The sequence below is a fragment of the Desmodus rotundus genome, chromosome 12, assembly GCF_022682495.2.
Source record: "Desmodus rotundus isolate HL8 chromosome 12, HLdesRot8A.1, whole genome shotgun sequence".
Taxonomy (NCBI): domain Eukaryota; kingdom Metazoa; phylum Chordata; class Mammalia; order Chiroptera; family Phyllostomidae; genus Desmodus; species Desmodus rotundus.
This window is the reverse complement of record NC_071398.1, coordinates 33,011,183-33,119,241: the sequence shown is the minus strand read 5'-3', so window position 1 is coordinate 33,119,241 and position 108,059 is coordinate 33,011,183. Positions and strand designations below refer to the sequence as shown.

At 38.8% G+C, this 108,059-nt stretch overlaps 1 protein-coding gene, 1 long non-coding RNA gene, 1 other non-coding gene and 2 pseudogenes across 11 annotated transcripts; 3 read left to right on the top strand and 2 right to left on the bottom strand.

Moving 5' to 3' along the window:
* The first annotated feature begins 20,297 nt into the window (after window positions 1–20,297).
* Window positions 20,298–107,719, top strand: ZNF382 (zinc finger protein 382). 9 transcript variants are annotated; one of them, XM_053915161.2, is made up of 7 exons: window positions 20,298–20,867; window positions 21,641–21,707; window positions 29,624–29,830; window positions 82,321–82,397; window positions 85,149–85,275; window positions 86,346–86,441; window positions 104,369–107,719. In XM_053915161.2, exons 3-7 carry the CDS (start codon window positions 29,827–29,829, stop codon window positions 105,787–105,789), a joined length of 1,725 nt encoding a protein of 574 aa, XP_053771136.1. In that variant the 5' UTR covers window positions 20,298–20,867; window positions 21,641–21,707; window positions 29,624–29,826; the 3' UTR covers window positions 105,790–107,719. The 9 variants fall into 9 exon arrangements, with proteins under 9 accessions (XP_053771136.1, XP_053771135.1, XP_024433340.2 ...); XM_053915160.2 differs by having other exon boundaries at window positions 20,298–21,707; XM_024577572.3 differs by lacking the exons at window positions 20,298–20,867; window positions 21,641–21,707; window positions 29,624–29,830 and adding an exon at window positions 74,890–75,000.
* On the bottom strand, window positions 47,714–49,972 carry LOC128779663 (high mobility group protein B1 pseudogene; annotated as a pseudogene).
* Window positions 53,669–75,011, bottom strand: LOC123478415 (uncharacterized). The gene is made up of 3 exons (XR_006653617.2): window positions 74,877–75,011; window positions 56,452–56,510; window positions 53,669–55,848 (listed from the first exon to the last, which is right to left on the bottom strand). It is a non-coding gene; the product is annotated as an uncharacterized lncRNA (long non-coding RNA).
* On the top strand, window positions 70,219–70,322 carry LOC112320275 (U6 spliceosomal RNA). The gene has a single exon (XR_002976408.1). It is a non-coding gene; the product is annotated as a U6 spliceosomal RNA (small nuclear RNA).
* On the top strand, window positions 78,446–82,312 carry LOC112320141 (E3 ubiquitin-protein ligase RNF26-like; annotated as a pseudogene).
* Window positions 107,720–108,059: the final 340 nt, after the last annotated feature.

The window sequence follows — 108,059 nt, the reverse complement described above, 5'->3', positions numbered from 1 at the left end:
CAGGAACTACTATAAAGGACACATGAACAAATCCAAGGGGGAGGGTGGAGAGGGGGGAGGGAAGTGGGTTCACCTGGGGTGGGGTGAAGGGATGGGGGAAAAGGCATACAACTGTAATTAAATAACAATAAATAAATTAAAAAAAAAAAAAAAAAAAAAAAAAGAAATAAAGTTGGTGATTACTCCTGCACAAAAAAAAAAAAAAAAAAAAAAAAAAAAAAAAAAAAAAAAAAAATAGCAGCAAAATAAAAAATGCCCACCAATTTTCATCTTATCAGGGAAATAAAAATTAAAACAATAGTAAAATACCATTACACACTTACAAGGATGACTAAAATTATGAAGTGGCCATACCAAGTGTTGGTGAGGCTAAGAAATTACCCTAAATTGCATACATTACTGGTGGGAATGTAAAATGGCACAATTTTGCACAACAATTTGGCAGTTTCTTGTAAAGATAAACATATATTTTCCACACAACCCAATGATTCCACAACTAGGTATTTACCTGAAAGAAATGAAAATATAGTCTATGCAGAGATTTTTTTCCTGTAAATGTTCACAGAAGTGTCATTCATTATAGTCAAAAGTGGGAAAAAATGTCTATCAAAAAATGAGTGGATAGGATTCAGAAGATGGTGGTGAAATAGGTGGGAGCCAAGCCCACTCACTTTTGCACCCAATTCAGATACTTAGTGGATCTTCCAAAAAACAAAGTTAACAGTCAATGGAATCTTAGCTGATATGAAGTTTAGAAGCCAAAGAGTACAGAGGATGATTCAAAACGGGCAGTAAGAAGATTTTACAGGTGGATAGGAAAAGTCCCTGGGCGTGGCATGGGCAGCAGTGGCTGCTGTGATACCCTCAGCTGCAGTGCCTGCATCAGTGGAGAGCCTGGTCAGAGATAGCAGCCTGGGGGCTCCCTCCCCTCCCAGGGGGGGGAATCCCTGGATCTGGGCCGTGAGGGACTTGGATACAAAGAGTCACTGGGGTGAATCAAGCTACACACACACACACACAGCTAGTGGCACACCCTAGCTGCAGTGGTGGACACCCACTGGGAGAATGCCAGAGAGTGAGAGGTACAGTCTGCACCTGGTTCTGGAGAAGCTGGGCTGTGGCTGGCCATGACTGCAATAAACTCTTGATTTTTGGAGCAGTGGAGTGTGTGGAAAGCTGGACAGTGGCTCGGTGCTGCAGTGGGAGAATCTAGTTGAGGAGTGCTGGGCATGGACTCTGCGCATGCTGCTGCCCTGCCAACACGGGAGCTTTGTGGGCGCAATTTGCTCCCACTCAGTACAGCTGGGAAAATTGATCAGAGGGGTAAAAAGGAAGGTGGTTTCTCGGCTCCAGGTGACCCCTGCCCGGGTTTAACGGTGCAGAGTGGAGAGTGCAGGCCTCAGTGTGCTGTCAGGGCGGTGAACTGGGAACTGTGCACCTGAGATTATTTGAGGCCAGGCTGCGTTTCTTGGTGGAACCTCCCAGAAGGGAAGGTTGAGCCCAGCCCCCACCTCCTGCAGGAGCAGTGGAAGATCTCCAAAACTGGTTGGGCAGACTAACCAACTCTGCAGGGGGTATTTCTACTAGAGTGAGACAGCAAGAAGAAGCCTAAAAGGGGCCATATTGAACTCCTCACAGGGAGACAACGTACACTGGGTCCTAGGGCCCTATCTCACCGAGGCCATCAAAGCAGAGAGTTCAAAAAGTGTGCAGCAAGGGGGGGTTCAGGGTGCTGCCCAGCCTCGGCTCACACACAGAGCTGTCAACACCAAGAAGGAGAAAGCTGACACTTGCATAGATTGTCCCCTGCCCCCATGAAATGGACAGCTATTTAATCAGAAACTATATGTTACTGGAAATAAACTGGGGCAGAATAAGACAGGAGGTGTAGAGGCAGGAGGAATGCACCCACAATTTTCCCAGAAGACTGAGCAGTGTCTCCCAGGGGAGACACAGAGGCCTCACCCTCTCAATAGCAACAGAAGCTCCCTTCAGAGGCAGGTGAAGGAGATATAGACGGTGTTGCCAGAAGTTGGACGAACAACCCCGAGACCTTGAGCTGATAAAAAACAGAAATGGATCCAGAAAGAAGTCAGCAGGCAAACACCAATAGCTGAGATGAATTTCACCTTGCTCTTCCTTAGAACTTATTTTTTTTCCTTTCTTTCGTCTTTTTTTCCTTTCACATAGCCTTTTAATGTTTCTTTTTTTGCTTCAATTGTAATACAACTAACTCACCATTCTTGGTCTTTTACTTTTTATTCTTTTTATTCAGATTATATACTTTTCTCATATTATTGTTATTTCAAATCCCACATAGCACCCTTCCCTGGCCTTACTCCATTTTGCCTTCTTCCTGATTTTTCTTATTGTTGTTCTAAACTTTACTTTCATGCTACACCATGCTATTATTCCTTACTCCTACTACTTCTCTTCCATCCATCCTTGCAAAAGCATTCTTCCTTCCTTAAGTCAGCTCACATTCTTTTTCCCCCTCTTATAGTAGTATTATTTCCTTTCCATCTTTATAAATTGTGGGTAGTTGGGTGAGGATATCACAGTTATTGCTGTTCTTGTCCAATGGAATTCCTATTTGTTCACTACTTGTGTGTACTTTAAATCCAATAGGCTACTCTCCCCATCTAATACCATTTTGCCTTCCCCTTGCCCTTGATCAGTTGAGTTAGGAATTTTATTTTAGTGTTTTCCCATTTCTTAGCCTGGGTTCTATTCCTTACTCTTATTACTCTTCTTCCCCATCCTCTCAAAATCATTTTTACTTATGGCAGATATCTCACATTCTCTTTTCTCTCTTGTATTTTAAAAAAAGATTTAATTAATTTATTTTTAGACAGAGGGGAAGGGAGGGAGAAAGAGAGGGAGAGAAACATCAATATGTAATTGCCTCTTGCACTCCCCAGGCATGTGCCCTGACTGGGGACCTGGCTTGCAACCCAAGCATGTGCCCTGACTGGGAACCGAACTGGTGACCCTTTGGTTTGCAGGCTGGCACTCAATCCACTGAGCCACACCAGCCAGGCTGAACAGCATGCTATTAAACAATGAGAGGGATAATAAAGAGATCAAAGAAGAAATCAAAAATTTTCCGGAAACAAATGAAAATGAACACACAAAAGCCTGCAATCTATGGGACACAGTGGAGGCAATCCTCAGAGGGAAGTTTGTAGTGATAGAAGCCAACCTAAAAAAGATAGAAACATTTCAAACAACCTAACCCTACAACCTAACCCTAAGAACTAGAGGAACAACAATAAAGCCCAGAGTGAGTAGAAGGAAGGAAATAATCAAGATCAGAGCAGATTTAAATGACAGAGAGTAAAAGAATAAATCAAAGGATCAATAAATAAAGGAGCTGATTTTTTTTATTGTTGTTTAAGTATTGTCTCCACTTTTACCCCACCATTCCACTCCATCCTACCCATTCCCACTTCCCACCCTTGAACCTACCCTCTTTGGCTTTGTCCATGTGTCCTTTACACATGTTCCTTGATGGCCCTTCCCCTACTTCCTCCCATTATCCCCTCCCACACTTTCCTCTGGTTACTGTCAATTTGTTCTTTATTTCAATGCCTCTGGTTATATTTTGCTTGCTTGTTTATTTTCTTGATTAGGTTCCACTTATAGGTGAGATCATAGTATTTGTTTTTGATCAAAACAGACACAAAAGAATTCTCAATAAGTCTAAGAAGACTGAAATCATATAAAGCATCTTCTCTGACTATAATGGTATTTATAAGAAACACACACACACACACAGACTAGATAACATGCTACTAAACACTGAATCAGTTAAAAAAGAGATCAAGGAAGAAACCAAAGGGTACCTTGATACACATGAAAGTGAAAACGTAACAATCCCAAATCTCTGGGACACTGAAAGCAATCCTAAGAGATTCATAGCAATACAGGCCTACCTCATGAAACCAGAAGCATCTCAAATAAATAATGTAACCTTACACCTAAAGAACTAAAAAAGGAACAACAAACAAGGCTCAAATGAAAAAAAATCAGTGTAAATAAATGAAATACTCTAAAAAAAAATACAAAAGATCAATGAAATCAAGAGCTGGTTCTTTGAAAAGATGAACAAGACAAACCTTTAACAAGACTTATCAGACAAAAAAGAGAGGACCCCAACACATATATAATCAGAAATGAAAGAGGAGAGGTAAGAACTGAAACCACAGAAATACAAAGGATTATAAGAAAATGCAATAAATAACTATATGCCAACAAACTGGATAATCTGGAAGAAATGGATAAGTTCCTAGAAACATACAATCTTTTAAAACTGAATCAAGAAACAGAAAATCTGAACAGACCTATTATGACCAACAAAATCAAATCAGTAATCAAAAAAAAAAATTCCAACAATCAAAAGCTGGAGATCAGATGGCTTCACAGGTGAATTTTACCAAACATTCAAAGAGGAATTAAGGCCTATTCTTCCCAAGGTATTCCAAATAAAATTGCAGGAGGAGAAAAGGCAAGCATTACCCTGATTCTAAAACTAAACAAAGGCATTAACAAAAAAGAAGAAAATCAGAGGCGATATTTTATTGCATCTGTGTTCATCAGTTCATATCATATCCCTGATGAACACAGATACAATAAAATATCAGCAATACATTAAAAAGATCATACAGCATGATCAAGTGGCATTTATTTTGGGGATGCAAGGATGGTTCAATATCTGCAAATCAATTAACATGATAAACCAAATAAACAAAATGAAGGGTAAAAATCATGATCATATCAATAAAAGTATTTTACAAAATCCAGCACCCACTTCTGATAAAAGTATCAGCAAAGTGGGAATAGAAGGAACATACCTCAACATGATAAATGCCATATATGACAAACCCACAGCTAACAATACACTCAACAGGGAAATGCTACAAATGTTTTCCTTAAGATCAGGAACAGGACAGGTATGTTCACTTTCACCACTCTTCTTTATCATAGTATTGAAAGTCCTAGCAATAGCAATCAGGCAAGAAAAAAAAAAAAGTCATCCAAATTGGAAAGAAAGATATAAAACTGTCATTAACTGTAAATGAAAAAATACTACATAAAGAGAATCCTAACGATTCCACTATGAAACTACTAGAATTGATAAATAAATTCAGTAAAGTAGCAGGATACAGAATTAATATTCAGAAATCAGTTGCATTTTTATACACCAATAATAAACTACCAATAATAAATTATCAGAAAGAGAAATTAAGAACACAATCCCATTTACAATTGATCAAAAAAAAATGCCTAGGAATCAATTTAACCAAGGAGGTAAAATATCTGTACTTGAAAAGTTATAAGACATTGAAGAAAGAAACTGAAGAAGATACACATAAATGGAAACATCTACTGTGCCCATGGATAGGAAGAGGTAACATGAGTAGAATGTCCATACTACCCAAAGTAATCTATAGATTCAATGCAATCACTGTAAAATACCAATGCATTTTCCACAAAACTACAACAAATAATCTTAAAATTCATATGGAACCACAAAAGACCCCTCAGCAATCTTGAGAAGGAATAATAAAGATGGAGGGATCATGCTACCTGATACAAACTATACTACAAGGCTATAGTAATCAAAATGGCATGGTACTGGCTTAAAACCAGACACACAGATCAACGGAAAAGAATAGAGCTCAGAAATAAACTCATGCCTATATGGTCAATTAAATCACGACAAAGGAGTCTAGAGTATACAATGGGGTAAAGACAGTCTCTTCAACCCTGGCTGGTGTGGCTTAGTGGACTCAGCACCAGCCTTTGAACCAAAAGGTCACTTGGTTCCTTGGTTGGATTCCCCGTCAGGGCATGCACCTGGGTTGCTGGCCAGGGCCCAGGCTAGGGGCATACAAAAGGCAACTGATCACTGTTTCTCTCCCACATCGATGTTTCTCTCCCTTTCTTTCTCCCTCCCTTGCCCCTCTCTCTAAAAGTAAGTAAATAAAATATTTTAAAAAACCAACGGTCTCTTCAATAAATAGTTTGATAAAACTGGACACATCCATGCAAAAAAATGAAACTAGACCACCTTCTTACACCATAAACAAGAGCAAATTCAAAATGGCTTAAACGCTTTAATGTAAGACCCAAAAAACATAAAACTCCTAAAAGAAGACATAAGCAGTAAACTCTGACATCTCTCTTACCAATTTTTTTCTGATATATCTGTTTGAACTATGGAAACCAAAGAAAAAAAATAAACAAATAGGACTACACCAAACTAAACACTTCTTGCACAACAAAGGAAACCAACTATAAAATGAAAATACAACCTACTGCATGGAAGAAGATACATTTGTTAAGGGATTAATATCCAAAATTTATAAAGAACTCAAGACAACTTAACACCAAAAAACCAAACAATCCAATTTAAAAATAGGCAGAGGACCTGAACAGACATTTCGTCAAAGAGGACATACAAATGGCCAATAGATATATGAGAAAATGCTCAATGCCACTAATTATGAGAAAAATATAAACTAAAATGACAAAGAGAGGCCTGGCTGGTGTGGCTTGGTGGTTGAGTGGTGGCCTGCGAACCAAAGGGTCATTGGTTCAATTCCCAGTCTAGGGCACATGCCTGGGTTGTGAGCCAGGTCCCCAGCAGGGGGCGCATGAGGAACAACCATACACTGATGTTTCTCTCCCTTCCTTTACCTCCCTAAAAAATAAATAAATAAAATCTTTAAAAAAATAAAATAAAATGACAAGGATATATCATCTCACACGTGTCAGAATGGCTATTATCAGAAAATCAACAAACAAGTTGGCAAGGACTTGTTCTTCTCAAACAAGTTAGAAAAAGGGAACCCTTGTGCACTGAATGCAAATTGTCACAGCCACTGTGGAAAACAATATGGAAGTTCCTCAAAAATTTAAAAATAGAACTACCTTATGACCCAGCAATTCTACTTCTGGGCATATATCTGAAGGAACCCAGAACACTAGTTCAAAAAGATATATGCACTCCTATGATCATTGCAGCATTACTTGCTATAGCCAAGATATGGAAGCAATCCAAGTGTCCATGAATAGACAAGTGGATAAAGAAGTGGTATATAGGTACAATGAAATATTACTTGGCCATAAAAAATAATGGAATCTTAACATTTGGGACAACATGGATAGAGGTAGAGGGTGTTATACTAAATAAGTCGGACAGAGGAAAATGAATACTGTATGATTTCACTTATGCGTGAAATCTAAAGAACAAAGTAAACACTACAGAAAAGGACTCACAGGTGCAGAGAACACACTGGTGGTCGACAGATTGGAAGGGGGATGCAAGGTGCTGGGTGAAAAAGGTGAAGGGATTAAGAAGCACAAATTGAACCCTGGCTGGGTGGCTCAGGTGGTTAGAGTGCCATCCCGTACACCAAAAGGTTGTGTGTTCAATCCCTGGTCCGGGCATGTACAGGAGGTAGCAGATAGATGTTTCTCTCTCACATTGATCTTTCTCTCTATCTCTCTCTCCCTTCCTCTCTCTCTAAAATCAATAATAATAAATTTTTATCCTCACTTTGGATGAGGATAAAAAAAGAAGTACAAATTGATAGTGACAAATAATCACGGGGATATAACATACAGCATAGGGAATACAGTCAATAACATTGTAATAATTATGTAGGGTATCAAGTGGGTACTTGAATTATTGGAGGGAATCAGTTCATAAATTATATAACTATCTAAGCATTATGCTATACACCTGGAAGTAATATAAAATAATACTGAATGTCAACCATAATGATAAACTTAATTTAAAAAAAGTTCTGGAAATAGTGGTGCTGGTTATATACATCAATGTGAATGTACTTAATGGCACTGAATTATACATTTAAAAATGGTTAAAATGGTAAATTTTTATGTTATATATATATTTTACTACAATTTAAAAAAAGTTAAACAGAAAAGTGTAACACAAAGATTTGTGAGTACTGGGATGAGCACTTAAAGGGCTGGAAAAGGACCAAAGCTGTTACATAGGAAGACAAGTGACTGCTATGAAGAAGCACCCAAGTAAAGATGACATCAGTGGTGATGAAGGGACCTGTGGTATACGAAATGAGATTCAACAGTGAGAGGCATCTTAACTAAGATAGCTGTATTAGCAGGTGGGCTAGGGCCATAAGCAGATTAGAAAAAATATTTTTAAAAAACCCAAAAGAATAGGATGGGCAGGAGTTGATGAGGTAAATATTGGGCGTATGCCTAAAGTATCTGTGGAAGTTGCAGGGGGTGGTGATATTTATTTGCAGGTTGGACATGGTTTTGACACTCAGAAAGGCAGTTTACAATTAAAATTATTTGAGCATCATTAGAATAATTGTGGTGGATTATGAATAGAACAGGAGACTGTAAAGAGAAGAGAACCAATAGAGAATCTGGACAACACCAGTATTTATGAGGTCCATGTATAAGGATGAATGTTCTGAAAGAAAACACCAAGAGAAATATCTTTAAAACCAAGAGCAGAATATTTCAAGAGTTATGATTTTAGTTCAGTAGGTGTCTAGGCATATACATTTACTTCTGCATATAAAATTAGATGAAATTTAAAATAGAAATAAATCTCTAACACCATTATAGCATACTGGGGGAGTGTTTTTGCCAGGCTGCAGAATTTTAGAATTGTTAGCAGCCATGAGAAAAATTGAAGGACCAGACAGGAGAAATACAGGAATCTTAGTTCTGTATACAATCTGTCAAGCACAGTGTATTCTGAAAGCCTCAAGATAGGACTTCTTGTCACTTGATAATCACAATCTGTCAATTCCATCTCCATCTTGATTGTTTTTATCTATACAAGTCCATGCAGTAATATATTCTTATTTAACTTGAGGAAATGCATTTTTGTGCCAGTATTTCTTCTGAGAGAAAACTGAGAAAGATGTTGAATGGTATAATCATTTAATGTATAAACACTGGTTAAAATTAGAAGGAGCACTTTTGGTAGGTAAAGGCTTATTTGGCCAAAATGGGAAGAAGTGGGGACCACTTCTCTGAAGGGAAAGATAGGCAAAAGGATTTAATACAAAAAAGGCAAAGGCTCAAATATCCTTAAAAAAAAAAAAAGACTATTTCAGAAAGGAGAGAGAAACCAGCACCTCACCTGAGCCATGGTTTTGAGATTTGCAAGAGATGCCCAGTCTTCCTTTGGGTTCCTCTTTTGAAAAGTGGTGGTTCCTAAGGGAAAGCCAATATGAAAAGATGCCACATAACACCACAGACACGGCTTACAGCTCTAATTGCCTCCATTTCCCTTGTTTTGGCCCTTGTCCACTCAGCAATCCCACATAAATAATATAGGAGGGAGAACGAGCTAGATAAATTTTATTTTATTCCCAAAGCCAGAGATACAGGCCCTTAGAGCAACAGTTTAAATTTTCAGAAAGCTTTTCTCCCCTCTAGAATCATGTTTTCTTGCCTAAGCAGCCTACTGATGTTACCTACTTCCAAGCTTCTCTCCATTCAGGCTCTACAATTTATTTTGTCACCAGCAATATATCAGAATACCTGTTACCCTTGATGAATACTGCTGATACAAACTTCTTGATACTTGCCTATCTATTAGGTATAAATTGTGTTTCGAGTTTTTATTTTTCTTACTATGGGAGAAGATACAATTCTTTTCATAAGTTTAAAAACCATTTTTAGTTTCTTGTCTCTTACAATTATTTTGCTTTTCTTCTAGGTTATTTTTATTTTCTAGTTGATATTACCTCTTTTTTAAAGGAAGGAAATTAATCCTATATTTATGTAAAATAATTTTTATATTTTGTCATTTGACTTTGGGTTTTTCCCATGGAAAAGTAACTTAAAAAATAGATTATGGGGCATCTGGTTTAGTACTGATAGTTGTTCAATGACCAGTATTTCTTCCACTCACCAAAACTGCCATCTTTATCATATACTTTATTGCTTTTATGTATTTAACTAGATCTGGGCTTTATATTTAGTTCCACTCATGTGTTCATAATTGCGAAGATCACTCTGCAGTTATTAGTTTTAACACATTTTAGTATCAGTTAGGGCTACTTCCTCCTTCATTACTTTTCTCTTTCAGAATTTCTGGCTTATTCATTTTCTCCTAAGAACTTTAGAAAGTTCAAAAACTATACTGAAACTGTGTGAAGTGTTTGGGTGTTTAGATACTTTATCATGTTGTATCTCTCTGTCCTTTTATTTGTCTTAATATTTGAGTCCCTTAGAAATATTTTTTAAAAATTTGAATATACCATGCAGTCCTTTGTATCACATATTTTTGATGGCCATTGGCCACTTTCCTGTTTTCTGGTGTACACACACACACACACACACATACATATAAATAGATCCATAGGTATAGACATCTATATAGCTACCTATATACACATCTACATAGACATCTGTGCTTTGCTAATATTTTTTCTTTTCCCCAACGAACCTCTGAGTTTTCTCATTGTTCATTTTTAACAGTATGGTAACTTAGAAATCTTTCTGCCTCAGTCTCAGCAGATGTCCCAAAGATGGTGAGTTAACAAGCTTCTAAGTGTCCCTCATTCTAAAATAAAGTCTGTAAAGCAACTGGCTATAAAGTTTTGCTACCATTAATTTAACTATTTCAAGAGGCTGGAGAGGCTGAGAGAAAGGAGTCTCTTTAAGGGAGGATATTATTTTTAGAACATAGATTTCCAAGGGGGAGGAAAGTGGGTGATTCTCCCTTCCTTATAACATACAGGGGCTGTTCACATCCTGAGGCCACGGGGAACTAAAGTGATGAGAGAATTTGTGGGAAAAATTTACCTGTTTCCATGATTTGGGAGGGTAAAGTTGACTATGGTGGCTAATTCTCACCTGAGCTCTAAATAAGGAACCCATGGATGGAGCCTGCCTGGATTGGCTTGTATCCTCCTGTCCCAGAGGACTGAATGGAGAGGCAAGACCCACCAGACTAGATGGACCACTGCATATCCAGAGGAAGAACTGGGGAGGCAGCTGGAGAACTGGCTGTACCCATTAGAAGAAAAGTATATCTGGAAGTTCCCAGCAGTGGGTTCTCTCAGAGGGTAAGAGATGACTTACACTAAATTATAATGTTACCAGCCATGTTAGCCTCTTCCTGTCCCCGATTTCTGACTTCTCTTCCCTTTTCCAGATCCCAATCCATTTTAGCTGGAGACTACTCCCTAGAGGGAGTAAACAGGAGCAAAACAGAGGTTGAGAATTAAAGAAGAAATTGCAGGCTTCCAGCAGAAGGGAGAGTTTTCTGCTTTTAAAACAAGTTTGAAGTATTGATTTATACAATGAATATTTCATTTAGCTAAATGAATATTATAAGATTGGGTTGATCTTGTGTTTAAATGTCCAACAGATTTTTTATTATTTTCAGAATCACTGAAGAAATTATTAAATCTGCCCAGTAATTTATTCAGCAGTAGTAGCAGAAAAAAAAATCACTCTAATAGAAATTTTGAGTGTCACTTATGGGTTCTGCTCATTTCAACATATTAGTCATTAGTCAATATGAGGTTTCCCTATACACTATCCTACAATCTGAAATTTAAAAATTTTTACGTCATCCTCTCCATTTTTAAAACCTCTATTTCTTTTACTTGTCTAATTGCAAGTCATATAAAATAACCAGTATTCAGATAATCTAAACAATACATATTTAACTAATCATGCATCCAATTCTCAAGCACTCCATCTCAATTACACAATGAGCCACATTCAAATTAGTCGCTGTGAACTATGCACACAAAATACTTCAAAAATCAGACATATGTACACTTATAGCATGCACTACACAATCACCATCCCACAGACACATGTCACGCATAATCTCACGGAGCCCATAACAATACCTCTTCACAAAGTAGCAAAATTTCATGGACAAACCCCTCACATTGGCCTTTCTAAAGTTGTGTAGTTTCAAAATCAAATTGAGAAATCATTGGGAGAGGGGGATCCAAGATGGCGGAGGATTGGAAGCTACACTAACCTCCTACCAGGACCAATATGGAATTACAAATAAATTGTGGAGAAATCACCCAGAACAAACACCTGAAGAATAGAGAGAGAGAGAAGCCTTATAAGCACAGACAGACAGAAGAAACAGATTGAGCACAGTGTGACTGGTAGGGAGTGTGGTGGAGACATATGAGGGCTGGCTGGGTGCCTATAGGTGCCAGCTAAAGTGCCAGAGGGGTATTTAAGCAGTTGGTTGGATACCCCTGAGAAGTGTGGGGTATAAACCCTAAGCTGGGATCCCCAGCCTAGCACAACAGCCTGAAAAGTACACAGATAACATCCAGTTGCAAAAAGTGGCAGGGTTTCTCTCTGCCAGAGACAGATGCAAAGAGCTGTTTAAAGGGCTAACGTATGAATTTTCATTTGCAGCCACTTACCCTGGGGTCTGGCAAAGGGGGCTGGTGAGCAGAGTGGACTAGAGATGCCTGAGACTGGGGACAGAGGCTTTGGGGAGAGAACTGAGAGTAGCTGCCAGAATCCCAGTGCTGAGTCATCCCCCATACAGCAGCAGCCATCATGCTCAGGCAGACCACTCCCCTCCAAGTGGCAGCCGCCTGAGGGGAAAACATAGCTCTGACCCCAGGAGGGATTCTGCCCCACCTATGGTGTTTAAGCCTGACTGCTAAGTGAAGAGTGCCTAGATTAACAACTGAAGGAGTCAGCCACAGACACCAGATCCCTGGAAGTCTTATACAGACTGCCTAAGGCTGGACAAGGTCACCATCTGACATCACCAGAGGAAGATCCAGAAAGAAAAACAGTGGCAAATGCTAGATGGTACCCAGACAAAACCCACTGTGGTCTTCTCCATGATTTGCAATATTTTCTTACCTGCATAGGTTTTTAATATTCATTTCTTAGCCTTCAAGTTTGTGCATATGAAGTCACTAGATTTTATACCATAGTTTATTACAATTCACATACTTTGCCCCTCCCTTCCTTCTCTTATCTCGTTTTACTTTCTTCTGTCTTCCTACTATTTTCATTTTAAATTTTGTTTTCTCTCTTGCTACAACTTGTTTCCTTTCCACACTCTTACTATTTGTAGAGTAGTCCAGCCTCTCAAAACCAATTTTCTTGTCAATGGTCATCTCACATTCTTTTTCCTACTCTTCAAAAACCTGCATTCTCTCTCCATCTTCAGCAATCTTTGCTAATTGGTTGTGGATAAGGCAGTTGTTGCATTTTAAAAAAATTTTTATTGCTATTCAATTACAATTGTCTGCATTTTCTCCCCATCCCTCCACCCCACCCCAGCCAAACCCACCTCCCTCCCCCATCTCCACCCTCCCCCTTGATTTTGTCCATGTGTCCTTTATAGTAGTTCCTGTAGTTGTTGCATTTTTTTCAATTTTATCTCAAGAGCTTCACTAATTTTGTATTTCAAATCTCAAATTTTACTGTTCCCTCTGCTACTTTTCTTCATCTCAAATTTTAATTTTTCCCTGTCTTACCTGTTTTTTGTTACTCATAGTATTCACTCTACCTCTATCATCTTAGAATCATTTCCCTTTCCTCTAGACATCTTAAGCTTTTCTTTCTTTTTTTCCCTATTATTCCCCTCACACCTATATTAATTTTGCTCATTTGTTGTTGATAGTGCTGTGGTGGATCTTTCTCTCCAATTTGATTCCTTTTTTAATTATTTATTTATTTTCTTTTCCCTTTTTCTTTCTCTCTCACTTTATTTTATTTTTAAACCTAATACTATATGCTTCCCTTCTCTTACTCCATCTGCCTTCTTCCCTCCTTTTTTAAAATCTGTGATGTAAACATTACTTTTTCTCTTCACATTGGTGTGATTCCCTACTCTTATTAGTGCTCCTCCCTCTACCCTCTCAAAACAATTTTTCTTTCAGGAGGTCATCTCATATTCACTCTCCTTTCTTATAATAGTCTTATCTCTTTATATCCTTATTAATATTGGTTCATTTGCTATTGGTGGTGGGATTGTGGGTGGCAGTTATTTTTGCAGGTGTGGGTTTCTTTCCTGGGCTTTGTAATTTTGTTCTGGCAGCACCTGCACAACAGCACACAAGACGTGGCAGGTGGAGTGACCCTCAGTCAACCAGATAGAGGGAAGGACTCATCAAAGAATGACCCAACAATCAAAACCCAATTACATCCAGAGAGTCAACATAAATGGCATAAAGGGCATCTCAAGAGCATCAAGTTCAGGAAATCAAGGGGACTACACCACTGAATCACACAGGTCTCCTACCACAGAAGGTCACACCACCAAGACAGGGAGTCAAAACAAATCATTTTAATGAGCAGAAGCAAACAAGGAGAGTGTCCCCAAAAATGGGAACACACAAAAAAACAAAACAAACCTTCAGTGAAAGGAAGGAGGAATCCCCAGAAAGACTGCTAAATGAAATATAGGCAAGTAAACTGTTGAGATGGAGTTCAAACAATGGTTATAAGGAAGTTCAATGAGCTCAGTGAGAACTACCAAAACCTACAGGGAAGCTACAAGGAACGTACTGCAAGCTACATCAGCATGAAAAAGGGCATAATACTATCAACAAGAGTCAGGAGGAAAAGAAGAATACAAATTCTGAATTGAAGAACATAGTAGAAGGAATCAAAAGCAGGCTAGACGAAGCGGAGGATTGAATCAGCAAGCTGGAGGACAAGGTAGAAATAAATTTCCAGAAAGAGCAAGAAAAGGAAAAAAGACTCAAAAAGAATGGAGAGGGGTTAAGGGAACTGCAGGAAAACATGAAATGTAGTAATATCCATATAACAGGGATACCAGCAGGAGAAGAAGAGCAAGGCATAGAAAACCTGTTAGAAAAAGTAATGATGGAAAACTTCTGTAATGATGAGAGAAATTTCACACAAGTCCAGGAAACATAGAGGGTTCCAAACAAGATGAACCCAAACAGGCCCACTTCAAGACACATCATAATTAAAATGGCAAAATTCCAAGGCAAAGAGAGAATCTTAAAGGCAGCAAGAGAGAAATAGGAAGTAACATACAATGGAGCCCCGATAAGACTAGCAGCTGACTCTCAACAGAAACACTATATGGGAATGGCAAGAAATATTCCAAGTAATGAAAAGCAAAGGCCTGCAACTGAGACTACTCTACACAGCAAGGATCTAATTTAAAATGGAGGGTGAAATAAGGAGTTTCCCAGACAAAAGAAGGCTAAAAGAATACACTTCCACCTAACCAGCATTGTAAGACATGCTATAGAGACTGCTTTAAGATGAAGAAATAGGGAGAGAGAGCAACACAGGTACAAAGAGGGAAAATGATATTGAATAAGTGCCTATCAATAATAACCTTAAATGTAAATGGATTAAATGCTCCAATCAAAAGACACGGTGTAGCTGAATGCATGAGAAAACCATATGACCTGCACATATGATGCCTATAAGAGACCCACCTCAGAACAAAAGACCTACACAGACTGAAAGTGAAAGTTGGAAAAATACATTCCAAGCAAATGGATGGGAAAAAAAGCTGGCACAGCAATACTTATATCAGACAACATAGATTCCAAACAAAGGAGAGAAGGACACTCCATAATACTCAAGGGAAGAATCCATCAGGAAGATATAACCATTGTAAACATATATGCACCCAACACCCAAATAAATAAGGAAAATTTTGAAGGACTTCAAGAAAGATAAAGTGAGCAACACAATTATAGTAGGCAATTTTAACACTCCAGTGTCAACAATGGATAGATCTTCCAAACAAAATATCAACAAGGATATTGTGGTATTGGATGAGGCACTTAGATCAAATGGACTTAACTGATATAAATAGGACCTTTCATCTCAAAGAAGAAAAAAACACATTCTTTTCAAAGGCACATGGGGCATTTTCAAACAGAGACCATATGATAGGACACAAAACAAGCTTCAACAAATTCAAGAAAATTGAAATCATATCAAGCATTTTCTCAGACCACAAGGGCTTGAAACTAGAAACCAACCTCAAGGAAAAAACTCAAACATTCAAATTAATAGAGACCAAATAACATGCTATTAAACAATGAATGGATTAATAATGAGATCAAGGAAGAAATCAAAAAGTTTCTGGAAACCAATGAAAATGAACACACAACAGTCCAAAACATATGGAACACTGCGAAGGCAGTCCTGAGAGGGATGTTCAGAGCAGTACAGGCCTACTTAAAAAAGACAGAAATATTTCAAACAAAAAACCTAACCCTACATCTAAAAGAACTGGAGGAAAAACAAACAAAGCCCAGAGTGAGTAGAAGGAAGGAAATAATCAGGATCAGAGCAGAATTAAATGACATAAGAGACTAAAAGTACACTGAAAAGAATCAATAAATCCAGGAGCTGGTTCTTTGAAAAAATACACAAATATGACAAGCTGTAACCACACTCATTAAAAAAAAAAAGAGGATCCAGATAAATTAAATCAGAAATGAAAGAAAAGAAATTACAATTGAGTCCACAGAAATACAAAGGATTGTGAGAAATTACTACAAACAACTACATGCCAAGAAATTTGAAAACCTGGGTGAAATGGATGAATTTCTAGAAACATAATTTCCAAAATTGAATCAAGAAGAAGCAGAACACCTGAACAGACTAGTAACAGCTAGTGAAATTGAGGCAGTAATCAAAAAACTCCTGGCACACAAAAGCCCTGGACCCGGTGGTTTCATAGGAGAATTTTACAGAACATTTAAGTAAGAGCTAATCCCTATCCTTCTCAAACTATTCCAAAAAATCCAAGAAGAAGGAAGACGCCCAAAGTCTTTCTATGCAGCCAAGATCATCCTAAACCCAAAACCAGATAAAATCACAAGAAAGAAAGAAAAGTACAGGCCAATATCATTGATGAACATAGACTCTAAAATTCGCAACAAAATATTGGTAACTATATCCAGCAATATATTAAAAAGATCACATGATATGATCAGGTGGGATTCAATCCTAGGATGCAAGGTTGGTACAATATTTGCAAATCAATAAATATAATACACCACATAAGCAAAAGGAAAGACAAAAATCACATGATCATATCAATAGATGCAGAAAAAGCATTTGATAAGGTACAGCACCCATTTATGATAAAAACAGTCAGCAAAGTGGGACTATAGGGAGCATACTGCAACATAATGAAGGCCACATATGGAAAACCTACAGCCAACATCATATTCAATGGGCAAAAACTAAAAGCTTACTCAATAAAATTGGGAACAAGACAAGGATATCCACTTTCACTTCTTTTCAACATAGTATTGGAAGTTCTAGCCACAGCGATCCCACGAGAAAAAGAAATAAAGACATCCCAACTGGAAAGGGGAATGTAAAAGTGTCATTGTTTATAGATGACATGGCAGTGTATACAGAAAATCCTATAGACTCCACCAAAAAAACTACTCGACCTAATAAGTGAATTGGGCAAAACAGTGGGATACAAAGTCAATGTTATGAAATTGAAGGCATTTTTGTACACCAACAATGAGATATCATAAACAGAAATTAGGGGGGGAAATCTCATTTGCTATGGCAACAAGAAAAATAAAGTACCTAGGAATAAACGAAACCAAAGAGGTAAAAGACCTGTACTCAGAACACTATAGAACACTGAAGAAAGAAATTAAAGAACAAAGAAATAAATGGAAGCATATACTATGGTCATGGAATGGGAGAATTGTATCATCAAAATTTCCATACTATGCAAAACAATTTGCAGTTTCTATACAATCCCTATTAAAATACCAAAAACATATTTTACCAATACAGAACAAATATTTCAAAAATTTAAACGTAACCATAAATGACCTCAAACAGCCTCCACAATTTTGAGAAAGAACAAAGTAGGAGGGATCACAATACCTGATATTAAACTATATTATAAGCCCGCTGTAATCAAAATAGTCTGGTACTGGTATAAGAACAGACACACAGGTCAATGGAACTGAACAGAGATTCCAGAATTAAACCCATGTCTCTATGGTCAATTAATATTCGACAAAGGGGGCAGGAGCATAAATGGAGTAAAAATAGCCTCTTCAACAAACGGTGTTGGGAGATCTGGACAACTACATGCAAAAAAATGAAACTCTACCACCAACCTACACCATACACAAAAATAAACTCAAGATGGACAAAAGACTTAAATATAAATCATGACACCAAAGAAGTCCTAGAGGAATATAGGCAGGAATATTTCAGATATTCCACACAGCAATATTTTCACCCATGCCCCCTATAGGAAGGGATGTAAAGGAATGAGTAAACAAATAGGACTTCATCAAAATAAAAAGCTTCTGACCGGCTAAAGAAAACAGCAGCAAAATGAAAAAGGAACTGACTATATGGGAAAATATATTTTCCAATGATACCTCAGACAAGGATTTTATCTCCAAAATATTTAAAGAATTCACATGACTCCACTCCAGCAAGACAAACAATCCAATTAAAAAATGGGCAAAGGACCTGAACAGACACTTTTCCAAGGACATACCGGAGGGCACAGAGACATATGAAAGTATGCTCAGCATCACTAGTCATCAGAGAGATGCTAATTAAAATCACAATGAGATACCATTTCACACTGGTCAGAATGGCCATCATAAACAAATCAACAAACAAGTGCTGAAGAAGTTGTGGTGAAAAGAGAACCTAGTACACTGTTGGTAGGAATGCAGACTGCTGCAGCCACTGTGGAATTTCCTCAAAAAACTAATAATGGAACTGCCTTTTGACCCAGCAATTCCACTGCTGGGATTATACCCTAAGGATCCTGAAACACTAATTCAAAGGAAACTATGCACCCCAATGTTCACAGCAGCATTATTTACAATAGCCAAGTGCTAGAAACAGCTTAAATGCTCATCAGTAAATGAATGGATCAAAAAAAACATGGTACATTTAGACAATGGAATACTATGCAGCAGAAAGGAAAAAGGAGCTCCTACTCTTTCCAACAGCATGGATGGAATTGGGGCATATTAAGCTTAATGAAATAAGCACAGCAGTGAACTACAAATACCATATGATCTCACCTGGAAGTGGAACCTAATTAACAAAACAAACAAGCAAGCAAAATAGAACCAGAGGCAAGAAAATAAAGAACAAACTGACAGTGACCAGAGGGGAGGGGGAGAGGTATAACGAGGAAAGATGGGGAAGGGTCAAGTCAAGGAACATGTATAAAGGACCCATGGACAAAGACAACAGGAGGGACGACTGAATGTGGGAGCTCGGGATTGGGTTGGGCAGGGGAGAGTAATGGAGGAATAATGGGGACAATTGTAATTGAACAACAATAAAAAAAATCGACAAGCACGTATTTTAAAAATTAGACACACGTGGAGACCCTAACAGTTTCACAACCAATTAGTGCCAGAATGTCACGCGGAGTAACACGTGCCCAAAGACAGGCACAGGCACACAAGGCTACACAAACCGATTGCCCGTGTGGTCCCGGCTGCGCTCTGATAGCTGGATTTCCTCACGGGTTGGGGGTGGGGTGAGGGAGAAAACAGACACAATTCCTGCCCAGGCCGAGCTCAGGGACGCCAGGGATTTCCAGTGCCCTCTTCAGCCCTCTCCAGCCTGGATCGCTGCGGATCCTTGCTCCGGGTTCCCACCTTGGCGCTGCCGGCCTTGGCTCCCCCAGGCCTTGGCTCCTTGTTCCTTCCTCTGCCTAGGTTCTCGCTTCCCTCCTCGCTTTCTCTAGGGCCCCGACTCTCGCCTTCCTTCCAGGCCTTCTCAGCCTAGGTTCCCTCTTGCGGTCTAGCTTTCCAGAGCCCAGGTTCCCGCCCTCCGCCTTAGCATTACCCTGCAGCCTGCCACCGCCTCCTCCTAGCCCGCAGCACCCGCCAGTCTCACCTCCGGCCCTAGCCAGCGGTCTGCGCCTGCGTACTCCCCGCCGGCTCTGAAGCCCAAGAGTCTCAGCGACTCTCAGTTTAGTGCCGCTTGCTCAGTACGCCTCCTGCACATCCTGCCTTTTCGGCTTTGAACTTACATTTCCCACCTCCCTGGGATGCTTTGGAATCTCTCTCTTTTCCTCCTCCTCCGTTGTTGTTGTTGAGAGAGATCTCTCTCTTTTCCTCCTCCTCCGTTGTTGTTGTTGAGAGAGATCTCTCTCTTTTCCCTCCTCCCTCCGTTGTTGTTGTTGAGAGAGATCTCTCTCTTTTCCTCCTCCTCCGTTGTTGTTGTTGAGAGAGTTTAAGTGAGTGTGAGCATTTGTGTGTGTGTGTGTGTGTGTGTGTGTGTGTGCTGATGAGGCCGGGCAGGGTTCGTGATTGTTTTGTTTGTCTCTGCTCCCGATGCAGAACTTCTTGAATGACCGTTGTTGGCTGTCACGTGGGGAACGTGGCACGGTGGGTTGGAGACCGCCTGTTATAACACAATGCTGTCCTTGCTTAGTGCCATGCAAGAGGCTTTTAACTCTGATCGGTTAGTTTTGGTTGTTGTCACCAGGGGTGGTGCTTCATTCTGCAGTTCTTGGTTTAACCGTTGGGACTGAGAGGTTCTGCTGAAGAGCTCCTTGACAGTATGCCTGTCCCTGAAAAGGAGAATGCCTGTGTTAACCAGAGTTGCCCTGCACTGAAGCCTTTCCTGGGCTGCCTTCTTCATGGTACCCCCACCTTCAGTGCCCAGCCTCCTGCTTAACGCAGAGAGGGGTGTAAATGGAGTTCGTATCCCCTGCCCAAGGGCCAAATTTATGTTCTCTCCTTTGTTAGTATCTGTATTCCAGGGTTTCCTGCTGCTTCCTGTTCTCCTGCTTCCCCCAGAATAATGCGGTGATTAATGCTTCTTGTTTTAAGCCACAAACTTCTGAGGTGGATACACAGCAATAGGTAACTGAAATAGGTATTTAACTCTCTGGTCCTTTTTCTGTCACCTTATGTTGATATAGTTATATTGGTTAACCTTTTTTGTAAAGTGATTTCTCTGCTGATACTATATCTTTAAAATATTCCATATCCTTCATTATTTTCTACAACTTTGCATTTGTCTTAGTATTCTATACATGGACATTTTGTAATTTATTTAACTAATAACTTTCCTAGGCAAATCTTTTTCTTGCTGTTCAGCTCCAATATCTTCGCTGAACTTTATACATTCTCTTCCAGGACCTTATGGGGACAGGAGTTCCCGTCTATTTAGGGGTCTTTAGATGCTGCAGTGTGGCATTGAATTCTGCTGAGTGGAGTGTAGATGACTCACCCCACTCAGAAAAATTTGTTCAAGGGTGTGTGATATGGGACCTATACACATTTAACTAATCAGTTGAGTCTCCCTGATTACAATTGCCCTTTTCCCTTCTCCAATTCAAAATCTGCATTCTAGAGCCATCTTATTTTCTTCACTGTGACACATTGGGGATTGTGACTCTTTAGGGTGCTTAGGTAACTTTCTGAAGGATTGATTTAAGATTCCTAGAGGTGGAAATGGGCATCTCTGCTGTGTTATTTCTAAAGTGTCATTATCCCGATCCTTCAGATTACTTTCTCAACTTCTTTTTCTGTGATGATCAAGGGAAAGATCTGAATTTCTGCATAGTCGTATCAGGTCTAAGTCCCATTTCTCCTATGTGCAGAGTTTAATTATTATTTGATTAATTTCCAAGGCAGATGTCATTTCCTTGTTGGAGCAGTGGTTCGTATAGAGGTTGGCAATAAGAGATCTGAGCCTAGGTAAGTAAGGGGCAAAGTACAAGGGATCCATTGTGTATAAAATCTTAGGATTCAAGATTTGGGACTTTTAAAGTAGTATTTGAGTCACTCACTCATCTGAAGGGCTTCACATCTAGGAAGAAAGTTCAGGCCTCTTCAGCCAGAATTCAAACCACTATAACACTGTACTCCATATGTCATACACAAATCTTCTATTATTTTGTCTGCTCTCAGAGAGGGAGGGATTAGCTCTATTATTTTTTCTGACTGTAAAATTAGTAAATTCTTAATTCAGAAATTGAGAGAATACAGAAAAGCTTAAAGTAAAGCTCACCTAGAAACAGCTTTGCACATTTTATTCCAATCTTTTCACATGTTTTCTGTGAATTAACATATGGCTATAGGCATATAGGGTTTTCTTAGTCAAAACAGAATCATACTGCAATACTGTTTTGTAATCTTCTCTTCGTCTAACAAAATACATCAAACAGCTTTTCATGTCACTATATTATAAACTGAGTCATAATTTTTGACTGCCTTGTTTGCCTGAATGTACTCAGCAATATGGTTGAGAATGAGGCTTTCATAGTTTAACCTGCTTATACATCTTTTTCAATTGCCCTGCTTAAATTTTCACCAACGTGTAACATACATACAATGAGAGTGTCTATTCTACTAATGTAGGGTATTATCAGTCTTTTGAATATACCAATCTAGTGGAAATTGTGATTTTTTTAATGAATTACCTATGCTCAGGTTTCACTAAATGTAATAAAATATGAGCTTCTGAGGCAAAAAGCAAAATTTAAAAAGAAGTGGTTTTGTAGTTAAAGAAATGTGGATTCAAAACCTAGATTTGCCATTTATTTTGAGTATATGTGATTTCTTTTCCTTCATTTTTAATAAAGCTTTTGTACAACATACAGCACAGATCTTAAAATTATAGTTCAGTGATTTGTTTTATAAACCCTTGTCACCACCTTTTGATGAAAATACTTTTCAACATCCAAGAAAAGTCTCCCTCATGTATCTTTCCTTTCATTATACCTCAGCGTTAACCGTTATTTTGACCCCTATCACAATAGATTAGTTTTATCTGGTTTTGAACTTGTACAAATGGAATCTCACTGTATGTACTTTGGTGTCTGGCCTCTTTTACTCAACACTGTATCTGTAATAGTCATTCATATTGTTGTACTTAGCAGTTGATTGTAATATAACATTGTTATATAGTATTTCTTTGTCTGAATATACCATACTTTATCCATTCTCCTGTTGATGGAATATTTGGGTTGTTTCCAGTTTTGAGCCATTGTGAGGAAAGCTGCTATGAACATTCTTGTACTAGTCTTTTGAAGTACATATGAAATCAGAATTGCTGGGTTAGAAAGTAAACATATACTTAACTTTAATAGAGATTGCAAAAACTATTTGAAAGTGATTGTTTCACTGTACTCGCAGCCACAGTGTATGAGAATCCAGTTGGTCCACATCATCGGCATTATTATTGTCAGTCTTTGGAATTTTAACCATTTTAGAGGTTGTGCAGTGGCACACTTAGATTTAATTGCATTCCCCTCATGACCAATGATGCTGCAAACATTAGTTTTTATGGACTGCAATAATTCCTTTAGCCAAAGAGCTGGAATGAACAAAATTGAAGTAACTGATGTTTCACAATAAAAAGTAAGTATATAGCTTGCCATATAATGCAGCAACTGCAGTTTTGGCTGTTTATCCCAGAGAAATTAAAACTTATGTTTACACAAATGTCTGTAGATGAATGTTTATAGCAGCTTTATTTATAATAACCAAAGACTGGAACTAACCCATATGTCCTTCAACAGGTAAATGGTTAAACAAAATAGGGTATATCTACACCATGGAAAAACACTCAGCAATGAAAAGGAATGAACCATTGAAACACAACAACTTACTGCATTTTGCCATGTTTAATGCACACTTTTCTGCCCAAATTTTTGAGGGAAAAATAAGGATGCACGTTATACATGGGTATAATGATTATATACCATGGGTATAATAATCCCGTTTATAATGCGCACAAAACGTGCGCTTACATTATATACTGGAGCACATTATACATGGCAAAATATGGTAGGTGGAACTCAAGGGAATTATGCTGAGTGAGAAAGAGCAAATCTCATAAAGTTACAAACTGCATGATTCCATTTATATAACATTCTTAAAATGACAAAAATATAGATATGGAGAACAGATTGGAGGCTGCCAGGGAGTGGGGGAGAGGGGGTGGAGAGTAGGTGGTGTGACTATGAAAGGGTAGCAAAAAGGATTCTTGTAAATCATGTTCTGAATCATGATGTGGGTGGTCACATGACTCTGCACCTGTGATAAAACTGCATAGAACTAAATATATACAGACATACACAAATGGGTGTATGTAAAACTGGAAATATGTGAATAAGTTCTGTGTATTGTATCAATATCAATGTCTTGGGTCATGACATTGTACTGTTGTTTTACAAAAAGTTAGCATTGAGGGAAACTGGATGAAGGTGATATGGGAATCTCTATATATTTCTTGTAATAGCATATACATTTAAAATAATCTCAAAATAAGAAATTAAAATATAAGCATATAGATGGGAACAGTGGTTTGACATTTGTAAAAAAAATAAAATTATATCCAGAACTTACATCATACCACAATAATAAACTCCAAATAGGTCAGGGATATAAACATAAAAAATGAAACCATATAGGTACTAGAGGAAATCATGGGTGAATTCCTGTTTAACCTTAGTATAAAAAGAACTTTCTAACTATAACTCAGAAAAAAAAGATGCCATAAAAGAAAATATTGAAAAATCTGAAATATTCAAAGATTTGACTACATTAAAAAATAAAGTCAAAAGATAACTTACCAATTGGGAGAAAATATTTGCAAGCTATATCACAGATGAAGGGCTAATATTCCTATATTTGCTAGGGCTACCATAACAAAAATACCACAGGGTGGGTGGTTTAAACAACAGAAATTAATTTTCTCACAGTTCTCAGAAGCTGGAAGTCCAAGATTAAGGTAATGGCATGTTTGGTTTCTCCTGAGGTCTCTTCTCCTGGGCTTGCAGATAGCTGCCTTCTGGTCCTCGTTTGGCCTTTTCTCATTATGCAGGAATCCCTGGTTTATCTCTCACTATATGTCCTAATCTATTATAAGGACACTACTTAGACAGGAAAAGGCTAACACCTTTTCCTCATCCTAACACCTCATTTTAACTTAATTATCTCTTTAAAGGCCCTGTCTTCAAATATAGTCATTCTAAGGAACTGAGGATTAGAGCTTCAGCACTTGAATTTGGGAAGTTGGAGGTTGGGGGGGACAGCCAAATTCAATCCATAGAATTCCTAATGTTAAAAAGAACTCCATTTCACTAGTTTTGCAAATATTGAATCATTATGTTGTTCATCTGAAACTGATATACTGTAATATGGCAATTATACCTCAATTAAAATAAAAAAGCCTTTTAAAATTGAGGGAAAGACCAAAATAAACCTTGACAGGAAAAAAAGGATAAAAGAAATGAACTGACAATTCACAAAAAAATATGTACAAATGACCCTTAAATGTATGAAAAGGGAAATTCAAATTAAAATGATTCTGAGACTGTTTTCACCTATCAGAATGGTAAAAATTAAAAAGTATAACATTCTGTTGGTAAGACAGGGTGTAAGGGGCAGAGTGCTCCATATCACTCAAAAAAAGATATGTTCACATCATAAGCCCTTAAACTTGTGAATGTTACTTTATTTGGGAAAATGGTCTTTGTAGATACAATTAAGTTAAGGATGCTGAGGTGAGGAGTTCATCCTGGATTGTCTTGGTGAACCCTAAATCCAACGATAGGTATTCTTGTAAGAGTGAAGCAGAGAGAGATTGGATAGGTGGCAATGTGACCATGGAGGCAAATATTGGAGTCATAGGCCCTGTCTGGGTTGCTTAGTTGATTTTAGGGTATTGTCTCCAATACGCCAAGGTTTGTGGGTTCGATCCCCGGTCAGGGCACATACAAGAAGTAATCAGTGAATGCATGAGTGGGTGGGACAACAAGTAAATCTCAATCTCTCTCCTTCTCTCTCTCCTCCTTCTTTCCCTCCCTCTCTCCCTCCCTTCTTCTCTCTCTCTAAAAATCAAGGTTAAAGAAAGGTTACCTTCTATGCTAAAACATGATTTAAAGAAGGTAATTGGAGTCATGGGGCCACAGGTCAAGAAATACCTACAGTCATGAGGAGCTGGAAGAGATTCTCCTCTAGAGTCTCTCAAAGGAGTCTGTCTGGTCCTGCAGACACCTTAATTTTGGACTTCTGGCCCCAGAATTGTGAGAGAGAATAAATATCTATTGTTTTAAACTATGCAGTTTCAGGGGAAGACCTGAAATGTGCTCTGGGAAGACAAAGAAAGCCCCAGCTTATGAAGGCAAAAACAAAGTTTTTCCTATTGGCTGTCTAACTGGCTGTGATGACTAGGTCAAAAGCATTGGTCAGGTGCAGGAGATGAGAGTCTGAGGTAAGCCTCTGCATGACAGGGAGGCAAGTCCCAGGATGGGCTTCAATGGCAAGCACAGAAGTCCAAACCTCATCTGGGTGTGGATGTGCCTGAACCTGACTTTCTAATGGTGCCCTGACTCTACTTTAGGGTCCCCTTGACATTGTTGACTCCATTTTCAGATAAATCTATTCACAATGGAAATGAGTCTTTGGGAACTCAGGCTCGAGGGACTTCTTTTCTCTCCTCTGGCCTCTCAGGAAAGAGCTTCTTAAACATCTTAAACTTGACTTTTTACACCAGCTGCACTGCAATGGCTTGCCTATTCTTGGAGCTTGTTTAGTCATTGCTCTCTCCGCTGTTGAGAGCTGTCTCCTTCCTGCAATGAGAAAATCACATATGGCTTAGAGGTATAAAGTCCTATATATTTTTTAAAATATGTTTATTTATTTATTTTTAGAGAGAGGGGAAGGGAGGGAGAAAGAGGGAAAGAAACAGCAATGTGTGGTTGCCTCCTGCGCACCCCCCGCACTGAGGACCTGGCCACAACCCAGGCATGTGCCCTGATCTGGAATCAAACCACTGATCCTTTGGTTCGCAGGTCAGTGCTCAACCCACTGAGCCACACCAGCCAGGACAAGCCCTATATATATTAACAGCATTACTTTTCACCTGGCTAACTTCTACAAAACCCTGCTCTTCCCAAATATCTAAACTATGTCACAAGCTATGCTTGCTTATAGGAACTAAGGCAAACTGCTGCTGAAAGTTAACCACAGCACCTATAGACAGCTCAGCCACAGAACCAGCCTGCTCCATATCACTTGAAGATGGTATTCAGAGCCTGCCCCCCACCTCCAGGGACTGTTAGGAATTTGTCTTCATTAACATAGTAAAAATCACTCCCTGGGGAAGAAATGTACATTGCTAGGCACAATTAGTGTCCTGTACAAGGGAGCCATCAGGACTGCACATACTCCAGCTCTCCTGATCCTGCCTACCCAACCAGTTTCTTTAACCCTGTCCTCCAACCCTAACCATAGAGAGAAGGTACCTTTCCAGCATGAGGTCACCCTTCTCCATTTCTTGATCAAAGAAAAAAGTTTCTGCTCTGCTTTATTGAACTTACTCTCCCTCTACTAGCACTAATGGCACTTGGCAGAAGGACCTTGGTTTGGGTCCTTGACCCTAAAGGGTCGGCAACAAAATGGGACTTGGGTCTGCTGTGGTGATATCAATCAGGGAAGAGGAATAAAATGGCCAGAGGAAGACAAAGTCATCTTAGGTGTTGAGCAAACGAAGCCTCAGTCATGTCAACCAATGGTCGGTGCCAACTCAATGTCAACAAGAATCCTCAATTTGGGGTGCAGTGAAGAAGGAAACCTTATTCAGTGCAAAACAGCTCAATCATGATACAGTATGGCTATGAAAACAGCATAGCTATAGAATGGCTCTGGAGCCAGGCAGCCCTGGGGCTAGGCCTCTTTCTGGGTAGACAGCTTAACTCTTTTCCTCCATGGTCTGCTCTTCTCTGCTCCTTGCCAGTTTGCTTTGTGCTGTGCTTGTCTGCTATGTTCATGGTCTGCTTTATTCTGCTCCACTTTACCCTGGTGAGACATCTTCACTTTCAGCTCATCCAGGAAGATGCTGTGTTCCTTCCTCTGTGGGAAGAGAAAGTGCACTCTCTGAGCCAGAGCAGACCTGACTTATGTGGACAGAAGTCCTCACCCCTGGTCCCTGATTGGTCCATCCTCACACAAATGAGGACTCTGAATTCTCACTGTTTAGTCCAAAAGCACTGTCCATTTTGGTCAGAATAGAGCCACCCTGACTGGTAGGAGCCGTGCAGCTTCAATAGTAGGGGAAACCCTTAGTCCTACTGGTTGAAATAGACTCTGGGAACTCATTTATATAAGTGCTGGCTTAGATGGCAGAAACAGTGCAATCAGGAAGTCCAGCGGCAGGTGCAGTCAGTTTAGTGCAGAGGCTTCTCTGTGGTGTGCAGTTTGTGTGAGAGGCCCCTGTGCAGAAAAGGCTGCTAGGCTCTATTTTTAAAAATTTGAGCCCAGTTAGCCACTAGGAGCCCTTTTTGGTAGGTGTCTTTTTTCTACCCCTTAGGCTTCACAGCAATAACAAAATTTAGTTGTTTGTTTCCAGTTATACAAATGTCAAATTAGTTCTTCAAAGGCTCTCCAGAGATTCATAATGAAGGGAAATACTTCCAGTAGGCAGATTATAAAAAATGAGGTAAAATATTATTAACTGAAAAAACCAGAATCCAACAACACATACCTATAGTTACATGCCTCTGAGCAGAGCTCAGGCACTTATTCTCCACCTGGGAGAACATGGGAGTAACAGTCCTGCAAATGACAAAAACATTCCAAATCTACAAAGCCTAGTCTCATATGACCCTGGGGGAAATGGGGAGGGTGGGCCAGACATGGGAGCTAGACATCATATAGAAAACATTTCTCTGGTGTGGTTCAGTATTTTGCACTCTAGTGAGATCCTCCCAGAGTTACAATGGGGTTATGTCCCAATAAACCCAATGTAAGTTGTAAATGCAACTTGAATACACCCAACCTACTGAACATCATGGCTTCACCTAACCTATCTTAAACACGCTCAGAACACTTACATTAGCCTACAGTTGGGCAAAATCATCTAAGAGCCTATTTTTTAAATAAAGTGTTTAATATCCTACGTGATTTATTGAATACTGTACTGAAGGCGAAAAACAGACTGGGTGTATGGGTATCTTTTGCACAATAGCAAAGTCAAAAAATTGTAAGTTGAACCATTATAAGTCTGTACAGTAGTTAAATAAATTCCAGGACTTCCTCACAATGTGATATAAAGTAGTCATTAAAAAAGGGATTGCAGGGACTTCTGGTTAAGATGGCAGCATAGGTAAGTAGGGCTCACCTCCTTGCAAAACCACATCAAAATTACAACTAAAATATAAATTACAACTAAAATTACAACTATCACTCAGAATCGTCAGAAATTGAGTTGAATGGAAGTCTGACAACTACGGAATTAAAGAAACCACATCCATCCAGACTGGTAGGAGGGGCAGAGATGTGTAATGGGTTGGTCCCACATCTGCATGTGGTAGATAAAAATTGGGTTGCAGAATAACCAAAAAATATAGGAAAATTCAAAATATACTGACAGTGGCTAAAGCAGGTTGCTACACATATGTACAACTATCCCATTAATCAAAATTTATATAGGTTATTACAGATAGAATGGTGGGCATCAACAATAAAGAGAAAAATATCTGAATTTTTACATTTACATGTTAACATTGTTGATTTCTAGGCTGTGATACTGATTTTTTGTTTAAGTATGCTTCCATAAACTTACATGCCTTTAAATAATGTTTGCTTCCTATTTTCTTTATAAGAAAATGTATCAATTTTAGAATATAGGAATAAAGACTCCGGGGTTCCTGCCAAGATGGAGGTGTAGGTACTTCGCTTCCTCACACAACCAAAAGGAGGATAACAACCAATCTAAATTCCATAAACAACCAGAAGCTCCAGAAAATCAAACTACATGGAACTCTGACAACCAAGGAATTAAAGAAAAAATAAACCAGAACAACCAATGGGTAAGAATGCACAGTGGGGTAAAAACGCACAGTGAGGCTGTGGCGGGTGGAGCCAGCTGAGAAAAACCATGGCAACGTGGTGGACCACGTGGGCGGGGCTGGCTGAAGGTAAAGCTGAGATTCACAGCTGACTGTGGACTATGGTGGGGGTTGCTGCGTGGGAGGAACTCCCAGTCTCACACAAGAATCAAGAGTCCATTGGAAAGTGGGCTAGAGAGGAGCAGGTGCGCTGCATTGTTCCCTCTCTGGCCCCTCCCCCACAGGCAGCGCCACAGTGCAACAAAGAGGGTTGCCCTGCCAGGGGTGAATACCTAAGGCCCTGACCCCTTACAACTTATCAGACAAGAGCCAAGACAAAGAAATATGGCCCAAATGAAACAACAGAGCAAAACTTCAGAAAGAGAACAAAGCGATAAGGAAATAGCCAACCTATCTGATGGACAATTTAAAGCCCTGGTAATCAAAATGCTCACAGAAGTGATTGAGCTTGGTTGAAAAAATGAAAAAACAAATGAAAGATACCCAAAATGAAATAAAGCAAAGAGACAAGAAGGGACAGAAAAATGTCATTCTGAAGTAGCACTTTGGGAGCTGAGAGTCAAGATCACCTCATTTCTTTTTTTTTAACCCCTCTTATCCAGCAACACTTTTTTTGGACTTTGAATCTGTCCTAAAGTGGAACTAAGAAAAGGGCTAATAAATATGTTGAATTCTAAGAAAAGCCATCTTCCATGTAAGTTGGTGTTTTCTTGTTCCTAATTGAAGTCATTTTTTCCCCTGTGAGTCATATGAATACTTGCATTCTTTTTCCTAATATTGTTACCTGACTGATACCATACAGTAACTTACTAGTGAGTAAGCAGTGGTGTCAAAACTCCCTTGTTCTTCTCTAATCAGTGTTCGTATGCTCATTCAATAAGTCATTCCTCATTTCCCATATGCCCAGTCTTCTGTCAGAAATGAGGAAAACAGAAATAGTATTCCTTTGAGAGAAATATTAGTGTTTCTCTTGTCAGAACTTTTGTTTGATGAGGTGATTTAACGACTATTTATTGAGTACCAAATACATGACAGGCACTTATCTAAGTAACTAGGACTAAATCAGTGGGGGTGGGGGGGGAAGGAGACATACAAATCATCCCTTGTGGAATTTAACTTGTAGTGAGAGAGACAAAACAAATAATAATTATATAGTGTAAGACTTAAAACTATACACACACACACACACAAATGTATGTATATATAAAATTAACAAAATAATAACATGATAAAACTAATACCAAAGAGCAAATATGTGCCATATCAATAAATGTATATGAGCTTTAGCTCACCTATTAAAAAGGCATTCAGATTTAGTCACAAAGTAGAACTCAAGTTTATATCAGATATTTAAGTGACTCAGTGATTTAGAAAGGTTAATTAAAGGATAGACAAATTATACCAGGCAAATGGAAATTAAAAGAAAACAGTCTAAAATTAAGGCCACATCACAACATTAAACAAGGTAAAGAAGGGTCACTATGTAATACTAAGGTACAAATATCAAAGTGAAGATATAATAGCTATGAATACACATGTATCAAATATTACAGTAACAACTTTCCAAAAGTGGAAGAATGGAAGAACACATAGAAGAAGAGATAGATACTTGCCGGTAGTAGGGGGCATTAATTTACTCAGTCAAAGTCAGGATAAGTAGACAAACTTCAGAGAGAATTTAGAAGTCCTGAATCACATACTCCCTGAAATATCCCTTATTAATATATATTAAATTCTGTATCCTAATAATAGTGAATATGCCATGTTTTCAAGTGTCCATAAACCATCCTAAAAAAATGACAAAATATTAGGCCACAGTAAAGTCCAAAACATAGAAATGATAAACAAAGTGCTTTGAACACGGTGAAATACCACTAAAATAGCAAGATCAGAAAAATAAATTACTCTTAGTGGCAGTTTGTAAAACCTGTCTTAATAATTTCTGGATCAGAGAAGAAATATAACCTAAAAATGAAGAATTTCTAATAATAAGTGATAACACTGGATATTGGCACACATGGAATTTAGTTAAAGCAGGACTCTAAGGGAAAGGTCATAGCTTTAAATGCTTTGAACAAAAAATAATGAAAATATTTAAGTTAAAAAGATTAGAAGGAAATATGGAAGGAATTCACAAAGATAAAATTTATAACTAATATGACACATCAATAGGACAAATCACTACCCTCAGATCAGGAAAGGGAGAGAACAAATGCAAAATGAAAAGGGGGAAATCCATGGAAACAAAGAAAATTAAAAAGAATCTTGATAAATGCTTTATTTGATTCTTTACAAATAGTTTGTTTATCCATCCATATATATACCATTTTCCATTGCTGTTTACGTGAACATGTCTTTATTACACCATAATTTATAAAGTAAGTCAGAAAATGTACCCTCTTCCTCAATTTACCAGTGAAGTCACCTGTGGCACAAAGAACAATGAGCACCGCCCCCCATAAAGATATCTACATGCTATTCCTGGAATCTGTTCATATATTATCTTACATGGGAAAAGAGATTCTTATGTGGCAAGAGAGATTTTGCAGATGTGAATAATGGTTTTGAGATGGGGGAGATTATCTTGTATTATCTGAAGAGGCGGGGTCAGAGGGAGACGTGAGTATGGAATATGCATACTTCTGTTAGAGAAATATAATATAAATGACTTTGAGGATGGAGATAGGGGACCACCAGCCAAGAAATGTTAGTGGCCTCTAGAGCTTCCAGAAAGGTACCTTGATTTAGTCTAGTAAAACCTTTTTGGATTTCTAACCTACAGAACATTTGCTGTCCTAAGCTACTACATTTGTGGTGATTTGTTGCAGTAGTAGTAGAAAACTATTACACCATCTGAGTTTGGAGTTTTCTTTACAGGAAACTTTCAATTTCCTTAATATAGAGCTTTTGGGGAGTTATTTCTTTTTAAATCAGTGTAGTAAATTGTATCTTTCAAGGAATAAATTTATTTCAACTTAGATATCAAATTTATTGTCATAAAGTTGTTCATAGTATTCCCTTAGTGCCCTTTTAATAACTCTCAGATCTATAATGATGCCCCCTTTTGAATTCCTGATATTGATATTTATGATTTCTTGATCAATATACTAGCAGTTTATCAATTTTATTGATCTTTTCAAAGAATAAGCTTTCAGTTCTGTTGATTTTTTAGTCTAGTTTGCCCTTGCTATTTCAATGATAAGTGATATTATTTATTCTTTCCTTCCTTTGACATAATTTGGTAATTTTCTCTTCTTTTTTATTACCTTAAAATTAACTACATTTAACCATGTGTTATTTAGAAGAGTTCACTTCCACATATTTGAGGACTTTCTCAGATCTTTCTGATGGTTCATTTGTAATTTAATTATTTTGTGGTCAGGGAACGTACTCTGTAACTTCAGTCCTCTTGGATTTGTTGAGACTTGCTTTATAGGCCAATATGTGGACTGTCTTGGTGAATGCTCCATAGGTATTACTATTTGGGGGTAGAGTGTTTACCAGTTAGGTAAAGTAGCTTGTAGTGGTGATCCAACTTTTCTCTATCTTTACTGATTTAGGGGGACATAAATTGGCCTATCAAATATTGAGAAAGAACTGGTCAGATCTCCAAATATAATCGTGGACTTGTCTATTACAGTAGTATGAATTTTTGCTTTATGTATTTTGAAACGCTGTTATTAGGTGCGTGCATATTTAGGGTTGCTATGTCCTCTTGATTAATTGACCCCTTTATCACGAAATGTTTCTTTTGCAATTTTCTTTTTCTTGGATTCTGTTCTCTTTATTAATATAACTCTTTCAGCTTTTTAAAAATGTTGTTTCATGGCATATCTTTTTTTTGTCTGATTAGTTTTGGCTAATTTTGAATCATATAATTTAGTCCTACTTTTTTTTTTTTTAATCTAGTCTGACAATCTCTACCTTTGAGTCTCTGGACTAAGGGTTAGCAAACTATGGCACACAAACCAAATCCAACCACAGCCTATTTTTTAAAAAATATATTTTATTGATTATGCTATTACAGTTGTCCCATTTTTGTCTCCCCTTTCTTCCCCTCCACCCTGTACTGCCTTCCTACCATCATTCCCCCACCTTACTTCATGTCCATGGGTCATACATATAAGTTATTTGGCTTCTCCATTTCCCATACTATTCTTAACCTCCCCCTGTCTATTTTGTATCTACCATTTATGCTTCTTATTCCCTGTACCTTTGCCCCCGTTCTACCCACTCCCTCTCCCCCCTGCATGTGATGGCTATTTCTGTGAATCTGTGCCTGTTCTAGTTGTTTGCTTACTTCATTTTTCTTTTTGTTTTTGGGGTTTTTTTAGGTTCAGTTGTTGATACTTTTGAATTTGTTGTCATTTTATTGTTCATATTTTTAATCTTCTTTTTCTAAGTCCCTTTAACATTTCATATAATAAGGGCTTGGTGATGATGAACTCCTTTAACTTGACATTATCTGAGAAACACTTTATCTGCCCTTCCATTCTAAATGAAAGCTTTGCTGGATAGAGTAATCTTGGATGTAGGTCCTTGCCTTTCATGACTTTGAATACTGCTTTCCAGCCTCTTCTTGCATGTAAGGTTTCTTTTGAGAAATCAGTCTTATGGGAACTCCTTTGTAGGGAACTGTCTTCTTTTCTCTTGCTGCTTTTAAGATTCTCTTCTTATCTTTAATCTTGAATAATGTAATTATGATGTGCCTTGTTGTGTGCTCCCTTCTGCCAATTGCCTTTTTAAAAAATATATTTTATTGATTCTGCTATTACAGTTGTCCCATTTCTCCCACTTTATTCCAGTTTGCCTTGCACACCCGCTCCCACCTGCATTCCCTCCCTTTAGTTCATGTCCACGGGTCGTACATATAAGTTCTTTGGCTTCTACATTTCCTATACTATTCGCAAACTCCCACTGTCTATTTTCTACCTACCGTTTATGCTACTTATTCTCTGTACCCTTTCCCACTCTCTCCTCCCCCAACTCCCCCACTGATAACCCTGCATGTGATCTCCATTTCTGTGGTTCTGTTCCTGTTCTAGTTGTTTGCTTAGTTTGTTTTTGTTTTTTGGTTTTTGAGGTTCAGTTAGTGATAGCTGTGAGCTTTTTGTCATTTTTCAGTTCATATTTTTGATCTTTTTCTTAGGCAAGTCCACTTAAATATTCATATAACAAGGGCTTGGTGATGATGAACTCCTTTAACTTGACCTTATCTGGAAATTACTTTATCTGCCCTTCCATTCTAAATGATAGCTTTGGTGGATGGAGTAATCTTGGATGTAGTTCCTTGCCTTTCATGACTTGGAATACTTCTTTCCAGTCCCTTCTTGCCTGCAAGGTTTCTTTTGAGAAATCAGCTGACAGTCTCACGGGCACTCCTTTGTAGGTAACTGTCTCCTTTTCTCTTGCTGCTTTTAAGATTCTCTCCTTACCTTTAGTCTTGGGTAATCTAATTATGATGTGTCTTGGTGTGTGCCTCCTGGGTCCAACTTCTTTGGGACACTCCGAGCTTCCTGGACTTCCTGAGAAGTTCTTTGCCAGATTGGGGAAGTTCTCCTTCATATATTCTTTCAAATAAGTTTTCAATTTGTTGGTCTTCCTCTTCTCCTTCTGGCACCCCTATGATTCAGATGTTCGAACGTTTAAAGATGTCCCAGAAGTTCTTAAACGTCTCCTCATTTTTTGGAATTCTTTTTTCTTCATTCTGTCCTGGTTGAATGTTTCTTTCTTCCTTCTGCTCCAAACCGTTGATTTGATCCCTAGTTTCCTTCCCTTCACTGTTGGTTCCCTGTACATTTTCCTTTATTTCACTTTTCATAGCCTTCACTTTTTCCTATATTTTGTGACCATATTCAACCAATTCTGTGAGCATCCTGATTACCAGTGTTTTGAACTGTGCATCTGATAGGTTGACTATTTCTTTGTTGCTTAGTTGTATTTTTTCTGGAGCTTTGATCTGTTCTTTCATTTGGGCCATTTATTTTTTGTCTTGGCATGCCTGTTATGTAGTAAGGTGGGGTGCCTTAGGTGTTCACCAGGGCAGGGCAACCCATGTGGCTGCATTGTAATGCTGTATGTGGGGGAGGGGTGAGAGGTAACAGTGCCCCTTGCTCTGATCTCTGCAGATTTTCAGTCACTTCCCTCACTGCCCACTATCCAATTAGGCCCTTCTGGTGCTGATTCCAAGCTAAGTGGGTTTGTGTACATTTTAGGACCCTGTGGGTCTCTCCAATGAACTCTGCTGTGAGGCGACTTTCTCCCACTGCCGCCTCAACCCTCACAGGTGTTTTCAGTCAGATGTTTTGAGGCTTTATTTCCCCATACTGTAACCCTGGGTTTTGTGGTCTGGCTGGATCCCCAGTTGTTCATCCCATTTTATCTGCACGTGAATGTAGGACCGCCCAGTCTGCAATCTGCTGCCTTGCTGGGTCTGCCAGTCACTGCCTTGCCTGCCCCAGCCCTCCAGTCACTGCCTTGCTGTGAGTCCTCTCCGCCTGGCTGCCTGTCTCCACCCCTCCTACCAGTCTGGATAAATGTTTCTTCTTTAACTCCCTGGTTGTTGGACTTCCATACAGTTCAATTTTCTCCCAGTTCTGGTTGTTTTTTGTTTTTAAATTTGTTGTCCTTTTGGTTGTGTGAGGAGGCACAGTGTATCTATCTACGCCTCCATCTTGGCCAGAAGTCCCTGGATTTTCTATGTACACTATCGTGTGATCTACAAACAATGACATTTTTGCTTCCCCCTTTCCAATTTGATGCCTTTTATTTTATTTTTTTACTTGTCTGATTGCTGTGGCTAGGACTTCCAATACTATGTTGAATAGGAGTGGTGAAAGTGGATGACCTTGTCTTGTTCCTGATCTTTGTGGGAAAGTTTGTAGTTTTTGCCCATTGAGTATGATGTTGGGTGGAGGTCTCTTGTATATGGACTTTATTAGGTTAAGGAATGCTCCCTCTAGTCCCACTTTGCTGAGTGTTTTTATCATAAATGGGTGCTGTATCTTATCAAATGCTTTTTCCACATCTATTGATATGATCATATGATTTTTGTCTTTGGTTTTGTTTATATGATGTATTACGTTTATTGATTTGCGAATTTTTTACCATCCTTGTAACCCTGGGATGAATCCCACTTGGACATGGTGTATGATCTTTTTAATGTATTGCTGGATGTGGTTTGCCAGTATTTTGTTGAGGATTTTAGCATCTATGTTCATCAGCAATATTGGCCTGAAGAGTTCTTTCTTTTTTGCATCTTTATTTGGTTTGGGGATTAGGATGATGCTGTCTGCATAAAAAGAGTTTGGGAATCTACTGTCTTCTTGGAATTTTTGGAATAGTCTGTGAAGGATAGGGGTTAGCTCTTCCTTAAATATTTTGTAGAATTCTCCTGTGAAACCATCCAGTCCAGGGATTTTGTGTGTTGGGATTTTTTGATTACTGCTTCAATTTCGTCAGCTGTTGTTGGTCTGTCCAGGCTTTCTGCTGCTTCTTCATTCAGTTTTGGAAGATTATATTTTTTCTAGAAATTTGCCCATTTCACCTAGGTTTTCAAATTTCTTGGCACATAGTTCTTCATAGTACTTTCTTACAATCCTTTGTATTTCTGTAGGGTCAGTTGTAGTCTCTCCTCTTTCATTTCTGATTGTGTTTATTTGGCCCCTCTCTCTTTTCTTCTTCATGAGTCTGCTTAAAGGCTTGTCGATTTTGTTTATCTCTTCAAAGATTCAGCTCCTGGATTTATTGATCCTTAGAATTGAGCTTTTAATCTCTACGTGTTTAATTATGCTCTGATCTTGGGTTATTTCCTTCCTTCTACTTCTCTGGGCTGTCTTTGTTGTTCTTCTTCCAGTTCTTGTAGGTACAGGGTTAGGGTGTTTATTTAAAATGTTTCTATCTTTTTTAGGTAGTCCTATATCACTATGAATTCCCTCTCAGGACTGCCTTTGCTGTGTCCCATAAGTTTTTGGTTGTTGAGAGTTCATTTTCATTTGTTTCCAGAAACTTCTTGATTTCTTCCGTGTTCTCAGTCTTGACCCATTCAATGTTTAATAGCATGCTATCCAGTGTCTATGAGTTTGAGTGTTTTTGAGTTTTTTCCTTGAGTGTTGTTTCTAGTTTCAGTCCCTGTGGTCAAAGCAAATGCTTAATATGATTTCAATTTTCTTGAATTTGTTAAGTCTTGTTTGGTGTCCTATCATGTGGTCTATCTTTGAAAATGTTCCATGTGCTTTTGAAAAGTATGTGTATTTTGCTTCTTTGGGATGAAAGGCTCTTTCTATATCAGTTAAGTCCATTTGATCTAGGACATTGTTCAATGCCACAATATCTTTGTTGATATTTTGTTTGGAAGATCTATCTATTTTTGACAGTAGGGTTTTTGAAATCCTGTACTAATTGTGTTGGTGTCAATATCTTTCTTGAAGTCCTCCAAGATTTTGTTTATGTATTCGGGTGCTCCTATGTTGGGTGCCTATATATTTACAATGTTTATGTCTTCTTGATGGATTCTTCCCTTGAATATTCTGAAGTGACCTTCTGGGTCTCTTTTTATGGCTCTTTTTTTGAAGTCTTTTCTGTCTGATATGAGTATTGCTACCCCAGCTTTTTTTTTCTGTCCATTTGCTTGGAATATTTGTTTCCAGCGCTTCAGTTTCAACTTGTGTAGGTCTGTTGTTTTTAAGTGGGTCTCTTGTAGGCAGCATATATGTGGGTCATGTTTTCTTATCCATTCAGCTATTCTATATCTTTTTATTGGAGCATTTAATCCATTTACATTTAAGGTTATTATTAATAGGTACTTATTCATTGCCATTTTTTTCATACCTTTTTCCTCTGTATCTCACTCTCTTTCTTCCTTTTCTTCAAGCAGCCCCTTTAGTATCTCTTGTAGAGCTGGTTTGGTGGAGGTGTATTCCTTTAGACTTCTTTTGTCTGGGAAGCTCCTTATTTGGCCTTCCATTTTAATTGAGCGCCTTGTTGGATCAAGTAGTCTTGGTTGCAGTCCTTTGGTTTTCATAACGTGGAATATTTCTTGCCATTCTCTTCTGGCTTGGAACATTTCCATTGAGAAGTTAGCTGCTAGTCTAATCAGGGCTCCTTGTATATTATTTCCTGTTTCTCCCTTGCTGCCTTTATGATTCTCTCTTTGTCTTGGAATTTTGCCATTGTAATAATGATGTCTCTTGCAGTGGACCTCTTTGGGTTCCTCTTGATTGGGTCTCTGTGTTTCCTGGATTTGTGTGACTTTTTCTCTCATCAAATTAAGGAAGTTTTCCATCATTACTTTTCAAACAGGTTTTCTATCTCTTGCTCTTCTTCTTGTGGCATCCTTATTACATGGATATTATTACCTTGCATGTTTCTTGCAGCTCCCATACCACCTCTTTGTTCTTTCTGAGTCTCTTTTCCGTTTCTTGCTCTTTCTGTGAGTTTTTTTCTACCTTGTCCTCCAGCTTGCTGATTCAATCCTCTGCATCATCCAGCCTGCTTGTAATTCCTTGTAGTGTGTTTTTTATTTCAGAAATTCTATTTTTCATTCCTTCTTGGTTTTTGTTTCTAGTTTCTATTTCCTTTTTCATACAATTGTAGTTCTCACTCAGTTCATTGTAGTTGTCTGTGAGTTCCTTGAGCATCTTTGTAACTATTATTTTGAATCTATATCTGATCGTTTTCTTACCTCCATTTAATTTAGGTCTTTTAGTGGAAAGTTCCATTTCTCTTGATTGCTTGTTCTTTTTTTGTCTCCCCATTTTAAGTGACTCTTTTTGTTTGTTTCTGTGCTTCCTGATGTTTCACTTTGCTAGCTATTTTTGTAGGGTGAACTTCTATTGTAGGAATTCTATAGGGTTCAGTGGCATGGTCTCTTTGACCTGCTTGTCTGGATGCTCTAGGTTTGCCCTTTCTTCTGTTTGTGTGGGCTCTCTTGTACTTGGGTTTGTACTTTTGGTGGTTCCTTTGTTGTTGGTATACTGATGTTCGCAGGTCCCACCTATTCTCATGTGTGATCAGTGGCAGGGGGTAGGCAAAATGGATTAAGACAGCGGGAAAATATTTTTTGGGATTTAAAGTACCAGGAAGTAGTGAAGAGATAGGGGATTGTTTGGATGAGTATAGTGTTGACTGTGATATTTCACCCAACTGGCCACATTTTATAAAAGGTGAAAGAGAGATAAGTCTCTTGTTAGAGGGGAGAAGAATTGTGAGCTCAATGCAGAAAACAGAGCACTTGTGGAAGGTTAGATGATGAGATATAGTGAGAGTAAGGATAGAAAGTAGGAGTAGTGTGAGAGGGAATAGAGTTAACCATAACAATATTAATGCTCAGGATTAAAGTGAAGTGGGCTAAGATCAGGGAGGGTTGCTGTGTAGTATGTACAATTGTATGGAACAACGATTATTTACAATAGTACTGGAACAACAATAATATGACAAGAAATATATAATTTACATAACCAGAATAGAAAGTATATGATCAAGAGTAGTGTGTTATTGGACATGAGTGAAGTGAAAGATGGAAAATTAAAATAGAATAAAGAGAGAATAAGGAAAACCATTCAAATGATACAATTAAATAGAGAAATAAAATGAGGAAAACTAAACATAAGGAAGAGAAATAAAAAAATACTAATAAAATAAAAGTGATAATAATAATACACATAAACAATAAAATGTCAGCTGTATGGCATAGCAAAGTGACATTTGTCTCAGTTTCTCAATTTTGGGGGTTAGCTTTGTGCTCCCTCTTTGGATCTGTCTCTGGACCTTTCTTAACTCCACACGTTATTGCCTCACTTGGTGAAAGAAAAAAATGGAAAAAAAAGAGGAATGAAAGAAAATAAACCTTCTACTGACTTTAAACCTGTTCAGCAAGTTCTGCTGATCTTCCTAGATGCCACAGGAAGAGGGGGGCTGGGCTTCACTTTTCTCCCTTCCTTTGGTTTTGAGAGGATGGGGCCAGGTCTGGGCTGCAATAATCACGGTTGCCCAGCCTCTGGCCCAGGTGTTCTGTGAGCTGCCAGGCTAAAATCAGCCACTCAGTTTCTGGGCACACAGTGAGAGTCAAACTTGGGCGGGTGGTTCCATTCACCCACTCAGCCACTGTGCACGCAGCACAAGTCAAGCTCGGGTGCATGGCTCCACTCAGCCACTCAGTCTCTAAGTGTACAGTGGGAGTCAAGCGCCGGCGTGTGGTTCCACTTAGCCACCCAAACTATTGATTTGAGTCCCGGTTTCCTTCCCTTCACTGTTGGTTTCCTGTAAATTTTCCTTTATTTCACTTTTCATAGCCTTCAGTTTTTCCTATATTTTGCAACCATACTCAACCATTTCCATGAACATCCTGATTACCAGTGTTTTCAACTGTGCGTGTGATAGGCTGGGTATCCCTTCATTGCTGCCTTGCAGCACTGTATGTGGTAGGGGGGAGGGGTCCAAGAGGGAACAATGCTGCTTGCTCAACTCTGAGCTGGCTTTCAGTTACTTACCCCTGCTACCCACTAGCAAATGGGCCTTTCTGCTGCTGATTCCCAGGTGGGTGGTTTTGTGTTCATTCTAGGACCCTGAGGGTTTCTCCAACAGACTCTCCTGTCAGGATGGGAGGTTCTCCTGCCACCTGAACCCCCACAGATATTTTTTTCTTTTTTTTAATATATTTATTGATTATGCTATTACAGTCGTTCCATTCCCCCCCCACTCCACTCCATCCTGCCCACCCCATCCCTCCCACATTCCCCCCCCCTTTAGTTCATTTCCATGGGTCATACTTATAAGTTCTTTGGCTTCTACATTTCCTACACTATTCTTACCCTCCCCCTGTCTATTTTCCACCTATCATCTATGCTACTTATTCTCTGTACCTTTCCCCCCCTCTCCCCCTCCCACTCCCCTATTGACAACCCTCCGTGTGATCTCCATCTCTATGGTTCTGTTCCTGTTCTAGTTGTTTGCCTAGTTTGCTCTTGTTTTTGTTTTAGGTGTGGTCGTTAATAACTGTGAGTTTGCTGTCATTTTTACTGTTCCTATTTTTGATCTTCTTTTTCTTAGGTAACTCCCTTTAACATTTCATATAGTAAGGGCTTGGTGATGATGAACTTCTTTAACTTGACCTTATCTGAGAGGCGCTTTATCTGCCCTTCCATTCTAAATGATAGCTTTGCTGGATACAGTAATCTTGGATGTAGGTCCTTGCCTTTAATCTTGGGAAAAGTAATTATGATGTGCCTTGGTGTGTTCCTCCTTGGGTCCAGCTTCTTTGGGACTCTCTGAGCTTCCTGGACTTCCTGGAAGTCTATTTCCTTTGCCAGACTGGGGAAGTTCTCCTTCATTATTTGTTCAAATAAGTTTTCAATTTTTTGTTCTTCCTCTTCTCCTTCTGGCACCCCTATAATTCGGATGCTGGAATGTTTCAAGATGTCCTGGAGGTTCCTAAGCCTCTCCTCATTTTTCCGAATTCTTGTTTCTTCATTCTTTTCTGGTTAGATGTTTCTTTCTTCCTTCTGGTCCACACCTTTGATTTGAGTCCCAGTTTCCTTCACATCACTATTGGTTCCCTGTACATTTTCCTTTGTTTCTCTTAGCATAGGCTCCATTTTTTCATCTACTTTTCAAACAGATTCAACCAATTCTGTGAGCATCTTGATAACCAGTGTTTTGAACTGTGTATCTGATAGGTTGGCTATCTCTTCCTCGCTTAGTTGTACTTTTTCTGGAGCTTTGAAGTGTTCTGTCATTTGGGCCATTTTTTTTTTTCTTGGCACGTCTGTTACTTAAAGGGGCGGAGCCTTAGGTCTTCACAGGGGCAGGGTAAGGTTGGTTGCTGCGCTGTGACGCTGTATGTGGGGGAGGGGCTGAGACGGAGCAATGGTGCCCGCTTCACTCTTCTCTGGATTTCAATCTTTCACTCTGCTACCCACAATCAAACTGGGCCCCACTGGTGCTGGTTCCCAGTGGGTGGGCCTGTGCACACTCTAGGCCCCTGTGGGTCTCTCCAAGGACCTCTCCTGTGAGGCTGGGAGTCTCTCCTGCTGCCGCCCCAACCCCCACGGGCATTTTCAATTCGAGGTCTGAGGCTTTATTTCCCTGAGCTGGAGCCGTGGGTTGCTTGGTCTGCTTTGCTTCCCACCGTTCGTCCGGTTTATCTGTGCATGAATGTGGGGCCGCAGGGTGCTACCCGCCGCTCTGCCTGCCCGTTCTCCGCCACTCTGAGTCTGGCCCTCTCGGTTTATCTGCACGAATGTGGGGCCGCAGGGTCTGTCAGTGGTCAGACTGCCTGCCCCTTTCGTCCCACACTCCGCCAGTCTCGGTCCCGCCACAGCCACGTGAGTCCTCTCCACCCCGGTGCCGTCTCCGCCCCTCCTACCGGTCTGGATGAATGTTTATTTTTTATTTCCTTGGTGTCGGACCCCTTGCCGTTCGATTCTCTGTCAGTGCTGGTTGTGGGAGGAGGCGCAGTGTGTCTACCTACGCCGCCATCTTGGTTCTCTCCCCCCACAGATATTTTAAGTCTGAGGTTTTGATGCTTTATTTCCCCATACTGGACCCTGGTTTGAGAGATCTGTCTCACTCCCCAGTTGTTCCTCCTGGTTTATCTGCATGCAAATGTGGGACCTCCTGCTCTGCCAGCTTCTGCCTCCCTCCACCTGGTCTTCCAGCCGTCACCTTGCTGCAAGTCCTCTCCACCCCAGCTGCCCATGTCCACTGCTCCTACTGGTCTGGATGAATGTTTCTTCTCTAACTCCTTGGTTGTTGGACTTCCATACAGTTTGATTTTCTGGCAGTTTTTCTGGTTATTTTTTGTTCTTAAATTTGTTGTTGTCCTTTTTTTGGTTGTGTGAAGGTGCAACGTGTATCCACCTAAGCCTCCATCTTGGCTGGAAGTCCCCAGTCTGTTTTTGCATAGGCGTTGAGCTAAGAATGGTTTTGCATTTCTGAAGGTTTACAAGTAAACAAAGAAGAATATGTGATAGGGACTGTCTGTCATGCACAGAGCTTAAAATATTCACTATCTGACCCTTTCCAGAAAATGTTTCGTGACCTAGATTGGCCATTTATATAGGATGCAGTTATTATGTTTTAATCTATTATCTTGTCATATGTTCTTTCTTTCTTTTCTTTTTTTTTTGGAGGGTGGAGGATTGCCTTCTCTTGGATTAATTTGTGTTTGTTTAGTATTTAATCTTCACTATTTTTAGTATTCCACTTATTTCCATTATGGGATTATTAGCTGTACCTTTTTTCCTGTTTTGATGTTTTAGGGGTTGTTCTATGGTTTTTAATGTGCTTATTAAAAAAACTTATCAGTGTCTTCCAATAATTGTTATACAACTTCACCTATAATGCAAAAATATTACAACATGATAATTCCATTTCCCTTTGCCATCTTTTCTTCTACTGTCATGTATTTTACTTCTAAATATGTTTAAACCACACATACTCTTCTTTCTTTAAATGGTCAATTATCTTTTAAAGGAATTATGAAATTAAAAAATAACTTTTTATATTTACTTGCAGATTTACCATTCTGGCACTCTTCAGTCCTCTGCATAGAAGTTTTTACCTAGTATCAATTTTTTTTTTTCTGTGCCTGAAGAACCTTCTTAACATTTTTGTATTGACTAACACAGCTTTCTGGGGCAGAATCCTTTCAGGTTTACTTTGTCTCAAAAACAAGACAGAAAAATAGAAAAACCACAACTTTATTTCACCTTTTTTTTTTTTGAAAGATTTTATTTATTTATTTTTAGAGAGACTGAAAGGGAGGGAAAGAGGGAGAGAAACATCAATGTGTGGTTGCCTTTCATGCACCCTCTACTGAGGACCTGGCTCACCTGCACCCCAGGCATGAGCCCTGACTGGGAATAGAACCAGCGACTCTTTGATTCGCAGGTCGGCACTCAGTCCTCTGAACCACACCAGCCAGAGCTTCACCTTGTTTTGAAAGGTTTTAATTGCATAGAGAATTACAGTTTTATTTCAGCATTTTAAAGCTACTGTTTTGTTGTGTTCTTATCCATTGTTATTAATGGGAATTAACCTTTTATTTTATCTTTTTATTGTTGTTCTATTATGGCTGTCCCAATTTCCACCTCTCTGTTGTTCCCCCTGCCCCTCCAACTGCTCCCACACTCCCACAGTCATTCCCCACCCTGTTCCCCATGTCCATGGGTCATTTATACCTGTTTGTTGATTAGACCCTTCACCTTCTTTACCCCTTATTCTCCACCCCACCCCTGTGTCACTGTCAGTCTGTTCCTTGTTTCCATGACTCTGGTTCTTTTTTGTTCATTTGTTTGTGCTATTCATTAGATTCCACTTCTAGGTGAGATCATGGCTTTTGTCCAGGAAGTTCATGGCTCCCTGGCTTATTTCACTTAGCATAATGCTCTCTAGTTCTATAGATAAAGAAGTCGCCAAAAGGTAGGAGTTCGGTCTTTCTTTCTGCTGTGTAGTATTCCATTGCGTAAATATACCACAGTTTATTGAACCACTCATGTACTGATGGGCAAAGGCTGTTTCTAGCACTTGGCTATTGTAAATGCTGCTATGAAAATAGGGGTGCATAGGTGCTTTTGTATTGGTGTTTCAGGGTTCTTAGCAGTGGAAATGATGGATCAAAAGATAGTTCCATTTTTAGTTTTTTGAGGAAATTCCATACTGTTTTCCACAGTGGCTGCACCAGTCTGCATTCTCACCAACAGTGCACTAGGGTTCCCTTTTCTCCACAACCTCTCTAGCACTTGTTTATTGATTTATGATGGCCATTCTGACTGGGGTGAAGTAGTATCTCATTGTGATTTTAATTTGCATCTTTCTGATGGCTAGTGATGTTAATCATTATTTCATATGCCTCTGGGCCCTCTGTATGTCCTCCTTAGAGAAGTGTCTGTTCAAGTCCTTTGCCCATTTTTTAATTACATTGTATGTCTTGTGGTGTTGAGTCATATGACTTCTTTCTATATTTTGGAGATGAAACCTTTGTCCAAGGTATAATTGGCAAATACGTTTCCCATATAGTTGGTTCCCTTTTCATTTTCCTGCTGTTTTCTTTAGCTGTGCAAAAGCTTTTTAATTTGATGTAGTCCCGTTTGTTTAGCTTTTCCTTTATTTCCTTGCCCTAGATGGTATATTGGCAAAAATATTGCTGTGTGGGATACCTGACATTGTGGGAGGTGCCCTGTCCAGGAGACTTCCTCCCGGCTGCCTTGGATGAGAAATAAATTGTCCCAGACACAGTCCTGCTGTTCTGGTGGGAAAGAGGGTGGTGATTCCCTTTAGTGGGGAATGCCCCAAGCCCTTCTCCCAAATGGCCTTTATTGGGAATGCTATGTTTAGGTGTATACAGCATACATGCATAGCTCATCAATCAAGGTCAAAAAGGCTATAATCATACAAAAACAGGTATTATCTATAGATAACAATTGAAGGAACACAGAGATTTGTCAAAGGTCAGGGTCTGTTAGTCATGCTGATGCCAGAGGGTCTTTAAGATGTGTTTCACGAGATGAGTAGTTTACTCCTTATGCCTTGAACTTAAACATCCAGTTTATATCAACAGAGCTATACAAAGCAAAGCAGAGCAGGCTTCAAAGGATACAATGTATTTATCAGGCCTGATTCCCATGGGAACCCTTGGCGTTAGAGCCGGGTCATGTCTGCCACCTGCGTTACCTGGTTTTCCAGGGACACTCACTAGCCCCTTTCAGAGTCTGCTCTCGCAGGGCTGCAGCAATCTTTGAAACCACACAGAGTGGTCCCCAACATGACATTGCATTGTACTGCCTATTATTATCTCTAGGGCTTTTATGGTGTCAACACTTATGTTTAAATCTTTTATCCATTTTGAATTTATTTTGGCATATGGTGTGAGTTGATGGTTTAGTTTCATTTTTTTGATGTACCATTCCTCTTCTGCTAATACATTTGTTGAAGAGGTTATTTTTACTCTATTTTATACTCCTGCCCTCTTTGTCAAATATTAATTGACCATAGTGACATGGGTTTATTTCTGGGCTCTCTATTCTGTTGTATTGTTCTGTGTGTCTGTTCTTATGCCAGTATCAGACTCTTCTGATTACAGTGGCTTTGTGATATAGTTTGATATCGGTTATTGTGATCTATCCTACTTTGTTCTTCTTTCTCAAGGTTGCTAAGGATGTTCAGGGTCATTTATGGTTCCATATAAATTCTTGAAATATTTGTTCTAGACCTTTGAAATATGCCATTGGTATTAAATAGGGATTGAGTTTATCTATATTGCTTTGGGTAGTATGGACATAATAATGATGTTGATTCTTCCAATCTATGATCATGATATATGCTTCTCTTTATTTGTATCTTCCTTAATTTCTTTCTTCAGTGTCTGTGCTTTTCTGAGTACAATCTTTTACCTCCTTGGTTAAGTTTATTCCTAGGTACTTTTTTTGTTGTTGTTTTTGCTATAGTAAATGGGATTTTCCCCCCTAGTTTCTCTTTCTGATATTTCATTGTTGGTGTACAACAATGCCTTCTATTTCTGAATATTAACTTTGTATCCTGCTATTTGGCCAAATTGACTTAGTAGGTCAAGTAGTATTTTGTTGGAGTTCATAGGGTTTTCTATTTATACTATCATGTTGTCTGCAAATATGACAGTTTTATTTCACCCTTTCCAATTTGGATGCCTTTTATTTATTTTTCTTTTCTGTTCACTGTGGCTCCAACTTCCAATACTATGTTGAATAAAAGTGGTGAAAGTGGACTCCCTTGTCTTGTGCATGATGTTAGGGGGAGAGCTTCTAGTGTTTTCCCTTTCAGTATGATGTTGATTGTAGGTTTCTCATATGTGGCCTTTATTATGTTGAGGTATGGTCCCTCCATTCCTACTTTGCTGAGTACCTTTATTATAAATGGGTGCTGTACTTTATCAGATGCTTTTTCAGCATCTATTGATATGATCATGTGGGTTTTATTTTTTATTTTGTTTATGTGGTGTATTATGTTTATTGATTTGTGAATATTATACATTCCTTGTATCCCTGGGATGAATCTCACTTGATTGTGGTGTATGATCATTGCTGGATCTGGTTTGGCAATATTTTGTTGAGGATTTTAGCATCTATGTTCATCAGTGATATTGGCCTGTAGTTTCTTTGTTTTGTCTTTACCTGGTTTGGGAATTAGGGTACTACTGGTCTAATAAAATAAGTTTAGGAGTCTTCACTTTCTTGAATTTTTTTAGAATATTTTGAAAAGGATAGGAGTTAGCTTATTTCTAAATGTATGGTAAAATTCTTCTGTGAAACCATCTGGCCCAGGTTTTTGTATGCCAGGAGTTTTTGATTACTGCTTCAATTTCAGTAGTTGTTATCGATGTATTCTGTCTTTCTGCTTCTTCTTGACTCAGGTTTGGAGTATGATAATGTTTCTAGAAATTTGTCCATATCACCCAGGTTTTCAAATTTCTTGGCATATAGTGGTCTTATAATCCTTTGTATTTTTGTGGCATCTGTTGTAATTTTTCTTTTTTTCATTATGATTGAATTTCTTTGGGTTCTCTCCCTTTTTTTCTTGATGAGCCTGGTTAAAGGCTTGTTGATTTTGTTTATCTTTTGAAAGAACCAGCTCCTGGATTCATCGATTCTTTTCATTTTTCTTTTAGTCTCTCTGTCATTTAATTCTGCTCTGATCTTGATTATTTCCATCCTTCTACTTGCTCTGGGCTTTGTTTTTGTTCCCCCAGTTCTTATAGATGTTGAGTTAGGTTGTTTATTTGAATTTTTTCTATCTTTTTTTTTTTTTTTGGTAGGCCTGTATTGCTCTGAACTTCCCTCTCAGAATTGCCTTCGCTGTGTCACATAGGTTTTGGGGCTGTTGCATATTCATTTTTATTTTTTTCTAGAATCTTTTCCTTCTGTGATCTCATTGTTAACCCATTCATTATTTAATAGCATCTCATTCAGTCTCCATGAATTTGAACACTTTTGAGATTTTTCCTTTGGTTGGTTTCTAGTTTCAAGCCATTATGATCTGAGAAGATGCTTGATATATTCCAATATTCTTGAATTTATTGAGGCTTGTTTTGTGTCCTACTATGTGGTCCATCTTGAAAGTGTCCCATGTGCATTAGAAAAGAATGTATATTTTGTTTCTTTGGATGAAAAATTCTACATATATCAATTAAGTCCATTTGATCTGGAGTGTTGTTCCATGCCACAATATCATTGTTGATTCCTTGTTTGGAAGATCTATCCCCTACTGTGAGTGTATTTCTGTTGATATCTTCCTTGAATTCCTCCAAGATTTTCCTATATACTTGGGTGCTCCTATTTTGGCTGCATATATGTTTACAATGGTTATATCTTTTTTTTTTTTTACATTTCAATATTTTTCTTTAAAAGGAGTGAGTTGTATACAGGGGGGTTAAAATTCTTTATAGACAAGAAAAAAACTGCACTAGAACCAACTTATTCATCATCTTCTTCTTCATCTTCCTCCTCCTTATCCTCTTCATCTTCTTCCTTTGAAGCAGTATCCTTTTCGTATTTCTCCTTCAGCTTAGCAGCTTTCTTTTCATAAGGCTGCTTGTCATCTGCACAGTGTTATTCCACATCTCTCCCAGCTTCTTTGCAATATCACCAATGGATAGGCCAGGATGTTCTCCTTTGATTTTTGGGCGATACTCAGAACAAAATAAGAAAAAGGCTGAAGGAGGCCTGTTGAGTGCATTGGGATCCTTGATCTTCTTTCCCCTTCCCCCCTTTAGGAGGAATATAAGTTTTCATTTCTCTTTCATAATGGGCCTTGTCCTCCTTTGCCATATCTTCAAATTTTCCTTTCTCTTTAGCAGGCATGGTCTTCCACCTCTCTGAGCACTTCTTAGAAAACTCTGAGAAGTTGACTGAAGCATCTGGGTGCTTCTTCTTGTGCTTCTCCCAGCAAGTTTGCACAAAGAAAGCATATGATGGCATTTTGCCTCTTGGCTTCTTAGGATCTCCTTTCCCCATGTTTAATTACTTTTCCTCAGTGAGCACAGAGTCACGCAATGCCTGTCCAGCTTGCACTTGCCCTGGCTCTGTCTCTCTGGAGCTCAATGTACTGCAGTGGCTGTCTACAATGGTTATATCTTCTTGACGTATTATTCCCTTAAGTATTATGAAGTGTCTTTTTTCTCTTTTTATAGCTTTTTAAAAAATAATCTGTTTGGTCTGATATAAGTATTGCTACCCCAGCTTTTCTTTTCATATCCACTTGATTGGAATTTTTTTTTCCCATCTCTTTACTTTTAGTCTGTGTAGATCTTTTATTCTGATGTGGTATATTGTAGATAGCATAGATGCAGGACCTGTTTTTTTATCCATTCAGCTACTCTATGTCTTTTAATTGGAGCATTTAATCCATTTACATTTAAGGTTTTTATTGATAGGTACTTATTCACTGCCATTTTTTTCCTTTGTACTTATGGTCCTTTCTGTCTCTCTCTCTCTCTCTTTTACTTCATGTTCTTAAAGCAGTCCTTTGGCATCTCTTGCAATGCTGGTTTGGTGGAGGTGTATTCTTTTAGCTTTTTTTTTTTCTTTTCTTTTTTGGTCTGGGAAACTCCTTATTTTTCCATTCATTTTAAATGACTGCCTAGCTGGGTAGAGTAGTGCCTCTCTGACTTGTAGTGTTTCTTTTGAGTAATCAGCTGATAGCCTTATCGGAGCTTTCTTATATGTTACTAGCTGTTTCTTCTTTGCTGTGTTTAAGATTCTCTTTGTCTTTAAATTTGCCATTTTAATTAAGATGTATGGGTTTTTTTTAAACATATTGTATTTTATTTCCTTAAGCACAGGACTCCTTCCTTCTTCTTCTTTTTAAAAATTTTTTATTGTTATTCAATTATAGTTGTATGCCTTTTCTCCCCATCCCTCCACCCTACCCCAGCCGAACCCCCCTCCCCCACCTCCACCCTCCCCTTTGATTTTGTCCACGTGTCCTTTATAGTAGTTCCTGTAATCCCCTTTCCCCACTGTCCCCTCCCCACTCCCCCCTGGCTATTGTTAGATTGTTCTTAACTTCAATGTCTCTGGTTATATTTTGTTTGCTTTTTTCTTCTGTTGATTATGTTCCAGTTAAAGGTGAGATCATATGGTATTTGTCCCTCACCACCTGGCTTATTTCACTTAGCATAATGCTCTCCAGTTCTATCCGTGCTGTTGCAAAGGGTATAAGCTCCTTCTTTCTCTCTGCTGCATACAATTCCATTGTGTAAATATACCATAGTTTTTAGATCCACTCATTTGCTGATGGGCACTTAGGTTGCTTCCAGTACTTGGCTATGGTAAATTGTGCTGCTATGAACATTGGGGTGCATAGGTTCTTTTGGATTGGTGTTTCAGGGTTCTTAGGGTATAATCCCAGCAGCGGAATTGCTGGGTCAAAGGGAAGTTCCATTTTTAGTTTTCTGAGGAAATTCCATACTGTTTTCCACAGTGGCCTCACCAGTCTGCATTCCCACCAACAGTGTACTAGGGTTCCCTTTTCTCCGCATCCTCTCCAACATTTGTTTGTTGATTTGTTTATGTTGGCCACTCTGACTGGTGCAAGATGGTACCTCATTGTGGTTTTAATTTGCATCTCTCTGATGGCTAGTGATGCTGAGCATTAAGATGTGTTTTGTAATGTGCTTCTTTAGTTTCATCTTGTTTGGGGCCCTTGTGCTTCCTGCAGTTGCATGACTTTTTCTCTCATCAAGTTAGATAAGTTTTCTGTCATAACTTTTTCAAATAGGTTTTCTATCCTTTGCTTCTCTTCTTACCTTCTGGTATCCCTACAATGCAGATATTATTACATTTCATGTTGTCCTTCAGCTACTCTTACACTGTCTTCATTCTTTTTTAGTCTTTTTTCATTTTGTTGTTCTGTCTGGGATTTTTTTTTTCTACCTCATCCTCCAGCTCACTGATTGAATCCTCTGCTTCATTTAGCCTGCTTTTAATTCTTTCTATTGTGTTCTTCATTTCAGATATTGTATTCTTTATTTCCTCCTGGCTCTCTCTCTTTTTTTAAAAAAAGACTTTATTTATTTATTTTTAGAGAGAGAGGAAGTGAAGGAGAAAGAGAGGGAGAGAAACATCAGTGTATGGCTGCTTCTCATGCACTGCCCATGGGGGATCTGGCCTGCAACCCAGGCACGTGCCCCAGCTGGGTATCAATCCGGTGACTCTTTGGTCTACAGGCCAGCACTCAATCCACTGAGCCACACCAGACAGGGCTCCTCCTGGCTCTCATTGATAATTTCTATGCCTTTTTTCATGCTGGTGTAGTTCACAATAAGTTTCTTATATCTTTCCTGGCACTCTTTGTAGTTCTTACTGAGCTCATTGAGCATCTTTATAAGCATCATTTTGAAATCAAAATCTGATAGTTTTCTTGCCTCAACTTCATTTAGCACTCTTCCTGGGAATTCTTCCTTTCCTTTTGATTGTCAGTTGATTCTTTGTCTCCCCATTTTAGGTAACTCTTGTTTGTTTCTGCTTGTTAGACAACCTGCTTTGACTCCCTTTCTTTTTGATGTGACCTTCTGTGGTAGGAGACCTATGTGATTCTGTGGTGCAGTCTCCTTGATTTCTTGAACTTGAAGCTCTTGGGATGCCCTTTCTGCCATTTATTTGGGCTCTCTGGATGTAATTGGGTTTTGATTATTGTTGGGTGGTTCTTTGGTGGGTCCTTCCTTCCACTGGTTGACTGAGCATAACTCCACCCACCGCATCTTGTATGTTGTTGTGCAGGTCCTGCTAGAACAAAACCAAACAGCCTTGGAAACAAACCTGCAGCCACAAAATTAAGCCCCTCCCAAAATCACACTATCAACAGGAAATGAGCCAGTATTAATGAAGGTATAAAGAGATTAATGCTATTATTAAAAAGGAGAGCGAATATGAGATGACCTACTGAAAAAAAATGATTTTGAGAGGGTGGAGGGAGAAGCAATAATGAGAGTAGGGAATAGGGACAATGTGAAGAGAGAAAGAAAAGGTTTTTTGTCATAAATTAAAAAGGGAGGGAAGAAGGTAAAATGAAGTAAGAGAAGGGATGCATATAGTATTAGGTTCAAATAGAAATTTTTTAAAAATTTAAAAAAGTTGTGAGAGAGAATTAAAAAAAGGAACCAAATTGGAGAAAAAGATCCACCACAGTGCTGTCAACAATGAACAAAAATTAATATAGGTTGGAGGAGAACAACTGGGAGAAAAGAAGGAAAGAAAAACTTAAGACATGTCTAGAAGAAAGAGATGATTTTGAGATGTTGGAGGGAAAAGGAATACTAAGAGTTAGGAATGAAAAGCCAGCTAAGAGAGGGAAATATTAAAATTTAATATGAAAAATACAGGGCAGGAAGAAGACAAAATGGAGTAGGAGAGGGGAATGGTAAAGTTTGAGATTTGAAATACAAAAATAGTGAAGATCTAGAAATAAAATTGGAAAAATGCAACAACAACCACCATATCCACAACCATGAGTAAAGTTTGATAAAGATGGAGAGAGAATAAGGATATTTTAAGAATGGGAAAAAGAATGTCAATGACTAATGACAAGAAAAGTGGTTAGAGGATAGAGTGGGGAAAAATAGTAAGAGTGTGGAATGGAAACAAGTCATAGCATGAGAGAAAATAATATTTAAAATGAAAACAAGAAAAGTGAAGAAGATGAAATGGAGTAAGAGGAGAGAGGAGGAAAATATGGGATTTGAAATAAACTATAATATAAAAACTAGTGACTTAATATGCACAAACTTGAAGGACAAGAAATGAATGTTAAAAAGTTATGCAGGAAAGAAAATAATGCAAATCATGAAGAATACCATAGTGTAATTAATCTCACTATTTTTTCTTTCTGGCTCTGCCTCTGGTGATGGCAAATGGTTTCCCAGTCTGGACCTTGGCAGCCTGTTTGAGGCTACCAGTGATCCACAGGGTGTGTCTGTCCTCCTCCGTTGTTAATCCAGTCAATCTGTAATCAACAGTCAGGCTTAAGCACCACAGGGTGGGGCAGACCCCTTCCTGGGGGTGGGACTATTGCTTCTCCTTAGGCCAGGGATGTCAAACTCATTTTCACCAGGGGCTGCATCAGCCTTGAGGTTGCCTTCAAAAGGCCGAATGTAATTTTAGGACTGTATAAATGTAACTACTCCTTAACTAGGGGAAAGGAGCTTGGTGCTGTTATACCACATGGGAGATAGCTAACATACTCAAAATACCCAAATCAATAAAATTATTGGTGAAAATGAAAAACATGTCTTTTATGTTACAGAAAAAAATGGACTTTTTGGCCAACCCAATATATGGTATGTTGCCATTTGTGTAATAATGTGGAAAATAATATATATGTATACGCTTGTGTTTGCTTTAAAACAGTGAAAAGGCATACAAGAAGCTTAAAATTGCTCATCTGTAGAGGTCAGGAGCTGGGAGAAAAAAAATGGACAGGATAGGTGTGGGAATAAGACATCTGAATGTGTATCTTTTTAGGCCTGAACTATCTAAGAAGGAAAATAAAATATAAAAATATAAACCCATCATTAAGATTGGTGATTTTCACTACTCATGTTCAGCAACATAGGTGCAGTGACAGAGTAGGGAGAGACTTAGATGTATCTAGGATACAGGCTTTGTTAAGCAGGTAGAAATGAGAGGGCCAAAGGAGTTCACACTGGGAATGATTCCAAAGTTGGGTGATTAGTTGAATATAGAATTTAAGTTGGGTGAGAAGAGGTGTGAGTGTGGTGACAATGTAAAGAAACCAGAGAGAAGGATCCTTGATATTTTGGAGATGTTACAGATAGTGGTAATGACAAGGTCTAGGGTAGTGACATGAGTAGGTGAGTGAACTACAGTGGAAGACAAAATCATTGAAGCAGAGAGGTCAGGGAATTGGGAAACCAGGGTAATATTAGGAATATGAATATGGACATTTGAAATTGCTGAGAATTAAGATAGGAGTATTGGATACAGTGACACTGATCCAGGATCTAAAATTCCTGAGGGTCAGAAATATGGTTGTCAACAAATCACTAAAACCAAGAGAGATATTGCATGATATAGTCTGATCAAATGATGACATTAGATCTCAGAGGAGGGACAGTTGTCTGGCAGCAGAAGGAGCAGGGAAGACAGTGGTTTGAAAATTGTAGGAGAGAAAACAAGCCTGTAAATTGTAGGAGAGAAAACAAGCCACCCACATAAGATATCCTCACAGGAAATGGTGTCCTCAGGGGAAAATGATTAATTAGATCACACATGGAAAATCTTTTTGAACTTCCCCATAGTTTTGAGATTTCCAATGAGATACTATGTGTAGGGTGATCTCACTGGGTGGGGAGATCTTTGACTTTGTGAGGCTTTAGGATTTGGTGAAGATATGATTGGTGCTTGTGTATAGAAAGATCAAAGGTCTTGCCAGGAAATAGATGAGCACCAGTTTCAAAATTAAAATTTAGATTAAACTGGATATGGTACACTTAGGTCATATCTATGTGAGTTTGCATCATTCTACATCAGTACTCTTTACCAAGGAACATGGAAAGTGCACAAAGAGTAGTGCTGGATGAGAACAGGTCAGATCTCCCAGGTGTGATTGCCAAAAAAAATAGGATGACATATACCTTAGAAAGTCCAAATGTATGAGAGTGATTAAAGCTTTTATTTATAAGATCAAATGTCATGCCACCAATTAAGAAAAGAGATGTTAAGTTACTATTGCTCCATAACAAACCACTTCAAAACTTAGAAGATTAAAACAACAACCATGGTTTGGCTCTCAAATCTGCAGTCTGAACAGGACTCAGTATCACTCCTATTTTACATCAGTTGTAATGGCTTGACTGGAAGCTGGATAATCTACTTTCAAGATGGCTCTTGCACATGGCTTGCAAGTTGTTGCTGGAACTCAGCTAGGGCCGTGGTTTGGCGGCCATGGTTCCTTTTCACGTGAACTGTCCCATGGGCTGCTTGGGCTTCCTAGGAACAAACATGATGGCTGGGTTAAAAAAAAAAAAAAAATCCCAAGAGAGTAAAACAGAAGTAGGAAACTTTTACAATCTAGTTTCAGAACTCACATAGTCACTTCTGATATACTCTGTAATCTGAGTAAGTCACAAATATTCTCTCAGGTTCAGATTTAAGGGAAAAGGACATAGATCGCATTCCAATGGTTGGGAATGTTGGGGGGCATGTCAAGATTATATTGAAGAAGAGTATATGGAATGGGAGATGTGGCTCTATCCATCTTTGGAAAATACAGTGTGCACCAGATGTTTATTAAGGAATTTGCCTGAGGTAGAAATGCTTATGACAGTAGTTATAAGGATGAAGAAAAAATTCCAAGTTCTTTGTCTCAAGATAGAGATTTTCCTAAGAAATTCTGTCAAGATTAAAAAATTTCTAACTATTTAACTTACTTAGAAACCTCTACTTATTTTCTTATTTCTTGATTACTGATTAACAGAAGTTGTCTATCCTGTGAAGAGGATGTGTCTGCAGAAATTATTTAAGAACATGTAGGCACTTAGCTTTGGTCTGACTAAATTCCTTTTGACCCACTTTACAAGGTTACAACCTTACCTTATACAGTCACCATACCATCTCTTTCCTATAGTGCCTTCTTTTAGCATCTCTTCTTCCTTTGAAAAAAAAAAATTCTTATCATCTTGTAAATAGTACTGTGATTTGTCATTTTAGGGGTTGGTGATATTCAAAGATGAGGCTATAGATATCTCTTAGGAGGAGTGGGGATGCTTGAACCCCATGCAGAGGAATTTGTACAAAGATGTGATGCTGGAGAACTATAGCAACTTGGTTTCACTGGGTAAAGCTGTCTTCCTTTAATTTCTGCTTTTTTCACTATGGATATTAGGGCTGCCTTTGAAATAACAAGATTAATTTTCTTTGGGTAGAATGAGCACAGTTAGATAGAGGTACACCTTCGTTTTTCCCTTCCTCACACTTTCCTCTGGTTCTTTTTTATAATTGACTTTCTTCCTTGATGGTTAAGAAGCAGAATTGGAATTCTGTACCATTTAAAGCATTATATCGTTAAAGAAACCAGGCTTTGTCTTTTGTTTCATTGCACTGTACTAAATCTGCAGGTGTACTAGCATAGATTAAAACTAAACACATAGGTCTGGGGTGTGAGACTCTTTAGCCTTCACAATTAATATAGAGCTGGGCTGGGTCAAGAAATGTCATTTAATATTTATAGCTCAAAAATACACTATTTCATTTCCTATAACAAATGTGCTCTATTTTAAACAATTTGCATTTGAAAGTTACATTCTAAGAACTTTGCATTTAACATTAAATATGTCTATGAATAAGTCTCACAGGAGGCTTCTTTTTCCTTTTAGCAAAACAAGGAAAACTTATATAAATTCAAATAGCATTTTATCACCTATTTGTTAGTTTCTTATAATATTGAGTTCATCTGAATATGAGTATTTTAATCCTTTCTCCTGTAGACCTTACTTATCAAGTACCATTTTTGTCCTACATTTTATTATTATTTTTAATCAATTATGAATCACCATATTCAAAATCACAGTATTTGTATACTTTAATATTTACCTCATCTCTACTTCTTTTCCTATAACCAGGACTTTGTATTTCTAAGCCAGCTGACATCTCCTCATTGAAGCAAGGGAAGGAGCCCTGGGTGGTTGTGAGGGAAGTGAAAGGAGGCTGGTGTCCAGATGAGTAAGCAGTGATCAGGAAGCAGGAAACTGTTGCAAAGACTAGGCCATCTAGTCAGAATGTTGGACTGAACAGGTTGTTTTAGATGGAAAATCTGATTCAAAACTTATTACAGCCCTGGCCAGTGTGGCTTAGTTGGTTGTAGCATTGTCCCATAAACTGAAAGGTTGTGGGTTTGATTCCCAACCAGGGCACATGTCTAGGATGCGGGTTTGGCCCCCAGTTGGGGGCACATGTGAGAGACAACCAATTGATGTTTCTTACATTGATGTTTCTCTCCTTCTGTCTCTCCCTCCCCTTCTCTCTAAAAATCAATAAGCATGTCCATGGGAGAGGATTAAAAAATAAATTACAATGTTACAGTAATCCAACAGTGTATACTGGCATAAAGACAGACATCTAATCAGTGAAATAGAATGGAAAGCCCAGAAATAAACTCTCAGATATATTACCAAAAAATTTTAGACTAGAATGAAAGACCACTCAGTAGGGGAAAGGGCTGTATCCTTAACAAATGGTGTTGGTAAAACTGGTTAACCATGTGTAAAGGAATAAAGTTGGATCCTCACCTTATGCCATATACAAAACTTAACTCAAAATGGATCAAAGAACTACATGTGAAACTCAAAACTAGGAAACACCTAGAAGAAAACATGAGAAAGATTCATGAAATTGGATTTGACAGTGATTTCTGGGATATGACACCAAGGCAAAGGTAATCAAAGCAAAAATGAGAGTACATCCAACTTAAAAACTTACTGTTCCAGCCAAGATGGAGATGCAGGTAGACACACTGTGCTTCCTCACAAAACCAAAGGAAGGACAACAACAAATTTAAATACAAAAACCAACAAGAACCGACAGAAAATTGAATTGTATGGAAGTCTGACAACCAAGGAGTTAAAGAAGAAACATTCATCCAGACTGGTAACAGGGGCAGAGATTGGCAGCCAGGTGGAGAGGACTTCCGGCAAGGCAGTGGCTGGAGGACGGGGGTGGGCAATGTGGTGGCTGGCAGACCAGGCAATCCCACATGTGCATGCAGATAAAATGGGAGGAACAACTGTGGAGTGAGACAGACTGCACAACCCAGGATTCCAGTACGGGGAAATAAAGCCTTAAAGCCTCTGACTAAAAACATGTGTGGGGGTTGAGGCAGCAGGAGAAATTCCCAGGCTCACAGGAGAGTTCATTGCAGAGACCCACAGGGTCCTAGAATGTACACAAAACCACCCATCCAGGAATCAGCACCAGAAGGGCCCAATTTGATTGTGGGTAGCCGAGGAAGTGACTGAAAACTGGCACAGAGCGGAGCAAGTGACACTGTTCCCTTTTGAACCCCTTCCTCACACACAGAATCACAATGCAGCCACATGGGTTGCCCCACCCTGGTGAACACCCAAGGCTCCACCCCTTACTACAGAGCAGGCATGCCGAGACAAAAAAAAAAAAAAAAGGCCCAAATGAAAGTAAAAATCAAAGCTCCAGAAAAAATACCACTAAACAACAAAGAGATAGCCAACATATCAGATGCACAGTTCAAAACACTGGTAATTAGGATGCTCACAGAATTGGTTGAATGTGGTCGCAAATTAGAGGAAAAAGTGAAGGCTATGAAAAGTGAAATAAAGGAAAATACAGGGAACCAACAATGATGGGAAGGAAACTGGGACTCAGATCAACAGTTTGGAGCAGAAGGAAGAAAGAAACATTCAACCAACAGAATGAAGAAACAAGAATTCCAAAAAATGAGGAAAGGCTTAGGAACATCCAGGACATCTTTAAACATTCCCACATCCAAATCATAGGGGTACCAGAAGGAGAAGAGGAAGAACAAAAAATTGAAAACTTATTTGAACAAATAATGAAGGAGAACTTCCCCAATCTGGCAAAGGAAATAGACTTCCAGGAAGTCCAGGAAGCTCAGAGAGTCCCAAAGAAGTTGGACCCAAGGAGGAACACACTAAGGCTCATCATAATTACATTAGCCAAAATTAAAGATAAGGAGAGAATCATATAAGCAGCAAGAGAAAAGGAGACAGTTACCTACAAAGGAGTGCCCATTAGATTATCAGTTTATTTCACAAAAGAAACCTTGCAGACAAAAAGGGGCTGGAAGGAAAGTCATGAAAAGCAGGAAAAGTCATAAAAAGCAAGGACCTACATCCAAGATTACTCCATCCAGCAAAGCTATCATTTAGAATACAAGGGCAGATAAAGTGCTTCACAGATAAGGTCAAGTTAAAGGAGTTTATCACCACCCAGCCCTTATTCTATGAAATGTTAAAGGGATTTATCTAAGAAAAAGAAGATTAAAAAATGTGAATGGTAAAATAACAACAAACTCACAGCTATTAACAACTGAGCCTAAAAAACAAAACAAACAAACAAACCAAAACAAACTAAGCAAACAACTAGAACAGGAACAGAACCACAGAAATGGAGATCACATGCAGGGTTATCAGTGGGGGAGTGGGAGGAGAAGAGAGGGAGGAAAGGTAAAGAAAATAAGTAGCATAAATGGTAGGTAGAAAATGGGGTGAGGGTAAGAATAGTATAGGAAATCTAGAAGCCAAAGAACTTATATGTATGACCCATGGACATGAACTAAAGGGGGGGAATGTGGGTGGGAGGGGATGTGCAGGGCAGACTGGAATTAAGGGGCGGAATGGGACAACTGTAATAGCAGAATCAATAAAATATATTTTTTTAAAAAAGAAATTGGCCGAAGGAAGCACACACCAAGGCACATCATAATTACATTATTCAAGATTAAAGATAAGGAGAGAATCTTAAAAGTAGGGAGAGAAAAGAAGACAGTTATGTACTAAGGAGTTCCCATAAGACTCAGCTGATTTCTCAAAAGAAACCTTACAGGCAAGAAGAAGCTGGAAAGAAGTATTCAAAGTCATGAAAGGAAAGGACTTACAACCAAGATTACTCTATCCAGTAAAGCTATCATTTAGAATGGAAGGGCAGATAAAGTGTTTCCCAGAAAAGGTCAAGTTAAAGGAGCTCATCATCACCAAGCCCTTATTATATTAACTCTTAAAGGGACTTAGAAAAAGAAGAAGGTCAAAAATACAAACAATAAAATGACAAGAAGCTCACAAGTATCAACAACTGAACCTAAAATAAACACAAAAACAAAGTGAGCAAACAACTAGAAGAGGCACAGATTCACAGAAATAGCGATCACATGGAGGGTTATCAGTGGGGAGGGGGAATGGAGGAAAAGGTACAGGGAATAAGAAGCATAAATGGTAGGTACAAAATAGACATGGGAAGGTTAAGACTAGTATGGGAAATGGAGAAGCCAAATAACTTATATGTATGACCCATGGACATGAAGTAAGGTGGGGGAATGATGGTAGGAGGGCAGTACAGGGTGGAGGGGAAAAAAGGGGAGACAAAAATGGGACAACTGTAATAGCATAATCAATAAAATATATTTTTTTATAAAAAGACACACTTAAAAACTTGTTTTCATTAATGGATATAATCAACAAGTGTTTGTTGATTCATTTTTTAAAAAGAAAGAATCCAAGTTGCCCTGTTACCTGATAGGAATACATTTTTTAAAGTGTTATAAAGACATCTTCAACTTAGTAGTTAGTCAAGAACATATGAATAGCTGTTGTAATAGAAAAATTATGAAAAATATTAATCTTGGTTAGCAATTGGAGCAGTGTGAAGAGGAGGTGAGCACGTCCCCTGGCCTGACCAAAGCCCACATGCTTCTGAATATCTGGGTCCAGCCTATACATGCTGCTATCATCGCTATTATGCCCCAGAGAGTAGCTTAAGGAGATAAAGCCAAGGTGAAGGACAAAAAATCTTGCTCCTCCAAAGCTTTAAAAAGGCCCCTACAAAGAAGGGAGAGAGGGTACCCAAAGGGAAAAAGGGGAAAGCTGATGCTGCCAAGAATGGAAATAACCCTGCAGAAAATGGAGATGCCAAAACAGACAAGGTACAGAAAGCTGAAGGTGCTGGAAATGCCAAGTGAAGTGTGTGCATTTTTGATAACTGTATTTCTGGTGACTAAACAGTTTGAAACACTAATTGTGTAAATCAATACATTATTTAAATCAATAAAGTATTATTATTTAAATTCTTTTAATAAAAATACAGAATTTTGTTTTACTTATTTTTAAGTTGTTGTTAGTGCACAGAACACTTCATTATTGTTTTTTTCAGGGAAGGACATATAGTACTAATAGAATGTCTCCAAGGCTGGATTGACATGGGAGAAAAACACCTTCCCCTTCTTATTCTGAGACACTTCCTCTTCATTCCTGGGAGGAGGGCTCCCTTAATATTGACACACATTAGCTGCCTTGCTACAGACACCTTGTGGTGCGGGAAAACTAAAATTCATTGACACCCTTAAGCCTAGAGACCCGTTGGGATGTGATTCCCCCCAAAATGGTTACTAGTGTGTTTGGCAATCTGGACTTTCAAGTGTTACAATTCAGAAGGAACCCCTCAAAAGAGTAGCAGTTCCCTTTTTAGATTATGGATCTACAGATTGATAATTTTGCCATTTTATTTCATTTTCTGAAAGTAAGGCTTGCTTGTGAAAAGTTGTTAAACAATATTCTCAATGTGAAATATCAACCCTCACTATAAAACTTCTTTGTTCAGATCACCAAATGAAGACTTCATTGGGTTTTATACTGGCTTTCTGATTTTGGTAGTCCATTGAAAAAGGGAGTTTGAAAGATATTGTATATTGTTTTCTTTTTTTGTTGTTGTTCAAGTACAGTTGTCTGCATTTTCCCTGCATCACTTCCCCCTACCCCAGCCATCCCCACCTCCCTGCCTTGATGCCACCCCCCTTGGTTTTGTCCATGTGTCCTTTCTAGTTGTTCCTGAAAACCCTTCACTCTTTTACCCCCATTATCCCTTCCCATCTCCCTTCTAGTTACTGCGAATTTGTTCTTAATTTCAAAGCCTCTGGTTATATTTTGCTTACTTGTTTGTTTTGTTGATTATATTTGACTTTAAGGTGAGATCATATGGTATTTTTCTTTCACTGACTGGCTTATCTCACTTAGCATAATGCTCTCCAGTTCCATCCATGCTGTTGCAAAGGGTAGGAGCTCCTTCTTTCTTTCTGCTGGGCAGTATTCCATTGTAGAAATGTACCATAGTTTTTTGATCCACTCATTTACTGATGGGCACTTAGGTTGCTTCCAGCACTTGGCTATTGTATATTGTGCTGCTATGAACATTGGGGTACATAGGTTTTTTTGGGTTGGTGTATCAGGATTCTTAAGATATAATCCCAGCAGTGGAATTGTCAGGTCAAAAGGCAGTTCCATTTTTAGGTTTCTAAGGAAATTCCTATACTGTTTTTTACAGTGGCTACTGCTGTCTGCATTCCTACCAACAGTGTAGTAGGTTCTCTTTTCACCACAACTTCATCAGCACTTATTTGTTGATTTGTTTATCACGGCCATTCTGACCAGTGTGAAGTGGTATCTCATTGTGGTTTTAATTTGCATCTCTCTGATGGCTAGTGATGCTGACCATCTTTTCATATGTCTCTGGACCCTTTGTATGTCCTTCTTGGAGAAATGTCTGTTCAAGTCCTTTGCCCATTTTTTAATTGGGCTTTTTGTCTTCCTAGAGTGGAGTCAGGAGAGTTCTTTATATACGTTGGAGATCAAACCCTTGTCCAAGGTATCATTGGCAAATATGTTTTCCCATATGCTTGGTTCTCTTTTCATTTTAATGCTGTTTTCTTTAGCCGTGCAAAAGCTTTTTAATTTGATGAGATTGTTTATTCTTTCCTTTATGTCCCTTGTTCTAGGGGACATATCAGTGAAGATGTTGCTGCATAGAATGTCTCAGATTTACCTGCCAATGTTTTCCTCTAGGACTTTCATGGTGTCACGACTCATATATAAGTCTTTTATCCACCTTGAATTTATTTGTGGGTAAGCTGTAAGCTCGTGATCAAGTTTCTTTTCTTTTGCATGTAGTTGTCCAGATCTCCCAACACCATTTGTTTGAAGAGGCTAGTTTTACTCCATTTTATGCTGCTGCCCCCCTTTGTCTAATATTGACCATAGAGACAGGGGTTTATTTCTGGGCTCTCTGTTCTGTTCCATTGGTCTATATGTCTCTTCTTATGTTGTTACCAGGTGTTTTGATTACAGTGGCCTGGTAATACAGTTTAATGTCAGGTATTGTGATCCCTCCTACTTTGTTCTTCTTTCTCAATGTAGCTGCAGCTATTCAGGATTGTTTATGGTTCCATATAAGTTTCTGAAATGTTTGTTCTATATCTGTGAAACATGCCATTGGTAATTTAATAGGGATTGTGTTGAATCTGTAAATTGCTGTGGGTAGTATGGACATTTTGATGATGTTCATTCTTCCAATGCATGAACTGGTACATGCTCCCATTTGTTTGTGTCTTCCTTAATTTCTTTCTTCAATGTTGTGTAGTTTTCTGAGTACAGGTCTTTTAGCTCCTTGGTTAGGTTTATTCCTAGGTACTATATTTTTCTTGTTGCTATATGAAATGGGATTTATTCCTTGATTTCTGCTTCTGGTATTTCATTGTTGGTGTACAAAAATGACTTTGATTCTTAAACATTGACTTTGAATCCTCCTGTATTGCCAAATTCACTTATTAGGTCGAGGAGTATTTTGGTGGAGTCTAAAGGATTTTGTATGTACACTATCATGTCATCTTCAAATAATGACAGTTTGGTTTCCTCCTTTTCAATTAGGATGCCTTTTATTTCTTTTTCTTGTCTGACTGCTGTTGTTATGACTTCCAATACCATGTTGAATAGAAGTGGTGAAAGTGAACATACTTGTCTTGTTCCTGACATTAGTGAGAAAGCTTTTAGTTTTTGCCCATTGAGTATGTTGTTCACTGTAGGTCTTTTGTATATGGCCTTTATTATGTTGAGGAATGCTCCCTCTATTCCCACTTTGCTGTCTTTATCATAAATGGGTGTTGTACCTTATCAAATGCTTTTTATGCATCTATTGATGCAATCATGTGATTTTTGCCTTTCCTTTTGTTTATGTGATATATTACATGTATTGATTTGTGAATATTGTACCATCCTTGCATCCCTGAGATGAATCCCACTTGATGATGGTGTATGATCTTTTTAATGTATTGCTGTATGCAGTTTTCTTGTATTTTGTGGAGGATTTTAGAGTCTATGTTCATCAGCAAAATTGGCCTGTAGGTTTTTTTCTTTGTTGCATCTTTATCTGGTTTTGGGATTAGGATGATCCTGGCTTCCTAAAATGAGTTTGGGAGTCTTCTATCTTCTTGGCTGTTTTGGAATAGTCTGTGTAGGATAGGGGTTAGCTCTTCCTTAAATGCTTTGTAAAATTCTCCTGTGAAACCATGCAGTCCAGGGCTTTTGTGTTCCAGGAGTTTTTGACTACTGCTTCCATTTTGTCAGCTGTTTTTGGTCTGTTCAGGCTTTCTGCTTCTTCTTCATTCAGCTCTCGAAGATTATTTTTCAAGAAATTTGTCCATTTCACCTAGGTTTTCAAATTTCTTGACATATAGTTTTTTATAGTAATTTCATACAATCCTTTGTGTTTCTGTGATATCAGCTGTAATCTCTCCTCTTTCATTTCTGATTGTATATTTGGGTCCTCTCTCTCTCTTTTTTTTTTTTTCCTTGATGAGTCTCCTTAAAGGCTTGTCAATTTTCTTTATCTTTTCATAGAACCAGCTCCAGGATTTATTGACCCTTAGAATTTTTCTTTTAGTTTCTATGTCATTTAATTTTGCTCTGATCTTGGTTATTTTCTTCCTTCTACTTGCTCTGGACTTTCTTAGTTGTTGTTCCTCCAGTTCTTATAGGTATAGGGTTAGGGTGTTTATTTAAAATGTTTCTATCTTTTTTAGGTAGGCTTGTATCAGTATACACTTGTGTCTCAGGACTGCCTTTGCTGTGTCCCATAAGTTTTTGGTTGTTGTGAGTTGTTTTTCATTTGTTTCCAGAAACTTCTTGATTTCTTCCTTGATCTCATTCTTGACCCATTCATTGTTTTATAGCATGCTATTCAATCTCCATGAGTTTGAGTGTTTTTGAGTTTTTTCCTTGAGGTTGGTTTCTAGTTTCAGTCCCATGTGGTCAGAGAAAATGCTTGATATGATTTCAGTTTTCTTGAATTTGTTGAGGCTTGTTTTGTGTCCTATCATATGGTCTATCTTTGAAAATGTTCCATGTGAATTTGAAAAGAATGTTCATTTTGCTTCTTTGGGATGAAAGGTTCTATTTATATCAGTTAAGTCCATTTCATCTAGGGCATTGTTCAATGCCACAATATCTTTGTAGATATTTTGTTTGGAGGATCTATCCATTTTTAACAGTGGGGTGTTGAAATGCCCTACTATAATTGTGTTGGTGTCAATATCTTTCTTGAAGTCCTCCAAGAGTTTTCCTATATATTTGGGTACTCCTATATTAGGTGCATATGTATTTATAATGTTTATGTCTTCTTGATGGATTCTTCCCTTGAATATTATGAAGTGACATTCTGGGCCTCTTTTTATGGCCTTTGTTTTGAAGTCTATTTTGTCTGAGATGAATATTGCTACCCCACCCTTTTTTTCTTGTCTATTTGCTTGGAAAATTTGTTTCCAGCCCTTCACTTTCAATCTGAGTAGGTGTTTTGTCCTGAGGTGGGTCTCTTGTGGGCATCATATGTGTGGGTCATGTTTTCTCATGCATTCAGCTACACTGTGTCTTTTGATTGGAGCATTTAATCCATTTACATTTAAGGTTATGATTGATAGGTACTTATTATTGCCATTTTACTTCCTTTGTACCTGTGTTCCTGTCTCTCTCACTCTTTTTCTTCCTTTTCTTAAAGCAGCCCCTTTAGCATGTCTTGCAGATCTGGTTTGGTGGAGGTGTATTCTTTAAGGCTTCTTTTGTCTGTTAAACTCATTATTTGGCCTTCCATTTTAATTGAGAGCCTTGCTGGATAGAGTAGTCTTTGTTGCAGGCTTTCATGTTTTATTACTTGGAATACTCCTTTCCATTCCCTTCTTGCTTGCAGTGTTTCCATTGAGAAGTCAGCTGCTGGCCTTATGAGGGCTCCCTTGTATGTTACTTCCTGTTTTTCCCTTGCTACCTTTAAGATTCTGTCTTTGCTTTGGAATTTATCCATTTTAATTATGATGTGTCTTGCAGTGGGCTTCTTTGGGTTCCTCTTGATTGGAACCCTCTGCATTTCCTTGATTTGTGTAACTTTTTCTCCTAACAAATTAGGGAAGTTTTCCATCCTTACTTTTTCAAACAGGTTTTCTACCCCTTGCTCTTCTTTTTCTTCTGGTATCCCTATTATACGTTTCATGTTGTCGTGCAGTTCCCTTAACACCTCTTCATTCTTTCTCCTTTTTCCTTTTCTTGCTCTTTCTGGGAGTTTTTTTCTACCTTTTCCTCCAGGTCACTGATGCAATCCTCTGCTTCATGTAGCCTGCTTTTGATTCCTTCTACTGTGTTCTTCAGTTCAGAAAGTGTATTCTTCATTTCCTTTTGGCTCTTGTTGATAATTTCTATTACTTTTTTCATGTTGATACAGTTTGCAGTGAGTTCATCATAGTTTCCCTGTAATTTTTGGTAGTTGTCAATGAGCTCTTTGAGCTTCCTTATAACCATTGCTTTGAACTCAGTCTCTGTAGTTGACTTGCCTGTATTTCATTTAGCATTCTTTGTGGGGCTTCCTTCTTTCTTTTCCTTTGAGGCTTGTTTCTTCATCTTCCATTTGTTTGTGAGCCTCTTCTTGTTAGCGTGTGCTTCTTATATTGATCTGTTCTGACTCCCTGAATTTGTAGTGTGAAGTTCTATGGTAGGAGACCTGTGAGATTCAGTGGTGCAGTCTGCTTGATCTCTTGAACTTGCTGCTCTTGGGATGGTATTTATGTTGGCTCTCTGTCTTTGGGTTTTGATTGTTGTTGGGTCTTTATTTAGTGGGTCCTTCTCCCCAACTGTTTGACTGAGGGTCACTCCAACCACTACTTCTTGTATGCTATTGTGCAGGTGCAAACAAGTTGTGGTAAAGGTGGTTCTTCTGTTTGTCTGAGGTTATGAGGCTTTTCTCTTGCTGTTGTTGTTTGTTGTGTGTAATCTCTCCAGCATTTAGTTGTAATTCGAAATTGGTCCTAGGTGGAGGTTTGTGTGGCTTCCATTCACTCGTTCACAACCTTCCTTTTTTATCTTTTGGTGATTCCTTTGTTGGTGGGTTCTCTCCTCCAGTAGGTATATTGGTGTTCACAGCCGACACCCACTCTTGTATCTGATCAGTTGGAGGGGAAAGGCAAAGTAGATTATGACAGTGGGAGTGTATTCTATGTGATTTAAAGTACCAACATGTAGAGAAGAGACAGGAGATCCTTTGGATAAGTATAGTGTTAACCATGGTATTTCACCCAACTAGCCATTTTTTATAAAAGGTGGAAAAGAGATAAAACTTTTGTTAGAGGGGGGAAAGATTGTGAGCTGAGTTCAGAAAACAGAACGCTTTTGGGAGGTCAGATTATGAGATATAGTGAGAGTAAAGGATAGAAAATAGGCATAGTGTGGAAGAGAATGGTTAACCACAACAGTAATAAAGCTCCAGATGATAGTGAAATGGACTAAGATCTGGGAGGGGTGTTGTGTAATATTTACAGTTATATGGAACAATAATTTTTTACAAGAGTACTGGAACAACAATAATATGACAAGTACTGAATAACATCTGAATAACAATATCTAATATCTAATATCTGAATAACAAGTACAGGAAGTGCCTGATCTCGAATAGGGTGCTTTTGGAGCAGAAGTAAAGGAAGGAAAACTAAAATATACTATGAAAGAGAAAAGAAGGAAAGCCAGTCAAAGAATGCAATTAAACAAACAAACAAAACTAAACAGACAGAAGAGGAATAAAAAATACTAATAAAATAAAAGAAGTAAGAATAATGTAAAGATAATACAAATGAATAATAACATGCAAGTTCTTTGGAATAGCAATGTGAAATTTGTCTATTTCTCAGTTGTTAGGGTTAGCCTTGTGTTCCCACTTTGGGTCTGTCTGAGGAGCTTTCAGAGTTCCAGGTTTTATTGTCTCACTTGTGGGGAAAAGAAAGGAAAAAAAAAAAGCCTCCTGCTGACTTAAACCCACCAAGTGAGTTCTGCTGGTCTTCCTGATTGCTGCAGGCTGAGGGGGATTGGGCTTCACTTTTCTCCCTTTCTATGGTTTTACAATGATGCGGGCTAGATCTGGGCTGCAATCTTCACAGTTGCCTAGCCTCAGCCCAGGTCCTCCATTTGTTGCTGGGCCCCCACTGTCCATCTGCACCAGTCTGGCACCTTCAGTCCACCAGTTGTGCTGTCCCTGAGGTACACTAATTAGGGGCAACTCACACACCACTTTCTCCCTCTTTGCTGTCCTAGGTGCTAGGCACTGTCAAAGTCTCTTCAGGGTAGTTCAGCTCCCCCACTGAGTTAAGTCTTTGTGGGGACTGCTAACTCCCTGAGCCCTGCTGCTCTACTCCTGGGGCGGGGGATGGGGGGGCGCCTACTCCTTCCTCTTAGCAAGCCACACAGGTGTGGGGGCATGTCCATGGTGGCTGCTGCAGGAGAGTTGCCTAAACAGCAGCCCAGAGCCTTTTTTTGAATAAAGTCCTCCTGTTCAAGCCTGCCACTCTCAACAAGCACCTGGCCTGTCACACAGCCCAACTTTCCAGTCAGTCCAGAGACTATCTGGGTCAAGGTATGTCACATCCCAACTCTTCTCCCTTCTCCAGTCATCACCCAGCTCCCCAGTTTCCCTGGTAATGACCCAGCCGGCATCCATAGTCCCAGCAGGTGAATACTGCCTCCCTGTTTGGCAGGGGAGGGAGCTGTTGATTTGGCTCTTGTCCAAGGATCCTGCAGCAGCCCTGGTTCCTATGCTGGTCCCAGGGACCTTACCATCCCAACACAATCTCCTTACCATCTGTTCTTCAATGTCCTCTACAATTTTGGCCTCCAACCTTCATATATCCCTTGCTGGGATTCCGTTGGCTGTTCATTCTATTCCTCGGAAGATTGGCTGGGTGTTCCACCTGTGTGTAGGGGGAAGTGGGCTCTGCTCCCACCTACCTCACCATCGTTTTCAAAAATCTGTATTGTATACAGTTAACAATGGTCTGCCCATGTCCTACCTGAAATACCATGATTATTTATGAAAAGTATCTTTAATAAAGCTGGATAAAATTTGGCTCGGGAAAAAATAAAATAAAGAAATTGCGAAAATTAAAGAAAAAGACTACGTTGAGGAGGTAGAGATGGCAGAGGGACTGGGAAGAAACAAATCATCTAGGTCAGTACTAGTCCTAGAGGTCCATTGTATGGGTTAGCAGTCTTTGACAGTGCCTGTGACTCATTACAGTGCTCCAGAACTGCAAGAAAGTACAGTTCTGTTGTTTTAAGCCACCCAGTTTATGCTACTTTGTTACATCAGCTTTAAGAAACTTAACACAGAGGCAAATCATGGAAAAATGATACACACCCTCTTAAGTATTGTCTTTTCATTGAAAGATGTCATTCTTTCATTATTTTTAATGCCTGCCACCTTTCCTTTTGTATGGTTGTGGTGGTCTCTTTTTAAAAACTTTGAGTGCTTGCTTTGGCAGCACATAAACTAAAATTGGAATGACACAAAGATGAGCATAGCCCTTATGCAAGGATGATGTGCAAATTTGTGAAGTGTTCCCCATTTTGGGCAGTGTCCTGGTGGGCATCCTCACACCCTTTGATTAGATTGGAAGATGTATGAGTCAAAGTACAATGTGTGGCACTCAATAGCAAAGAATTGTGAGTGCTTACTATTAAAAAAATTCATAGAAGCCAATCTATGAAATGAAAAAAAACCTTTTATTTTGAATTATAGATTCACAGGAGGTCATAGAGAAAGGTATAAAGAAGTCTCATATACCCTTCCTCTACCCCCCTCAACTACCTTACATACCTATAGTACAATTTCATACTGAAAAATTGACAGTGGTATGATCCAAAGGACTTATTCAGATTTACCCATTTGTGTGTGTGTGTGTGTGTGTGTGTATCCCATATAGCTTTGTATCATCATTTCAGTAGTCAAAATACTAGACAGTAGCATCACCACAAGACTCCCCTCATGTTACCTTGTTATAGTTACACCCATCCCTTTCTCCGTTATTCCTAACCTTTTGCAACCACTAATGATTTGTTCACATCTGTATACTTATGTTATTTTATGAATGTTACATTAATGGAATCCTGCAGTTTCTGTCCTTTTGCGATTGGCTTTTCACTATCTCATATATTTACACATAAAGAAGATATGTTTACATGAACAGCAATATATATATATATATACACATATATTTATATGTGTTTCTTACATTTAGGTAAGAGTTTGTATATGAAAACAAGTTTGGGGTAAAGCTCAAGCATGTAATTGATAGGTGGTATAATAAGCCCATTTTTAGTTTGAAAGAAACTGCCAAACAATTTTCCACAATGGTCATATTATTTTACATTTCTACCAGATAGGTATAAGTGATCCAGTTTCACTGAATCCTAGCCAGCATTTGGTGCTATATCAAATTTTCATTTTATTCATTCTGATAGGTGGGTACTTAATATCTCATTGTGCTTTTAATTTGAATTTCTTTAATGGAAATTTATATTGAACAATTCTTTATGTATCTGTTTGCCATCTATACATCCCCTTCAGTTAAATGTCTATTTATATCTTTTGTTCACTTTCTAATTTGATTTCTTTTTTTTTACTGTGGAGTTTTCAATTTTTTAAAAAGATTTTATGTATTTATTTTTAGAGAGAGAGGAAGAGAGGGAGATAGAGAGAAAGGAGCAAAACATTGATGTGAGAGAGAAACTTCAATCAATTGTCTCTAGTATATGTCATGACCAGGGACCAAACCTACAACCCAGGCAAGTGAACTGGTGACCTTTCAGTTTATGGAACTACACACAACTAACTGAGCCACACCCGTCAGGGCTGAGTTTTCATTTTTTAAGTATTCTAGATATGTGACTTAAATAAATATTTTCTCCGAGTTTGTAGTTTGTCTTTCATCCATTTAACAAGGCCATTTGCAAAGCCAAAATTTTTAATTATGGTGAACTCTAATTTATCCATTTTTATCTTATGAATTACGAGGGTTCTTTTTTGTTTGTTTTTGGTGTCAAGTCTAAGAACCCTCAACCTACTCCTAGGTCCCAAAGATTTTCTTCTATGTTTCTTTTCTAGAATTTTTATAGTTTTACATTTTTTATTTAAGTGTGATCTATTTTAAATTCATTTTTGTAGAAGATGTGAGACTTTAGATCAGGTTCCTTTCTTGTCAATGCATGTCCAGTTGTTCCATCACCATTTATTTAAAAAGTTATCCTGTTCCATTGAATCACTTTTTCACCCTTGTCAGGAATTAGTTGAACACATTTGTCAGACTCTGTTTCTGAGTTTTCTGTTATGTCCATTGATCTTTATGACTGTCCCTGTCAGTACCATACTTACCACAATTATATAGTAAGCTTTAATAGTGGAGTAATGCTTTCCACATCATTATTTTTCAGTTTTTTTACTACCCATGGGGTCTTTTTCTTGAATATAAAATCTAGAATAAGCTTGTCTGTGTCTACAAAAAGCTTGCTGAGATTTTAATAGGAATTATGTTGAACCTATAGATGAAGTTAGAGAATGTATGTATATCTTTAACTCTGTTGAGTCTTCCAATCCATGAACACAGCATATTCCACCAGGTATTTTTCTTTCATTTGTGTTATTAGCATTTTATAATTTGTATCATAAATAATCTGTGTTTTGTTAGTTTTTTAACTAAGTATTTCTTTTTTTCTTTGGAGCCCTTTTAAATGATATAGTATTTTTATTTTGGTTTCCACTTGCTTGTTGTCAGTATATAGAAATTCAGTTGACTTTGTATGTTGCTCTTGTATTCTGTGACCTTATTCAACTCACTTAAGGACTTGAATTTATAACCTGAAACCATAAAATTTCAAGAAGAAAACATGCAGTAAGCCCTTTGACATCTCTCCTAATTTTTTATATTTGTTTTATATTCTTTTTATATTCTTGTTTTACATTCTTTTTTAATATTCTTATTGGATATGTCTCCCTGGGCAAGAGAAACAAAAAAAGGAAGGAAAGAAATGGGACTACATCAAACTTAAAAGTTTTTACACAGCAATGAAAACCTTCAGTAAAATGAAAAGACAACCTAGCGAATGGGAAAAGATATTTGCCAATGATATATTTGTAATGGATTAACATCCAAAGAATATAAAGAACTCTTACAACTGAACACCAAAAAAAAAAAGAAGAAAAATGGACAGAGGACTTTTTATAGGACCTTTAGACATTTCTTCAAAAAGGACATGCACATGGCCAATAGACATATGAAAAGATGTTCAATGTGACTAATCATTAAAACCACAATGAGATCTCACATCACACCTGTCAGAACTGCTATCATGCATAAATCAACAATCAAAAGTGTGTTTAATAAAATAAAGTAGAAGCTCAAAATGACCTCTAGCTTGGCTTTGAGATCAGCAACTGCAACATTTTCTTCCTCTACTGGCTCATCTTTTGTCACATAGCAAAACTTGTAAGGAAAAGGGAATCATGACATACAGGCCTTCCTTAGAGGCCAAACTAAAAATATGAACACATTCTTCATTACTAGTGCAAACAATAATAAAAGGGAGCCAGGTTAACATGGAGCCAGAGCTGCCACACCAGAGGAACTGTCTTGTAAGTCTTAGGCCTCAAATCTTGGAACGTTAAAACAGGACAAAATAACCTCTGGACTGGGCATAGGCAACATTGTGCTCCAGATAACTGTTTGCAAAGATAACAATAAAGCAGTTACTACTGGATTAAAAATTAAAAATATTGTTTAGCATTAACATCATTATGTTATCTGCACCAGTAGAAATGATGTGATCATTTCCCTCCCCTTTCTCATAAATACTCATTGCCTCTGTTTCATAATCAGAACATTTTTTGACCTTCAGCTTGAATTAATGATTCCCAAATACCTATTCTTACTTACCTCAAATAAATGCTTTTTTGCCTCTCACTTTGACAGGTCTTTTATTTTTAGGTTAGCACTAGCAGGCCCCTATTATCTACATTAAACATCCCAAGATGGAAGTATGAGAAGGATTGGAATACTGTTGACCCTTCCCTGTGTCATAAAGAAAAGTCTGGTGTACTGAAGCTAGGGATTAGAATCTGTTTCTATGTTCTCAACAGTTTTCTGTCAACAGAGCTATGAAAATGCTGTGGATCTACAATATGCAGCTTGTCTCCACAGAACTTTGAAGAGGAACTGTAAGAGGAAGGAATCTTCTCTTGGTCCCTTACTATCATGTTTTCTCTTCCTTGGAGGAAATTCCAGCTCTAAAATTGCCATAATAAACACAGGGCTGTGCATTTTTTAGTTAGAACTGTCATTTTTTGAGTTAGAACTAAAAGGGGACTCATATTTGACTTCTCTTTCACAGCCATTTTTGTGCAGGTAGCATTTCTGTGCAGTGTGGCTATTGGTGAAATGGCAGAAGTGGTGAAAACAAAACAAAGAGAAAAAAAAAAACCCAGTGTAAAAATTTCACGAAATTATGGAACTTACAATTGACTCCAGAATAGGCTATACTTAATGTACTGCATGCCTACTATGTATTAAGCACTAGCCTGGACAGTGGATAACAGGGTGCACTGAAGAGGGCAACAGAGGCCATTCTTGGGAACTGGGGCCTCGGAGTCTTTGACAGGCACAGACTGAGTTACATGGGAATCTCGTCTACAGACTCCTCAGCCCCAGAACTGCAAAAATGAAGCTCTATCCTAAACATTCCAAGATTTTAAAAGTAATAGAAGCTAGACCAGGGCAATCCTGATCACTCTCCAGTCACAATAGCGCTTTCACAGGATCACTTGGCCACAGTATAATTAATATACTTCAGTCACAGCCTAATAAGGGCCAGTCAAGGCCTCCCTACCACGCAGACACCAGACACCTGGCCGAGACACACACACACATACACCTTTCTCTACATATACACATACACTCATAATCCCTTGCTGATGCAGTCACACAATCAAGTACACACACCCACAATCACCTTCTTCAGCACGTGACTCACACACGCCTGCAAATCTTGCTTTCAGTTGTTGCTCCCGCACTCAGAAACTCCGGCTATTCTGCATCCTTTCGGAACCCCGATCCTGCAGTTACCTCAACTCACCACACAGATAATGGTGACCGCAAGGCTAGCATAAAATGAACCATCGGTCAAAAAGTTCATTAGCTTCCCCAGGGCCTGAGAGAAAACGTAGTCCAAGCCGGAAAAGCGTGGACGATGGTAACAGGTAAACCCCAGCCGCCACAGTCTGCGCGCGAGTGCGCAGGCGCAAACGACTGACGCAGGGCGGGTGGAGAGGCTTGTGGATCTTAGGGACTCTAGAAGGGGAGGGAGCTGAAAGCTCAGGGCCGGAAAGTCCAGACTGGGGAAACGTGACCCAGCGGGGAGGCCAAGGAGGAACCAGGAGTCCCAGCCGGACCTGGTTCTTCTGGGAAGGAAACCGAACCCGGACTGCGGTAACCAGACACTCAGATCTGTGTGAGTGGGACCTCAGGCATGGCCCGTGGGCGTGACCCTGAGGTTGACCTTCGAGTGCGACCTGGAGCGAACTCCGCAAAGGGGGAATTTTGTCAGTTTTGACTCTGAAGAAGCGCCATCGCAGAGAAAGCGGACTCACAAAGAGGGCGCTGCGTGTGTGTGTGTGTGTGTGTGTGTGTGTGTGTGTGTGTGTATCAAATGTGCCGGCCTCCTGTCCCAAATAGCATTTTGGGTGCATGCTACTCAGCGAGAGATTAGGGAAGATTGTGTGGGAAAAGTGGACGGAGTAGTACTTGCTGCCTTTGTCTATTTTTAGATTAGGTGTGAGTCGTGTTTGAGACTGTAGGTAATGACGAAGTGAAAGTGGTTTGTAATGTGATTTCGTGGCTTTACCTGGCATTACGTAATTAATGTGCTGTCCGAAGTTATGAATGATATGTGGGGCTTATAGGATGCTGGTTTTCTGAAGTAAGTTTGATTGAATGTAAACTATGCATGTGTTTGTAACCTACTGTTATTTTATTTTTTTGTGTGATGGAGAAACTGCATGACCATTGTCTAATTGGATACGTAAGATTTGATGATCTAAATAGTGTTTATTAAGTCTCCCTCCAAAATTGTAACTCAATAACAATTTAGCAAATAAAATAGGGGTATAAGTGTTGGAAATTACATAAATAACAGTTATGTAATTCCCAGATGGTAAGATTTATTGCAGGAACACCATATGAACTAAAACCAATGTGTTGAAATGAATAGTGTTCCATAGGTAACTTGCAGCAAAAAAACAAATTATTTTTACCCATAATTAATGCTTTCAACACTTATATATAAGTGAGGTTTCCTGCTTCTGGATGAAATTGATGGCAAGGTTAATAGCTTCTTCAGGCATTCTAAGATAATAAAGAATATTTGGTACACTTAATCACAAGGGCAATCTCATTTTAGAAATTAAAAGTTATTTTGCAAATTAAAATATTCACTGTATCAGTCAATACTTCAGACTTTACTTAGGACAATACCCTTTGTGCCTGGAAGCCTACAGAGTGGAAAGATCAATTCCTTCTCTATTTCTACTAATTTTCTATTTCCTATACTGCTAAAAAGTGTTGCTTACTAGTCAATATTTAAATCAGTTATTTGGAAATTAATAATAAATGATTAATTTTCTATAATTAGCTGTGCATATTAAAAAGTGTTAAACAGATGAATCAATAAAGAGATGAAGTAGAGAGGAAGTCCAGATATTCTCAAGAAGATAGATATGTAATATATGATAAAGATGGCATTTCACATCAGTTGAGAATTATGGATTATATGTTATGTCGTATTGCTAAACAACAAGCACTGGAAAAAATGTTCACAAAACAAAAACACTATTTTTTTAGACAAATTTTTTCTTTTTTAATTTAATCATTATTGTACTTTTTTCATTACCATTTAGTCCCCTTACACCCCCCAGCAATCATCACATTGTTGTCCATGTCCATGAACATTTTAATAGTCATATGAATAAGAAAAATTATTTGCAATTTTGTTTTTTTAATATATTTATTGATTATGCTATTACAGTTGTCCCATTCCCCCCCTCACTTCACTCCATGCTGTCCACCCCCTCCCTCCCACATTCCCCCCTATAGTTCATATCCATGAGTCATACTTATAAGTTCTTTGGCTTCTACATTTCCTACACTATTCTTACCCTCCCCCTATCTATTTTCCACCTATCATTTATGCTACTTATTCTCTGTACCTTTCCCCCCACTCTCCCCCTCCTGCTCCCCTATTGATAACCCTTCATATGATCTCCATTTCTGTGCTTCTGTTCCTGTTCTAGTTGTTTGCTTAGTTTGCTTTTTGTTTTAGGTGTGGTTGTTAATAACTGTGAGTTTGCTGTCATTTTAACTGTTCACATTTTTTATCTTCTTTTTCTTAGATAAGTCCCTTTAACATTTCATATAATAAGGGCTTGGTGATGATGAACTTCTTTAACTTGACCTTATCTGAGAAGCACTTTATCTTCCCTTCCATTCTAAGTGATAGCTTTGCTGGATACAGTAATCTTGGATGTAGGTCCTTGCCTTTCCTGACTTGGAATACTTCTTTCCAGCCCCTTCTTGCCTGTAAGGTCTCTTTGGAGAAATCAGCTGACAGTCTATGGGCACTCCTTTGTAAGTGACTGTGTCCTTATTTCTTGCTGCTTCTAAGATTCTCTCCTTCTCTCTCATCTTGGGTAATGTAATGATGATGTGCCTTGGTGTGTTCCTTCTTGGGTTCAGCTTCTTTGGGACTCTCTGAGCTTCCTGGACTTCCTGGAAGTCTATTTCCTTTGCCAGACTGAGGAAGTTCTCCTTCATTATTTGTTCAAATAAGTTTTCAATTTTTTGTTCTTCCTCTTCTCCTTCTGGCACCCCTATAATTCGGATGTTGGAACGTTTCAAGATGTCCTGGAGGTTCCTATGCCTCTCCTCATTTTTCCGAATTCTTGTTTCTTCATTCTTTTCTGGTTGGATGTTTCTTTCTTCCTTCTCGTCCACACCGTTGATTTGAGTCCCAGTTTCCTTTGCATCACTATTGGTTCCCTGTACATTTTCCTTTGTTTCTCTTAGCATAGGCTTCATTTTTTCATCTAGTTTTCGACCAAATTCAACCAATTCTGTGAGCGTCTTGATAACCAGTGTTTTGAACTGTGCATCTGATAGATTGGCTATCTCTTCCTCACTTAGTTGTATTTTTTCTGGAGCTTTGAAGTGTTCTGTCATTTGGGCCATTTTTTTGTTTGTTTTTTTGTCTAGGCACCTCTGTTATGTAACGGGGCGGAGCTTTAGGTGTTCCCCAGGGCGGGTAATGCTGATTGCTGCGCTGTGAAGCTGTACATGGGGGAGGGGCCAAGAGGGAGCAATGGCTCTTGTTCCACTCTCCACCCGCCCTAAATCTTTCACTCCGCTACCCACAATCAAATTGGGCCCCTCTGGTGCTGGTTCCCGAGTGGGTGGGTCTCTCCAACGACCTCTCCCGTGAGGCTGGGAGTATCTCCTGCTGCCGCCCCAACCCCCACAGGTGTTTTCAATCAGAGGTTTGAGGCTTTATTTCCGGGGGCTGGAGCCCTGGGTTGCAGGGTCTGCTTCACTCCCCGCCCATTCGTTCTGGTTTATCTATGTGCGAATGTGGGGCCGCAGGGTCTGCTAGTGGTCAGACTGCCTGCCCCGTTTGTCCCACACTCCGCTAGTCTTGGTCCCGCCACGGCAACGCAAGTCCTCTCTGCCCCAGCTGCCCATCCTACCGGTCTGGATGAATGTTTATTTTTTATCTCCTTGGTGTCGGACTTCCTTGCCATTCGATTTTCTGTCAGTTCTGGTTGTGCGAGGAGGCGCATTGTGTCTACCTACGCCTCCATCTTGGTTCTCCTGCAATTTTGAGCAGATGAAGGGTTAATTTACAAAAATTTTAAAATGACACTATCAACCCATTAGGAAATAAAAACCCATGAGAAAAAGGGACATGCTAAAAGAAGATGCCATCATGGAAAAGAAATAGAAGCTTCTTTAAACTTGTTTTTTTAAATTTTTATTTGTTGATTTTTAGAAAGAGACATCAATTTGTTATTCATTGATTGATTCTTGTATGTGCTCTGACTGGGGATTGAACCCACAACCTTGGTGTACCAGGATGGTGCTCTAACCAACTTAGTCATCTGGCCAAGGCCACCTTTAAACTTTTTAAAAGGAGCTTATTCTCCCTTATAATAAGGAATGTGTAAATTCAAATTATAATATCGATATCAGAAATTGAAAAATTATGTCAACAAGACACAAGATGGCAGTGTGCAGCAGAGTGGAGGCTACACCTGGGGTTTGCTGAGGTTGAATCCCTTTCCCACTCCCTTTTCGGGCACAAAGCACCAGGAGCCCAGGGGACAGGGACCGGGCGGGGGCAGGGGAACCTGCATAGCTGGACTGCAAGCTTGCATCCAGCCTGTGCCACCCCACCAGGCCTGGCCTGATCCCAACTGTTCCCGGAATCTGGTCTCAGGTCTCAGGTCTCCTATCTCCTCTCGTTCCGACCGATTGCTTGGCTTTGGTACACCACCACCAGCTCTCCAAAGCTGACTCTCCTCCACTCCAGGCTCACCTCCACTTTAGAGATGTTTGGCCTCCCTCCCAAAGAGCCAGTTTTCAAAACTGGGTCTCCTGGATCAGCACCTGATCACCAGCCTTCAAAACTGGGTCTCCTGGACCAGCATGTGGTCCTTGTTCCCTCCACTGACACCCCACTCACCTCTAACCCATTTCTTTCTCAGATTGTTGATTCTCTCCCTTAGTTGGAGACTTATCACTTACCTTTGAAATTAATCCCTATCTCCTTCAGCCCCCCAATTTTTTTGCAACATTGCCACCTCCCTCAACTGAGAGCCAGACTTCCTTTTGACTAACCTCCGTAGCCCTTTCATGGAGGCTGTGAATGGTGTGGGCCTGGTGCTGGACATGCAGAGCTTTGTGTTGGACCTCAGCTTCCTGTTGGTGTCCTCCTTCCTGGCTTCCCTTACCTGGCTTCTAGACTTCATCTACAACCTGCCACACACTGTACTAACTAGTCTTGTGCAGTTGGGCCATGGAGTACTATTTTCACTGCTGGACTTGATCAAAGCCTTGGTCCAGTTCATTTTGGAGGGATTTCAGGCCTTGTGTACCCTGCTGTACAGCTGCTGCTCAGGCCTGGAGAGCCTAAAGCTCCTGGGACACCTAGCCTCTCATGGGGCATTGGGGAGCTGGAATATATTGCCCTGAGGCATCCTCAGTATGGTCCCCAGTGGCCATGCTTTGCTCCATCAGCCCTGTGACATCTGGGCCATTGCCATGAGCCTGGTGGCCTATGTGATCAACAGCCTGGTTAACATCTGCCTCATTGGCACTCAGAATCTCTTCTCCCTATTGCTGGCCCTATGGGATGCAGTGATGGGACCACTGTGGAGGATGATGGACATTATGGCTACCTTCATAGCTCACATTTCCAGCAGTGCTATAGCCATGGTCATCCTTCTCTGGACCTCCTGCCAACTAGCATTGGAGCTCCTGGCCTCAGCTGCCTGCCTCTTGGCCAGCTTTGTGCTTGTCAGTCTCACTGGCCTGGTGTTGCTGGCTTGTGTGCTGGCAATAACAGTGACTGTGTTGCACCTGGACCTCACCATGAGGCTGGCCTCCTGAGCACTCAGTCAGCTCCATGCCCGGCCATCCTACCACCGGCTTTGAGAGGATGTTGTGAGGCTGTCTCACCTTGCACTGGGCATGGATACTTGGTGCTGAGTCTGAAGCCACAGCCTGCAGCTGACAAGCTGGCTGAACTGAGGAGGGGCACCTGGGGTTCCCCAGGTTGGCCCTGGGAGTGTGCCCTCAGCCAGGACCTGGCAACAGGACACTTCCTGAAGCAGGGACCAGATGAGAGGCAGAAGAGGAGGAAGTCAGAATGGCCAGAGTGACAGCTGCCTGGGGCAGGGAGAAACTCAGTGAGGAGGAGCCTACAGCTGGGCAAGACCCATGGAAGTTGCTGAAGGAGTAGGAGGAGCAGAAGAAGTGCGTCATTTGCCAGGACCAGAGCAGGACAGTGCTGCTTCTGCCCTGTCGGCACCTATGTCTCTGTCAGTCCTGAACTGAAATTCTGATGCGCCACCCAGTCTACCACTGCAATTGCCCACTCTGCTGCCAGGGCATTCTGCAGACCCTCAATGTCTACCTCTGAAAACTCCACCCTCCTTGCCCATTCCTCCAGCTCCACGCTTCTCACAGGCACCTGTGTTAGGACAGAGTTAACACCTGATCTCTTGGTCCTGGCTTGAATCCCCTTCTGCTCCCATGGCTGTCATGCTAAGCCTACAAGCCATACATCCAGGACGTTGATATGGGATACCCTGGAAGACTGTGACCTGAGTGGGGGCAGGGTAAAATCTTCTCTTGACTCTGTGGGTTGCTGTGATGTTTAGGGTGGTGTGTCACTATGCCAGACCCTGAGACTGTTTGCTATGGACACCCCTCCAGTTTGCTAGGGCCTACCCAAATGCCAGCCTCTGGGGCTCCCCGTCTCTGCTTCTGGTTTTTCTGTTGGGGATTTGCAAGTATTCTCCCTGGCCCCTCTCCACTGCCTCCCCATCTTTTTCAACCACAGCACATCAGTGTCATTTGGGTGTTTTGGCAACTCAAGGGCCTTGGAATGATCTTGAACCTTTGCTTTCAGGGAGAGTTCTTGTGCCTGGTAGGTTTTGGTTGCCCTTAGAGCTACCAGTTTTGCCTGTCATGATCTTATGAGGCACCCTCCCAACATGATCCAACAGCTGGGGTCAGGAGTTTATCCCTGAGGGTGGGGCATGTATCTGCATCTGGCTTTAGGACCATGAACCCTCACACCCCAGCTCCACAGGGAACCTCAGGAGAGAGAACCAGATTTCTATTTCTATTTACTCTCTTTCACTCCCCATATCACAGAAAAATGGCATTCCCCTTCTGTTTTTCTCTCCATGGCATTGGGTAAGGTGGACTATGCACATTTCACTAGGGTCCAAGCACAGTAGGGGCCAGGAGCTAGGGGCATGCGGTTCCCTGAGGGGTCTCCTGGCCCAGTTTCCAGTGAATAAAATTTTGTTGACAACTGACAAAAAAACATTGTCAGCTAGCAGTGTTCATCAAGGTGTAGGGAGGGAAGTATTCTTATGCACTTCTGGTGGCAGTGTAAATTGGTAGAAAGTACATGAAGAATAATTTGAATATATATAGTAAACCCATCCAATACAGGAGATGAAGGTAGATCTGTAGAAGGAAAAGAACAATGTTCCCTCTCTCTAAGCCACAAGAGCCCAGAATTTATTCTACCCAAAGAAATTAGGTTTCTGGTGTTAATGAGGCAGCAGCGTTTGCCCAATTTTCCCACTATTCTATGTCCTGGATTTGTGTGGGATATACAGAATGGATAAATGCTGAAACAATGAAGCTGATGTAGATTTAACTGAGTTGTTCTGGGAGATCTAAGTCAAATATGGTTTCACATGTTTCCTTGTATCTTCACATCTCTGCCTTCCAAGGACTCTTCCCTTTCCAAAAGAAGAGTTCAGAAGAGAAGGAAGGTTCATCTCTTGCATATCTTACAGCTATGTCTCAGGTAAGATGATGCTTCTTCTTTTTCTGAAATAACTTGTTTTCAGGTTATATGAACATTAATTTCCCCATCCTTAATTTTCCTGGATGTTGAGATTTGCTTCTGTGAAACTAGTCTCCAGTAGGACCCAGGTTGGGTAAGGCAAGCAAGTGATCTAGATGCAAAATTTAAGGAGTACTTTTAGAGCTGTGCATCCCTAAATTTTGTACCGTAGGTGACTTGCCTGTTTCATTCTAGTTGTATCCCTGTTCCCAATTTCTCTTATTCCAACTAGAAAAATTTAAGCCTTCCCCAAGTGTACCTTCTAGTTATAGCCAGTGTTTACATATAGAGTCAGTATATCATCATCATTTCCTTTCTGTCTTCTCAAAAAAGTACTGCTGGAACAGAAATGTATTATCTTGATTTAAATGAGAATATATTACTTGAATAAATCTAGTCTAGACACTGATTTGGGATCTAAGGAGTAAAGGCGCAGAAATGGGAAAACCTTGATTATCCCGAATGACCTAGGGTTTGAAGTTAATGGACCACATTATTAGTTTATGGTAAGGTGTCCTGTTTTGTGAGGCTTTCAAGATAGACATTTACTTGCAAGCTTGTCAGAAAACTGAGATTTTGCATTTCTTCTTTCTGATCCTCTTGTTTTATCTATGTCTGCCAGCAATTTCTACAAACTGTGGCCTGCCAGTGAAAAACTTTTCAGTATTCCAGTGTTGTTATAATTATATTTTTAGTTTCTTCTAATTTGTATATATGGGTACAAGAGAAGGAAATGCACATGCTAGTCCCCTCTTAAAATACTCTACTCTTCAATCAAAGGTGGAACATTGTCCTGTTTTCATATTTTTCTTTCAAAAATTTATCTTCATTAACCAATCTTTAAAATATTGATTTTCCAAAGATGGTAATTGATTCTTTTCTCTTCACTGTCTCTTTTTCTCTGTTCACAATCAGATTAACTCTAAAGATTATACTGATGTGATCCTAGTGACTCTCAAATACCTCTCTCCATCCTAGAACCTCATATCCAACCTCCAATAGCTATCACCACCTATATGTTCCATGGTCACTTCAAATACATTTTCAAGGCTTACCTCATTACCTTCTTCAGAACAGTTTCTTCTGATTCCCATTTCCATTTCATAGTTCCAGCACCTACCCAATTGCTTATACAGATAACCGAAGAGCCATACCTCTGTTTTTCCACTCTACAATGAATTTATGACCAATTCTTGTGCAACTCATCATAGCAACCAGTGGTTCCCTGTCTAGACCACTAATAACACCAAATCTAGGAGACATCTCTAACAGTGATTGCTTAATTGTTTTTCTCACCTAAAACATCTCAAGCTTTCTCTAGTCAGAGTATTGCCTCCAGCCCTGATCAGTGTGGCCCATTTGGTTTGGTGTCATCCTGCAAAACAATAGGTCACTGGTTTGATTGCTGGTCATCTCACATGCCTGGGTTGCAGGTCAGTCCTTGGTTGGGGCTTGTGGGAGAGGCAATTGATCACTGTTTCTCTCTTACACCCGTGTTTCTCTCCATCTCTCTCTCCCTCCCTTCCCCTCTCTCTAAAAATAAATATTAAAATCTTGAAAAAAATAAGTAAAATCTTTAAAAAAGAGTATTGCCTCTAAAGTACAAAATTTATCACATAACGTATGTGTTGACTTAATATTTTTTCATTTTCTTTTTACTCTATAAAGCAGCAGACCCAAAGTGGAGTTTGTATTGCAGTGGAATGTATAAGACAGGATACCGAATGGGAGGAGAATACTACAGTTTACATTCAGGAGCAGTAGTCATTAACAATGTGGATTGCCATTAATGCCTACTGATGATTTATAAATAAATACTAATCTCTTTGGAGTGTGCTTAGTAAATTTTTAAGACCGTTTCTATATAGGAAAAAATCCATTATTATTCCATAAATTTACCCACTGCCTACTTCCATATACCTTTTTCTTCTCAGGGCTCAAAGACTCTTTTTTTTTTAAAGATTGTATTTATTTATTTTTAGAGAGAGGGGAAGGGAGGGGAGGAGGGAGAGAAACATTGATGTGTGAGATAAGGATCTATCCATTGTTTCTTGCATGCATTCAGACTGGGGACCAAACCTGCAACCCAGACATGTGTCCTGACAGGGAATCGAATTGATGACCCTTTGCTTTGCAGAATGATGCCCAACCAACTGAGCCACACTGGTCAGGGCTCAAAGACTCTTTCTTAACAAACTGTGTCTTTTGATACTTCCTGAATTTACTACCTGGTTTTTCTCTCCCCATGAATTTTAAAAGCTGATGCCTGTATTCCTACAAAACAAATTCATTGTGAATTCAAAATTATTATGTCCTCAATGAAGACCTGGAATACAAAAAGAAATTTTTCTTCACTTTCTAGCACTTTCCCTTGTGCATATTTCTGTTCTTGCATATGTGATACCTATTGAGTGTATGTCTTTACGTGAAATTCCTCTCTCTTAGCCTATAACTTCTTGTTACTGTGGTCAGAGTTATATTCATTTTGGTCCACCAGGCAACCAATCACATTCAAGGAAAATAGTATGTTCTTATGTATTTTTAGCATGAGATAAGTAAATACAGATGAATGTATTTTCAAGAGAATGTCTGCAATGTAAAACAAAATAAGAAAACTAGTTTGACCACTGAACATGGTCAAAACTAGGTCTCCAATATCTAGTTTTCATTAGTTCCAATCACTTTAGGATGAACTGGAGTATGCTCTTACAGGCATCAGTGTCATTCAAGGATGTGACTGTGGACTTCACCCAGGAGGAGTGGCAGCACCTGGACACTGATCAGAAGGCCCTATACAGGGATGTCATGTTGGAAAACTATTGCCACCTTGTCTCTGTGGGTAAGAAAAACCCTTTGAATCTTTCAGTGTCAGCATCTACTTTCAAGAGGTTCTGAAACTTAATGGGTTTGAATTTCAGGGAACAGAGGTGATGAATCTCTTTTTGTTAGCGGAAAGGTATGGCTATGTTCTCACTTACCTAGTGCAAGGTATTAACTTGCATGTTATATACAGGTATGCATATGAATGTATACATGTCTGGTACCTTGAAGCTATATCTTTCTCTTCCTTCAATGGTTTTGAAGCTCAAGGAAGTTAGATTAAGTCTCATTAAAAAATTTTTTTATTGAATTTAATGGGGTGACATTGTTTAACAAAATTATATAGGTTTCAGGTATACAATTCTATAATATATCATCTGTATATTGTATTGTTTGTTCACCACCCCAAGTCAAACCTCCTTCCATCACCATTTATCTTCTCTTTACCTTTGTCTACTGCTCCCTACCTTCCTTTCCCTATTGTAATCACCATATTGTTGCCTGTATCGATGAGTTTTTTCTTTGCTTAATCCCTTCACCTTTTTCACTCAGCCCCCCCCAACCCCCTTCCCCTCTAACAGCTGTCACAGCCTGTTCTCTGTATCTATGAGTCTGTTTCTACTTCGTTAATTTTGTTCATTAGATTTCACATATAAATGAAATCATAAGACACTTGTCTTTTTCTTACTGGTTTATTTCACTTAGCATAATACTCTCTAGGTCTTTCCATATTGTCGAAAAAGGTAAGATTTCCTTCTTACTTATTCCATTGTGTAAATGTACCACAACTTTTTATCTTCTCATCTACTGATGGGCTCTTGGGCTGCTTCCAAGTCTTCACTATTGTAAATAATAACGCTCTAATGAACATAGGGGTGTATATATTCTTTCAAATTTGTGTTTTAGATTCCTTCGAATAAATTTCCAGAAGCAGAATTGCTGGGTCATAAGGTAGGAATCATGCTACCTGATATCAAACTACACTACAAGGCTAAGTAATCAGAGCAGCATGGTACTGACATAAAAACAGACATAGATCAATGGAACAGAATAGACAACCCCAAAATAAGTCTTATTTTTTATCATTAGGGTTTCACATGAGTAAGCCTGATATGATCCGCAAGTTGGAAGAAGGAGAAGAACTATGGACAACAGAGAGAATTTTTCCAAGTCAGAGCTATTTAGGTGAGTCTGTACAGATAAAGACCAGTTGACTCAGGTAGCTAACACCTTGGAATGTTTTCAGGGATACGTATGTTTTTTAATTGTGGTAAAATACATATAACATAAAACTTAACATCTTAACCATTTTAAGCATATAGTTCAGTGGCATTAACTACATTTATATTGTTTTGTGCAATGATTATCACCATTCATCTCTAGAACTCTTTCTGTTTTTTATAAGTGAAACTCTGTAATCATTAAACAACAACTGTTATCCTCACCCACTTTGTCTCTGGCAACCACCATTCTATTTTCTGTCTCTGAATCTGATTACTCACAGGTATCTCATGTAAGTGGAATCATATGGTGTTTGTCCTTTTTGTGACTGGCTTATTTAACTTAACATAGTGTCCTCAAGGTTCACCCATGTTGTAGTATGCATTTCCTTCTTTTTAAGGCTGAATAATATTCCATTGTATGTATATACCACATTTAGCTTATCCATTCATTTTTTTAGTGCACACGTGGGTGGCTTCTACTTTTTGGCTTCTACGAGTAATGCTGCTATGACCGTGGGTGTACAAATATCATTTGAGTTATTGTTTTTAGTTCTTTTGGATATATAGCCAGAAGTAGAATTGGTAGATCATATAGCTCATTGGTTTAATTTTTAAATTTTTTTTCTGGTTGTTCAATTAGTTGTCCCACTTTTCTGCCATTGCTTTCCCCTGACCCTCAAACCACATCACTCCCACACTCAATCCACACCCCATTGTCCTGGCCCATGGGTCCTTCATAAATGTTCCTTGACGTGACCCTTCTACTTCTTTCTCCCGTTATACTCCTCCTCACCCCCTCTGGTTACTGTCACTTTGTTCTTTATTTCAGTGTCTCTGGTTATATTTTGCATGCTTGTTTTGTTGATTGGGTTCCATTATAAGTGAGGTCATATGGTATTTGTCTTTAACTGCCTGGATTATTTCACTTAGCATAATGCTTTCCAATTCCATTCATGTTGTCGCAAAGGGTAGGAGTTCCTTCTTTCTTTCTGCTGCGTAGTATTCCATTGTGTAAATGTACCATAGTTTTTTGATCTACTCATTTACTGATGGGCAGTTAGGTTGTTTCCAACACTTGGTTATTTTAAATACTGCTGCTATGAACATTGGAGTTCTTTTAAATTGGTATTTCAGGATTCTTTTTTTTTTAAATATATTTATTGATTATGCCATTACAGTTGTCCCATTTCCCGCCCCCCTCACTCCACTCCATCCTGCCCACCCCCTCCCTCCCACATTCCCCCCCTATAGTTCATGTCCATGGGTCATACTTACAAGTTCTTTGGCTTCTACATTTCCTACACTATTCTTACCCTCCCCCTGTCTATTTTCCACCTATCATCTATGCTACTTATTCTCTGTACCTTTCCCCCCCTCTCCCCCTCCCACTCCCCTATTGACAACCCTCCATGTGATCTCCATCTCTATGGTTCTGTTCCTGTTCTAGTTGTTTGCCTAGTTTGCTCTTGTTTTTGTTTTAGGTGTGGTTGTTAATAACTGTGAGTTTGCTGTCATTTTAACTGTTCACATTTTTTATCTTCTTTTTCTTAGGTAACTCCCTTTAACATTTCAGATAATAAGGGCTTGGTGATGATGAACTTCTTTAACTTGACCTTATCTGAGAAGCACTTTATCTGCCCTTCCATTCTAAATGATAGCTTTGCTGAATACAGTAATCTTGGATGTAGGTCCTTGCCTTTCCTGACTTGGAATACTTCTTGCCAGTCCCTTCTTGCCTGTAAGGTCTCTTTGGAGAAACCAGCTGACAGTCTTATGGGCACTCCTTTGTAGGTAACTGTGTCCTTTTCTCTTGCTGCTTCTAAGATTCTCTCCTTCTGTGTAATCTTGGGTAATGTAATGATGATGTGCCTTGGTGTGTTCCTCCTTGGGTCCAGCTTCTTTGGGACTCTCTGAGCTTCCTGGACTTCCTGGAAGTCTATTTCCTTTGCCAGACTGAGGAAGTTCTCCTTCATTATTTGTTCAAATAAGTTTTCAATTTTTTTGTTCTTCCTCTTCTCCTTCTGGCACCCCTATAATTTGGATGTTGGAACGTTTCAAGATGTCCTGGAGGTTCCTATGCCTCTCCTCATTTTTCCGAATTCTTGTTTCTTCATTCTTTTCTGGTTGGATGTTTCTTTCTTCCTTCTCGTCCACACCGTTGATTTGAGTCCCAGTTTCCTTTGCATCACTATTGGTTCCCTGTACATTTTCCTTTGTTTCTCTTAGCATAGGCTTCATTTTTTCATCTAGTTTTCGACCAAATTCAACCAATTCTGTGAGCGTCTTGATAACCAGTGTTTTGAACTGTGCATCTGATAGTTTGGCTATCTGTTCGCTGCTTAGTTGAATTATTTCTGGAGCTTTGAAGTGTTCTGTCATTTGGGCCATTTTTTTTTTTTTTTTGTCTTGGTGCGTCTGTTACTTTAAGGGGCGGAGCCTTAGGTGTTCCTGGGGCAGGGTGGGTTAACACTGGTCGCTGCGCTGTGACACTGTATGTTGGGGAGGGGCCGAGAGGGAGCAATGGCGCCCCGCTCCACTCTCCACCTGACCTAAATCTTTCACTCCGCTACCCACAATCAAATTGGGCCCCTCTGGTGCTGGTTCCCGAGTGGGTGGGTCTCTCCAACGACCTCTCCTGTGAGGCTGGGAGTTTCTCCTGCTGCTGCCCCAACCCCCACGGGCATTTTCAATCAGAGGTTTGAGGCTTTATTTCCCTGAGCTGGAGCCCTGGGTTACTCGGTCTGCTTGGTCTGCTTGGCTCCCCTCTGTTTGTCTGGTTTATCTATGCGTGAGTGTGGAGTGGCAGGGTGCTACCCGCTGCTCTGCCTGCCAGATTCTCCGCCACTCTGAGTCCGGCCCTCTCGTTTTATCTGTGCGCGAATGTGGGGTCGCAGGGTCTGCTAGCGGTCAGGCTGCCTGCGCCCTTCGTCCCACACTCCACCAGTCTTGGTCCCGCCACAGCCACGCAAGTCCTCTCCGCCCCGGTGCCCTTCTTCACACCTCCTACCGGTCTGGATGTATGTTTTTTTTTCATCTACTTGGTGTCGGACTTCCCTGCCGTTTGATTTTCTGTCAGTTCTGGTTGTGGGAGGAGGCGCAGTGTGTCTGCCTACGCCGCCATCTTGGTTCTCCCCAGGATTCTTATGTTATATCCAAGCAGTGGAATTGCCGAGTAGAGATGGGAGTTCCATTTTTAGGTTTTGAGGAAATTCCATACTGTTTTCCACAGTGGCTGCACCAGTCTGCATTCCTACCAACAGTGTATTAGGGTTCCCTTTTCTCCTCAGTGTGGCCCCACTTATTTGTTGATTTGGTTATGGTGGCCATTCTGACCAGTGTGATGTGGTATCTCATTGTGGTTTTAATTTGCATTTCTCTAATGGCTAGTGATGCTGAGCATCCTTTCATACATATCTGGGCCCTCTGTATGTGCTCCTTGGAGAAGTGTCTGTTCAGGTCCTTTACCCAATTTTTAGTTGAATTGTTTGTCTTCCAGGTGTGGAGTTGCATGAGTTCTTTATATATTTTGGAGGTCAAACCCTTGTCCGAGATATCATTGGGAAATATATTTTCCGATACAGTTGGTTCCCTTTTCATTTTGCTGATGTTTTCTTTAGATGTGCGTAAGCTTTTTATTTTCATGAAGTCACATTTGTTTATTCTTTGTTTTATGTCCCTTGGTCTAGGGCACATACTGGCGAAAATATTGCTGCATGGAATATCTGAGATTTTCCTGTCTATCTTCTTCTCTGGGACTTTCATGATGTTGCAACTTATATTTAAGTCCTTTATCCATTTGAGTTTATTACTGTGTATGCTGTAAGTTTGTGGTGGAGTTTCATTCTTTTCATGTAGTTGTCCTGATCTCCTAATATCATTTGTTGTTATTTTTACTCCATTTTATGCTTCTGCTCCCTTTGTTGAATATTAGTTGACCATGAGACATGGGGTTATATCTGGGCTCTGTATTCTGTTCCATTGATCTATGTCTCTCTTCTTATGCCAGTACCAGACTGTTTTGATTATCATAGCCTTGTAATATACTTTTATATCAGGTATTGTGATCCCTCCTACTTTGTTCTTCTTTCTCAAAATTGCTGCGGCTATTCGGGGTTATTTATGGTTACATATAAAGTTTTGAAATGTTTGTTCTATATTTTTGAAATATGTCATTGATATTTTAATAGGGATTGTGTTGAATCTATAAATTGCCTTGGGTAGTATAGACATTTTGATGATGTTAATTCTTCCAATCCTTGAACATGGTTCATGCTTCCATTTGTTTGTGTCTGTCTTGATTTCTTTCTTCAGTGTTTTGTAGTTTTCTGAGTAGAGGTCTTTTACCTCCTTGGTTAGGTTTATTCCTAGGTACTTTATTTTTCTTGTTGCTATATCAAATGGCATTTTTTTCCTGATTTCTGTTTCTGATGTTTCATTGTTGGTGTACAAAAATGCCTTTGATTTCTGAATATTGACTTGTATCTACCGTTTTGCCAAATTCCCTTATTAGTTCAAGTTGTTTCTTAGTTTAGTCTGTAGGGTTTTCTATGTACACTATCATGTCATCTGTAAACAATGACAGTTTTACTTCTTCCTTTCCAATTTGGATGCCTTTTATTCTTGTCTGGTTGCTGTGGCCAGGACTTCTAATACTATGTTGAATCAAGTGGTGAAAGCAGACATCCTTGTCTTGTCCTTAGTGGGAAAGTTTTAGTATTTGCTTCTTGAGTATGACGTTGGCTGTAGGTTTTTTCATATATGGCCTTCATTATATGGAAGTATGCTCCCTCTACTCCACTTCTCTGAGTGTTTTATCATAAATGGATGCTGTTCCTTATCAAATGCTTTTTCCACATCTACTGATATGATCATGTGATTTTTGTCATTCTTTTTGTTTATGTGATATATGAGGTTTTGATTTTCCTGCATTGCACCATCCTTGCATCCCTGGGATGATTCCCACTTGATCACGGTGTATGATCTTTTCAATGTGTTGCTGGATGTGGTTTGCCAATATTTTGTTGAGGATTTTAACATTTATGTTCATCAGTGATATTGGCCTGTAGTTTTCTTTCTTTGTTGTGTCTTTATCTGGTTTTGGGATTAGGATGATGCTGGTCTCCTAACAAGAGCTTGGTAGTCTTACCTCTTATTTGGTTTTTTGGAATAGACTAAGAAGGATAGGGGTTAGCTGTTCCTTAAATGTTTTGTAAAATTCTTCTGTGAAACCATTCAATCCAGGGCTTTTGTGTGCTGGGAGTTTTTTGATTACTTTCTCAATTTCACCAGCTCCTATAAGTCTGTTCAGGGTTTCTGTTTCTTCTCAATTCACTTTTGGAAGATTATATTTATCTAGAAATGTGTCCATTTTTGTCAAGGTTTTCAAATATCTTGGCATATACTTGTTCATAGTAATTTCTTAACATCCTTTGTATTTCTGTGGTATCAGTTGTAATTTCTTCTCTTTCCATTCTGATTTAATTTATTTGGGTCCTCTCCCTTTTTGTCTTGATGTTCTGGTTAAAGGCATGTTGATTTTGTTTATCTTCTCAAAGAAACAGCTCCTGGATTTATTGATACTTTTAATTGTTCTTGTAGTCTCTATGTCATTCAGTTCTGCTCTGATCTTGATTATTTTCCTTCCTTCTACTTGCTCTGGGCTTTGTTTGCTGTTGTTTCTCCAGTTCTTATTGATATAGGGTTAGGTTGTTAATCTGAAATGTTTCTGTCTTTTTTAGATAGGCTTTTATTGTTATGAACGTCCCTCTCAGGACTGCCTTTGCTGTGTCCCATAGGTTTTGGGCTGTTGTGTGTTCATTTTCATTTATTTCCAGAAACATTTTGATTTCTTCCTTGATCTCATTATTAACCCATTCATTCTTTAAAAGCAGTCTCCATGAATTTGAATGTTTTTGTGTATTTTTCTTGAGGTTGGTTTCTAGTTTAAAGCCATTGTGGTACACGAAAATTCTTGTTATGATTTCAATTTTCTTGAATTTTTTGAGGCTTGTTTTGTGTCCTATCTTGTGTTCTGTCTTTAAAAATGTTTCACGTAGAGGAAGTTGGGCTGTATGAAAAGCCGGGCGCTTGTTAAGGACGTTGGGCTTAAACAAGAGGCTTTTACTCAAAAAAAAATAAAAAAGAAAAAAGAGGCTTAGCCGCTGTTAAAGGAACTCCTACGCAGCAGCTGGCAGATGCTGCTCGCCCAGCAGCTAATTCATGCCACTTACCTGGCAGCTGATTTGCACTGCTTCCAGAGGCTGATTTGAGCCACTCGCCTGCACTGGACTCAGGCCACTAGCCTGACAGTTGATTTGTGCTGCTTGCGGGTAGGCTGACCAGTGCCAGTTGCTTGGCAGCTGATTTGCACAGCTGGCGCCAGTGGCTGACTTGTACCACTGATTTGTGGGGGTCTCTGGCCACAGTGGGCTCACAAAGAGAAAGGAGGAGGTTCATTGCACCAACCAGGGCACAACCGGTGGATTAAAGGTGCCAGCCTGGTGCAGATGGACAGTGTGGGCCTGGCAGCTCCCAGAGGACCTGGGCTGGAGACTGGGCAATTGTGAATATTGTGGCCTAGACCTGGCCCCTGTGCTCACAAAACCATAGGAAGGTAGGAAAGCAAAGCCCAGCCGCCCTCTTCCTGTGACATCCAGAAATACCAGCAGAACTGGCTTAGTGGGTTTAAAGTCAGCAGGAGGCTTTTTTTATCCTCTTTTTTTTTCTTTTTGTTTTTTTTCTTTCTTCCCCAAAGTGAGACAATAAGACCTGGAACTGTGAAAGGTCCAGAGACAGACCCAAAGAGGGAACACAAGGCTAACCCCAACAACTGAGAAACTGAGACAAATTTCACTTGGCTATCCCAGATAACTTGCATATTATTGTTTATTTGTATTATTATTATTTTTTCATTATTTTTACTTTATTAGTTTATTTTTTATTTCTCATCTTTCTGTTTATTTTCTTCATTTTCTTTGTTTAATTGCATTCTTTGACTGGTTTTCCTTATTCTCTCTTTCATATTGTATTTTAATTTCCCTTCTTTCACTTCACTCGTATTCCAATGACACACTACTCTTGACGTGTACTTTCTATTGTGGTTATCCAAATCATACATTTCTTGTCATATTATTGTTGTTCCAGTACTATTATAAATAATCATTGTTCCACGTAATTGTAACACTATGCAGCACCCCTCCCTGATCTTAACCCATTTCACTGTCTTCCTGAGCATTATTACTGTTGTGGTTAACTCTATTCTCTTGCACACTGCACCGACTTTCTATCCTTTACTCTCACTATATCTCATCACGTAACCTTCCACAAGCACTGTTTTCTGGATTGAGCTCACAATCCTTCTCCCCTCTAATAAGAGTCTTATCTCTTTTTCACCTTTTATAAAAAGTGTCTCACTGGGTGAAATATCACAGTTAATGCTATACTTATCCAAAAAGAATCTCCTATCTCTTCTCCACTTGCTGGTACTTTAAATCCCATAGAATACTCTCCTACTGTTTTAATCCATTTTGCCTTCCCTCTGCCACTGATCACATACAAGATTAGGTGGGAGCTGTGAACATCAGTATACCCCCTGGAGGAGAGAATCCACCAACAAAGGAACCAAGTACAAGAGAGCCCACAAAAACAGAAGGAAGGGAAAACCCGGAGCATCCAGGTGAGGAGATCAAAGAGACCACACCACTGAATCCCATAGAATTCCTACTGTAGAAGTTCACCCTACAAAGACAACTAGCAAAGTGAAACATCAGGAAGCACAGAAACAAACAAAAAGAGTCACCTAAAATGGGGAGGAAAAAAAAAACCTGCAGTCAAGAGGAAGGGCAGACTCCCCACTGAAAGACCTGAATGAAATGGAGGTAAGCAAACTATCAGATATAGAATTCAAAATAATAGTTATTAGGATGTTGAAGGAACTAACAGACAACTACAAGAAACTGTCATGTGGTCTGTCTTTGAAAATGTTTCATGTGGAGGAAGTTGGGCTGTATGAAAAGCTGGCAGATGCTGCTGTGCGAGAGTTCTCAGGCAGTGAGAACTATAACAGTATGAAAAAGGAAATAGAAACTATAAACAAAAGCCAGGAAGAAATGAAAAATAGAATTTCTGAAATAAAAAACACACTAGAAGGAATTACAAACAGGCTGCATGAAGCAGAAGACCAAATTAGTGAGCTGGATAGACAAGGTGGAAAGAAACACCCAGGTAGAGCAGCTACATGAAAAAAGACAAAAAATATGAAGATAGCTTAAGGGAATTCCAAGATATGAAAGGCAAGAACATTCGAATCAGAGGAATAACAGAAGGAGAATAAAAGGAACAAGGGATAGAAACCCTGCTTGTAAAACTAATGACAGAATTCTACCCAGCAGAGAGAAAGAAGGAGCTTATACCCTTTGCAATGGCATGGATGGAACTGGAGAGCATTATGCTAAGTGAAATAAGCCAGGCGATGAGGGACAAATACCATATGATCTCACCTTTAACTGGAACATAATCAACAAAAGAAAAAAAGCAAACAAAATATAACCAGAGACATTGAAATTAAGAACATTGTAACAATAGCCAGAGGGGAGTGGGGAGAGGGGTCTATAGGAGCTACTATAAAGGACGTAAGGACAAAATCAAGGGGGAGGGTAGAAGTGGGGGCGGGAGGTGGGGCTGGCTGGGGTGGGGTGGAGGGATGGGGAGAAAATGCAGACAATTGTAACTGAATAAAAATAAATAAATTAAAAAAAATAATGACAGAAAAATTCCTAGAGAGGGAAAAAAAACCATGTAAGTTCAGGAAGCATAGAGAGTCCCAATCAAGATGAAACCAAAGAGGCCTACTCCAAGACATACCATAATAAAAATGCCAAGTATTAAAGACAAAGGGAGAATCTTAAAAGCAGCAAGGGAGAAACAAGCAGTAACATACAAAGGAGCTCCAGTGAGGCTAGCTGCTGATTTCTCAACAGAAACTCTCCAATCCTGGAGAGAATGGCAAGAGATATTCCAAGTAATGAAAAACAAAGGCCTGCAACAAAGTTTACTCAACCCAGCGAGGCTCTCAATTGAAATGGAAGGTGAAATAAGTAGTTTCCCAGACAATGAAGACTGAAGGAATACATATCCACCAAACCAGCACTCCCAGATGTATTAAAAGGACTACTATAAGAAGAGAAAGGAAAAGAGTGAGAGAGAGAGAGAGAGGAACATAGATACAAAGGGGAAAAATGAACAAGTACCTACAAATAATACTGTTTTGTATTAAACATGATATGTTTTGGATTAAATGCTCCAATCAAAAGACATACAGTAGCTGAATGGATAAGAAAACATGACCTACACATATGTCGCCTACAAGAGACCCACCTCAGAAGGAAAGACCTACACAAACTAAAAATGAAGTGTAGGAAAAAATTTTCCAAGCAATGGACAGGAAAGAAAAGCTAGGGTAGCAATACTCACATCAGAAAAAATAGACGTCAAGACAAGGGCCTTAAAAAGAGACCCAGAAGGACACTTCATAATACTCAAGGGAAGAATCCATCAAGAAGACATAAACATTATAAACATGTATGCACCCAACATAGGAGCACACAAAACATAAGGAATATCTTGGAGGACCTCAAGGAAGACATTGACAGCAACACAATTACTGTAGGGGATTTTTAATGAAGGAGATATTTACTACCCCACTGTCAAAAATGGATAGATTCTCCAAACAAAATAAAAGGTATTGTGGCATTGAACAATGTCCTATATCAAATGGACTTAACTGATACATATATAGAACCTTTTATCCCAAAGAAGGAAGAACACATTGTTTTCTTTTCTTTTTTTAAAATATATTTTATTGATTATGCTATTACATTTGTCCCATTTTACCCCCCTTATTCCCCTCCACACTGCATACTGCCTCCCACCCACGTTCCCTCCCCACCTTAGTTCATGTCCATGGGTCTTACATATAAGTACATATATGTTTTATTAAGTTTTTTGGCTTCTCCATTTCCTATACTGTTCTTAACCTTCCCCTGTCTATTTTGTACCTATCATTTATGCTACTTATTCCCTGCACCTTTCCCCCATTCCTCCCTCTCCCTGCTGACAACCCTCCATGTGATCATGATCTCCCTTTCTGTGATTCTGTTCCTGTTCTAGTTGTTTGCTTAGTTTGTTTTGTTTTGTTAGGTTCAGTTTTTAATAGTTGTAAGTTTGTTGTCATTTTACTGTTCATATTTTTGATCATCTTCTTTTTCTTAGGTAAGACCTTTCATATGATAAGTGCTTGGTGAAGATAACATTTCATATGACAAGGGCTTGGTGATGATACACTCCTCTAACTTGACCTTATCTGGGAAGTACTTTATCTGCCCTTCCATTCTAAATGAAAGCTTAGCTGGATAGAGTAATGTTGGATGTAGGTCCTTGCCTTTCATGACTTCTAACCCTTCTTTCCAGCCCCTTATTGCCGGCAAGGTTTCTTTTGAGAAATCAGCTGGCAGTCTTTTGGGAACTCCTTTGTAGGTAACTGTCTCATTTTCTCTTGCTGCTTTTAAGATTCTCTCCTTATATTTAATCTTAGATAATGTAATTATGATGAGCCTTAGTGTGTTCCTCTTTGGGTCCAACTTCTCTGGGACTCTCTGAGCTTCCTGGACTTCCTGGAAGTCTATTTCCTGTGCCAGATTGGGGAAGTTCTCCATTATTTTTTCAAGTAGGTTTTTAATTTCTTTCTCTTTTCCTTCTGGCACCCTTATGATTTGGATGTTGGAACATTTAAGGTTGTCTCAGAGGTTCCTAAGCCTCTCCTTATTTTTTTGAATTCTTTTTTCTTCATTCTGTTCTGGTTGAACGTTTATTTCTTCCTTCTGGTCCATACCATTGATTTGAGTCCCAATTTCCTTCTCTTCACTGTTAGTTCCCTGTGCATTTTCCTTTATTTCACTTTTCATAGCCTGCACTTTTCCCTCTATTTTGTGACCATGGTCAACCAATTCTGTGAGCATCCTGATTACCAATGTTTTGAACTGTGCATCTGATACGTTAGCTATCTCTTCATTGCTTAGTTTTATTTATTTATTTATTTTTGGAGCTTTGACCTGTTCTTTCATTTGAGCCAATTATTTTGTCTTTGCATGCCTATTACACAGTAAGGGGTGGGAGCCATAAGTATTCGCCAGGGTGCAGATACTCACATTGCTGCTTTGTGATGCTGTATGTGGGGCAACGGTCTGAGAGGGAACAGTGCCCCTTGCTCAGCTCTCCGCTGACTCCCAGTCACTTTACCCACTACCCACAAGGAAATTGGGCCCCTCTGGTGCTGATTCCTGGGTAGGTGCACATTCTAGGACTCTGTGGATCTCTCCAACAAACTCTCCTGTGAGCCTGGGAATTTCTCCCAGTGCCACAACCCCCAAAAGGATTTTCAGTCAGAAGTTTTGAGGCTGTATTTCCCCACACTGGAAACCTGGGTTGCTCAGTCTGTCTCACTCCCTGGTTTCCTCCTGGCTTATCTGCACACAAATTGGGACTGTTCATTCTGCTAGCTACCCACTGCACACCCCAGTCCTCCAGCCACTGCCCTGCCACATGTCATCTCCACCCCTCCTACCCGTCTGGATGAATGTTTCTTCCTTAACTCCCTGGTAGTTGGACTTCCATACAGTTCAATTTTCTGGCAGTTCTGGTTGCTTTTTTGTTTTTAAATTTGTTGTTGTCCTTCTTTTGGTTGTGTGAGGAGGCACAGTGTATCTACCTTGTGTCCATCTTGGCTAGAAGTGTTTTCAAATTTTTTGAGTAGATACAAAGAAGTGGATTGCTGGGCTATATGGTAACTATTCTTAATTGTTTGAGGAACCACCAAACTCTTTTCCCTAGTGGCTGTACCAGTTTACACTCCCACCACCAGTGAATAAGTGTTTCTTTTTCTCTTCAACCTCTCCAGCACTTGTTATTCCTTGTCTTATTGATAATAGCTATTCTAACAGATGAGAGGTGGTTTACCATTGTAGTTTTCATTTTTATTTCCCTAATAACTAGTGAAGTTGAGCATCTTTTCATGTATCTGTTGGCAATGTGTCTTCTTGGGAAAAATGTGTGTTTATGTCTTCTGTTCATTTTTTAATTGGATTGTTTGGTGTTTAGTTGTATGAGTTCTTTGTCTATTTTGTATGTTGACCCCTTGTTGGAGCTGTTGTGTGCAAATGTCTTCTCCCATTCAGTTGGTTCTTTTTGTTTTGTTGGTGGTTTCTTTTGCTGTGCCAAAACTTTTTAGTTTGATATATTCAATAGTACCATACATTTCTTTTTGCCTTTACTTCCCTTTTCTTTCAGGTCACATTCATAAAATACTCTCTAAGACCAAGGTTCAAAAAGTCCATTTAGTTTTTTCCATAAATAAAGGACACATTTTTTATTTTCACTAATACATTTATAGATTTGGATATTTTGAGAGTTGGCTATCTCCCGCGTGGCATAACATTGATTGTTCTCAATCTCTTGATTTTATCGCTGTCACCTTCAACTGGTCTACCTGTGTGTCCATCAAAAATCTCCTGCAGGAAACTTTGAAAACCACTTTTGACTCAATTGATCAGTCATAGCTTCTTTTCCATACACTGCACAAATCTTTTTTTGTGTGTTTCAGAATACAGTGGGTTTTTGTACATTGCTTTTGCAACCTGCAACATTATTACATTTGCTTATTGTTTCCAGTAGGTTTTTTTTCATGGAATCTTTAGGGTGTTCTATATAAAGAATCATGTAATCTGCAAAAAGTGACACATACTTCTCACATCCAGTTTGGATGCTTTATTTCTCTTTCCTGATTGCTCTGGCTAGGACTACCAGTACTGTGTTGAATCAGAGCAGCAAGAGTAGACATCTTTGTCTTGTTTCTGATCTTAGAGGTAAAGCATTCAGTATTTCAACACTGAGTATGATATGAGCTGGGGATTTGTCATATATGGCTTTTATTATGTTGAGTTTTTTTCCTCTATACCCATTTTATCGACCATTTTAATCATAATTGGGTGTTGTATCTTATCAAATGGTTTTCTTGCATGCGTTGTAAGATCATATGATTTTTAGCCTTTATTTTGTTAATGTGGTTTATTACATTGATCAATTTGCATATGTAGAATCATCCTTGTGACCCTGGAATATACCCCACTTGATTGTAATGTATTATTTTGTATTCATATATATTTTTGTAATATATTACTTTGTATTTGTATAATATATTATTGTAATGTATTGTTGCATTTGATTTGTTAGTATTTTGTTTAGGACTTTTGCACTTGTATTTATCACAGATATTGGCCTATAGTTTTGTTTGTGTGTGTGTGATCCTTGCTGTGTGTGTGTCACCTTCAACTGGTCTACCTGTGTGAAACCAAGACAAGGTTTTGGTTTCAGTGTTATGTTAGCCTCACAAAATGTGTTAGAAAGTATTGCTTCTTTCAATTTTTTGGGAAGAGTTTGAGAAGGATAGCTATCAAATCGTCTTTGAAAGTTTTGTAGAATTTACTAGTAAAGCCATCTGGTCCTGGACATTTAATTTTTGGTAAGTTTTTGATAGTTATTTCAATTTCCTCACTGTTTATCAGTGTATTTAGATTTTCTAGTTCTTCATGATTCAGTATGGAAGGCTATATATTTCCAAGAACTTATCCATTTCTTACAAGTATTGAATTTGGTGGCATATAGTCTTTCATAATATTCTAGTATGATTCTTTCTAGTTCTATGATGTCTTTGGTAACTTCTTGTCTTTCATTTTTGGTTTTATTTCTTTTCTTTTTTTCCTTAGTGAGTCTAGCCAGGGTTTTGTCAATTTTATCAATCTTTTAAAAGAACCAGCTCTTCATTGTATTAATTGTTTGTACAGTCTTTTTGTTTTCTATTTCATTCATGTTAGCTCTAATTTTTATTTCCTTTCTTCTGCTGAGTTTGGGATGTTTTTGTTTTTCTTTTTCTATTTCTTTAAGATGAAAATTTAGGTTGTTTACTTGAGATTTTTCTTGTTTCTTTAGATAGGCCTGTAAATGATATAAACTTCCCTTTTATTACTGCTTTTGCTGCATCCCAGAATTTTGATATGTTGTATTGACATTCTCATTTGACTCTATATATCGTTTGATCTCAACTTTTATTTCTTCTTTGACCCGGTCATTTTTATAGTGTCATATTGTTTAATTTCTGTTGTTTTGTGTTTTTTTCACTTCCTTTTTGCAGTTGATTTCTAATTTCAAAGCATTGTGTTCAGAGAATATGCTTGTTATAATTTTTCAATCTTCTTAAATTTGTTGAGGCTGGTTTTGTGTCCCAACATAATTTCTGTCCTTGAGAATATTCCATGTGCACTAGAGAAGAATGTATTATCTAGTGTTGTGGGATGAAAGTGACTCTGTAAGTGTCAGTTATATTTAGCTGATCAAACATCCCATTTAAGACCAATATTTACTTATTGATTTTATGTTTGGGTGATCTATCTATTGCTGTCAATGGGATATTTAGGTTCCATGCATGATTGTGTTTTTGTTGGTTTCTCCCTTTAGTTCTGTTTGTAGTTGCTTTATAAATTTTGGTGCTCCCTGATTGGGTACATATATATTGAGGAGTGTTATGTCTTCTTGATGTAGAAGACATAATTTTATTATTTTTATTATAAATAATATTATTTATGATAAATACCTATCTTCATCTTATGTTATCTTGAAATCTGTTTTGTGAGATATAAGTATGGCTACATCTATTTTACTGTGGATGCCATTTGCTTGGAGAATCATATCCACCCTTTCATTTTGAATTGATACCTGTCTTTGCAGCTGAGATGTGATTTTGTCCCCCAAATCAGTAGCAGGTTGATTCTATCATCTTTGTTATACTTTGTTAATGATCTCTCTACAGTTTGTGTTATGTTATTTTACTCTGTGAAATATCTTTACAGATTCATATTTTTATTTGCCTCTACCATCTAAAATGAAGGCTGTATTATTCCAGGCATGGACTGCTGTAGTTAGTATTTGGATTTGTCGTGATTTTTCCCTAATTCTTTCAATTTATATTGTCAATGTGCTGAAACAATATCACATAAAAATTTAAATCCCTTTTTTCTCCCAATGGCTGACAGAACAATATTCCATCTGGTCATTCCAAATGTATTTCTCTCTGTGACAGAACTTTCACTAATCTCTATTTTTTTTCTCGTCTCCCAAATGTCTTCCATGCAATTGATTTTGTTCTTTACCATTGGGCCTTTCATTATGTGACAGCTACTTTGTGCCCATATGGATATTTGCAAAGTTGGCCAAGTCAAAGTTTAAGGGTACAGTAGTACACACAAGACCACCCACATTTCTGACACAAATTATAAGTTCAAGGATCCCCAATACTACTATTGGTATCAATAATTCGCCAGAAGGACTTACAGAATTTACCGAAAGCTATAGCCCTCACAGTTATAGTTTGTTGCAAAGGAAGAATAAGGATTAAAATCATGCCAAGCACATAAGGCAAGTCCAGGAAAGTACCAAATATGGAGCTTTTAGTAATTCTCTCTCTGTGGAGTTTTGGACAGCATTAGAAAATATCACCAACCAGGGAGGCTTCACCTGAATTTAGTATCAAAAATTTATATTGAGCTCAATCACATAAGCTTGATTGATTGTCCATATGGCTGATCTCAGTTTTCAGCTCCTTAAGAGGTCAGGCTGATTCTGTGTGACCCAAAGCACCCATCTTAAATCACATTGTTGGGGTGACTCAAAGACCGCACCTTAAATCACACTGTTACTTTGTAGCTGGCCACAGGCTCCCAAGCAAAGAAGTACATTCCTGTTAAGCATGACATTCTGTGGACTCAGAGATTACCTTCCCAGAAGCCAAAGGCAAATGTCAGACCTCTTATTGGGCAAGGTTATATTCTTTACTACACAATGCTACATACCCTTTAGTTAAAATATCAGGTTACACTCCTTGCATGAAATGTGCCTTGACTACTCCAAACCATGTTAGTTCCTTTTTTCTGCACTCACATTCCACTGATTGTCTGTACCAGGCAAACAGTCACATCCTCTGATATGATCTAATAATTTGGTATGTGATTCAATGTTTTTATCTGAGGCTTCTTTCCTCAGTTGATGAACAATTTCTTCAAAATAAGGTCCCCTCTTTTACTTTACTTTCCCTTACTGTAGCTTGTAACAAAGGCTAGATATAGTAGTTACCTGATTATCTATGGTACTGTGCAGGGAAAACATTGTTCTCATCCATTCAGAAATCATTTAATGGTAAGTTCTTTTTAGATATCATGCCAAGATTAATACCTTTGCCTCATATAACAGTGTATTGTATGTTCATAAGGTTTCAAAGAAGATAATAAAATATTGACTCTCAAGAGCATAAATTACAGTTGGGAAGGCAATATTCTCAAATTTAGCATTTTATATAGAATGTTCACATTAAAATAGCAGGTTGTTGAAAGATTCCTTGGAATGGGTAGTCCAGACTATAATTATTTTTATAATTAGAAAGATTCTAATTTTAGACAAATTAGACATTGGAGGAGAGAAAGGATATGTGAAAGCTTAGATAAATTGGGTAGCAGCATGTTCCTGAATGTGACTGAGGTTCTTAGGAAGGCAATGTAACTCCAGTTTCCAATACAGATTAGTTTTGCATGTTCTAGAAGTATACTAAATGGAATTGTGCAATATTTACTGTTTTGCATAAAGTGCTCACTCTGAAAAAAGTTTTAGCTTCATCCCTTTTGTCATCAGTAGGGTTTTTTTCTTTCTTTTTTTTTATTGCTGAGTAGTATTACATTGTGTAATTACATTACACAATATTACCTATTTACCTTTTGATGGATAATTGGACTGTTTCTAGTTTAGGGCTACTGTGAATAAGGTACAGGTTATGGTTAAGATGAACCCATCTTTAAAATTGCTTTACCAGATATGGGTCATAGTAAGATTTAGTCAATAATTTGTAGGAAAAGTAATAGGTAAGGTCAGTCAGTGCTATACACATACATTGAAGAATCCAGTCCTTCACAGTACCAATAGGGAATAGAGTTTAAGGCAGGAAAACTTGAACCAATCTTTTTGTGACACTGAAAAAGTAATTCAGCAAATTGAATGGGAAAAAATTATAATTGATGGTCAGGAGAATTTAGTTATTGACCATCCCTTGGAAGAATAAATTGATGTAGCAGCAGTCACTGATTATATTCATGTTTTGTCCTCTGGTTTATTTTATAATTCCTAATGAAAATATTTTCCTAATTTTTCCCTTTCAAGAGAAAATAAATCACAGTTATATGGAGAGCTAGGGTTTAAACTATAGACTACTGTTTCTTTCAAAACTAGGAAATGAATGGTTAATGAAGTTCATTTGCCACGAATGGGCTAAATGCAAGTGAAAAAGAAACAAATGGAAGTATTTTATAAAACTTAGTTAGGCATGAGGAAATAAATACATAGGCTTTCATTTCTACTTGAACATTTTTCTTGCTTACTGGTTACTGTTCTTGATAGGCTCACTCCATTATCTCTGAACCTGCCCAGTCTGAGAAGAATGCCACTTTCACTATCCTGTGCTTACTTGTCTTGTGTTTATTAGACCTGCTTAGTATAGCTTATAATACAACATGGCAAAGATATGAGTGTTCTTTTCTTATGCCAACTTCTCCTCATTTCAACAATATAGCAGGATTTGTGTTTATGTTCTATACATTTTCCCCTACCAACAGGTAATTTATTTTGGCCTTTCTGTAGATCACAATAGTGAGACAGACCGTCCCACAGTGGGTTATTTGTATATATATCTAATTCATAACAATATGTGACGTCTTACAGTGTTCTTTATTTTTTTTCTAGAAGAAGATGGGAAAGCTGAAGATGTTCTAATGAAGTTTAAAGAATACCAAAATAGGCATTTTAGATCAGTTGTATTCATCAACCACAAAAGACTAATTAAGGAAAGAAGTAATATTTTGGGGAAAACACTTACTGTAGGCAAGAACTATATTATTTCAAAAACAACACTACATGAATATAAACCTGATGGAAAGGTTTTGAAAAATATTTCAGAATTGGTCATTAGAAGTATAAGCCCTGTAAGAGAGAAGTTTGGTGAGAGTAATGGATGGGAGAAATCACTCCTCAATACTAAGCATGAGAAAATTCATACTTCAGTGAATCTCTATAAACAAACAGACTGGAGTCTGAGTGATGAACAAGAACTTATTCAGCATCAGAAGGTTCAAACTGCAGAGCAATCATTTGAACAAAATGAGTGTGAAAATTCCTTCCTTGTGAAAGGAATGTTATTTACACATACTAGAACTCACAGAGGAGAAAGACTCTTTGAATACAATAAAAATGTAATGCCTTTCATCAAAAAGTCAAATCCAAGTGTCCATCCACAAAATCTTATGGAGAAGAAACCCCGTGCATATAGCAAATATGGGAAATTCCTCTGCAGGAAGTCCATTTTTATTATGCGTCAGAGATCTCAAACAGAAGAGAAACCCTTTCATTGTCCCTACTGTGGGAATAGCTTTAGAAGGAAGTCGTATCTCATTGAACACCAGCGAATTCACACAGGTGAGAAACCTTATGTTTGCAATCAATGTGGAAAAGCCTTCCGTCAAAAGACAGCCCTCACTCTTCATGAGAAAACACATATAGAGGGGAAACCCTACATTTGTATGGATTGTGGGAAGTCCTTCCGCCAGAAGGCAACCCTCACTAGACATTACAAAATACATACAGGGGAGAAAGCCTATGAATGTACTCAGTGTGGAAGTGCTTTTAGAAAGAAGTCATACCTCATTGATCATCAGAGAACTCACACAGGAGAGAAACCATATCAATGTAATGAATGTGGGAAGGCATTTATCCAGAAGACAACTCTCACTGTACACCAAAGAACTCACACAGGAGAGAAACCCTATATTTGTAGTGAGTGTGGAAAGTCCTTCTGCCAAAAGACAACCCTTACTCTCCATCAAAGAATTCATACAGGAGAAAAACCCTATATTTGTAATGAATGTGGAAAGTCCTTTCGCCAGAAGGCAATCCTCACTGTTCATCAAAGAATACATACAGGAGAGAAGTCCAATGGATGTCCTCAATGTGGTAAAGCCTTTAGTAGGAAATCAAACCTCATTCGCCATCAGAAAACTCATACAGGAGAGAAACCATATGAATGTAAAGAATGTGGGAAGTTCTTCAGTTGTAAATCAAACCTCATTGTCCATCAGAAAACTCACAAGGTAGAAACCATGGAAATATAGTAAAGGATGTGACTTTATTTTTATAAAAACTTTTAAAGTCATAGTAAACCCTGTATTGATGTTGCTTGCAAGTGTAATAATATTCAATAGTTTAAGGCACTATAAACATACTTACTGTTTACTAGATGATAAAACACACACAGAATTATTAGACAAAATTAAATGACAAAAGTCATTGAAAATACAGGTCCCAATTTTTATTAGATTCATAAAACATAAACTTTCTCTGTCAAGTTGCTATACACATTTAAAATTGCTTGTTTTCAATTTCAGTACCTACCTGGTTATAAACCAGTAATGCACAGTTGGTATATGAACCACACTGTAAACAAAGGACTTTTAAAAAGAAAGTATTTGTGAACTGTATTTTTCATTGTAAATATGGAATAAAAATTAGCTGTTACCTCCTCAGAGTTAACCACAGTTCTAACTTCTAACATTATAAATTAGTTTGTGCCTATTATAAACATTATATAAGTTGGATTATATACCATATATTAATTTTTTTTTTACATTTGGCTTGTTTCATCATTATGTCACTAAAAGTCATCATTAGTGCATTTGGCAGAAATTTGCATATTCTGTGTAGAATCTCATATGAATATATCACAGTTTATCCATCTATTTTTGGTGGACTTTTTCTTTACAGCTTAGGGTCATAATAAATAATGCTTTTGTGAATATATTTGTCTTTTGGTGTACATATATTTATTTAACTTGTGTATATACTTAGGAGTGGATTTTCTGGTTCCTGAGGCATATTTGTGTTTGGTTGGCTTTGGTAGACACTACCAAACAACTCAGAACTTTCACAGTATGATAATTTATTCTAAAGAGAAACAACTGAATATTATCAGTATGGTGATGGTTCAAATCAGAAAATTCATGGTAGGAGGAAACTCTATGAGTGTTGTGAAACTGGGAATCTGAATATAATACATGTACAAAGCTTTAGCCACAGCCCAGATTTTAATATACCTAACACCAAACAAATGTAATAAATGTGAGATTAACTTTAGCCACAATAATGCCTTATGTGAAATCACAAAGTTATACTACAGAAATGAAGGCACTTAGCAACTTCCTTGCTCATTATGAGAGAATTCTAACTGGAGAAAAACCCTATGAATAAAATGAAGGGTTTGGGGAATAACCTTTACCTATAGCCCATATCTTACCAGTCATATAAAAATGATGAATATGGAAAAGTTAGCCATAGCTTAAATGTTAATACACCACCAGCAAATTCACATTTTATGGGAACTATTCAAATAGAATTTTGTAAGAATAACTTTAGCCATATCGCACTCCTTATACAACACCAAACAATTCATACTGAAGAAAGGAAAATTAAATGAGGAACATACAAGGCCTTTAACTTTAACTCTGGGGAATACTGCTCCATGAAAGAAGTCCAACCATACTGAGATCATTGTGCTAGAGACTATGCATAGGCACTCTGGACAACAGCCCCAGCTGAGTTCCTAGTGATCATCCAACTGAGCCATCTTAGACATCCCATCAAGTTTTCAGATAACTGGAATCCACTGGCATCCAACTGGTACCACATGACAGACCCTAAGCAATAACTGCTCAGCTGAGACCTCAAATTTCTGACCCACAAAATGGTTACATATTTTGAATTAAATTTGAAAGATCAAAAGGAAAGGGAAAATCTTGTTTTATCTATTTATATCATAAGAATAAAAGTATGAATACTTGGATTCTAGAGTCAATGAGCAAAAGTGTGGTGACGACTAGGTGATTTTGGCATGAACAAAAAAAACTAGCACTGAAATTCAGTGGAAGATTGGTCTTATTGCTTTGTTTTACAATACATACCTAAATGACAGCTCAGTGAAATGTCTGTATATGTATTTCCTTTCTCATTTTCTGAAAGGAAATTAGACTTATCAACTTGGTTAGCTTACCTGTACAAATGTGTACTTAAAAATTTTTCAAAAATGAAAATAGCCCCAAACTTGGTAGCTCAGATGGCAACACAGAAGGAGCTTAATTTCTAGGTTGAAATTCTATTAGATATAACAACTAAAAAAAAGGTAAGTAGAAAATGGAGTAATGAATGGAATGAAGTCTCATTTGTTTAGACATTTTACATCCAAATTTTTCTAGAGTGTTTATCTGGAAATTTCTAGTCAAAACAATCAGACTTTGAATTCCACAAAATCCTCCTGAAGTTCTTCCAGTGAGGACTGAATATCAGTGTAAAACACATTCTTCCCAAAGCTACCACAGGCTGGTTTTAAGAA

What these genes read in the sequence shown, in the direction of transcription:
- ZNF382 (XM_024577572.3), top strand. An exon ending in TTGCCACCTTGTCTCTGTGG is followed by an intron (nt 85,276 to 86,345) that starts GTAAGAAAAACC and finishes TTTTATCATTAG; the next exon opens with GGTTTCACATGAGTAAGCCT. An exon ending in TCCAAGTCAGAGCTATTTAG is followed by an intron (nt 86,442 to 104,368) that starts GTGAGTCTGTAC and finishes TTTTTTTTCTAG; the next exon opens with AAGAAGATGGGAAAGCTGAA.